Source organism: Tripterygium wilfordii, chromosome 12 (genome assembly GCF_013401445.1).
Source record: "Tripterygium wilfordii isolate XIE 37 chromosome 12, ASM1340144v1, whole genome shotgun sequence".
In the NCBI taxonomy this organism is placed as follows: domain Eukaryota; kingdom Viridiplantae; phylum Streptophyta; class Magnoliopsida; order Celastrales; family Celastraceae; genus Tripterygium; species Tripterygium wilfordii.
The window spans coordinates 3,128,823-3,248,865 of record NC_052243.1 but is presented as its reverse complement, the minus strand read 5'-3'; the positions used below and the strand labels follow the sequence as shown (position 1 = coordinate 3,248,865).

The window sequence follows — 120,043 nt, the reverse complement described above, 5'->3', positions numbered from 1 at the left end:
ATATATCACCAAGACCAAACGCGTTTTGTACCTCATCAACTCCTTCAATTAGAGCCCAATCTTATATGGGTAATGATATGAGTTAAAATATTTATCAACTTGTTTTGATTGATTTTATCCTTGTTTGTATAATAGTAAAGAGACAAGGCTACACAATAACAAAAATTAATTTGAATTGATCAAAACAATAATACATTAGTTTATCAAATCAAGTTGGGAATGTAAAAAATAATAAGAATAAAATTGGAAATGCATTTTATTTTATTTTTTAAATAATTTTTGTTTTATTTTTTTAAAACTTAAAAGTATAAAACATAAACTCCATTTAAGTAAATATATATATATATATAAATAATTGGGGCGAACGATATCGGCGACGAGCCTTTTTAACACGGTAGGAGGCAGAGATTAGGAGATCCAAATAAAAAACCTAAAGGAAGTTCGGGTTCTTCGATTCAAATTTCAATATCCGTGAACGAGCCCTTCGATTACTATCTCTCTGTCGGACCAACATCTGCGGGGCAAACGTTTTCTCGGACCACTCCTTTGATTCAATATCGGAAACTCTTCCGAGTTTTGTAAGTTTACTTCACCGTCGTTGCTTTCTTGATAGATTGCTTCTTTATTTTATTTATTTATTTTTTTTTATGGATAGAACTGTGTTAGAATTTTGTATCATAACTTTGAATTGCCTTCAGACAAAGTATTGAATGCATAATTAAGCGCGCAAATTGTGTGAAATTGTCTCCGTTAGGGTTTTGAAGGAATCTAATCTGTTAGACGTTTCCTACCTGGTCTTTTTTGCTGTTTTAGATTCACAGCAACAAGTAATGGAGGATGTGAAACATAAATCCAGGAAGGAGGATACAGAGAGGAAGGAGGAATCCAGGAAAAAACAACGTGACCGTGGTCGTGAGAGAGAAAGAGATAAGGAGAGGAACGGAGAGAGGCACAAGGACAGGGAGAAGAGAGACAGGGAAAGCAGGCGTTCTCAGAGAGAGAGGAGTAGTGATTCTGATGAGGTACAGGAGAGGGAGAGGGAGAAGGAGAAGGAGAAGCACAGAGACAGGGACAAGGATAGAGCTAGAGACAGGAAGAGAGATAAAGAGAGAGACAGGGACAGAGAAGATAAATATAAGGAGAGGGAGAAAGAGAGAGAAGAGAAGAGGGAGAGGGCTAGGGAGAAAGAGAGGGAGAGGGAGAGGGAGCGAGAACGGGAGAAGAGGGAACGTGACAAGGAGGAGCAAGAAAAGGAGCGGAGGGAACGTGACAGAGAAGAACGAGAGAGAGCAAGGGAGAAGAGGGAGCGTGAGAGAGGGAGGGAGAAGAGGATAAGGGAAAGGGAGAAACGTCATGACGTTGACAGTGATGATACTGATGGCTCTAGGGATCATGACAAGAAGCGGCACAGGAGGGATGATAATGACGACGAGGAGAGAGAACGTGAACGTAGCATTAGCAGGTCACAAAGGCGCAAGGATGACACTGAAGAGAGCCCAAGAAAAAGAAGCAGTGAGGATGACTCAGATAAGAAAGAAAAAACCCGAGAAGAGGTAATAGAGGATGAACAACAGAAACTGGACGAGGAAATGGAGAAGAGGAGGCGGAGAGTTCAAGAGTGGCAAGAGTTGAAGAGAAAGAAGGAGGAATTTGAGCGAGAAAAGCATGGGGAAGTGGATGCAGATGAACCCAAGGCTGGTAAGACCTGGACTCTTGAAGGAGAATCGGACGATGAGGAGGCACCTCTTGTAGGAAAATCAGAGGCAGACATGGACATGGACGAGGATGCTAGTACTGGTAAAGAAGTTGGAGACACAATGGTGGTTGACTCTGAAAACGGGACAGCTGCACCTCTGCAAAACGGGGCTGATATTGTTGATGGGGCTGATGAAATTGATCCATTAGATGCTTTCATGAATACTATGGTCTTGCCTGAGGTTGAAAAGCTAAGTAATACTGTGGTTTCATCAACTGTTGTTGGTAATCATATGGAACCGGCAAAGGAGAGGAGGGAACATAGTAGCAATCGTGAAAGGCCAAAGAAAGGTTCCAATAAATCATTGGGAAGAATAATTCCAGGTGAGGATTCTGATTCAGATTATGGGGACCTTGAGAAGGATGAAAATAATTTAGAAGATGAAGATGATGACGAGTTCATGAAAAGAGTGAAGAAGACAAAAGTTGAGAAATTATCCCTTGTTGATCACTCAAAGATTGACTATGAACCGTTCCGAAGAAATTTCTATATCGAGGTGAAGGAGCTTGCAAAGATGACTCCTGAAGAGGTTGCTGCTTACAGAAAAGAATTGGAATTGAAGATTCACGGAAAGGATGTACCAAAACCAGTGAAATCATGGCACCAAACAGGACTTCCAAGTAAAATTTTAGAGACTATAAAGAAGCTTAACTTTGAAAATCCAACAGCAATTCAAGCACAGGCGCTGCCAGTTATTATGAGTGGTCGGGACTGCATAGGTGTTGCAAAAACTGGCTCTGGGAAAACTCTGGCATTTGTGCTTCCAATGTTGAGACATATAAAGGACCAGCCTCCTGTGGAAGCAGGAGACGGGCCTATTGGGCTTATAATGGCACCTACAAGGGAGCTTGTCCAGCAAATCCACAGTGATATAAAAAAGTTTGCGAAGGTATTGGGTACTAGATGTGTGCCTGTGTACGGCGGTTCTGGTGTTGCCCAACAGATCAGTGACTTAAAACGGGGGACTGAGATTGTTGTCTGTACTCCTGGTAGGATGATTGACATTTTGTGTACTAGTGGAGGAAAGATAACAAATCTGCGTAGAGTCACCTATTTTGTTATGGATGAAGCTGATCGAATGTTTGATATGGGTTTTGAACCTCAGATCACACGAATTGTCCAAAATATTAGGCCAAATCGTCAGACAGTACTGTTTTCTGCCACTTTTCCTCGACAGGTTGAAATTTTGGCTCGTAAAGTATTGAGCAAACCTGTTGAAATACAGGTTGGTGGGAGAAGTGTGGTGAACAAGGACATAACCCAGTCAATTGAGTTGAGGCCGGAGAATGAGAGGTTCTTAAGACTTTTGGAACTATTAGGTCAATGGTATGAGAAAGGAAAGATTTTGATATTTGTCCACACACAGGAAAAATGTGATGCTTTGTATAAGGATTTAGTTGACCGTGGTTACCCTTGCCTTTCTCTTCATGGGGCTAAGGACCAAACAGACCGTGAATCCACCATTTCTGACTTCAAAAGCAATGTCAGCAGTGTTTTGATTGCAACAAGTGTTGCAGCCAGGGGTTTAGATGTGAAAGAACTCGAACTTGTGGTCAACTTTGATGCTCCAAACCATTATGAAGATTATGTTCACCGTGTTGGTAGAACTGGCCGAGCTGGTCGTAAAGGTTGTGCCATTACTTTCATATCTGAGGAGGATGCTAGATATGCACCAGATCTTGTAAAAGCTTTGGAACTTTCTGAGCAAGTTGTTCCTGGAGACCTAAAAGCTCTTGCAGATAATTTTATGGCAAAAGTGAATCAGGGGCTTGAGCAAGCTCATGGAACTGGTTATGGTGGAAGTGGCTTTAAATTCAATGAAGAGGAGGATGAGAAGAGGAAAGCGGCAAAAAAAGCACAGGCAAAAGAATATGGTTTTGAGGAAGACAAGTCAGATTCAGAAGATGAAGATGAAGGAATCAGGAAGGCAGGTGGTGATATCTCGCAGCAAGCCACCCTTGCTCAGATTGCTGCCTTTGCTGCTGCCTCCAAAGCCGGTACAGCTTCAATGCAGACTCCTATTACAACTACCCAATTGCTACCCAATGGTGGACTACCTGTTTCTCTGCCTGGAGTCTTAAACATAGCAATTCCCGGTACAGCTGCTGTTGTGCCTGGAACTGGGCTGCCTCTTAATCCCAATGATGGGGCAGCTCGGGCCGCAGCATTGGCAGCTGCTATCAACCTGCAGCATAATTTGGCAAAGATTCAGGCTGATGCAATGCCTGAACACTATGAAGCAGAGTTGGAAATCAATGACTTCCCCCAAAATGCTCGGTGGAAGGTCACTCACAAGGAAACATTGGGTCCGATCTCAGACTGGACTGGAGCTGCTATTACGACCAGGGGGCAGTATTTCCCTCCAGGCCGGGTCACAGCACAAGGAGAGCGCAAGCTTTATTTGTTCATTGAGGGTCCCACTGAGCAGTCTGTTAAGAGAGCAAAAGCAGAATTAAAACGTGTTCTAGAAGACATTACAAACCAGGCCTTGTCACTTCCAGGTGGAGCTCAACCAGGCAGATACTCGGTTGTATAAGTGTAAGAAACTTAATCCTGACCTCTGCTAAAGGCATAGTAGAACTTGTTTATGTTTAACACTTTCTGCTGGTGTTTATTATTTCTTCCCCAGTTGTATACACTTAATTGATGTCTGCATCCAAATTTTTTTGGACACTTACTGAATTTGGAAATGTCTTTATCCTTTTTCCCTGTCGGGCATCGGACCTGTGGGAGATGAATTGTTCTTTATTTTAATCTGGAATTATTCATGGCGTATTTTTTTTTGAACTTATATTCTGCGTTTATATAAAAGTAATTCTAGGACATTTATGCTTTACTGAAATACGACTTCACAGATGCACTGATTATGTTTTTTTGTTGGGTTGCTCCACGGCAGATGGGTGTATTTGATGAGCCAAAAGCAGATTATTTTTCTTTTCTGTGATGACATCCCTCCAATTTCTTTATTTCCTGTGGCACATGAGTTAGCTATAAGATGTTATTTAATCTCTTGCTCATTTTTGCAATTTGTTTCCCCTTTTAATTTTCTTTTTCTTTTGTTTATCGTTTTCCTATGGCTGGAGGGATGATTTAAGCCTATGCTGGCATATCCAATGTATTCTCTGCCCATTGCCTTTGGCTGATGAAGAGGTGGCGATCTGGTGCGATGCTTTTGCTTTACTGCCCCCACTCTCACCCCCCACCGTTGATTAACATGATAGAGGGTTTTAGAACTCCGATTAACATTTCTTTATGTATGTTTATCATTTGTAGATCCAATCAAATTTACTTGGGTGTGTTGTTTGCAGGTATGTTTCAACGTTCCCATAATCCCATCTGTGTCATTGTTGTTCTAAACCTGGACAGATGTTTATTGGTAATATGGTCACCATTAGATTCGTGTCCTCTGGGATGGCCTGTAGTTGACATGGTAACTCTATTTGGCCACGCTAACCATTAGTTAGATGGTGTTTGGGAATCTGTTTGATATTATTGGTTATCCAAGTCATCTAGGCTTTTGTGATGTGAGGATAATCCTTTTTCCAGTACTCCTACATTAAGGGTGTTTTGAATGTGTCTCCATGTTATCTGCATGAGTTTTCATGGTTTTAGATCTTAATTTGAGTTTCATCTTGTATCCTGGAATGATAATTAGGTTGAGAATTGGGATGGGAATTTGCCTGTGAATCATTCTCTTACATTGTCTTGATGTATTGTCACCGATTTGCAGTAAAAAGAAAGATATATAATTACCAATTGAACAATTTATTGAGCACACATTATATTTTCCATAATAGCTTTGGTCTATCTTGGCATTTGTCGACTTATAGAGGGTGTGTCATCTCTGTTGATTTTCTTTTTGTCATCTTTTTTCTGTGGCTGGAGGGATGTTATGTTTTAGGCTTTATGCTGGCATGTTTCACCACATTCTCTGCCATTACCTATGCCATTGTTGCTCGCCAAGTGATGGTGATGTAGTATTGTGCTTTTCCTTTATGTTTCCCGTTGGTTGACAACATGGGCGGTTTCAAAACCTATTCGTGTTTTCTTGTATTCGTAAATTGTATTGTACAACATCTGTAAATCCCATTGAATATTCTGTGTAGGTGTTTTGTTTCATTCACATGTATGTTCTGAGTGTCAAATGAGCTCGTAAACCTCTGCAGGATGTTTTGACAACATCTCCTTTTCTTAGGTGGCTTGATGAAAGGTGACACTGTAGTTTCATTTGGCTGATTTAATTCGGCCATTTTAGCTACTTGGCTTTGGCTGGTTGCAATCGTTTTTCTGACCGTGTTCTTACCATACTAGGTTTCGATTATTACAAGTAAATGCAGAATATCGTTCATGAAAACATTACTATGATTTGTTCTCATTTGTATCCCGGAAATGATCGGTAGGTAGAGAAGAGATTGAGGTGGTGAATTTTTTGTTTCTCGATGTCCTGGACGTAATGTATTTGTGTCATCAATCAGCAGAGATATTGCTGGTGGGTTATCCAGACACATTGGATGGAAATAGTTTTGACTGAGGTATAAATCAGTTGAAGATCCAAAAGCGAATGGTAATGTTATTTGCACGACTTTGTGGGGGGATGCATTTATCCATGGTTATCATCTTCAATTCTCATTGATGATAAGAAGACAAATGTGGTGGTGGTGATGAAAAGCGACAGTAGAGACTCTTTTATCTTGTCATACTTGAAGTAGAGATCCTCCTTTTATGTTGTAGGCACATTTTCTTTTCTGGGTCTAGGTTAGAATCATTGGCTACGACAGTCTATGAACAAATACGTGCAAGCTCGTGGTCCAGAGGAATAGTATCTTCAATGTGGGTATATGAAGAACAAATATGTGTAAGCTCATGGTTCGAAGGGATAGTATCTTCAATGTGTTTGAGTGGAAAATTTCAACGATCTCTAATTAGAAGAAAGAGAGTAAAAAGATGGTTTTTTCTATCATATGTGAAAAGCAAAAGGATAGTGTATTAGAGGACACAAATTAATTATCGCTATTAATTTTTGAAGCTAGAAAACATGCTGGAAACATGAAAGATGGGATCGGTCGTAGGTTGGTTGTATTTGTATTTTTTTTCTTGTAGAGAATTCGTATTCCATTTGTTCTAAAACCCTTTCTGCTACTGCCTGCTAAAGTTCTTAAGGTTGAAGAGTTTATGCGTGGCGGAATTTGCTTTTTTCATCTCATAAGTTTCTCAATATTTTATCTCAATGTAGAGATGGAGCCATTCCAACAACCACCCTGATAGTGGGAGCAAACCTTCTTAAAGGTACTGAGCTTCTCAATAAAAGTAACGCCCCCCATGCGCAAACCTTATGACCTCTAGGTTGCAATGATTCTTACAACTCTACCATTGGTCCACATGTGGAATGCTTATTTTGTTTCATTGCAAGTAGATGGAACTTGTGGACTTGTTTTCACAATGTAAATGTTGACAGACAGGAAGCTGATGAGTGATGACTAACTTTGGAGTCTGTAACATATTTCAGGTCTAAAAGGGCCAGCTGGAATCCAGAAGTCTCTTACAATCGGCATTGTAGCTGCTCGTTACATTGCTTTGCCTCTGACTGGCAACTTAGTTGTTAAAAGGGTCACTGCATTTTGGTTTGTTGCAGGCTGATCCTTTGTATGAATTTATTCCCCTGCTTCAGTTTGCAGTTCCACCTGCCATGAATATTGGTAAATATTCTGGCCGATGTCTATATTCTCTGTGCTATCTATCTATGCATATGATATGGTGCAAATATTCAAACACACTAGTACTTTTTTGGCATGGCAGGAACCATGACACAGTTGTTTGGAGCGGGAGCGAGTGAATGTTCTGTTATTATGCTATGGACTTACGCCTTGGCTTCAATCTCTTTCAACTCTTTGGTCAACCTTCTTCATGTGGCTGGTGGCTTGAACTAGTTAGGCAGGAGATGGAGTCAATTCACCCAACAATAGCAGCATATGCAACAAACGAAGAACGAACGATATGGATTCACAAAAGTCGACTTAGTTGCAGAGTTTGTTCCTCCCCACTTTTTGTTAGGGTTGTAGAGAACGTTAGAAATGCAGTAGGGATACAATGGAATGGACGAATGAAGAAAATCAGCCTTTAGGATACGTCATTAGGAGAAAAAAGGGATGTAAGTAATCAAGATTTTGATACCATTTTTTGCAAATGTAAAAGGTATGTAAGTGATAGATAGGTGGACTGGTTTGTTGTATACAGAGTCACCAATCCAGAAAATGTATTGGCAAGTGTAAACAGTAAATGAACTCATGGGTCATAAGCCTTCATGTTTAGTACCTTTTGTTCTTCCAATTATAATCTCAACTCTCACCTCTCAAATAAAAATAAGTAAATAACTGTATATAATTCCAATCACAAAATTAAGAAACGCTCTCTAATTGCAAAATGAAACATTGACACACACTGGGGTTTGGCGTAAACAAAATTTGATCCTAATGAAAACTCAAAATACAGTCGTCTGGTCACTCTCTCACAGAAGGAAGTTTTGCAATTATATCTTCTAGGAAAAAGAAAATGAAAAGCTTGACCAATACACCAACAGTTGAAGATACAATAAATTAGCGCATAGAGGGTGCCAAAGGACAATCAACTCTGGAAATTATTTAGAAAAAGAAAAGCTTGACCAATACACCAACAGTTGAAGATACAATAAATTAGTGCATAGAGGGTGCCAAAGGACAATCAATTCTGGAAATTATTTCTCAAAGGATTTTGTGATTGCCAGGAGACGATGACATCACAGAGAGGACTTCTGTCACAGAGGCCATGACACTCAAAGCGGCCTTCAGAACTTCCGGTGAACAACCAGGTTTCACAATGGTCCGTATCTGGAAATGGAGTAAAGAGAACGAATTACACATTCTGGATTGGTGCTATGCCAAAATAATTTAAATAGTTTAACTTGAGCTGATTTGGTTATCATATACATGCTACGATGAGCAATAGCAGTAGTTTAACTAGCTTATGTGACAATCATATGAAAATAACGAATTTATATCCTCTATGAATGTTTTACTAAGTATTTTATTGTTTAAGCAAAGATGAGATTTGAATCTAAGAGATTATGACCCATGCAAAGTCTCACAACTTTCATTAAGTAACTTCCCTTCCAAACAATGTTCTCTCAAACTTCCACAATATAATTCACAGATCATAGCAAGTATAGGAAAAATAGTAATTAAGAATAGTGATATGATCACCTTGTCCAGATATTCCCGCAATTCCTTGATACGGCCCATGTAATCCTGGTCCTCGACACAGAGACTTACAGGTTTAGCATCAGCACCGGGACCGTCAAATTGAAGAGGGCCAGGATTTCTGTAAATATCGTCCATCAAGAATTTAGCTGCATTTTGTCTCAGCAGCCTGCAATAAAAGCAATTGAGAACCATTAGCATATGACTACTTGACTAGGGTTTTTCGCAGCTTCAATTTGCACAATCCAACCAATAATGCTACACAATCCCATCACAAGACAATATTCACCCATCAACATTTTCCTTATCAAAGTTTGATCATATCAAAACGGTAAAATGTTATCAAAAAGACTTACTCATATGCTTTTCCCTTTAAATCCACAGTGGCTGGGTGGATAGATGGTTTCCCAATTGAAGAGGCACCAGGACTTTGAGCCCATCTCTTCACAGTCATCATTGCCTGGGGGTTTTGCCAGATAATTTATAATCCATTAATACCAAAAAAGCACTACCAAGAATCAGAATGACAGAGAGCAAAGAATAATTTTTTTTGGACAAGAAAATATAAATTAGGAACTTTCTTCCTTGAAAGGCAAGGAACTAGAGAGATGCATTTTAGGACTCAACTGTAATTGGAGCAGCACCACAGCGCCACTTGTTTAAAGGGTTCTTCAAATTGTTAATAGTTGCCATGTAGCCATTCAAACCAGCCACCAAAATATGGTAGGATATGTGTCCAAGGACCTGCAGAAATAATATTTCCAATCAATAATAGAGGGATGCAATAATTAACAGGAAGAACAATCAGTAGAGCAACTCTCAAGCGACAACTTACATAGGCATAGTCACAGTCGAATTTTGATGGCAAAGATCCCCGAGCCTGATACCCAAAAAAGTGACAGATGGCATTGAACTTTTTCCCCTTGTATGAGCCTTCTTTCTGTTCAAATGCCAAAGACAACAGCAAATAAGTGTATCATTACATTACAATCACTCGGCCAAAATGAAGTCAAAACAAATCTAAGCTACTCTCAATTTGCATAGCTCACATTCCTTGGTGAAGAATCAACAATTATACAACTAAAAACCAGCTCTGGTTGAACTTAACTGTCAAAACTGACATGGAGGAATGTCACTTGCAGAATTTTAGATGAGATTTTAAACAAGTAACATGTATTAAATGAGAAGAAACCCATTTTAAAAGAAAAATACGTGATGGAACATTACTTAGAGGAATATGTCATGTCGTTTAATAAATTCAATTGGTAATAACGAGAGTAGGAGTGCGAAAAGTGTGCCCCTCCACAGAATTGCTTAAAAAAGAGAAGAATAACTGAAAAGTATGTCGTAGATCCAGACAGAGCAGTATAAAAATGGTAAAGTTTTCTAAAATACAGAAAATTCCATAAGTAATCCTACCCCGTCACAATATTAGCAAATAAATTTTAGCCACATAAGTACCATGTAAGATTTGTCATTTGCCTCCGGCCCACATACTGGAACAAATCGGGCCATAATACAAGCTTGGAACCCTCCAACTCAAAAAGCTTAAGCATGTGAGTCTAGGCCCAATTACTTGTATTATAAACCACTCATCTCTTTCATATTTTTCCAATGTGGGATTTTTTGTGTGGGTATGTTCTAACACTCCCCCTCACGCACACGTCCCCAAATATGGACCTTCGATTGGACACTTCAAATTTGTGTGACCACTTTGGGTCATCACCAAATATGTGTAGCCTCCTTTAGGCTTACACCAAATCTACCCACCTTTGGACTTTTTTCCCCCTCAAATGGGCCTCTTTACATAGGTCCGCTAAGAATTGGGCTCCGACACCATGTTGAAAATATGAACCTAAGGTCAGCCCACATACCTGAGCAAATCGGGCCATAATACAAGCTTGGAACCCTCTAACTCAAAAGCTTAAGCTCATGAGTCTAGGCCCCAATTACTTGTATTATAAACCACTCATCGCTTTCATATTTTTCCAACGTGGGACTTTTTCTGTGGGTATGTTTTAACAGCCTCAATGAATATTCACAAGTCAAATATAAACGTACGAAATGGATAAGAAAATGTAAGGAAATTGGATAAAAAAGAAAAGAAAAGAGAGAAACAAATGAAATGTGCAGTTACAAAATCATACCAGGCGCTTGGTCATTTCAGTTTCCACTAGATGTGCAAGAAGTTTCTCTGTCTCAATCTTTAAGTAAAAGCGAAAGCGATGTCAGAGACGCATATGTTATGATAAGGTCATGATAAGTAATTCACTTGTTACCTGAGATAACTGTGCGGAGTCATCTGATTCAGGGTGAAGGAGCAGCTGCAACATTAAAGTTCAGTCATAATCATTAAGCTTATTTTTTGATGTGAAATAATGAGGAAATATCAAAAAGGTGATAAAATAGATACCTGTTTTTTGATAAATGGAGGCAAAAACTCAAATAATGCAGATGCCCAAGGTGAAAGTTGAGATGAAATGCTGTCAGCAGTAACCCCTTGCTGGAGCAAACCATGTATTTCCTGGAAGGTACAAAAACATAAACTCATTTCAAAGAATAAAGTCATTCCTGAACCAGCAATCTTTTTTCAGGGGCATAGATTACCTTCAACAGAGCATAAACTTCAGGAATGCTTTCTATGAGCCCCTCAGGCAGTAAGATTACGCCGTGGTACTTATCTAGTTCCAATTCATTAATTAATTCAGACAATATATAATTATACCCACTAAGAATGATAAAGAAAATTTTAATATATTTTAAAACCTTGATCTGATCTGGCTTGAACAGCATCACAAATTTGTTTCGTAATATCAAAAAGAGTAAGTTTTGATGCAGCTACCTCCTCACCCAGGACCACCTGCATCATGAATATCAAAATAGATTAGGAAAGACTAAGGAGAAGCGCAGACGCATCAATAATAACACGTAAAACAAGGGATGCTGACCATATTTGGATGAGACTGGAGAGTGCACTCCAAAGCCACATGCGATGCCTTTCTGCCCATGAGCCGGATAAAATAATAATACTGGAAAATAATAAATGTTAAATGTGTATTAGAACAACGATGGCAAGAAAATATATAACAAAGCTTTTAAAACAAATTTGCATATAAAACAGTGGCTAAATCATTTCCCATTTTACTCATTCTTAAGTAATGACGTATGAACCACTTCGTTTTGGCAATTACTCCTACAATTTCATTTACTAGCACTTGAGACATTAGAAGAGACTTTGAAGTTTGAAATAACCAGTTCAATCTAAAAGGCCAAATCACATCATGTGAACCCATTACCTTCTCTGCAGAGAGAGCATCAGTGCAGACATTGCTAATGAGCTGGGAATTGACCTGTAGATGAGAAAAAAAATTAAATTTCCTGTTTAGCACATATTTTGGCCGTCTTATTATGAGAACAATGATGACATATAAATATGTCAACCTAAGAAATAAACTACCATCTTTACAAGGATATAACTTCTTAAATCATTGGCACAAACTAGACATATGGAATGTTGTGTTTATGAAGAACCCTCAAAGTAGTAACATAGGCTGACAACCAACCAGCGGCCCAACCATTCCCCAACAGAAACTGAAACAAAACTCCAAGATTTGGGATAACACCATAATGGAACATGCTAGGAAAATCTTTTCCGCAAACATCTCTAGTTTTGCTTAATTTGGTCAAACTACTACAATAATGTAAACTCATAACCTCATTTAATCAATACCTTGCATATTGTATCAAAACCAACGTTCGCTTCCACAAATTGATTCTTAAGATCCCCATTCAAGGTAACAGGTACACCAACAACCTGCAAAGTTCAAATAATGTAGTCAATAAGTTGCGATGACAGTAAACAAGACCACAAAAAAGTCTTCTGTTGCAAGGCATCCTATAGGAAAAGAAGCATAAAAAAATTATCGTTACCCTTGAAGATATTGCAAAGCAAAAGTTACAAAATAAATGTATGAATGAAAGACATGCATGCCTCAAATATAGGTTCAATTATAAAAGTCGCATCTAATGAACCTTTGTTGGACATTTAGCTTCAGCAAATGTCTCAGCAAGTTGAGCAGCGTCAGTGTTTGATGTGACACCTTCAGAAACAACAAAGTTCCTATGTGAGTTGTGACTTCAACGTATTGCATGCTAACTCTATCTAAAGATCCTTAAGCATCGACATTACCTCCTATAATCACAAGGCCATCCAATTTCAAGTTATTGCATGCAGTTAATGCAGCATTAACTTGCTCAGTTGTTCTTATTTGATCTTTTGTACGTCCCAGCAAATCATAACCACCTTGTACAACAAAATTATAAGATCTTTGAGTTCAGACTTCAGACCAATAAGGAGGAATTGAAGATCTCATCATTTTAATTACCTAATAGTCCTACCTACCTTGATTTTTGTAGGTTGCAAGAACGTCATCTGTGATCTCAAGGGTTTTCTGTACAAACAATCCTTCTGATCCACCTGTGAGATAAATCATTATTAGTAAACATGGTTTCAACTGAAGAAAGAAGATGGTGACTTTATGCATAACATAAGCGAGCTTATTTTGCTCAAAATCTTTCTAGCATTAGATAAAATACATATGCATCCTGGGCTTAATATTGTAAAACATATTATGAAGCTTACCGAGAAACCCAAGCAATGTGCTGTTTGGATTGTGGATTTTAAGAGCATCGTGAAGTCCCCAAATGACGTTATGTCCTCCAGGAGATTGCCTTCCACAAAAGACTATTCCTACCCTGTTTGAAAAGTATTTCACTTGAGCTGAAGATTGTACTTTGTATAAACACGCACACTTCAATTATCTTTGGTTCTTCCATCAATAAAGAGAGAACAACAATATTATTATGACTTATGAGTCACATTGTTGCAAAATGGAAGTGACACATACATGAATAGGGGTTTAGGCAGAAACAAAAAGTACAAACAGAGAATTTGAGGGCCTTAAATAACATACTCAAGTTATCCATATAGCCTTCTTCGTACTAGCATGGAAAAAAAAAAGAATCAAGAGACTTTAAAACTACAACAATTAGAAGCCATTTGAAATGAGCTCATCATAATTTATTAAAATCATCTGATAGTATCATGCCTTTACATATTCAATTACTATGAGCAATGAATACAGAATAATAATCAAAGGAGTCCAAAGTAGCAATCAAATACACACCTAATCGCTGGATGATCTGCGATAATATGAGCATCGGGGACCTTTGCGGTTGCTCTAAGAAAGTGAGCCAAAGGCTGACCATATGTATGCGGGAAGGATCGACTAATAGTGTGGACATCCGCTGGGTCTTGTGCAGTTGTTGCATCACCAAATTCCACTCTGACAGTGGTTCCCTGCAGAACGCCATCATTTTAATTTCTCCTTAACTCATTCTCGTAACACAGTAAACTGATTTGAAGTATTGTTATATAAAAAAGAAAAGGGAAAATCTGAAGCATTGCCTCAGTTCATACTCTTAAAACATGCACAATCATGAAAACATTATTGCAGTGAATGCAAGGACATATATAATTCAAAAGTTTTTCACGCCATCCCTAAACAACTATGTATAATGCCTGCTATGTGTCGATAATGTTATCTATCGCATGTGAATCATATGGTATATACTCATCAATTCAGAAACAAAGATCATTAAAAAAAAACTTGCAGTTTACTTTGTACTTAAATGATAATCATTGGGGCGAAAAGTAACTCTACAATCTGCATTTGTTAAATTAAATAAATAAAAAATGGAAGAAAAAAAAGAGCTGCAAATACGTGAAATGTTTTCAATGTTTGTGAACCAAAGCTGGTGGTGGTTTTGATGGAAGAGGGTTTGAGGGAGAAGTGGGGGTGCAGATGAGATTTTTTGGAGAAATTGAAAAAATGGATGTACTTGAGAATGTTATGTTTTTAAGTGGGATTTAATTAGATTGGAGTGTACTTAGCAAATTTTGGGATGCAAATAGTCCTACTCATCTCCTTTCTAGTAAAGGCTAATTAATGAGTTGGCTTATTAAGTAGGAAAAAAAAAATTCAAGAAAATGACATCATTGTTTGGAAGGCTTATATTGAAGACTATGAACCTACAGAATTCTTTTAATAAACCAAGACCTAATGTGGTCTCCACAGGAAACAAAAAAGACAGCAATAATCAAGTAATATAAACTGAATTCTCTCAACAAACCAGAATCTTAAATTAGAAGGCAATTCTCTTTTGATAGTAGAACATACTCCCAGAAAATATTTCCGAAACTATTTCACACTGAATTAAGCATGCAAAACCAAATCTAGCATGCGAGGATATACTCTGTCAGAACCAACTAATCAATAAACACGAGATCTCATCGATTAAATCGACTTAGTCCTTTGCATGCCAGTAGATCTAGAACACAAAAACATAGCAAAGGCCATATCGATCCCAAATAGGAGTCAGTCACCGCGTTTTAGAATAACGAACCAAGCTTGAATCAAATTAAACAAAAATTGAGACACAAATATAATGACATAATTAACTAAAAAGGTAAAGAAGAGATGCCTACCTGAAGACAGGGAGGAAGCTCCGGTTGGTACTGAGATCGGAGCTTCTGGAGATCGGAGAGTTGTCTTGGAATGCCGAAATCGGAATCCATCACTTTGTCTGCGGGTTTTGGTGTGGTTGGTGAGTGAGAGTAGTTGTGGTTATTGGGTTGATGACCGTTTTTATAGGGGGAATTGAAAGACAAACCCGTCGATACAACCAATGAAAACGCCACTGGTAAAATAAACCCTAATTTTGCGCTTCAATTTGAGTGATTATTACGGTGCGAACCGCCCCTCGATTCTGAAATTATCAGAATTCAGATCACACAATTTGGTTTTGGTCAATGAAATAACTATTTTTAAAAAGAAAAAATGTTTTTCCCTTGGGTTTTTTTAAACGCACATGTATGTATAAAACCAGCACAGATCTGCTCTCTTTCGTCTTCTAAGAACACCATCTAGAAGACACAAACTCTCTTTCTCCGTGGAGGCGGAGCCCAAGAAAGGTCAGTTCCTTCTCTCATCTTTATTGCAGTCTTGAACTCTATATTCGTTTTTCGATTTTCAATTCTGAATCTGATTTTTCGTATAGAGTTTGTTCTTAATTCGGGGATCTGCTGCTGCTGTAACTTGTTGTTTACACCGTATTGGCTGTTTGTGTTCTGTGGGGAGAGGAGAGGGGAAGGATCGGAGATGAGTGGGAACAGAATAAACTCGGTGTTTTACGCGGAGTCGTACCATCCAATTCAGGCAGGGAGCATCGACGGCACTGATATCCTACCACACGACAACGCCATCTACCGAGCTTTCCTATGCTCTTCTGCTGGGCTGTATGACCCCTTTGGTGACTCCAAGCTTATCGGAGATCCTTACTGCACGGTCTTCGTCGGCCACCTCTCTCACCTCACAACCGAAGACACCCTTGGCAAGGCTATGGGCAGGTATGGTCGGGTCAAGAACTTGCGCATGGTTCGGGACATTGTGACTGGTGCTTCACGTGGTTACGCTTTCGTCGAGTATGAGACGGAAAGGGAGATGCGGCATGCGTATAAGGAGGCGCACCATTCCTTCATTGATGATTGTGAAATCATAGTTGATTATAACAGACAGCAACTGATGCAAGGGTGGATTCCAAGAAGGTTAGGAGGGGGTCTTGGTGGTAAGAAAGAGTCGGGACAGCTTCGGTTTGGTGGACGAGAAAGACCTTTTCGAGCTCCCCTGCGACCAATTCCATTTGAGGAATTGAAGATGCTTGGAATTCCTTCTCCACTAGAAGGAAGATACATGTCACGTTTCCAGGTACCATCGCCTCCCAGAAGAAAACGGAGGAGCTCTGTGGAAAGGGAAGAAAGCTCTTACAGAAGGAGTTCTATAGAAGAAGAGGAGGTACGCAGCAGCAGCCGCACGATAAGTTCTGATCACTACAACAAAAGGAGCTCGTTGAACATGGAAGAGAAGTTTGGTAAAAGGAAATCTGTGGAGATGGAAGAATACCATCATCAAAGGAGCTATTTATCGGAGCACTCTCACAAAAGGATCTCAAGGGAGAGGGAAGATCGCCGCCACAAAGGGAGTTCTATAGACGGGGAAGAGAGTTCATATGAAAGGTCTGTGGAGAGGGAAGAACATTCTCACAACAGGAGTTCGGCTGATAGGAGAAAGCATTCTCAAAGGAGGAGCTCTAAGGATGGGGAAAAACACCATCACAAGCGCCGCAAACATGAAAGTGAAAGGATCTAGGTGAGTACAAGAGGGGTAAATTGTTTTAGCCTTCAAAAAAAAATGTCAAATTCAAGTTTAATGCTAATGGTTTCAGATTTCTTTACATACCTTAAAACTTAATGCTCGTTGTTGTAAAGTTTAGTGTATAGGACTTCCCAAGGCTCCTTATTGAGAGTTCAAATTCACTATGATTGGCTTGTTGGAGAGTCCAGCCTCTCCTTTACACTAGCTGTTTTTTTTTTAATGAAAAAAATTTTATTCAAGCACCAAGGGGGTGCAACCCAAACAGATTAGAAGGGGGAGATAATCAGATGATCAAAAATGTTCCCAGAAAAGGAAGTGCCCCAGAACCTAAGGCAATCAAACGAGTTGACTAAGAAAGTGTCTATGGAGGAATCTTTGCTTTTGAACACTCTGTTATTCCTTTCCAGCCATAGCATCCACATCACAGAAATTGAAATTAATTGGATAAAACTTCCTAGCCTATTGTCCCTGCTTACGCCCTTCCAAGCCAATAATTCCTTGTCCACAGAAGAATTAGTGACCCAAGAAATGCCCAGCAGCCTCAGAACATTTGCCCAAATTTTAGAAGACCACTCACAGTGCAAGAGAAGATGACTGATAGATTCCAAACCTGCCTTACAGAGGCAACATCGGTTTACCAACGAAATGCCTCTCCTTTGCAAGTTATCCATTGTTAGGATTCTACCCCAAACAGCCTCCCAGCAGAAAAAAACACACTTAGGGGGAGCCTTAGGTTTACGCACAAGTGTCGGCTACACTTCACCCTTTTTCAACTATTTTTGGTCACAAGACAGTTACACTTCTAAGATGGTTTCGTAAGGCTCACCACCAACACTAGGGATAGATTACAAAAGCTCTAGGATTCTCAAGCGATTTAAGAGTTTTCTAGGAAGCTCAAATACTCTTAGGTAAGGATAACAAGTATGGAAAGAAGGTCAAAAACTGTTTCCGTTTTCTGATCAAGTAAGAGTAAGAATGAAGACTTGAGTGCTTGTGAAACTCTTGGAGAATAGAAATTAAGTTTTATGTCAGTTTTAGAACTTCCAAAAATAGTCGTTGCATAGAGCCATACCTTTTTTTTTATTTGAAAGTTTTCAGCTCCCATTTATTTCCATTTGCAGCTGCACCCGACTTCTTATCTCCTTCATTTTTCTTTTCGATAATTTCAGCAACTTCTATCATCTCATCTCATTTATTTCTTTTGCAGCTATCTGTGATTTCTTATCTCTTTCATCTAATTTCATTTGTTTTTGTTTTCAATTATTCCAGCAAGAAGTTGTAGATATCTCTGACTATTTATTTCATTGGCAGTAAGTTGATCGAGCGTTGCTTGTGATTGATGGAAAGGACTCTAGAAGTCAAATTTTGCATGCTCTACTGGCTGCCACATCAGAGTTTCTTCCAACTCAGCTGCATTGTCAGCTTGCCATGTAAGCACTTCACGTTTCTGCCTTTGCATTCCAGTCATTCAACATTCTGTTTTTGTTCTTCTTCAAGCTTTTAGCTTTATGAATTTCTTAGGAGATTTCAGAAAGCTAGCTTTGTAGGGTTTGACAACTTGTGCTATGCTAGCTTGTGTTAGATTAGCAAAAGCCAAATCAACATGCAAATTCGTAGTGAATTCTGGAAGTTTAAACCTGAAACTTTCAGACTTATAAACTTGATTAAAGCTTCATGTCTTGATTCTTGTTAGTCTAGAAGATTAAGAATATGATCAAGATTGCATAGCAATGAAATATCACATAGCAGTAAGTGATGCACACACTTTATCATCAAAACTCATATCATAACAAAACTTTGTTTGGATCAATCTTCTAAGCTCTGAATAATTTCAGGTCCGCCTCTAACAATCAATACGTCAGCCGTATCACAGCGTTTCTGTTGCATTTGGAAATTTGTGTCTGGTATGTTGGTGGTTGGTGGGGAGAGATCAACACAGAGGATGCTTTGCTGTTCCAAATTGGAACAACAAAATTCTGTAGCTATTATCTTTAACTTGCAGAATCTCAAGTTAAAAACAAAAATACCATCTATAAAACAAACTCTTCCAGCTGAAAAAAACATCCTTGTTTGGTTGCATAGTAAATTGAGTGATTGTGCTATCTGAGGGAAATCTTCGAACTATTAATGATGTTTGTGTTGTTTTGGGTTAATAGTATATTTTGCTTTTAGAGAAGCTGGGTGAGCAGCTTCAAGGTTCTGAATCCCGAGAAGCTGGGATAAAATCCCAGCCTTAATTTCTCTAACTTTCTTGCATTTTCTTGGCCAGCAAACAAGGGATTTAGATTTTTCACCCCTTTTTTTTGTTTATTTATTATTTTACGGGTGTTTACATAAAACATTGCAGTCGAGCCCTATGATACATACACCACCCCATGTGTTTTGGTGCTCCATTGGATTTGATTGTGTGAAGGAATTTTCTTGTTCATGGTCTTGAATTTAATTTGAACCGCCCGGAAGATAATGATGAATTTTCAAGATTTTCTTTGAACAAAAAGTCCAGCCATCACTGTGGGCCGAGAACGAATATTTATGCCCTGTTATATCATCGGTGACCTTTCGGCCAGTTGGCCCCCTAACTAGGCATCTAGCGAAAGCCCAATTAGGTGCGAACCACTTAAGACCCTTCACTTGCAGGGCCCAAGCAAGAATGAAGAGTGTTCTTTCATTTTTTTCGACAATTTGTTGGGCTGATCAAAATAAGGCCTAAAGTACCTCTTCGTGCAAAAAGCCCAAGCCCATGCATGCTATGTTCCCTCTCTGAAGTCTGAAATTTGAAAAGACACGTAGCCCTTTCATGTTAAGTCGTCTGAGAAGAGAGCCGCGAAAGTAAAGTCTACTACCAAATCTTGTCATGATATGTATATATTGATTTTCTGAATGTAGAAAATGCCCTAATATGAACCGAGGAATATGGTATTGTTTTCATTGGTGCATTAATATGATAGGATAAATGGGACGATTCATCTCTCTAGTGCCCAAACTTCGGATTTAGGACAGATAATTTTGTTACGACCTCAATCCCATATCGGAAGTACGGGAGTCTTGTGGGGTTTATATGGACATTGGATTTTTCAATCTCAAAAGCTAGCTTTTGGGGTGTGATTCTTCCAAAGTTCATATCAGAATTTCAATTGAAATTTGTACAAAATGCCCACTCCTCTGGGCTCTAGCTAGTCCCATAGATACCCTGTGTGTTTACTTTTTTTTGTTGTTGTGGGGACTTTAACCCATAACTCATGACTGACTAGTGACTAAACAACCACACTAGGCAGGCTTGCTTATGCTTAGAAGGTACGTGCAAGTTGCATGGTGTGACAAATTAACTGTGTATATGCATGCATGTAAGGCGAAGTCGTACGTTGGCTTAATGAAAGGAGAATGTGTAGGGTAGAGTGGTCCATGAATCTGCGTCAACTCCTGTACTGTACATGAGATTATGACTTGCACATGGGCGGCCAGGTACAGTTTTGGCGCACAAGGCCAGCCCAACTGCACCCACCTCTAAAGTCTTGTCTCTTTTTTTTTTTGGACATACTCTCCCACCGCCCACCACCCACCACTAAAGTCTGAACGACTGAGGCTGCATTAGTATCGGGTTCGGATGATAAATACATATGGACTATGAGTAAATACATGAAGTCTTAACCCAAATGCAGATAATGGGCGAACCTGTGTACTGGGTGAGTTATTAATTTTTATGTAAAGAAAGAGTGAAAATGAGCCGTACCAAGTGTTGAAAATGTATTGCAGTGCCTGCCCGTAATGATGATGGGACTAGTCAAGGACGTGCCATTTCGTACCGTCCTTGATTTGATAAAGCTGGCAAACGAAGCCGATGGGCTCTTGCTTGCTTTCTTTCTTTCTTTCTTTCAGTGGAACTTATAATTAGCACAGCTTGGCGCCCGTCTCTCCTTCGTGTATTCGCCCTTTTTATGCCACCAATGTCGCTACACCATTGAAACGGACTGGTCCACCCACTCAAACAGTATTGTTTCCCTCCGTATACATAATTAGCTATTAGGGTTTTTTTTTTACAAAGTCCACTTTTTTTTTAATAACCCGGGATCCCTAGTCCAATGGTCACTTTGTGATCCTTAGATCTAGGGTTGTGCAAAACACGCATAAGACCGGACCGGACCTGACCCGAGCCCTATCAGCATAGCTGAGAGTTGGATAAGAGTTTGTTAAAGGGTAATCATATCTTATGTGGGTCGAATGAGGTATTTGTCTAAACCCGACCTGACATCATTTTAATAATACAAAATTGTTTTTATACTTTTATTAGTCAATTCTCATTGACATTTATTACTCTATCTATTAGTCTATTATTTCTTCAGTGTTTGAGACTGAGGCTTGAGTACCTAATGACCCAACTCACTAAGACACTAACCCATGAGACTTATTGCACACACTGCCAAGTGCCAACTTGACTCAACCCAAAACTCGACACAATCTATATACCCAAAACCCGACCCAACCCGGCCTAAAATGAGGTTGATTGAGGGAACTCCCACCCGAACCTATACGGGTCGGATGAGGTCTCTCCCAACCCGATCCATATTCGGCCATATCCAAATCTTGAGCCACACCCCCATTATGCGACACATTTTTATGCAGTGATAGGAGAGTGATAGTGACAAAGCCACAATGGGAAGAGATAGCGTTGGTTGTATTGTACATAATAGATACAAGCGAACCAGGTTCAATGCACTGCATTGCCATACCAAGTATGCCCTCCTTCACCTTGTCCTTGACCATGCATCACCAAGAACCACGGGAAATATAAAGATCATGCAGATCCAGGAGTACCCTAAAACTTCTTAATTTCTTCTCTTTCAAGCGAGAAAGGTCAATGGTGGAAAAAGATCCTGGCCCACCCATAAATGGAATTGAAATGCAGCGGTAGATACGTACAAGACATATAAATAGTGTCCGACCAAACGCATCGTATTTGCGAAACAGCTGGCACGCGCACGTTATTTTGTCCGTATGTTAAAGCCACCGGGCCTCCTCCTCCTCCTCATCCGCCGCCGCAGCCGCCACCACCACAGAGCACCGTTCTGGTAAATGTGGACGGAGGTATGAAAAGTTGGAATTAATTACGTGACTCGGACGACAAACTCTACTAAATTACAAATTAATGACGCGGTTTCCGTAGGCATTTTTTTTTTCGTTGTTGCCCACTTTCTTGACCGAATGAATTAAAATACATATATTTTAAAACGGATGAGAGAAATTCGAACTTGATCAACATGATACATATCATATTTATCACTTCAATTAGTGATTCGAGTGTAAATTAATTATAATATAGCTGTACAAAGTCACAAAGCATTTTGCTATTTTGGAGAATTCTTTGGACGACTCAAATACATTGTAGCCTGTTGCTCACAGAAATAAAACACATCGTAGCATGTAATAAAGAGATACCAATTATATAGAGAGGATGTAGCCGGTGCATTCTAAAAAAAAAATAAATTAAGGCCAGTCCAATAAACAACTGCTATTTAGACTGGCAACAATAATACTAGGTTGAGAATAGGAGGTAGCTTGGTTGATCAGATTGTCTGTCCAGGACCTTGAGGTTCAGGGTTCCATTCTCACAAGTGGGTTTGAGATTTGAGTAGTTTTTCATCCGTTGTGGTGACCCTCACGCGCTCGGGCGTGTGTGTGACCTGTGGGCCTTTCAAAAAAAAATAATAATACTAGGTCAATCCTCTCTCCTTTTTTACTGCTACGATGGGGATCTCGGTTATCTCAACGTGTGTGTGACCTGTGGGCATTTCACAAAAAAAAACAATAATACTAGGTCAATCCTCTCTCTTTTTTTACGGCTACGATAGGAATCTCAGTTATCTCAGTTGCTAGGTTGTATGCATAGCATTTTATGTACATCATATGAGACATGTGAAGTCCACAGATTCATTTGAATCACGTGCCTTGAACTCATTAACTCGGATAATTGAGATTCCAACGGGGTGGGATGTTTATCATTTTCCTTTTTTTTTAAGGTTAATTTGTTCGGTCTTTGATTGCATATTAATGGGGGAGTTAAGAAACACGAGAGGAACGATGAAAGCAAAGTCAAACCTTACATCCTATGCCAACCATGTGCTAATATCACGTTCAAACCAAACTTGTCTGTACTTTCTACACGAACATGATATATACAATTTAATATTCTTTAACCATTCCATTCACTTTCAGATTTCCCAATTAAATTTGAACATAAAATTATTGCCTTAACTACAATTGTTAACTCCTTACAACATATCAAACTACTTGAGTGTTCCCAAACTACGAAGGGCCGTTTATTTTTGTTCTTATAAGTTTGCCATCCACGTCACTCATTGACATCAGTGTCGACGTATCAAGTCATATAGAATAATTTTTTTTTTAGGGATTTCAGTAAATGAGATCTCAGTTATCCTAATAATTCATCTTATTTTTTGATTGATATAAGTATATGAGTCCACGAAACCTTATTATTGAACCAAAAGAGTGACATGTCCGTCATTTAAATGACTGTACGTGATCTTCATCACTTATGTACAGAAAATCGCATCGACATAATTTTTAATTAATTAGTACGACGTAGTAATTGTTCACATTCACTTTATTGACCTTAGGGGTAGTTTTAGCTCTTCATCCAATAGATATACATGAATACGTGGTCATTTAGATGACTGAAATCTTTATCACTTATGTACAGAAAATCACATCGACATAATTTTTAATTAGTTAATAGTAAATGTTCACACCCACTTTCTTGACCTCTGAAGTAGTTTTAGCTCTTCATGGAATATATATACATGAATACGTGGTAATTCAGATGACCGATATCTTTATAACTATTGTACATAAAATCAGATCGACATAATTTTTTAATTAGTTAGTAGTAAATGTTCACACCCTCTTTATTGACCTCAGGGGTAGAGTTTTAGCTCTTCATCAGATAGATATACATGAATACGGGTAAAATCCAAACAGAGAAGTGAAAAACATCACAAGCCACAATGAATCTATTTCCTTTCATTCCATATTGGATTGGAGTCATTGGACGCATTAAAACCAAAAAAGAAAACAATTGAAATCTTTATGCTTTTATCCATGGATTTGTTTCATTGGTTCTTTCTGACAAATATGGGGGCAGATGCATTCACTTTTCATTTCAGCAAAAGTTTTTCTGAATTTAAATTTACTTCCATTAAAAAGAAAATATTTATCCAAAAAACTGAAAAAGAGAGAAAGAAAAAAGAAAAAAAGAAGAGAAAATGTGACAAGGATAGATGGAGAATGTCATTTTGGCAAAGGTACGTTACGTGTGAGGAATCGGACGGCACTTTTGGCGGACCGCAGCCAAAAGTCGTCTCCTGCCGTGCGCGATGCAACCAAGCAACCGCAGGCAAGGGGAAGAACCGAATAAGGGAAGAAAAAGTGAAGAACAAAGGTGTGAACATTAGGGTTGACAAAAAATCTGTTTCGAATCGGATAACATAACATGTTTATGAAATATTTACATGTTTGAACTCTAATTCGAATAGGATTTTCGATGTATTTAATTGATAAAACTCGGATTGATTTCAATCTAGAAAAATAAACCATATAATAACCTAATACGGATTAGGGACCGAACAAGTAAATCAGATAATATTTTTTGTGTTTGAATTTGGATTTCGAACATATAACTTATGTTCAAACTTGTTTTAATTTAAGCCGAACAAATTCGATTATCTGGATCGGACAGAGTTTTATTACCCACGTCAAAATGTAATATTCCCTATTCCATTCCCATTGCAATTAATGACAACATTTTCATCTCATCTCATGATAAATAATAAATAGATTTCTTAAAAAAAAAAAAAAAAGGTGGGAAGAGTCTAGGATTCTTCCTTGGGGACCGCGGGCGGCCCAAGTGAGAGAACCCAATCTTACTTCAATTTACGGTTTATGCCAACACCGAAAGAAAAAAGGCTTTGTTTGTTAGGATGCAAAGAGAAAGCAAGCGAAATCCTGAAGAAAGGAAAGTCACGACGACTTTGTGTCTGTTTCTCGGTGGTCTTGGATCAACGTAATGGTTTTCGACTGCTAGATTCACCTTCAGTGTGCCTCAGAAGATTTAGATCTGAGTTTCTTTCCTAACTTTGGTTTGTTATAAACCATAAAGTGGAGATTCAGCAAGGAATATGAGGCTGCAGAGCTCCATTAATTGAAGGTCTGTTTATTCATCTCTCCTAGTTTTTGCAATTGGCAGAATCTTTTATCCAATTGAATACAGAAATTTTTGTCCATAAATCGTGTTTGGAGATTTTTTGATTGAGTTATGGTGTTAGCAATTGACAGTAATAACAGTTGGATTTCTCTTTAATTTAGTCTTATTTTGGTTATTTGTGTTGTGTATGTGTAGGTAGGTGGTTTTGAATTTTGAACTTGTTTTGAGATGGAGGACATAGGTGCGCAGGTAGCTCCTCCAATTTTCTTTCAGTCGACGCTTTCCAGTCGATTTTGTGAAGCGCCTCCCATGTCAAGGAAGCGTGATCTTTCCTATCAAATCCCGAATTTCCATCACCAGAGCCTCTCCCAGCATCAGTTTGTTCAGAATCCCAGGGACAATTGGAACCCCAAAAGTTGGGAATGGGATCCCGTGAGGTTCCTCGCCAAGCCTTTAGATTCTGAGACTCTTCAATTGGGAACTGCCACTACTGACCAAATGAAGAAAGACCAAGGATTGAAGAAGAAGAACACTGTGGAGGAGGACGACGACAGCCTTCGCTTGAATCTTGGTGGGGGCTTGAACTCTGTGGAGGAGCCTGTGTCCCGGTCTAACAAAAGGGTCCGGTCTGGATCTCCGGGTAGTAGCAGCTATCCCAAGTGTCAGGTTGATGATTGTGAGGAGGATCTGACAAATGCAAAGGACTACCACCGCCGTCACAAAGTGTGTGAACTGCATAGTAAATCCTCTAAAGCTCTTGTGGGGAAGCAGATGCAAAGGTTTTGCCAACAGTGCAGCAGGTGGCCATTTTCGCTCTTCCTATTTGATTCCTTGCACTTATTTTTCAACTTGATTTTCATTATAAAATCTTCCCTCCACTTAAAGTGCAGTTTGTTGGACTGATGGGAAACTTAAATGTTTTTCATTTTTAGCAATGACAAGGACGGATGAGGTTGAGGGCCGTGAGAAAGTTGTAGTGAAATGATTGGCCTTGAGAGGAATTGTCATGCTACTTTTTTATTTGATCTAAAACAGAATTGCCTTTTGCAGGTTCCACCCCTTGTCGGAGTTTGATGAGGGGAAGAGGAGCTGTAGGCGCAGGCTTGCTGGGCATAACCGCCGAAGAAGGAAAACTCAGCCAGATGATGTTACTTCAGGCCTGTTGCTTCCTGGAAACCGGGAAAATACCAGTGGTGGGAATTTGGACATTGTAAGCTTGTTGACTGCTTTGGCACGCACACAAGGTAAAAGGGGTGGCTAAATGAATGGTTTGTTATATCTATCTGATATCATGCTGAAATTTGAGCTTTGAAACTACAGGGAAAAATGAGGAGAAAAGCATTAATAATCTCTCTGTACAAGATAGAGACCAGCTTATTCAGGTTCTTAGCAAGATCAATTCGCTGCCTTTGCCTATGGACATTGCTGCAAAGCTGCCCAGTGTTGGAAGTTTAATTAGGAAGAATGCAGAGCAACCTTCATCAGAATGTCAAAACAGATTGAGTGGGAACACATCTCCATCAACCATGGACTTGCTTGCTGTCCTTTCAACCACTCGTACACCATCTGCTTCTGATACCCACGCCGTATTATCTCAGAGAAGCAGCCAGAGCAGTGACAGTGAGAAAACTAGATTGACGTATGCTGACCAAGCATCTGGTCCCAATTTACGAAAGGTGACTTCCATGAAGGTTACTGTCACTGGGGGAGAGAGAAGTAGTACCAGTTGCCAGTCTCCTGTTGAAGACTCGGATTGCCAGGTTGAAGACACTCGTGCTAATTTACCATTACAGTTATTTAGCCCCTCTCCTGGAGATGATGGTCCTCCAAAATTGTCATTGTCTAAGAAGTACTTTTCATCTGACAGCAGTAACCCAATGGACGATAGATCTCCATCCTCTTCTCCTCCACTTGCACAGAAGCTGTTCTCTGTGCCGGGCATAATTGAACCCATGAAGCCTGAGAAGGTGTTTGTTGGCAGAGAGGCCAACGTAAAAGTTGAAGGTGCCAAAGCGCACGGTGGTATCTTACCTTTAAGGCTGTTTGGAGGGTCAAATGTAGGAACTGACCATACTTCATATCAAAATTTCCGCCATCAAGCTGGGTACACTTCATCTTCTGGGTCGGATCATTCGCCGCCTAGTTTGAATTCCGATCCTCAGGTAGCTTGTCAATTTACTTAGATTTATCCGTGATTTAAAATTTCTACCAATTTGTATGGTGTGTGTGGTTGAGCTTGCATTGCACGCGTAGAACTGCAATTTACTTGTCCTTAATGCATTGCCTTCGGTGCATGGTTTCTTTGCAGGATCGGACAGGGCGAATTATTTTCAAGCTATTTGACAAGGATCCTAGTCATTTTCCTGGGACGCTGCGAACCCAGGTAAGGTGTCTTGGGTAAAAATTGACCTTTTTCGTGTTGTCATTTTATTTAGAGGATTGTGCTATTGATAATTGATGCTAGGGAATACTAATAAGATCATTTTTCCTTTTGTTTCAGATTTACAATTGGCTTTCGAAAAGCCCATCTGAAATGGAGAGCTATATCAGGCCTGGCTGTGTGGTTCTTTCGATTTATGTAAACATGTCTGCTACTGCCTGGAAGCAAGTGAGTGAACTGCTATAACCTTAGCTATTTCACTTTAACTCTTTGTTGATGCTTGTACCGTATTTTTACTTTTTTCAGCTTGAAGGAAACCTTCTTCAGCATGTTGGTTCCCTGGTTCAAGATTCAGATTCTGATTTTTGGAGGAAAGGGAGGTTTCTAGTTCAGACTGACAGGCAATTGGCATCATATAAAGATGGTAAGCACTGAGGCTGGTGGACTTATTTTTAAACAAATTTCCTTTTCTAGACTTTGTATTTTTCTTTGTTCTTAACTTAATGTTGTTGAATTTGGGCTATGATGAGAGACATTAAAAAAAGAGAAATGGCTGCAATGGACTGGAGCTCACGTCTATGAAATTTGATTATTGTAAATAACTTTTTGTGATTACCTTACTGTTTTTTCAGGGAGGATTCGTCTATGTAAATCCTGGAGATCGTGGAGTTCCCCAGAGCTGATCTCAGTGTCTCCTTTGGCAGTTGTTGGTGGGCAGGAAACCTCTCTTACTTTGCGAGGAAGAAATCTGGCTAACCCGGGCACCAAGTAAGCAGAGTTGCATTTTGTGTGAAGTGCTGTTGAATTTGCCCTTGTTGTCTTTAGAAAATTTACTTTCTGACGTGCAGGATTCATTGCATGTATATGGGTGGCTATGAGTCAAAGGAAGTCACCAGACAATCATATCACAAAAACTCATTTGAGGAGGTTAAGTTGGGCCATTTTAAAATTCGTGGTGCATCTCCTGCTGTTCTAGGTCGCTGCTTCATTGAGGTTTGATTTCGAAAGCATTTCTTCTATAAGTAGTCAGGGGTTTGTTATTGTCTTAAATTGAATTCCTGATATACTTATATGTTTGTGATATTTGTCAATATGATGAGTAGGTGGAAAATGGCTTCAGGGGCAACAGTTTTCCTTTGATAATAGCCGATGCTTCTATTTGTAAAGAACTGAGCCTCCTTGAATCTGAAATTAATGAAGAAGCCAAAGCATGTGATCTGATTTTGGAAGATGTCACCCATGATTTTGGGGGGCCAAGATCAAAGGAAGAAATTATTCACTTCCTAAATGAAGTTGGATGGCTATTCCAAAAGAAGAATATCTCCTCTCTTCCTGATGCTCCTAAATATTCAGTAAGCCGGTTCAAGTTTTTACTCATATTCTCTGTTGAAAGGGACTACTGTGCACTGGTCAAAATACTGTTAGACATGTTGGTGGATACAAACTTGGATAGGAATGGCCTATCTGAGGGGACATTGGAGATGCTGTCTGAGAGTCAACTCTTAAATCGGGTTGTAAAAAGGAGGTGCAGAAAGATGGCTGACTTGCTAATCCATTATTCTATTATTGGCAATGAGGATGCCATGAAGAAGTATATATTTCCTCCGAATCTCGAGGGACCTGGTGGTATTACACCTCTTCATTTGGCTGCTTGCACATCTGGTTCAGATGATATGATTGATTCTTTGACAAATGACCCACAAGAGGTAGTCCTTTTTGTATTTTGAACTCAATTTTTTTTACTGCGACCTCCTTTTGTAGAGATCTATTATCAGTCTTTTTAACATCTGCTATTCTGAAATTTGTTTTCCACTAGGCTACTTCTAATCTGACTATCCACAGTAGCTTTATTCTAATTCATTATTCATGCTGGTTATAATACTTTCATAGCTACTTCGCAGATGTTTTTACTGATGGTCTTTTGTGAGATGAGGTGCTTTTGAACTGCATTTTTACTTTTCCATTGTTTCATTTATCTTAAAAACGTTTAAGTTAACTCGGACTGACCAGTCTCTCTCTTTGTTGCATTTCCTATGCCTCCAATTTTACAATTACTGCATGCTATTAGTTTCCAGCATGCATGTGTGACTTCAATTCTTTTGTCCTTTTGCAGATTGGGTTGACCTGTTGGGATTCCCTTCTTGATTCAAATGGGCTGTCTCCATCTGGTTATGCTCTGTTAAGAAATAATCTCTCTTACAACAAGCTTGTTGCTCACAAGCTTGCTGACAGAAGAAATGGTCAAGTTTCCATGACAATTGGAGATGAGACAGAGCAAACAGGCTCTGCACTAAGTCAAGAACCACAATTCAAACAAGGAAGCCTATCTTGTGCTAAATGTGCAATTGCGGCAGCAAAGTATAGTAGGAGGATTCCAGGCTCGCAAGGATTGCTTCACCGCCCCTATATTCATTCGATGCTTGCTATTGCTGCTGTCTGTGTCTGTGTGTGCCTGTTCTTCCGAGGTGCTCCAGACATCGGTTTAATAGCTCCCATTAAGTGGGAGAATTTGGAATTTGGCACAATTTAGTACTGATGAGGGAAAGTTTAATGAGTAATAATTGTGAATCAAAGAAGAAAGTAACAAGCATGGGGCAGGTTACTGTGTCCGCTGTAGATAACTCTTATTTTTGCTGGTGCAGTTGCTTCAGATATCAAAAATGTGATGAGCTGATAGATGCATTAATAAAGGGGTGTAGGTTGCGAATGAGAGAGCTTTGCCATGGACACAGATGTGCTGCTATAGGTCTGAATGGGAATCCATACTGGTGCTGCTGCATATTACTTCTTTTCGGACCTGAGATTTGGAAGTAAATGAGTGACTTCTGGATGATACAGAAGATAAAAAAAAAAAAAAAAAAGAGAGAGAAGAGGCAGAAGGTTGAAGCCATTGCAAGTGGATGAAACTTCTTATGAGCATTGAAGACTTGATCTTTAGGGCACAGACAGACAATGCAAAAAATCTGGACAAATATACCATTATAGATATTTTTAATTTAGTTAATTTATGTATTTTGTTTTCAACTCTTACAGTTCAGGGAAGCTGCCAAGTGCTACTGACTTTGTAATTGTTTAATCGTTGTTAAGTAACTAGAATGTTATATGATTGGATAGTGAAACACCATTGCAACCTATCGTCTAAACTTGATTATCATTATAAGATATTGTTCGCTTTTTGAACTTTCAGGTTCATAATTTTAAAATGCGTCTTATTAAGTCAATATAAGGCATGACTTTATAGGTTCTTTCAATGGTTTTAAAACACGTATTATTAAGTGAAGGAGTTGGTGAAGGAAACCCCATGACCTTATAACATGTTGATTGGATTTTTATTTTAACAATGAGCAAAATGTCCTAAGAAAAAGAAAGAAAGCTGAAAAGAAGGGGGTGAGGAGGGAGTGTAGAGTCACACAGCTGGCTTTCAGATTCCTCAAGGCATTTTATGATCCACTTGTTTATAGGATATTTATTTTACAGAGCAGAGGAGGAAAATAAGCAAGTACAGGTTAAAGGTGCGATTTGGAGAGAGAGAGAGGGACGTCCACTTATATTTCAACCAACCCTGTAAAGATGCGATTTGGACACCCACACATAACACATTATATATCGACACAATACAGATTGCCAAACAAACCTCAAACCTACCTACCTACATACATACATATATAGAGAGAGAGAGAGAGAGGATGAAGCTGCCGCCGCCGAGAGACAGAGAGAAGAGGTAGAGGCCAATGACCACCGCCAGATTAATTGATTGATAAATAAAATAAATCACAAAAAAAAAAAGATTTTATTTACCCCGGTGGCCGTGGCCGTGGCCGTGAATGAGGACATACTTACTATAAATTTAGGCCCGTCAGAATATATTGGGCCAGGACCGAGAAGATATCATAAAAGGTCCGAGGCCTGGAGCGGCAGTCAACGCTGAGGAATAGAATAGAGACTTTTCTTTTACAATAATAATAATATTTTAACTTGCGCGTTTTAACGAACCATTCCATCAAATCCTCAATTGCTTGAGATTCATATGCTGGGCTGACTGGCTGCTCATCTCCTGCTTTTGTCATCTTCTTTCTTCTCTCTGACTGAGGTAAAATCCGATTTGTAATTGACGCTGTAACGTGGTTGTTGATCGGAGATGGTTAAGGAGACGGAATACTACGACGTGCTTGGGGTGAGTCCTACGGCCACTGAGGCCGAGATCAAGAAAGCTTACTACATCAAGGTATTTCCCTAATTTGCTTGCCTTAGATCTCGTACATCCATGTTCTCTACTTCTGCTTTACATTTAGATTCTTCTATTTCTCTTTTTACTCACTATTGAAATTAATTTTCTATCCTTCTCCAGTCTATTTTTCTTCGCTTTAATCATGATATTGAATTGATTGACACCTCCTCTTATCTTCTCTTTCAATTGCAGGCACGGCAAGTTCATCCTGATAAAAACCCAAATGACCCTCTTGCAGCACAAAATTTTCAAGTAAGACACATACGCGTATTATAAATCATCCCAATCTTCTTATTTATATATATATATTTTTTCTCAAGGTTGACTATAATGTTATGCGACGATGCTATGGATGGTTACTAGTAGGCAGTCGACAATAAATTTATGATAACATGGGTGGGCTCGATACTTGCAGCTCTTGAAATTTTGTATTGGTACTGATTAATGATTATGTTGTTAGCCTGGTCTCCTTCGAATTTGCCTTTAGGCATCCAATGTTACATCTTAGATGGGTTTAGGATTGTGAGGTTTGAATAACTTGGTTATTATAACTTAGAAGTTGTAGAATTGTGATGTTTGTATAACTTGTTGGGATGTCCTGGTCCTTATCAAAATGACAATATCAGACCAAGGAGGCTCTTGCTATTGCGAATCAAGTCTTATGATAAAAATTGCTAAAGTATTAACGACTCATCCTTCCTTCATCCATTTTTTTTTTAAAATTCAGGTTTTGGGAGAGGCATACCAGGTTTTGAGTGATCCTGGCCAAAGGCAAGCCTATGATGCTTATGGAAAATCAGGAATCTCAACGTTAGTTTCTCTCTTAATCTGTTAATATATGAATTTCAAGTTTAATAGGATCTCGAACTATTCATGCATTATGCTTTCAGAAGATTATAATAATGACTGGTTTCTGAAATATTGTTGTTCTTCTGATATCTGCCCTCTCACTTCCTTTAAATTGCAGCGACGCAATTATTGATCCCGCCGCAATCTTCGCAATGCTTTTTGGTAGTGAACTTTTTGAGGACTACATAGGACAGCTTGCCATGGCATCAATGGCATCATTAGACATTTTCACGGAAGGGGAACAGTTTGATGCTAGGAAACTACAAGAGAAAATGAGGGTAAAATTTCTTAGCATTTCTCATCAGTTTCTTACAAGAGGGCAGAGGTCCATATAATGATTAGTGGAAACCGTATTGTTAGTTTTATCAATTTCAGCAATGATGGTAATTTGTGGAAAGATTTAAATAAACCTTTTTTAGAGTTCTTTTAGATGTGGGGCCTATATTGAACTTGATTAATTTGAACTATAGTTATAGTGTCTGTTAATAATTTGAATGAATTTGGAACAGCAAATCTATACATAGCCTCTAGTTGTTCAACAAATATATACATACGATCGTTAACCACAATCAACACAGGCAATAGTACTTGATGGATCCTTAGGTTCTGTATTTATTCTCCATACACCATGCAAGGATTGGTTTTGGAAATCAACATCTTTATATATTTGCATTCCATGGATGCTAAGTGATAATATCAACATACTGTGTAAACATGAGACAATATTAAGCTTCAATGTACTGATTTTTAACAATCAGTTAGTCGAGATGTTTTCTAAGAAATTTACAGATGCAATGGCGTGTTGGTTAAGGGGTGAACTTAACCTATCATAGCTCAAGTCCTGGGGCAGTAGACTCAAAAGAGTCTGAGTCATGGGATCACTTATTGATATATTATGTCATCTTGTGAATTTGAATTGTGTATTTGATTGTTAATATCCCCAATGAATTAAAATTATTTATGAGTTACATTACAAATGAGGTTTTTGTTCGCCCCTAATGTGATGTACAAAGCACTACAAGGGTTATGGTTTTGTCTTTTATACATTAATTGCCATTTTATGTTGTTTGAATTACTTCAAACAAAAGGTTGTTCAGAAAGAGAGAGAAGAAAAGCTTGTTCAAATATTGAAAGATCGACTCCACCAATATGTGCAAGGAAACAAAGAGGACTTCGTTAGTTTTGCTGAAGCTGAAGTATCGAGGCTCTCAAATGCAGGTAAGGTATATGTGTTATGATCTGGTTTTGCAATTGGGTTTGATTTATCTTCAATAGAGTTTGACGTGACTTGGTTAGAAATAGAATACAAAGGTACAACTATGTATTTTAGAAACGTCAGCTTAGAGTAAACATGTGAACATGTGGGCTAGTGGTAGAGTTGCAGTGGTGCAATCTAGAGGTCATAGATTCAAATTCCTGAAAACAGCCTTTCTACATATTATGTGGAGGTAAGGTCTGCGTACATGTTGCCTATCCCTGACCCACCCCACTGTAGGAGCCTTATGCACGAGAATTGTTTCCCTTTTTTTACCGATTTTTTTACTGACTTAGAGTAAACAAATTATGAAAACTGGACATAAAAGACTATGTTAATTTGTTGAAATCTTTAAATATCCTTGTGGGTTGTGGTCTCACCTAAGCTCCTATGATAGTAGTATCGTAGCTTTTCAATTTTAACTAATCAGATTTTCCAACCAGAATCAATCATCCATTTGCATGAGTCCCATGAATTTTTGAACATTCTAATTTAGTTGGAGTATGTTTGTCATACTGTGTTAGTTGGTCCCATGATAAACGTTGATTGCCTTATTGATTGCATGATCCGACATTTGTTCCCTATCAGAATTTTTCTCATAGCATGTAAATATTTAAGTTCTATCTATTTTTAATTAACTTTATGGTCTTCTTTTTCGCAGCCTATGGTGTTGACATGTTGAACACAATTGGTTATATATATGTGAGGCAGGCAGCTAAAGAGCTTGGAAAAAAGGCAATATATCTTGGTGTACCATTTGTTGCCGAATGGTTTAGAAACAAAGGTCACTTCATTAAATCTCAAGTAACAGCAGCTACAGGTTAGACGATGCTATAAGTCAACAATTTAAGTGGCCAATAACCATGTTTAGATTGTGCTCTTTTGTTCCTACTATGGTGAAATTATGCACCAGCACCTTTGTCAATTTTCAGGATTGGGCTATGCGCTGCCAATATAATATTGTTTTGGGTTTTCTTTTTCTTCTCCCATGTATGTGTATAAAGTATGTGAGATTCAAGCTGAAAATATTGGTTTCTGCTTTTGATATATTCTAGCTAGCCAGCTCATATATTTAAGCTTATGGTTTTGCCTGGGAACCTTAAGAACAGCCTGACTCTAGAACTACTTCTTTCTTATTTGCTTTTAGTTCATCAGTAAATTCTTTCGGGAAGGGTTCCTTGAATGTGTGTGTGTGTGGGTCACCATGTGCATGGCCGGTTATTGGAAATATTGGCTAAACTTATTAATATGCCTTTATTGTGTAGCAAGGTTGTTTACGGCCCTTCTGTTTGGACATTAATTATGATTGCATCTCGTTCACTGTATAACCTTTCTCTGTCTGCATGGTTTTATGAACAAGCTTTTAAATTTTTTTTGTCAGTTGTAGTTCTGGGGTGGATAGGAAGTTGATGCTAATAAAAGTGGATGAAAATAAATTTTGCACACATAAGGAAGCATATCTAAAGGCTAATGTTTCGCATTCTTTCTGGTGGTGTTAGGTGCTATTGCTCTAATCCAGCTCCAGGAAGATATGAAAAAGCAGCTAAGTGCAGAAGGAAACTATAGTGAGGAAGAGCTTGAAGAATACATGCAATCCCACAAGAAGTTAATGATTGACTCCCTGTGGAAGCTTAATGTTGCTGATATTGAAGCCACTCTTTCCCGTGTTTGCCAGATGGTTGTTATGCTAGTCCATTGTTGGCTTGCTCTGGATTAAATGCCAATTCCAAATTGTTTGGTCTTAATTAATGGTTTGTTTTAGGTCCTTCAAGACAACAATGCAAAGAAAGAAGAACTTCGTGCGCGGGCAAAGGGTTTAAAAACGCTTGGGAAAATATTCCAGGTGCAGTTTCTTGAAATTGTTTGGTATTTTGCCCTGAAGAATTCTGTTCAATTGGATGCATGACTTATTTTTGGGAATTATCTTGTACATAGAGGGCCAAATCAGCCAATGGAAATGAGAGTGAAACTGTGTTAAGTGGCAATTTACATAAACTGAACGGAAGTGAACGAACCTATGATGCTACCTCTCCCAGTGCGTCACCAAAATCTTCAAATCCTGAAGAGGCATCCTATAGTACAGTGGCACCACAGGTATGCTTATGTGCTCTGATTAAGCTTGTTACTTTTCAGCTTAAAACATGGACTGGATGCAGTCATTAGAACTATTTTTGTAGGCAGCCCACCATTTGACATCTTTATCGGTTAACGTGTGGAGCATATGGGTAAAAGCAATTACTGAAATCCTGTTGAAGGAGATCTCTGCTGATAATTACTAATGGGTTGGAAACTGTATTACCTTCTCCAATTTGAGCACTTGTTACCTATTTATTTATGATATTATAAATCTAAGGAGATCTAATGGAGAATTAAAAGTCATTTGTGATATACGAGTGATTTTCTTTATGAGAGAAAAGTGGCTGCTAAAGTACTTGGAGTAAAAAGGACAGTTTGGTTTTTATCATTTATTCGTGCTTTCTTCTTCTTTTCTTCTCCTCTTACTGGGAAGGGAAGAAAAGAACAAGTGGGGGGATCAGTTACACATCTGATTACCTTTTATTTCGTCTATATCATGGAATTGTTGTCTTTCTTGCATTAGTTTTTCTTCTTCAATTTGACCCTTTTGAAACTCTTGGACATTTTAGAGCCCCTATGTCGAAGCCCCCCCACAAATCGTGGGTGCTCAGTTTAACTGTAACTTCCCAATGCCAACTGCACCACCTGGCGCCCAGAGACATCCCTCAATGGGCAGGGATTGAAGGAGGAGAAGCATCGCCCCATCAATGGAAGCTTGTAGCATAGATAGTGTCATGTTTTACAGCCTTGCAGGTGCATTTTGGGGGGTGGGGGGGAGGTTTAGTTCTCAATTTACTGAATCAGTGTTCATCCTCAGAAGATCTGGACATCACATCTCAACCTCACCTGCGAGAGAGCAGGCATATTGTAATGTTGTTTATGAAAGAAAAGATATTTGTATAACGTGGATGACGAGAGACCAGAGAAGTAGGGTTGTTGTCTTGAGGTCCTACACTGGGCCTGCCTTGCCATTGGAATGAACGTTACTGCAATTTTTTTTTCTTCTTTATGCTTGTGATTTGGTTGCACATGTGTATATTTAGGGTCGGGCTTTTGGTTGGATTTCTTTTGTCTAAAATACCTGTATTATTGATTCTTAAGCAGACAAAACAAACATGATTGCAGCATATGATTTGTTCGTGGTGTCTATTTCTTGTGTATTTTACCTTTTTGTGCATCATGCAAGATCAAATCGAGATGTGTCACAAATCCTTGTCTCTATACATATCAATAATATTGTCCGTTTTGGGTTATTCGACAATTCGGTTATCATGAATACATTCAATTTCGTTTTGGATTATTCGATTTTCGTGGATATATCTGACTTATACGGTAGCCTGGTTATGTGTCGAAAGCCAATTTACTAGGCAAGGAAAATGTCTCATTATTAAAGTAGGGGGCAGGTTTAACTTTATAAACTACACTTGATTGATTGGGTCTTCCAACCGATGTGAGATTCTTAGGAAGATAAATATTAATGAAAATGAGAAGTGAAAGGTGGTAGTTTTTGTCTTTTGGAACGTCTAATTATACATTAGAGACCCTCAAACATTAGAGACCCTCAAAAGTCTCTCAAATCTATGTGACATTAAAATAACCACTGATTAAAAATAAACATGTAGGGTTCACTTCACATTCAACATTCCACATTAAATGAGGGTCTTTTGGGGGGTCACTTTTTGAAGGTCTTAAGCATTATCCTTATATATACTCACCCTTCATATGAGGGACAACAAGGGATGTGGAGCGGATTTGAGTAGTCCATTGCATTATTTTTAGGTGTGATTTTGACTAAACATTAGGGAAGTTGTTCTTCTCTTTGAAATTGTTCTGATATAGTATTATATAAATATGACATATATAATTACATAAATAAATGCACATGTGAAAACGAAAGTAGAAGGAAACCACAACGAAGATGAAGAATTTGATCCGTTGAATTAAATGGTCTCATACATAGTGGAAATAAACGTGTTTTGCCATTTAAAAATTGGGTTAATATCATTTTTACACACCGAAAGATAATCAGTATTTCAATTTGTATATCGTTGTGTAAAATGTTTCAATTTGGTCACTCAATGATAAAATTATTTCTCGGATAGATTTTTTCACTCTGGGACAGTCAAACTACACATGCCACAATCAATATTTGGACAATCAATGTGTCACAAAATGAGAAAATTTATTCAAGAGATCAAATTGAAACAATTTTATCATTGAATGATCATATTAAAACATTTTAAATAATAATGTGTAAATTAAAATATTAATTATTTTTTGGTGTGTAAGAGTGATATTAACCGAATGAGAATTTAAGGAAGGTGGACCGACCACAAAGAAACGCTTCGTTTAACGGAAAAAGGACAGAGTAGAAGCCTCAAAATAAAGCAAAGGTAGGACAAAAACAAAAAACAAAATAAACAAAGCGAGGCAAAGAAAGATCAAAGAAGCAAGGAACCCCGTCGGCATCATCCCATCCCGTAACAGAGAGAGCCGGTCGATAGTATTGTCTGCTCTCCTTCCTTTACAAACCAAATCTTATTTATATTCATCCATTTGTTTAATTTCTTAAATTATATCTCCTTCCCTCCTCCTCCTCCTCCTCCTCCTGGCCGGGCCGAGTTGTTCCGTTTTGCTTGTCGGTTACCACGAGCGAAATAGACATACCTACATACATACACTAACTACACGAATACGTATATACTCGCCCCTGTCCTTCATTTAACCTAACTGACATTCATTTCAAACTGATCCTTCCTTCTTCTCCTAATTTTCCTCCTAATTTTTTAGTTTTGGGAACAGTAGATCTGATCTGCTGTTTGGCAATTCTATTCATCTTGCGCTGCATGTGTTTGAATCTTTGTTGTGCTCTAGTGTCTCAATAACGAATCTGGATCTTGTCCTTTTCACTCTGCAATTCCGGTTATAGAGAGGCATAATATCGACGGAGAGTACTAAATGGAAGACGAGAAGAAAAAGACGGTGGTCTCGGATGTAGGTGCATGGGCCATGAATGTCGTGAGCTCCGTCGGAATCATTATGGCCAATAAGCAGCTCATGTCGGCGAATGGTTATGCGTTTACTTTCGGTATGTTCTCTCGCCCTCAGATCTGACATATCTTCTCCGCATTTGCTCTAGCACCGTCATGTCTTGTTAAATCACTGATTCCGAGAAAATATAGCTTCATTTAGCAATAATTCGCTTGATCTGGTGATATATTTAGTGTTAATGAGATGTGATTTTTTTCCCACAGCCACGACATTGACGGGGTTCCACTTTGCCGTAACTGCCCTAGTTGGTCTGGTCTCAAACGCGACTGGGTTGTCGGCATCAAAGCATGTGCCAATGTGGGAGCTTCTCTGGTTCTCCATTGTTGCTAATATGTCTATCACTGGGATGAACTTGAGCCTGATGCTAAATTCTGTTGGATTCTATCAGGTATGACTTGACCCCAAATGTTATAGATAGCTTTCCCAATTCAAAAACTGAATAAATGAATGTATGAAATAGAAGCAACTAATGTTAGTGCTCCCATTGCATTTATGTCATAGATTTCAAAACTCAGCATGATTCCCGTGGTTTGTGTGATGGAATGGATTCTCCACAACAAACACTACTCGAGAGAAGTGAAAATGGCAGTTATTGTTGTTGTTATTGGTGTTGGAGTGTGCACTGTGACCGACGTCAAAGTTAATGCCAAAGGTTTCATATGTGCTTGTGTAGCAGTTCTTTCGACTTCATTGCAACAAATTGTGAGTATCTGGTGATTTTTCCACTTCTATTACATTTCCTGTTTGGGGTGTACTTTTCAGGCTGAATTAAAAATTAGTTGCTACATTGGCTTTGTAATGTCTTTTCCAATTGACTTCTTTGGTGAGCAGCTGCATTTTTGTTTTAGTGATTTCTAAACTGGCTCCATTTATTGGTCATTTGCTTCTCCTGAGGTCAACTGCATTTTCGTTTATTGAGCACTTCACTGTCATTCGTATATGTTTTCTAAATTACTAGTATTGAGTCGATTTAATGTATCCTGTGAGAAAGTCCCAGGTGTTTAGTGGCAGTTATTCACAGATCTGTGGAACTAATTGTTTCTAGCCAAATTGCACAACAATTAGATTTACAGCATTGTTTGGGCATTTAATAGTGGGCGTGGTAACAATTGGAGCAAGTGAGAAATTTGTTTCAATGCTGTAGGACTAATCTCTTGTGGTGTTCTTATATACAACAAGAATTACTTGGTCAAAATTTAGATACCAACCAATGGGATTGACTCTTACTACATTTGTGATTATCAATAAGTTACTTGCATCATATTGATACATTTTTGCATTTTTTTATTATATGTTTCTATTCACGTGTTTTTTGTATTTTCATTTGTATTGAAACTGGAAATTCCTGGGAGAGCAGCCTCTCTACGGTGAGGGGATAAGGCTATGTAGATCTTTCCCTTCCCCAATCCCGCGTCAACTGCAAGATCATTGTACCGGGGAGTTGTTTATCTTTAGCAGACATAGCTGACAGTTTTGGGTTGAAAGATTTTGTACATTATTGTACCAGGGAGTTGTTTATCTTTAACTGAAGTGGGTGACATGGGTTACAGTTTTGGGCTGAAGGATTTTGTAGAATTACTTCCCAATACCAACTTGGCCTCTATAGAGTGTGTTCTTTTTTTCTCTGTTCTGAATCAAATAGAGTTTAGGTTGGGATTTTTGAAATTGTATTCTATGTGTTGCAGTGGAAAAGAACCATAAAAAAGTAATTAAATTAACACTATAATAGAGTTATGGATTGCATGTGATGATTACTGCATCAAAGTTGTCTTCCTCCTTGGAAACTGCTACTTTTAAGAGTTTCAGCGCAAAGCAGTCTGATGCTTATCTTTTCAAGGAGATCTGTAATATCTGGAAGGAACCATCTGAGTTTGATTTAGAGTGGAAATTAGTTCAGGTTTAAGTTCTAAATGACAACATTGAGATTAGAATTATGCTAAAGGATTTGATAGTCTCTTTTATAGAGTGTCTAGAACTATATCTATGTATACTTTCCCATTTAATGCTTCATGTAGCATATTTTGATATGTTGCCTGATTTCTTTCTTTGTGGAACAGTCTATAGGTTCCTTACAGAAGAAATACTCAATTGGATCTTTTGAATTGCTGAGCAAGACCGCTCCAATTCAAGCACTCTCTCTACTCGTTCTTGGTCCTTTTGTTGACTACTACCTTAGTGGCAAATTTATAACAACTTATAAGATGTCTTCTGGCGCAATTGTAAGCATTCACATTTTTTTCTCATTGTTATTCAGTTTGTTTATTTCTTTATTGCATCCATGAATTGTTTACGAACCATAACAACTTTTATATGCAGTTGTTTATACTTCTTTCATGTTGCCTGGCTGTTTTCTGCAATATGAGCCAATATCTCTGCATTGGACGATTCTCAGCAGTATCCTTCCAGGTTTTAGGTCACATGAAAACTGTGTGTGTTCTCACGTTGGGGTGGCTGCTGTTTGATTCTGAGCTGACGTTCAAGAACATAATGGGAATGACTATTGCTGTTGTCGGCATGGTAATTTACAGTTGGGCTGTGGAGGTTGGAAAGAACTCGAGCACCAAGAACTTACCTCCCATGAAGCATAGTTTGACTGAAGAGGAAATTAAACTTCTGAAAGCAGGAGTAGAAGACATTTCTGTGAAGGACGTCGAGCTTGGTCAGTCCAAAGGATAGATATACGTATTTTTGGCAGTAAAACAGGTATTTTCAATTGTTTCCTTTCCTCCTCATCTTAGCTGCTGTATCTTTTATCTATTTATGTGGATGCATGTTGCTCATTATCTGCTGGCCTCCTCACGTATTTATTTTAGAAATTATGTTCTATGTTATCAGAATTTTTTCTGTTGTGTATCTGGAAGAGTTTGTAATGAAATTGTGATGGGAAATGATATAGTAACATTCATATTTTAGTTGGAAGATCTTAACACGCATTATTGGATCTGTCACCAGTTAACTTTGTCTACACTTTCAGTCTTTCACATTCTATCAAAAGTGGTTGTAATTTGATGTTCCATAGATTGACGGGACCAGTGGTTGTGAGACACAGGTGGTTTTCGGTGAGATCTTGACGTGGGAACACTGCCAATAAGGCAAGAATGTTCATGACATTTTGGCACCCCATAGTTGTTTGAAATGAACACTCTTTATAATCCCCGCCACGAGTTATCTCCTTGCATCAATTGGAATACTTGGCAACTCTGGAATCATGATCTTTTTTTTTTCTATAATAGAGCACTTGGATAAGCCATAAAAGGCCTCACATGTTTGTAATGTCAATCTTGATTTTCGTATGACCGACCGGTAGTGTAAGATCTGTGCTCAATGGCGGGTTCTGTGTTAAACTGGGGAACGGGGAAGAATCTTTTTCCCCTGATTTCTGAAACCGAGCCTCTTCCGATCACTTTACTTCAGCCATTGGTCATGGAACAGGCAAGCTATCATTTGGGGTGGTGGTTACCTTTTGCTGTGTTGTATCACATCCTTCGTTTCTGAGTTTTAATCCTATCTAATGTCAACTCTAAGATGGTTGGGAAGCAATGGATGGGGGACCCCCTCCAAACAAACAAAATCTGAATCTGATAAAGCCAATCTACCAAGGGAAGCCAATGCATCAGCCACCGAATTTTGGCGTCTCGGACAATAGAAATTTGCAAACCGATAAACCCAACTCAGACCTGATATCTTCGAGCACAAACCTCAAGGATGTTAGATGGGGAGAGTTGGTCCGACAAGCAGAAATCACAGCGAGGGAGTCAGCCTCCGGGATGAAATTCCGCGAACTCGTAATTGCAGGCTAGTTGGACACCAAAAAGAGACGCAAGAGCTTCGATAATCAAAGGACCCCTGCAGGCCTAACCCGCCTATAAGCAGATAAGATAAACTTGCCGCTACTGTCCCGAATAACCGCACCTACTCCAGCCCAGGCCTCTCCAAGAACCATCCACATTAACCTTAAAAAAACTAGTCGGTGGCCGAGTCCAGCTAGAAATGGAAGGATTAGGGGGGGCCCGTTGCTGAATAGCTGGAGAAATCTGGCAAGCTTTGAAATCATTCATCAAATTGTTAGCCACTAGGATGATCTGAGAAGGGTGCCAAAGAGATTCCCCGTGAACTACTCTATTCCTAGCCACCTAAATATGATATAACAAGCAGAAAAATCTAGCTAAATCCACTAGGGGAAAAACCTCAAAACATCGGCTCAACCATGAAGGTAATGTCCGCACCGGCAATGATAAAATCCTATGAGCAAATTGACAGTGGTCCCATATGCCATTCAAGAACTCACAATTATGTGTGGGCAGCCCCGCTTGCATGAATATCAAGTTAAAGCAGGTTATTTATTGGTTCTTTAAACTAAGGTTCACATTTGATTGCTTCAGTAGATCGAGAGAACTTGTTGCCAATGTACTGTTGTGGTGAATCTTCTAGTGCAAAATGAAGTTTTCCGGGTTAAATAAACTTGTCGTCATTGAAAGATAGGTCATGTTCCTACTCCGTCTCCCAATTTCAAAATGTTTCAAAGTGAGTGACCTACAGTTCAAATTTATCTCAATTTGGTCACTTGACAGATTTCACCAATTTCGGTCTATCAACCGGCCTACATGGCGAGTTGACAATGTTGTCATGCAAAAAATGCAAATTAATATGAAAAAAAGAAAGAAAGAAAGGAGAACGCCTGCTAAATATATCTTTGCATGTAATGTGCTGCAGTGGTGGGATTAGAGGAATTTAGGAGATGAAGAAGGTGCAAGAAGAGATCAAGCTCACATGCAATCCTCAGGGCTCCAGTGTAAGAGTAGCCGAACTTTTCCTTGGAGAGGCGAAGGAGGTTCTCAAATAGAGGATGGTTCAGGTAATTGGCCTCTATCTCCAGCTTGCACAAGTCTTTCCCTACCACGTACAGGCGAACGTACCCTTTGCGGACACCCGAGTACTCCTCATCAGCTTCCTTAGACGATAGGAAGCTCTTGGTTCCAAAGCGCCATAGCTTCTTCACAATGCCGCCTCCCATCAATCTCTTTCTGATTTGATTAGTTTATAAGCTGAATGTTCTTGCTCGATCTGGTTTGTTTGGTTGCTTGCTCTTGTGGTCTTAATTTGCATGACGACCTGAATCCAATACTGAACAAGAAATATATTTATAGAGGATGATCGATGGTCAAGCTAACCCAATATAAAAAGAAAAAAAGAGAGAGAAATGAATTGGAGGTGGCGCCGCGGAAGTTAGTTGGCTTGGGCCCTCTCCCCTCTTCTCTATATTTGAGCAACGGATATAGAAGAAGAGAGTACAGGCATATGGCACTAATTATCATTGCCGCTAAGAAGACTTGATAATTTTATTGAAGTCAAGGCCAGCTCGGAACCGCGTTTAAAGCGGGAAGCATCGAAGGAAGTACGTCTGCAAAAGCTCAATTATTGATCACTCCATGTCCATGGTCAATCCTTAGAAGTTAGAGGTGCCATCAAATAGGGGTAGCAAAAAAAAATCAAACAATACTGTCATGTTTATGAAATATTTATATGTTTGGATTCTAATATGGATTTGATTTCGGACGCTCTTCATTGAACAAACCTCGATTGGTTTAAATTCGGACAAGTAAATCAAACAATAACATAATCCGAGTTACGGTCCAGACAAGTAAATTAGACAATATTTTTTGTGTTTGGACCCGAACCCAGTTTTAAACTGGACAAAATTTTTGTGATTAGACTCGGATTTCGAACAAAAAATTTATGTTCAAAAATTTAGTTTAATCCGGATCAGACGAATTCGATAATCTAGACTGTACATAGTTTTACGACCCCTACCATCAAAGCCACAACCTGAAGCCCATCACCCACCGAAAATAGCATTACTCATACAATTTGATTTTACTTAATTTTTTTAATTACAAGGGAAGGGAATGAGGAGGCTTAAACTCGATACCTCTATGAGATACCACACGTATTGATGAAGATACAGCTTCAACAATTTATTTATTTATTTTTCTTGTAAAGTAGGTGCAGGAACAAAACAATACTACAGTAATTAAATTGAAAATTTAGTCCGATAATCAATGAAGGAAAAAAAGTCATGGGTTGGGCCGAAGTCATTTCCTATTGTCAACGAAGGAAAAAAGTCCAAAAGTAATGGGAAAAAATTCCAAAAGTAATGGGTTGGGCTGAAGTCATAGTAATGGGTTGGGCCGAAGCCATTTCTGGGAATGAAAGCCTACGCCTGCTGGTTGGGTTGGGCATTGTAATATTCTAGACAAAATACAGGAGTTCGCAGATGATGGGGAAGCCGGGAAGGTAGGCGAAGTCTTAGAACTAGTTGTCTAGTACTAGTCTGCTGGAGCAGAGAAGAAGACGACGAAGAGTGATCGGACCGGTGGAGTTAGAAAATATGGCGCGGGAGCAGGAGGAGGAAGATATGGACTCCTTGTTCGAGGGGATGGAATTGTTCACGCCCTCCCAAACGGTGAACGACGACCCACAGCACTCCTCCCCTCTGGACGAGAACCTCTTCTCCAACCTCACTATTGTTACTTCGAATCCGACCACTTCAACCACTAGTATCCCTTCTCAATCTCAATCTGACGATCCAATCCCTATATCAACACCGGCAACTGTGACTACCGCGACAGCCATCTCGCGGAATATTTCCAGGAAGAAGAAGAGAGCTGCCGGCCTCAGAATTGGATTTGGGAGAGATTCCCGCCTGTCATCAGATCTTCCGTCTGACGACCACGATGATACCACTATACGGTTTCACGAGGACGAAAAGGATGCTCGTCTAACCTCGTCGTCTGATGATCTGCCTTCTCACGACCACGAAGGTATTAATTTACGGTCTCACAACGAGGAGAACGATGGTAGTGTAGACGAAGACGATAATGGGACCGAATTCGAGCATATAAAGGCCCAGATTCACGAGAAGCTCAACCGGGCTCGGAATTTGGTTGCCTCAGCTTCCGCTGCCCGCAAGGATTCCGTTAAGAGGAGAAGAAAGGTGGTCCAGAACGTGAATTTGGCGTCCCAAAAGCACAGGGAGCTCGAGCTTCAGTTGGAGGACGCCTGTGAGGCCGAAGATTTTGAGAAGGCCGAAAGGATCAGCGATAGCCTTGCAGCTGCTGAGAAGGAGAAGCAACTCTTGCTCAATACGCTTAGAGATGCTGATGCAGATTGCGATTCCATAGAAAATAAGATGCAGGAGGCTCTCCAGTTCCAACTTGATGCGGAGCAAGAGTCTGCTTTTCTGCTTCAGAATTTTGCTACGGTAATTACCCTACATTCTCAATCTCTGTAACTCCATGAAGCCTATTCGCTCTTCATGGCCAGCTTCTTCTTTGATATGTTAGATATGCTGTAGTTATTCTCAGGCATACATTCAACTTCAATCTAATTGCTTTAGCAAGCGTCTTTTGTTGGTAAGTGTTCCTGTTGTATAAACAGCAAAATTCAAATGGAGAAATTTAGATATGCTTGCAAACTAAATTCTCATCAGCTTCTTCAGTTGGATAAATGATAAATCTAGTTCATCTGTCTCTTCATCATTATCTCCGTATCCTTAGGAGCTTAACTTTCTTCAGCTGTAAATATTCTCGAGTCTCATTAAGGATTGGCATCCAAAAAACAGAGCGTAAAAATTGTAATGGCAGCTAATAGTGACTCTAGACTCATTGGTGTTGTCTGCTGCCACTGACATCAGTCTACGACGTTCATAATTAACGTGCAGTCTGTTTGATGCTAGATTTTTGTCCCTCTATCTCAAACAATTGTCGAGTCCTCCAATTTGTGTTTTAACTTATTGGTTTCTTGCATCTATAAAAGTAGGAATTACAATCACGGACGCCTATAGTTCAACTGAACAGGTATTACCTTGTCTTGGGCAATCCACATCACATCCTGTATTATGTTACCCCAGTGCTTCTGTTTTCTCTCTTACAGAAGCCTAAATTACTTGGGGTTTTATGAAGATCTGGCAATTGACTTACTAATTTCATAGTGTGACTCAATTACTTCTTTACACGTCAGTTTCCTTCTCACTTGTACAACAGGGGTATGGACTGATACTTTTTACCAGGTTCAGAAGCCATTACTCCTGAAAGATCATAATGATTCTTGGCACAATGAACTTGTAGTGCTTGCTCAAAAGCCAAGAAAGGGAGTTGCAATGTCCTTGATAAGATGCCATATGTCTCACTTCGTTAGTTTGATCACTGTATTAAGCCTAGAAAACACAAACACTTCAAAGGCTAGAATTTTTAAAATGGAGGCAAGCAAAACCTTTGGTAACTCTTTCAATGTTGCTTCAGAAATATATAACGTCAGAAAAATCCTCAAACCTTGATTCAAGCAAAGGCTAAAGTTTTTGACTCTTTTTTTTCTTCACCAGGATGCTGCAAATAATGCAGATTTAGTGTTGAAAAATGCAGAGGGGATGTCTTCGATAGAAATGGATGAATGGTTTTCATCAACTGAAGCACTGGAAGGCAAGAAGATAGAATTAGAAATTGAATCTCATTTAATTTCTGAAGCTCGTGATGTACTGAATGATTCAATTGAGCCTTCAATTGAAGACCATAGAAGAGAGAAAGAGATCCTCTATCAGAAAAAGGAGACACTTACTGTTGAGCTGCAGAAACTGCTTGCTTTAGTAAAGGAGAAAGAAAAGGAGATATCGGAAAATGACTCTACTATAAAAGCAGTGGAGGAAAGGATTGCTGATATTGTCTCTGGTTTTCAGGAGATGCAGTCGAGCATTGATGATAAGTACAATAAATTACAATCTGGCCTTTCTCAGTTGCACTTGGAGAGTGATGATCTGTCCACCAAAAAGAAGAAAATTGATGAGTTCCTCAGTGAGGAAGACATCAGGGGAGAAAAGCTTAGGGAACTTGCCAGAATTTCTGCGGATGAAGCGAAAACTTATGAGGCAGTTGTTGATCTGAGGAAAAACTTGATGAAGTCCATTCTGAAGTCAAGGGAACATAAAACAAGACTTGCAAAGTCTGAGGAGAGGCTTTCTGAGGATTTAGAAATGCTCCGACATGAGGTTTCTGCTGCAAGAGCTTCACTGCAGGTTAATTTTTTTCTCAACTATTTCTTTGCTTTTAAAAAAAATTCCAAGGCCACTATAAATTATGATGTTTATCTTACCTCATTTAGTTCTAATTATCATTCCCATATTAATCTGTAACCCAAGCAGATATCTCCCGATGAAATGGGCATGTGTAACTTCTTACCTTGGCAACCTAGAAGAATGTACTCTTTTTAGGTTTATGAATTATCCAGAAACTAAGTACAGCCTGTATTGAAAGCATGGAACCTTATGATCATTGTTTGCAAATATGGCATGAGTTGATCGCTTTTGCTGGGCGATGCAAATTGCGATTTTCCAGTCTCGATGTGGTCAACTAAATATATGAACTTCGCTTGAATTCCAACTCTGTTTTCTTACCCAAAGACTTGTTTGCTTTGGGAAATGTCAGACTTTCCTATCAAAAGAATCCATGAAAATTTTCCTTGACTTTCCTTGTTAGGCTACAAATTTTCCTTATGACTTACTTTTGTAGTCATGCTATAATTAACTTTATTTCTTTTTCGAGGACATGTTTGCTTTGAGGTTTCAAAACCGCTTGCTTGAGAGTTGGACCCAAGGGGTTTTTGTTTGATTCAACCACCAAACCCCTCCTTGATGGGACTTGGGAGTTATTTTACCACCCGAGTTGGTGGATTTCAGAAGAGAGACAAAGTTAATGAAAATTATGTTCCTCTATTTCACCCTTTCAAAACCTTATTTTCTTCACATTTCAAAAGCACTTGGGTAAAGGCATTTACGTAATTCACTATTTGGAATAATACCCAACCCTCCACTTACTCTCCTTCCAAGCAAGGTTGAAATTCCTCCCCACCACACCTTCCCCTCACTCCCAATCATGGTTACTAAACCCCCCAAACCCCTTAGTTTGAGAAACCTGTGAAACCCTTCCTCCAAAACTCCCATGCGAGCCCTAAATCTTAGTAAACTAAGGCATATCGAGTTTGGCTCAGTGGTAGAGAACTATGTATCTGTTTTTATGGTGAACTGCCAAGTGTTTTACTCTTGATTAGAGTGAATATATAACCTGTCAATAGATTCTATGGATGGATTATTCTATTTTTAGCACCTGTGTTGAAATTTTCATCTTCAGGCATGGATCAACGTGAGAAGCGAATGATATTCCTTCATTTTCACACTTCCTTTATCTCAAAGTTCAAGTGGCAGAAATGTGTTCATTTCCAATTTGCTTAACCACCCATTTTTTCCTCTGTTGTCGTGACTCTCTTTCACCTTTCCTAGGAGCTGTCTTCAACTAAGTCAAGCATCCAGCAAAATATAGCATCCTTTAAGCAAAAAATTCTCTTCATAGACAAGAGAGTTCCAGAGCTGGAGACAGAAAAAAAGGTTGCTGCCACTGCCAGAAACTTCAAGGAAGCTGCTAGAATAGCTGCTGAGGCCAAGAAACTGAGCTTTGAAAAGGAAGGCGTACAGATTGACATGGAGAAAGCCCTAATAGAGCTAGAGAAGCTTGAGGACGATATTAAAAACACTATAAGTAAGTTGCAGGAGACTGAGGGACTTATTTTGTCCAAAGAAAAAGAGTTGGCAAAAGCTAGATTCCAGAGGTTACTTTTAATTGCCGGGGCTGCTATAGCTGAAAGATCTGCTGCTCTAGAGTTGGGTGACACTGAAGAAGCTAACCTTCTATTGGCAGAGGCTGAAGAAGCCAAGTCGGAAGCCAAAAAGCTTCAACCGAGTTATAATTTTAGCGAGGAGGAGCTTGTGTATTTACCGAGACATTTCATTTCCATGGAACTTGTATCCAATCTTGCCAGAGACCAGTTGGCAGAATTGGCAACTTCTGTCTCTGCAGATGATTAAGCAGCAAAGAATTCTCTGGGGATTTACGGATAGGCCGTGGGAGATTTATCGGCTGCAAATAGCATCCTAATCACTGGACATCTTAAGAATGCTAAAACAACTCAAAAAATGTGGAGAAAGAGTGCAAAAGTGACTGGTATTCTCATCTCCTCTTTCCGATATATGATTCTTCCAGCTTTGATTCCTTTAACAAGATGTCCTATATATGAATAAAATTTACTTTTTACATGTTATATTTTGTGAGCATGGTTGATTCAGCTTCCCCATCTTTGCTTTTTTTTTTTCTTTCTTTTTTTTTACAAGTCGGCTTGCTTGTTTGCTAAATTAATTGTCTGGTTCTGTAATCATTATTGAGTATTATATGCTGACATTAAGTCCACTAGTTTGTTTGATTTTATCCGATGTTGATGTCTCTGAGAGGACTTGAATTTGTTTAATTAGTTGATGTTGGCTTCAAGTTTCTCTCCCTCGCATTTCTTCTCATCCCCCAACCATCTCGCATTTCTTCGGGAGCTTGGATAAAAAAAAAATACGAAAGTCTGGAAAGGCAAGCTCGTTAATCGCGGACGATCTACATACAAACTTATAAATTAGTTTAGGATCACATTGTTAAGAAGATCATTAAGAGTTCGTATAGAATAATCATATCACTCTCATTTGAACTCCGATTGAAATATTTTTATAAGAATTTAAAAAGGACTCAAAAATCAATAGAAATTTATCTCATACATTTTGAAAATTCAATAATTTAAAAATTAAATCGAAGCTCAAAATTTGTGCATGGGAAACAGTGTGTGTCCTATTGAAACTTGAAAGAATTGTGTGTAATCCACATTTTAAAGATATTTCATATTTGGATGGCTATAAGCCTACACTCGTCCAAGTACGAGTGAATCGTGTGGGGCTTGGGAAAGAAGGAACCTACAATATGTTCACGCTCTTATCTTCGGTTGCGAAGCCAGTTTCACTAGGTCCTCTCGTGGTTCGCGTGAACTCCCTCTATTCTGCGGAAACTAGCACCGTTGGCAACGATCGCAATTCGATGGCGGCGCCTTCTCCTAAGTGGGCTCAGAAGACAGTAACTCTGCCTCCCCAACGGCGAGGCTGTCATCTTATCACCTCCAAGGTAGCCCTTCCGAACCCTAATCAACCAATTTATAACTTTCAATGTTCGTCTAAATACTAACATCGATCTCCTTCTCTGACCCAGGTTTTAAAGGAAATTGGACCGGACTTGTCGGAATTTAAATGCGGGCTTGCTCATCTCTTCTGTAAGTGTTGCTCAAATATTTGCTCCTGTTCTTTGGATAATCTTACACTCGTTTATGTTTTGTTGCCGCCTTTCTGTGAAATCTCAGTGCACCACACAAGTGCTTCGCTCACTATTAACGAGAATTACGACTCGGATGTTCGGGATGATACTGAGACATTTCTCAACAAGATTGTTCCGGAGGTCCGTCAATTATTTTTTAATATTAGTTCCATATGGGTTAATCAAATTTTTATTCGGGGGTCTTACTTATCTTTGCAGGGAAGATCTGCACCTTGGAAGCATACACTGGAAGGTAATTTAAGCCAAGGTTCATCGTAACTTTTAAAATATTGAGCATTCAAATCGAGATCACTTATGTTAAGTAACTTATTCTCAATGATTTCTTTTGTAATGATAGCTATGTTGTGTTTTTTGTTCTAGCTAGTTTGTTAGAAGTTGCCTCTGGTGTGTCTTATGAGGATATAGGAATCTATATATAACTTTCTATGATACATCAACTTAATAACACCCAAAACAAGGCCTAAGTTTCTAGGAAATGCGATACAACGTTATCCGTGATTCTCTTCTTGCTCACATTCAGCAAATAGCGGAGTAGCACATTTGATATCAATTTTTATGGATTTTCATCTTGTTTTTACATGGCATTGATTTTAGATTTGTAAATAATTTTGCAGGCCCAGATGACATGCCAGCACACATAAAATCGTCAATGTTTGGATGTGAACTCACGTATGGATATCTTGCATATGTGCTCAGTTTGTATGTCTGCTCAAAATTGTTCTGTCTAATGTGCCTGGTTTTGTTATTGCAGGATTCCCATCACAAATGGACAGCTTAACATGGGAACTTGGCAGGTGTGTGAGAACTGCATAGCTTTCTAATTGTGTGGTATATGTTCTGATAAGTTGTAGCTGATATTGTTATGGATGGTTTTAATTCTTAATAGTCTAGCAGTTTATTTCGGCAAAACTGATTCCTCATCAAGTTCTCTATATGCCCCGTGTGTTGTGAAGGCATTTACGTCTAAATTTGTGATTATCATTTTAGAACTGCTTGGATCTCTTTGATATATGTTTTCGGGAGGGAAGGTAAGGGCAGAATGCAGCAATCACAACCCACGAACCCTTTTTGATACATTAGATTTTGCTAATTTAGAAAGTTTAAGAGGAGAGTTATGGCAAGAACAGGAGAATGACTAACTTTGTTCGCTTGCCACAAAGATTTTGCTATTCCTTGCATAGGCTTAATCCTAATACAATGGTGAGAATCTTATGGAAGGTCCCATAGCAATGGCAGGGTTTGGGAAGGGCTGGATGTACACAGCATTGTGGAGAGAGTTTCTTTTTTCTTTTCCCAAAAGATTTGAACTTGTGACCTTTAGACTACCTAGAAGCAACTTTTGTATTAGGTCATATGTTTGCACCACTTGGCTCTTATTACGACGTGAAAACAAAAAGCACTTTATACAAAATACCGGATTATGTAATGGCATGGCTCTCTAGTTGGGGGGGGGGGGGGGGTGAAAGATTGTGGCTTGGGTTTGATTCAGTTGAGCAGATGAGTAGCCTAAAATTTAAATGGCTGGTTTGAGGGTTCTCAAATGTGTCTTTCTCAGGACCAAGCTTAGTTTAACTTATTTTTGAAGTGCAAACATGTTTTTAGATCATGACATATTTATAACCTGAAAGAGAGAATATTTAAAAGCATCTTCTGTTGCCCACAGGATTGCAAACACATAACTCATGTGTCGTTTGTAAGGTTTTCCCCTGCATGTATAGTTTAAGAACCTTGATGAACAAGACAATGTAAATGGCGCTGATGTACTTCTGTCACTGGCTAGGATCAAGATTGGTACCCTTCCTAGACCTTCAATTAATAATTTAATATAGCTATGTCAACGAGCCTTGTTGGAGTTTGAGTAGAGGGAAAAAGAAATTTGAATTTTCAGTTGATGCGACTCTATCTTGAGAGAGGAATTGTAGGTGTTCCTAATCCTTGAGATATGCTTTAAGATTGACTTATGGTTCTACTTAGTGTCATAATGAACACAGCTCTGGTCTTCACTCTTGAATGTCTAAATGTACCAAACTACCAAAAGAGGCATGCATTGTAGAATTTTTATTGTACACCCAAGGCATCTGGTGAGTGGTTGGATTTATTCATTGCAGCACTATCTGATCCCTGAGTGAGTGACTTGGTTTTTAATTAGGCCTTTGTTTTATGTATGGAACAAAAGGATAACCTATTATTTTCCTCTTTTAATGTTCTTCAGGGGATATGGCTGTGTGAGCATCGCGACTCCCCTACTGCACGCAAAGTTGTGGTCACTCTTAATGGTATATGAAGCGTTAATATTTCAAACAGTTGTACAATTTAAATATGTAGCTTTATCAGTATGATTGAGAATTCAAATAATTTTTTTTCCCTTTTTACTAATACTCCAAGGCTAAGAACCCAGTCTGAGAACATATTATGTGATCAATTAAATTGGCTTAGTACCTACTGTTAAAGTTCTGTGCAATGTAGAACTGGCATTGATGCAAAAAAGCAATATTAACTTTTCTGTGAGTTCTGTTGGGCTTGCAACAAGTTATTTTCCATTAGATGTTATCAGTATACATTAGCCAATCGGGGTAATGCAATTTTTGATCACTAACATAGTTGAGTTGACTGTTAATTGAGTCTAATTAAGTCATTAAATTTTCAAGCGTTCTAACTTGGGATAAAAATTAATATAAAGAATCTAAACCTACCCATATGGTTATATGTGCATATTAGAACAATTTTCAACTTTAAGTTTACAAGTTGAAACATTTGAACGTTTGATGATTGATTGAGTAGAAAATTGTTACTTTGTATTAACCCGTGGTCAATGAGTGCAGCAGAATGCATGTCATCTTCCCGTTAGAACAGTGTTCCATTCTACTCGACTGAGAGGAACAACGACTCAAGAATCGAGGCCAAAAGCCATGCATAGTAGTTTAGGATAAAACATGACCTGTTTTGACTACCAAAATGTCTCTCATGGTATTCACTATAGTTGCAACAGTGACAGTATTTGTGAAGCAATTTGTCCGGAAACACAATTCGCTTGTGGCATTAAGGCCGAAGGAACAAGAAAACAATATATCAGTGACAGGAAAGAAAGAAGGGTACTACTACACACTTATACAGAACCCTGTGCCTACCGATGGATCAATCGTCCCTATGTAAGAAAGAGAGGCACATAACCTCTTCATAGGAGTTTCCCATTGGCATGTATTGGCCTTTTCAATTTGCCCTTTCTTATCATGCAACTTTCCACAAATAACAGGTTCAAATACAAAACTTCCAAAGAAAATTAAAAAAAAAAAGAAGATGACCTTGCAAAGTTCTTTCCATTAATAAATGAATCAAGAAGAATGGCTTAAGGCCATGTTTCAACTGATGTTCCGCGGTATAATAAACTAGGACTGCATCTCAATCACATACGTAATTCACAGCGAAGCATGGAGTTAGAAACACCGTACATGCCCAACAATCATAGATAGATATCAGGTCCCACACCTGACAGAGCAAACTGGGGGGAAAAAGGGGGATGGGGTTGGGAAGCAGTTAGCATATAGGTTAGATCATCCACCTATCACTTAGAACTCCAAACAGAACATTACGACAAAGAAAATCTGCAGATTAAAATGAAAGACAACCTGATATTATCTTTTTCACATGATCTAGTCATGCCATGAAGTGTCTCCTTTGCCTTCTCGCAAGCTCCTTACTCTCCTGTAGTCAATTTCTGCATCAGAGCTTGATAAACCCAGATGATATTTTCGACTGAGTTTCGTTGCTGACATGTTAGAAAATAAGTCCTCTTCAACGTTCAGAATATGGTTACTAGGAACACCGAACCCAGAAATACTGCCAGATTGCCAAATTGATTTAGTCTCTGCATACAGAAGGAGGAGCACATTAGAAGTGCAGTACTCAAATTGCCAGGATTGTTGTGAACATCTCATCCATGGAAAAAGTGATGATGTCGGGCAATATTAAACATTGATGGAAAGATTAAGGTGGCTGATTGTTTAAAAATGGAAAGGAACTGATTTCTTCTCCAGTAACAAATGCATATAATCAATCAAAGAGTGGCTGCCCAATACACCATATTATTTATAAATGGAACATCAATACTGAACGGTCATGGATTAGGAGCACAAGAAGCTTCTAATATACTACACTACAGCACATTATTTATGATTCTACGTTTAGGTGATTGTTGACAAATCATATATCAGAGGCTTATAACAGATTATAGTTTATTTGTACGTTAGAAAGTCAAAATCATGTTCTATTTTCCTCAAATTCTCAATAACCAATGAAAGTAGTATAGATCTCACAGATTTATGCAGTTTACCTTCACAAAATACACGGCCACCAACAAAATCCGAATCTGATTTAATGCTTCCAGGACTGAGCAAGTTTGTCTGCATAGACTGTCCTTGTATTCTTTCACTGACCAAAGCTGGTTCCATATTTCCTCCCAACACAGATTTATTACACGAGAAAGGAGTCATGGTAAATGAGTCATCCGCAACATCAGAAATCTCCACATATTGAGGTGTAGTGATAATTTCATCTGCACTAAACCCAAATGATGCCCTGTAAGCTTCTAATTCTTCAACATCTTGCTTGGGAGTTTTATTTGGCTTGTTCTGGCACCCATTTCCGCCAGTGGAATAAGTATCTGAATCCTTAGAAACACTTAATCTTCCAGCAGTATGAGGAAATGGTGGATTATTATCCAGATAGAATCGTGCAAATGTATCGGGGCAGAAGAAATTAGTATCTTGAGATACCACAGAGGGACCGGACATCTCATGCCCAAGACGTCTGCCAGAACCACTTCTTGAATATTTTCCATTTTGAGGGGAAACTGAAGGATCCCACCGTTGGGGGAACTCCCGTTCAGGAAAAGATGAAGACAAACAGTCACCCGATGTCCTGGATTTAGGAGATATGAGCCTGCTCGCAGGACTTCCAGAGTAAAGTGAATATGTTCCTTGGAGATCATTTGCAGCAATATACCCGGTTTTGTCAGAGCTTTTGATATTCATAGATGATGTAAAGAACTGTGCAAAAGGCACATCTGGTGATGACGGGGTAGTTAGGTGAGCCAATTCAGGTGGCGGAGTGAAAGGAGCGGTGGATGGCTCAGTGGTGAAAGCTGAGAAAACGGGAGGAGAAACCAGCTGTGTCTCATGGGCATATGGCCCAGTGGTGAACATTGTGGATGAAGGACCACCTGGTGAGTTGGCAGATAATGACAAGAAGGAACTAGGTGACTGAGCTGTTGAGGGGATGGCAGAGTTTGAAAAAGATGCTGGTGAAGAAGGAGGTGCTAGCAGTGACGGTGCTAGTGTTGTAGCTTGGTTGCTCAATCCAGCAGCTTGAGGACCATTTGGCTGGCCTGCCAATGCATTGCCCTCTGGAATACGAGATGCAGGTACAATACGCTTTCCGCCTTTCTGTATACCAAAACAAGAAAATGCGCTCCAGCATCCTCCCCATCTCTTTCGCTGTCAGTATATCAAATATTACAAGCTTGTAGCAAAAAGCTTGACAGAAATAGAAAAATCAGAAACAACAAATCAGACCAAATACCTATCAGAAAAGGACCCCAAATACTGAGGCTAATAAGACGTTTTTTCCCCTATAGCATGATAAAGAGGAGAAGTTGCAAAGAAAATGGCTAAATTCAGATTTCAGAATGTGGACGCAAGCAAATATCTAGATCCAACTTCAGCAATTAAAGGAGGCAAAGTACAAAAACAAATAAAGTTATCCCAGGGGAGTATGGAATTGCAGCATTGATTCCATAAAAGTAGGCTAGCTTAAGCTTTTCTTATTTGTACGACGAGAAAGATACAAACACAGTTGAGAAAGCAATGACAAGAAAAAAGTGAGATAAGAGGTGGAAAGGGGGTTCCTCATTTTTCTATATTCCCGCAATCCTTCAAGAATATGAACATAATGATTTTCAACCAACAGGACACAAAGTTATTCCCAGCAAAATCTCTCCTGTCGACCCACTTTACCCACCAAACAAAGCATTAATTCTTTCTTTTCCCCACATGGATCATCCCTCCTCTACTTCCCATGACCTTAAGCAAGCTACACAAGAAAGTTGGTACATACCTTGCAACTACCATCTACAATCCTTAACAGACATATGTACCCTGATGAACAATACATAGGTGACCCAATCTCAATTCATCAAATCATCTTTTTTTTATAATGATTATTGATCACGATGTAATGTAGCCAGACTGTCTCTCAGAGACAGAAATCTCATCCGGCAGTCAGAATTTAAAGCTGATAATCATCTATCCTCACCATCAAACAGCAGTAAAACATATGCTCCCCAATGTTGACCATTTTTCTCTTAAAAAAATATCATTGTTGACAGACAACCATCAGTATCCTCAAAATCACCCTCAACTCAAGGACAGTTTATTCTTGCTCGCAATGGAAAAAGCCAAATAAAAAACCTCTCAAACTACGCTCTGTATGAGCATGAGTGGAACTATTGGCTATATACACAAGACATATATGTTTAGCAGAAGCTTCGCCTGATTAACAAACACGAAGGTCCAAACAAACTCCTCCTCACTTAGATCTGAGCAGCCTAGCTCAGAAAAATCAAAACAAACAATTTGTAACAAACTAACCACACCTCATCATCATGAGTAAACGAGACATATATACACATATCCAAAAAAGCAGAACAGCAAAGCTAGATCCAGATCTGCCCAACCAAACACACTGCATATAAAATCAAATTTCTCCGATTTACGTCATTATCATTATTAGCAAGTAAAATTGAAAGAGACATACTCGTTCCTGCTGAGGGAATCTATTCTGCTCCGACCCCATGCCTTACGGAGTTCGTTCGGTCGCTCGCGGTCGCCGTTACTAAAAAGTAAGAGCAAAACAGGTAATGTAATGTTTCACTTTCTCTATCCTCTCCTTTGAGTTCCCTCTCACATTTGCGCGTATCAGATCACCATTTACGATGATAGCTAAGTGTTGAGGAAGACGAGCACTACTCACTACACCTCTGCAAATCCACAAGCCGACACCATGGCGTTCACACCACGTAGATTTTGCTATGGACAGAGAAAAAGACTGGGCAGAACCGAAAGATAGATGAGATTGAGAGATCAATTACCATAAACAAGTAATTATTTATAATAGAAATAGAAATATATTGTACTCCTATCTATTTACGTTATTGCTAAGTGTCTCATTAAAATAAGATATCAAAGCACAAGGAAAGAAAGACAAAAAAGCAAAAGAAAAAGATTGATTGAAGTGATAGCACCCAAAACAAAACAAAACAAAAAAATTAACTGCGGTGGAGATGGTCCATGAGAGAAGTGAGTAGTTCAAGGGCATTTGGAATTGTGAGTTTTTGTTGGGAGAACAAAGCGTATTGAAAGACGTGTTTTATTGAGATTGTTGATAATGAGAATGAAATGTTACACGTATTGATAGTTTGGTATAATGATATAAATTTGATGATTTGATTTTTATAGAATCCCGTGTTGATTTTTAGTGGAGTTGTGATTATGATTTAAATGGGATTCATGTTTTGATCTAACATGGAGGCGAAAAATATCGGATGTCCCCATGTTGTACACGACAAAATAGAGACAATAAAATACCACCATGTGAGCCATTTTAGTTAAAAAAGACAACAAAAGGCATTCATGACCCCTAAAATAGAGTTATTGTGGTTACTCAAACTGTAATTAAATGGGGGCAATAATTTAAAAAAAGAAATAATTGTGTTTGATTGGAAAAATGTATCTTTTATAGTGTGTGTATATATAAAATACACGGTGAATTAATATATTTCAATTTTTGGTGTCCCAAAATCATTCCAACATCCATGGCATTAGATGAGTTGATTTGTGTGAGCCACTTGCATTTAAAGGAAATAATTCATTGCATGCCACGTCAAGTTGAGATGATTTTGAAATACCTAATTTAACCAAAACGTTCTACAATTCCCATTTGGAGTTGCTCACTTGCTCTTACATTCACACTTTACAACTTGTAATATAAGAGCAAATGCAAATGGTAAATTTTTGTTCGAGCCAATAAATCGTATTAGAATACATGTTTTGATGACGTAGTAGGACCAACAAAATGTATTTGATACAATAATGTAAATTTGCTGATTTAATTTTTGTGTAATAGATGTGAGTGTGATGTGGGACGCAATCATGAACAAACATATGGGCATTTGATTTGTCATGCCCACATCCACAGCACAGTTCACTTTTTGTCATTCACGGGTGACGTGTTGGAAAAGAGTGTGAGTGATGTAAATATTTGGACTTTATATACTTAAATCACATAGTATTGTATAATTCTTACAACTTAAATTTAAATCCCTAAATTAATAAAAGGATTCAACCTATTTATGTTTTGTCATTTTTTTTTGACTATTTTTCGGGGTTTTTAAAATAATGGGAGAGTGAATATGAATTGTTTTCCCAGAAAATGAAGAGAAAAACCATTCAACAAATCATCTCATTATAATTATTTTTTAAAGTATATTATTTATACTAATAAGTACCCAAAATATTACTCTCAAAAAAAATTTCATAGTTAGGGTTTCTCTCAAATTCCTGGTTCTTTCCCTCTCCCAGATCTAGGTGTACATCTCTCTTACCAATGTCGTTAAAATCAGGCGCGGGCTACGGCACCATCCCTACCACCGCCGCCACCACCACTACCACACAGCAGCCATCATCAAGTAACACCGCCGCCACATCCACGCTCACTTTCTTTTCACGCGCCACCCACACCACTCGCTCCCTGATCGCCAGACGCAGACCCTGGCGAGAGCTCCTCGATTACTCCTCCATCTCCCGCCCCTACAGCTACTCTGAAGCCATCTCCCGCATTAAGCGAAACCTCAATTACTTCCGCGTCAATTACGCCATGGTCTTCCTCTTTATCCTCTTCGTAGGTCTTCTCTGGCACCCGGTTTCCATGATTGTCTTCTTGCTGATTTTTGTCGCCTGGTTCTTTCTTTACTTCAACCGTGATGGGGATGCTCCCTTGGTGGTGTTCAATAGTACTTTGGATGATAAAGCTGTGCTGCTGGGTCTTGGGTTTGTTACTATCTTAGCATTGGTGTTTACTCATGTAGGACTGAATGTGTTGGTGTCTCTAATTGTTGTGGTTGTGGTGGTGGGGCTGCACGCTGCTTTTCGTGGCACGGAGGACTTGTTTCTTGATGAGGAAAGTGCAGCAGAACGTGGGTTGCTCTCGGTTGTGGGGAGTCCGATGTCCAGTCCCACGAATTATGCCAGAATTTGATTGAATTGAAACAGCTTAAGACGCGCATCCTGTATCACTGGTAATTGCCAAGCTTTTTTGACGAAAGTTCTAGTGGCTTGGAATTGACTTCCAGTGGGTGTTTCAGGGTCTTGTCTACTGTGGTGTCATTGATTTTTGTTAGAAAAGACTTCACAAGTGACAATGACGCTTGCAACCTGTATTATTTTTGGCATTTTCTGGGGGAATCTGTTTACTTTGGCTGATGATTTTTTTAGTTCCATTGCAACGGCAAATTGTTTGGTTTGCAATGTCAAGGAAGATATGCAGCGTCCCAGCTTAAAAGGGGGAAGGTGAATGTTTTTTCTTCTTATTTTCTTTGTTCTGTTAGAATTTCGAATATTCATATTGAATAATTAATTTGATTGTCATTCAAATATGAAATATCATAGACACTAGGTTAGTTTCGGATATCAAATACCTGAATGTGTGCCTGTATCTCTTTGTTTAGAACTTCTTCAGTCATGCTAATGTCAAATCATTGCAAATTTGCATTGCCTATTTGTTGTCGACTGCAAAGCTACTTGCTTTGTTGCAGTATTCCCTAGTTTATTTCAAAGTGAAATATGGTGCGACTCAATACCTTCCCTAGCCTATTGGTTATGCGGGATCTAGCTTGCAAAATCACTGAATATGATTCTACTGTATCACTTGATGAATGTATCTTATTCAAAATGTCTTATAATTTTTCCTTGGCGTTATTTCTTTCAATTCAAATTACTTAACATGAACAATTTGTCAAGGGTGTTGGGAAAATTTTCTGGCGGCTTATGATGTAGAGATAGTAGATATTCAGTTCTGGTATTACTTGTTTTTTTAATTGCTTGTGCAATAAGCAGTTATAGTGCTAATGACTAATGAGTCTGATAGTCCCCATAAGTTTTGATAATTTTAGATGTTACTTCAGGATTGTTTTCCTTTTGGATGGTCATTTTAAGCATTCTATGATTTCACTTGATGTTATTCTTGGCATGAGAAAAATTCCTGTCCTCAAGAACTGGTTGATCTTGTTTCCCTTCTCGTTTTTTTTTTTGGGGTTATAGCAAAAGCTTTATTAAGAATGGCACTGACTACCGAGGGACTTCCTCCGAGTACAGTGGGCTATTTACAAGGCATTCCTTTCCTTTCAGACCTTCCAAAAGATGGCTAGAGGGATAGAATTGACTGTCTTCATGAATGGGACTTGGGTTGCTTTAAAAATATTTGGAAAAGCTTCAGCTCCCATTCCCAGTCCCAGTCCATAGCATCTTTTTTGAAATAGACGTGCCATTCGTGGTCACCTTGTTTTCACCAACCCTAGCTTCTTAATTTTTATCTTTAGTGCACGTACTCAAGGAATGTTTTTCTCAGCTATTATTGTAAACATGGAGTTTCTGTTATCCAAACTAGTCAAGGCATTCTTAGGGGCACATTGGAGCTTTCAGAAAACAGTGGACATGATTTTCTTAGTTTGCTCCTGAAATACAAATACTAGATGGTCTACTGAGATGATCTAGAGATGGAGAAACACTTTGATTTTGGAAATGAGGATGATTATTGTAACTCTCTGGCTTTGTTGTTTGTTGCTTGGATGATTGCTATAAGCCACCCCCATTTGGATTTTCGTCGGTGAAATAAATTTAATGATTGATTTATGGAAATTTGTTCTGCTAAGATAGCCATAAAAACTTTTTCATCCACAAAGATGAACTTGAGTTCATATTTTGTGTTAAGCTGATTCAGTTTCGGGCGTTCGGCAAATCCCCCCCTGGTTTCTGCAGAGCAGTACATCAGGGTTTGGCAGCTTCTTTTCTTGTAGTTATGATCAAAGAACAGGTTTTTTATCAGTAAATGTGAAATGTTTTTTTATCATAAAAAAATACAAAACCATCGGATTGATTACATTTATCATAAGATCAAACGGTCCTCATTGGCACTACATGATCACATTTATCATACGATCCAACGGTTCTTATTGGGACTACAGGGCCTCTGTATGGCAATCCAGAGTCCAGATCATTGAGTTTAACATATCTCAAACCATGCAAACCGTCTACTCAGTTGTATATGCATATAATCCTCCTAACCAAAGAAAGATCCTATTCATCGCAGAACCAATCTGGAATAGACAATCTTCAACAAGACTAGAGGTTGACAGCAACATACACCACACATTGAGGAGACAAATAAACATTCTCCTTAACAAAAGATGGCCATAACGAAGCAAGAAATGAACAACAAAATTAGAGGGCCAAAAACCCATTGAAGCCGTATTAATCCTCCTCTAGATTGATGCTGTCCCCGAACTTTGCATATAAAATCTTCTTCAACTCAGCCATTTGCGCTAAAACGGATTCCTTTTCTTCCTTGAGTTTCTCTAAGTTCTTGCTAGTCACCTCTTTCATTTCTTCTATTCTGTTCTCAACTTCATCCCGAGATACATGTGCAAAGACTTCTCCTATTTGGAACCGAACCACCTCCTCATCGGTGAGAATCAGCTCATTGCCCGCATCCTCCAGATTATCATTTGTTTCCTGACGAGGATAATTTCTTTGAGTTAGAAGGAAATACAACAGGTGCAAACTTAGACTTGAGTAGGAGAAATGGGATTGTTCACGACAGTATAACCTGTTTTCCATGTTAAGCTTTAGTATGTAAAACTTTTTTCTTTCAATGAAAAAAAAAAAAAATTGCTATGGCAGGGTACTAAAGGGGTGCCTCCAAACAGTACAAAGTAGAAAGAAAAAAAAGAAAAGATTAAGAAACAACGAAATACTCTTAAACATTACCGATATTACTTGCCATGATGAAAAGAGAACCACAACTTTGAGGTATTAAGCCATTCGAGAATATATAAAAATTGCATTAGCCTTTATCAAAGGAAACAAACAGCCAACATACCCCCCAACATCACAGAGAATGACCAAGGTTAATCTCCAAACCAAGCCAACAGAGAGACCAAAGTTACATAGTTAATAAAGACAGTAAAAAATCCAGTGGCCAAGCCCCCTGCCCCCAACATGGAGAACGACCAAGGACAATCTCGAAACCAATTAGTTTTGTCAAAAACTTGGTCATAACCTGATGCAAGCTAAGGCCGGAGCATATAAACTAATTGGATAATGGCAGTGTATTAAATGCCCTTTGCTTTCCTCAAAGACATAAGTAGATATGAAGGCTAGCTTAGAAAGGTAAGAACAAAGAAAAATTAACCTTCAACTTCTGTTATATGCATCACCACAATTGTTAAATCTTATATCAGATAGCATATCACTATTCTAGTATTGTTCATAACCTTTTATTGTCTTGGTCTCGCATAATATCGCAAGTTGTTTACACAATAAGTAATTTACTTTTAAAAACTATAAATACCTCTAAGAAGACAACTATATTGATATCTTATTATGGGAAATGTATTTTGTACACTATTATTCAAAGTATCTCCCCCAAGGATGGAGGGAAGCAATATAATGGGATGGCTGAGCATCTTAATGGTTATATGAGGTATAGTCGAATACAAATGTCCGTATGCTAAAAGCACTGTATAGAGAATCTTTAAGCTTTTGAGTCCACTTTATGTTCTACGTTTGATATTCATCACTCTATCCTAGTTTTCTGTTAGATAATAATACAACAAATAAGTTTATGGTAATGAACATGAAATCTGCCTTGCCATTATACTCTATTTAAATAACAGTACAAGAAAGTGTACCTTTTTAACAACCATATGCATCCCCATTGAGATACTTTATACAACAAAACGAAAACCGTAGAGGTCATTTGCTAAATAAGCTCCATCAAACAAGAGAATTTAAGAACCAATCTTCTCATCATATTTGAACACAAACAATCCTCACACAAGTCAAAAGCAAGTCTCTAATAACACCATAAAACTACACAACCACCCATCTACTCATCAATATGTAAAACATCAAATCAAACACCTAGGCAGGCACATTAACCCATCGAGATTGTCAATATCAGAGTTGTTCTCAAAACCCTTTTAGAATCCATATCAAAATTTGGCTCCAGATGACAACAACAACAATAATAATACTAATCCAAGTCCTAGTGAATGTTAAAACATAGTAATAAAAATGGTGTAAGACCCAAAATCACATATTACTTTAAAAAACGGCAAAAAAAAATTTTAAAAGAGAAGTTAGTTCAAACCTTGGAGATCTTGATTTCTTCTTCCAGCTCGTGAAAGCGAGTATTTAATCTGCTGAATCTATTGATGTTCTGCTGATCCTCCCAAGTGACCTCCATCTGAGAAGCCCCTTCCTTCACGTAAAATAATTTCAAGTCTCGTTTTTGAGCATTCAGCGCACACAAATCAACACAACATAAACATCTGAAAACAGGATCTGGGGTTTATGAAGGTTTATTACCTGTTGCATGTTCGATTGAAGAAGGAGCGACGAGTAGGGAAAGGAAAAAATCAGTCGAGCTCAATCAATCTGCAGGGCAAGGAAAGGAACACAAACAGCTACAGTTTCGTGTGTATTGTTCTGTATAAAGTCATCTCCTTGGGCCTGGGGCCCGTTTATTACAGAGATTTCAATTTAATTGGGCCCATCGTTTTTTTTTTCCTTGGAAGTATCAACGTTTAGGTTCATGAATTTTGGTCATCCAAAGATGCGCAAGATTTCATTTTGGTCACTCAAAATTGAAAATTGTTCCAGATTAGTAACTCCATCAGAATTCAGAAATTTTGGTCCATCAACGCTTTGATGTGTTATTTTCATTCTATCTAATAGAAACACTCTCATTCCGGTGTTTGTATTCCAAGAAGATACCCTCGAACCAACATATTGATGCATAAAACTTCATATCAAATACTTTGAACTAAGAGCAAGTCCTGATACAATCGAAACACAAATCATCACATCACATACTCAAACACTCCTACCACCCTGAGTCAGAATCTCCTGTCCAGCATAGAGGAGCGCCAACACATAGACAACAATCCAAACTACAAAACCACCCACGAGAATATTTTTAACATGGTTTTACAAAGAAGTGCGATATGCTAACTACTAAGTGTGGAAAAGACATCACAGTGTCAGTTTGTTGTCTATTAATTTCTTCCTCTTGGAAATCATGCAATAACGCCCTATTACAATGAACAAACACCAGTTTTGTTCACTTTGAAAACGAATAATCAGCGATCGAAACTAATTAAACTAAATGAATTCATACAAATTATCATATTCACTGTCCAAGCACGGGAAGAACAGATAAGATGGCCTCAGTAAATTCAACTTCAAAATCCGGTGCCAAACATTTCGCAATCAGAAAGCTCAACGACAAAACACGACAAAAAGAAAAGAAAAAGGAAGCTCGTTTTAAGAGGCTCGAACTTTTCGACAGTATGACAGGACCATTACAAAGTCCTTGGCCGAGGAGCCGATGGATGCTGGTACCTTCTTTGATGTCGGTGCTGTTCGAAACCATATATCCACCAGGTTATGTAATTGCAGCGTTGGAAGCACGGGGTGGCCTCGGCATAAAATCTCCACCTATCAATATGACAATATGTACTTGCAGTGAAAATATTGCACCGAAAAATGTAGGCTCATTGTTGTGCAAAAAGTTCCCACAGTAGGCAAGGAAAACGACAAGTTGTATCTAGCCTTACCCTCGATGGCAATTGGCAAAGATGTTTCAAGGAGTTTGTCCTTTGGTTCGCAAATTATAGATAGAAGTTGAAAATTTAAAAAGTAAAAGGTAATCTGCTTTAATAGAAAATGCGAATACTGAATACGCTCAGCTCAATAAAATGGAGAGAAAGAAAAAGCCACCTCAGCCTCACTTGGAAGATAAAGTTTCTTTGCAAGGTACTTTTGGATGAACGAGACCGTCATTTTACCATCCCTACAATGCACAAAACCAAAATGTCAATACAATATGAAACATGGCCATATCAAAATGTAGGCCCCCAACTACGGTAACATAAAATTTCACTCATTAGCTTAAGCTAATTGAAAAAAAAAAAGAAGGAAAAAAAAAATTAAGAAATCATACATAAACTTCCCCTCCGAAATGCCCACCATATCAATTTAGCATAGAGGACATCAATTCAGCACAAGCTAGCAACGACAACAGTTCTGTATATAATCTAGTTTTCAAACTAATGAGATGGTCTCTCTTCATGTACTTTGGACATCTTAAAACTTAGTGTAACATTTTACTTTCTTATGGTATAATAGTGATAGTTGCCACGTAAAAAACACCGAACTCCTTGGAGATTTAGTACAAGCACCCACATGCGAACAAGAACACAAACACATAAACAGGAGGGATTACGGCTTACACCCAAGTGAAGGAGCCTTAAATCACTGATCTCACATGTTGATTACATGTTTCACAAAAGCTTGCTTCCTATGCTAATGGGTACTATCAGCCTTCATCTAATAAAATCCCACACCTGACCAGCGGCCAAAACCTTGTCCTTACAGTGACTACAAAAGACAACAGCAATTGGTAATACATAGGTGGATAGACTGCTAATTTCATACTTGGCATGCATTAGATCTTGTAAGAAAGGTATAGTATAATACTAAACTTATGGTTGTAAAAGATCACACCGTAATAGGCAGAGGTCAGACCATGAACTCAAAGAATTTACACAACTGTGGAAATCAAATGCAAAATGATATCAAAGTAACTCACCTAATCCTCAAGTAACAAGTGGGAATCTGCGGCAATGACTCGTCTCCTTTCCTGAAGAATTTACCTTAAATTCAGAACCTATCACTAAATCGGTAACATCAAGCTTGTAAAGGAAAATATTTAAATGTCTTAGACGTTATGGTCAACTTACTGGTCTTCCAAAGCAACCAAAGAGAACCAAATTGGTCTGTTTCTTCTGTTGCACTTGGAAACTGAAGCATCTACCATGGCTTGTGCCGAGGTGCACTGCCCATCAGACATAACTGCCCTTTTCCTTGATGCTGCACGAAATCGTCTCCGTTTCACTGGTCCTGGAAGCAAAATTGTCCCTCCCTTAATATCTTCAACCTTGGTATTATTTCCACGATCTTTATTTTTGGATTTAGGCACAAATATTTCACCATCACGAACACTAGGAGACTCTTTTTTGGCTTTTGACTCAGGTGAATAAAATTCATAATCAGGGACATTGGATGTCCCTGACTTAGAAAAGGAAACTGGTGAATTTAACTTAGAAGACTTGGTCCTGTTAGCAGCTTCAACGAGACAGTTTAGGGGTGTCCACAGGTCAACTTTTCCTTCTATTGTTTCAACATCTTTCCCTGTATCTTCTTTAGCCTCGCCGTCATTAGAACGCTCCACAACAGAACCCTGTGTTGATTTAATGATTGGTAAGGAACTCATAATACAGATAAAAAAGATCTGCCCACCCCACCCCAACCCCCTAAAAAGAAGAAGAAAGAAACAGCATAAATGCAAGAGTAGCTTCGAAACAGCTCACAATCAGAACTCAAGCTAGTAAAGAATAAGGAGTCGGAAAAAAGTCATCCTTACCTGGCATTTATTTTGAGCAGTTTTGTTTAGAGACTCGGGCGAGCTTGAGCTCATAGGATGATCTTCCAAAATTTCTTCTTTCTTAATGGGTAACTCATGAATAAAACCACAACCTCGTAAAGACGCAGCCTTTCTCGCCCCAGCTTTTGTTCTCCTTCCCGTCAAGCCTGTTTGGGTGGATACTTTGGGAGCACTGACCACCAGTGATGACAGTGATCTTTCCTTCCTCTTTGCAGGCGCTGCAACTGAAGGTGTAATTTCAGGAGCCTTAATCTTCCTTCTTTTGAGAGGAAATATTTTTGCTCTTATGTCTTGCAAATTATGATCAGGCCTGCAAAATTTAAAAGGAGCATCAAAATATGCATTATCAACTAATTGTTTTGCTAGAAAGTTGTTTAAAGAATTCCCAATAGCAGAAGACATAACTGAATGAAACTTCCGGGCTCCACTTTGTAACAATGGAATTAAAGTAAGGGAGACTGGGAGAGCGAATGTTAAGATGCAATTGGTTGCAGCAAACACAATCATTATTACTTAGTTTGTGTGGAAGTGTTTCAATTTTTTCACAGATTGTTAAATGAATGAACCACCAACAGCCAGTGTATGATGATAAAAATTGATATCCAGAATCGACTCAAAGTCAAGTAAACATCCAGAACACAAACACTCGCACACAAAAAGGACTCAAAAGTCAAGTGAAAATTCGTTTAATTTAATATATATAGTAGATTTCAAAAGCATCAATTCTATGACTAAGTATTATTGAAACATGTGACCTTCTCTACTGCAACCATGGAATTCATTCATACGACTTATTCTTGACTTTGTCTCCAACATTTGTATAAGACTAGTTAGGAAAAAGCATTGGTAAAGCAACTGAATGTTTTTATTTATTTTCTTTTGGTAAAAAAGGACAGCTTGCATATGCATAATATTAAAGTTAAACCTTAAAAACACATATCAAGTATTTGAAATAGTTGAGAGACAACCAAGAAAGAAATGCTTCAGGAAAGCATGTTAGTTTGAACATAGAAGACATGGCTATTGTTGTTCTTGATGGTTCCCACCCCCACACCTCCCATTTAAAGAGAGATTATTGAAATTAAGGCCCCAAGGGGATGTCATCATTTTAGCAAAGACGAAAACGATAGCAACTCAAGTACGTATGAAAAAACCCAATCAAGTACATATGAAAAAATACATCGGGATCTTCGACAATAACAGAAAGAATTTGGCCAATTATAACATTACAGTCATAGAGGATTGCTCTTCAAAAGACCTTTTCTAGTCTCTCTCTCCATACTATCAAGTAAATGGCCAAGGGAATAGTGCCGTTGCAACTTGCAACCATTCCAATTCTTATCTCCATATTTCAACTCAATGGATAAATATTTAAAAGTATTAATACAATAGATTTGAAAGCAGAATAGTTGAATCTATGAACATCTAGATCCAGGAAAAAAACTGCATAGTTTGGATATTTTGATACAAGGAATAACAGAAGAAGACAAGGAAGGGAGATCATCTTATACACACAAAAAGGAAAACAAGATTGAAGATATGAAAGGGGACACAAAGCAAATAAAAGTAAAGGTGCAACCACAAAATAGGGATTTGTGCATAAAATTTATAACTTCTGAAAGAAGAATTACATAAAAGAACAATCTGAAAGAGAGACCATGAGTGTACAAGTCTTGTACGACATGAAATTTTCCCAAGTGTATTTGAGATGTTACATTTACTTTTCCCAGACTCTGCCAGCATTGTTAAAGCCTTTTGCATTGGGTTTTGCCTCCTTTTTTCTGGGATTTCCAATTACATTTCAACTAGAAAATTCTAGGAAATACCATAACATAATATTTGAATAAGTATTGATCGACAATATCAAGCAGGAGAGGAATGACGTATGGATTAATTACTTGATGGCATAGAACATTCCAAACATAATTGAACACTTTGCTTTCTCATGAAGGTGTTACACTAATAAATGCATTAGTTGCTTAAACATGGGCTATTAAGCAGTTTAACAAGTAACGAGCAATTTAACATGCTTAAATCTTAAAATCAAAGAGCAACCCTACTAAGTAGATCCATTTTGCATAAACACTCAAGAAATCCCCTCCATCTACATAGAATTTCTACGACTACAAAAACTTAAAAAAAAAAAAAAAAAAAAAAAGTGGTTCATTCGATAAGAAGAAATAAAGGAAAAGGAAAAGAGAGCGCAAAGAGAAAAAGAGAAAGAAAGAAGCATGTGCTTATGTTTACATGCGTCATATGCCAGTGAGCCAGATTGAGTATGCTTGCGTGCACGTATACTAAAAAGAGAACAAAAATTCATAATCACATACTAACCTGAGCTTCTCTACAGGAAGACACCCTATATCAATATTGCATACAGGACAGCAATCAGCCTCCTCATCTGAAAGCTTCTCATATATGCACTTCCTGCAGACTGGTATGGTTTCAAAAATCAAAGTACTAGGAACAAATCGTCGAATAAAAAATCTATGGAGATGATGTGGGAACTGGAAGGTGCATGGCTCTTCTAAATATCTATTAGACAAGCATAAAACAAGCCCCCTGCCTAACGCCATCCCCTTTCCATATTAAAAGAAAAAAATCATCGTACGCAAAAAACAGGTTATATCCTTTTTCAGATCATTCAATAAACAAAATGAAGGTAAAGCACACTGATAATAAGTTAGAAGGAGATGACAAGGTCATAAGAGGTAAAAAGGACATGATGTAACGGAGAACTTTTGCATACACGTTAAGTAGTGTATGTGACATTATTTCTAAGCAGTTTGACAATGAGTTATCCTCCGTCGCAAAATTCTCATTATCTGATTCTAGGTCCACGTTAGAGTTGTAACAGTTAGCAAATAACTAACTGACTAAGCCAAACTGCCTCAGGGGCTCAGGGCTGTAACACCAAATACTCATGATTGTTGCAACTTACTAGTGAAAGTAACCTGGGCTTAAACGATTAATTTTGTGATTTAATTTGAAAAAAGCACTTTATACAAAATTATATAAACAGAAGATGAAACTCCAAAGAAGATAAATTTCCATTTGCAGGGGGCAGACAATAAACAGTACTAATAAACCAGAAGGAAAATTAACAACAAAAATTCACTTGAGCATGAAACAGAATAGTCAACCCGCAGAACTTGCTTTTCAGGCATGGAAGACCAATTGATATGGTAAGATTTGACTAGTTATGTTTGGCTCAGATACAATGCATGTTGAAATATAGTTAAGAACAAAAGCACAAAGTGCTTCAATGACAAGACCTGTGAAAATATATTTACATAACAAACCTTTTAATGTAGACTAACTAATATCAATATGAAAAGTTGCATATATTTATGTCGGGAAAATCAACAATTAGAACATCAAAGCTAACTACACTAAACAGAAATAAACAGCATATTTTTCGGATTCATGCCTTTACGAAACAACCACTCAATGCTCAATTGTGCTTCTACCAATAATATGATAAATAATTTGTATTAACTCTTCAAAAAACAGCAAATGACACACTGCAATGACTTCCAGATGCTCCCTAAGTACATGAAATATGGAATCTGGAGTGTAGACCCACCAGTCAACTATGTACGACTCAAAAATGAAAGGAAGACATTTTCAATCATCATCCCTGATGGCATCACAACAAATTTAACTGTGTATAATTATTTTCAAAGGGATGTAACCAAATAAGATCACCGAAGCAATCAATAGATTCACGTAGCAAGCAATCAATATATTTCAAAATGTAAGATTGCAAATGAATTTGAAATCGTAAAAGTGGCACGTACCATCAAAGAATCCTAAAATACAGAGAAGTGAGTATCGAAATTGCTAAACAAGTACCAACCCAGATCATGAAATGACAGAACACAAAGAACTCAGGTCAAAATATGCAAAACAACAACATGCCCATAAAATAAAATAAACCAAAGATAGAGCAATTTACACGTATGGAGACACACAGATATCATAGTAGCTTCCCTCAACAGCTTATTACAAAGAGGGCATGTCATGCATGCCTCTAGAGTCTCTCTCTTCAGTTTCACCACCTGTCCCGCCATATCTCCCGTCTAACACCGCATTCAACCCCAAATTCTTCCAAGGGAAGTGTTTGAGAAAGAGAAAACCGAGTTCCGGGTTATGGATCTAACGATTGGGAACTAAAAATTGGAGCTTTGGGTGTGCGTTTTGCGGAGAGAAGTAGATCATGCGTTGTGAGGGGGTTTTGGACAAGCGTGGGTGCGGGTTTCGTGATTGACGGGAGTTTGGAAGTGGTGTATCAGTGTATGTATCGCATGAATTCATGTTGTACGTGTGGTGTAATGTGAAAGTTATGTTTTGCCGTTCGTGTTAGTTAGCGTGCTGTGCGTGGCTTTCGCTTCAATCCCTCTTTTTTGGTTTCGAGGAGTGAAATTAATGAATAAAGAAATAGGATATTTTAGTATTTTCTAAAATTAATGAAATAAAATTAGGATTAATGGGTGATATATCGCTTTAATGGGTGATATTTTTGTATTTTCTAGTTCTCACTTGATGAAACGTGGTGGTATGGGGTTCACCAGGGGCCATTCTAATCCAAGCACCAATGGACACATGACGAGGACAAGAAAGTTTTACACTAATTGTTTGTTTGTTTTACAGAGAATTTGATTCTATGCAAGTTGAAATCTAAGAATCTGTTGCTAAAAATCAAGATTGTCTAAAAAAGTTTTATCAACTAAAATCTAGGGATTTATTATTTAAGCTGTTTTATTCTATTTAAAAGCAGTTTATTAGCTAATGATTTTAGTTGGATAATCTTAGAAAAGGCTCAAAAGATTTTGGAGTTTGCAGTTAACACGCTCCTAAATTATCTCATACAGATCTTAAGTAATTGCTCGACAACCAAAGACCACAATCGACTTCCTCCTACACTTTGTGGAAGTCACATTACCACGTTCATCAACCAGAAACACTCAAGAATGACAATCGTTAGCCTCTTCTCATCAACGACAAGCATGAAACCTACATTTCAGAGGAGTGCGACGAGCCACATATTCCTAGTGCTTCAATAGCCTCCATGAAGAAAGACCATGATATGGTTCCATAACCACGATTTACACAATTTGAAGATGTGGCGATTACACAGGATAATTTGGTATAATAACTCAAGCATCAAGGAAGTAGGTAGTCTCTTGTGATCGATCACGTCATGACGTGCCAAGACCATGCCTAGAAGTAAGAAGATGACGAACCACCATGAAGACTAAAAAGACGATAAAGAGAAGAAGAAGTAAGACAGGCACCCCTTGTCAAACACACTTTGCGTCGGTCAACTAGTTTAGCCATTTTATTTCCTTTTCAAGTCTATGTGGTTGTAGCTTCCACAGTTATCATGTTCATTTTAGTTTGTAAATCATGATATGAATTGTGATTGATTAGGTGAGATTTACAATTATAAATAAGAGTGCAATGGGATAAAAATCCTAACCCTCCCAAACCCAACACCCCTAACCCTCCAAATGGGCAAACCCTAAAAGAGAGAAGAAAAACATTTTGCACAATCTCTTCTTTTTTTTTTTCTTTATTGTAATTCTATATTGAATTAGTGGTATCCCCGCTCAAAACCAAAACTACACCAACCTCCCAATTCCATTCCACCAATACCAAACCAACCACTTCCACCAAAACTAATGGCCTCCTTATCACTCCTATCCCCTCCCTCAACCAACCACCACCACCATGACCACCACCGTCGCCACCTATCCACTCGCCTTATCCTGCGGACCCCTCCCTTTAACCTACGCACCCCCACTAAAACCTTCTCCATCACTGCCAAGTCAGCCCCAACTTCCCTCACCCAAGACGACCTCAAGAAGCTCGCCGCCGATAAGGCCGTCGCCTATGTTCAATCTGGGATGATCCTCGGCCTCGGCACTGGCTCCACTGCCGCCTTTGTTGTCGCCAAGCTCGGCCAACTCCTCTCCACCGGCCAACTCTCCGACATTATCGGAATCCCCACTTCGAAACGCACCGAAGAGCAAGCCAAATCCCTGGGAATCCCTCTCTCGGTCCTCGATGACCACCCGAAAATTGACCTCGCTATTGACGGCGCCGACGAGGTTGATCCTGACCTTAATCTCGTTAAGGGACGTGGAGGGGCCCTGTTGAGGGAGAAGATGGTGGAGGCTGCGTCGGAGAAGTTTGTGGTGGTGGCAGATGAGACGAAATTGGTTTCTGGGTTAGGTGGGAGTGGGTTGGCAATGCCAGTGGAGGTTGTGCAATTCTGCTGGAAGTACAATTTGGAGAGGCTGAGAGATTTGTTCAAGGAGGAAGGATGTGAGGCAAAGTTGAGATTGGTTCAAGGAGGAGGAGGGGAGGAGCCGTATGTTACTGATAATAACAACTACATTGTTGATTTGTACTTCAAGAACCCCATCAAAGACGGGAATGCGGCGGGGAGGGAGATTTCCAAATTTGAAGGGGTGGTGGAACATGGATTGTTCTTGGATATGGCAAATGCGGTGATCATTGCCGGGTCGAATGGAGTGGAAGTGATGACCAAATGAGGGGCAATGTTTTCTTTTTGTGCCTTGTTTTTGAGGTGGTGGTTGTTTATTATTTATTTAATGATTATTTTAGCATTGCAACTTGAATAGGAATACTACTTTGAAATAATTGAAAACATAGATTTGACATAGATGTTTAGCATTTGTTTGTGTCAATGTATTGAAAATTTGAAATTATTCTTTGGCTATGAAGAAAAATTAGCAAAATATCCCCGTCACTAATGCATCGTCAGTGACACCTGTATTACAACCCAAAGGAGGAAAAACAATGCTAGTTACCTTGGTACTTACCGAGGTGAACTCCTTGGCTGGACCGAAGTAAGCTCCTTATTATTCATCAAACAACTTAATAGGATTATGTATTAATTCAATTCTCATAATTTGATTACTTGTAATGCGAATCCTATCCTCATTACAATAAAACAAACCAATCGATGCCTAAAGATTCTATATTTCCCCAACAAAATTTAATGAGAAAAATAATCGACCCAAAAATATTGGTAGGTAGAAAAGGTGATGGGAATAGACTAGAATAGAATAATAAGATGCACAATCTTAGTCAAAAACAATAAGATACACAATTTTCTAACATGAATGCGAATATAAGTGAATAATAAGATGGACAATCTTAGTCAAATCAAACAATAAGATACACAAATTTTCTCATATGTTTACCATTAACCATTCCATTTACACCCACAATTAAATTGAAGGAAGGGGAAATTCCATGTAAATAGCCTATTAATTTGACTAATATATTTTTGTTATTTTTGACAATTAATGTTGTTGTCTTAATTTACCTAAATTTTTTTTTCCTTTAATTTTCGTGAAGAATTTGAGCAAACAAACAAATACATAAAATCAATTATTCAATCTGTAACAAGTCTTATACAACAAACAACAACAACAACAATAATCTCAGGAATAATAAATAATCTGCCTTATTCATACTAACTATCAACACAAGAATCTGGGAGATGATAATAATAGATTTGATCACAGAACACAGTGATCGAGCTGGGACTAATTAATTCTTGATGAACAAAGCCATTGACATGAGCAAGATCATGATCCAGTGAAATTTTCCTGGCAGGATTGATGTTCCTGAAGCATAAACAAAGCAGAGAAAGAAAATTGACACTGTGAGTGAGTATATCAATATATAACAATTAAGTTAGTTCAAAATACATGCACATGAGATGTTCGATAGAAGTCCCTAGCTAGCTCCCACCTTGACTTCCACCGGTTTCTTGATTTGCAACTTTAATTCCGAGACTTGCACAATCCGATCCAATCGTACCTTCAAAATCAAATCAAAGAAATAATTAAACCTCTTGTTAATTTCAATTCAATCAAAGAAATTAAAGCAAGTGGTGTGGTGTTTTCTTACAATCGCTGTAGCAGGGGAAGTAAGTGCTGTTCATGAGATTATAGAACCCGGATTGGCATGAACATTCGTAGTTGTATGTTTTGTTCTTTGTACAACTTCCTTCTCCACAGTATGCCCAATAACAAGCTATATATATATGAGAAACAACGAAATTATATTGTCAGTTACAAATTAACATGATATATAATCGAAGACAAAGAAAGATTACAAGTTATGGTGATTATTACGATCGAAGAAAGATGAGTTGCGTGGAACTTCTGTTGCTGGAACTGGAGGTGGAGCTGGCTGGCACGAGTAGTCCAGAGTACCTACATAATCAAACATGTTTCATCAATCGGCGAACTAGGCCTTTTACTGTGAACGTAAGAGAAAACAGTGACTTTTTGTCTATATTTTAGGGAATCCGTTCGAAGTCTATAAGACCGAATAAACGAGTACGAGAGGGCCGGAGCTTACAGTTTGGAATCACACAAGGAAGAAATGGTGCAGCGTCATCAACATCGTCGTATCGGGTTCTCTTCCAACCAGACTCGCATTCACAGATGTAGTTGAATGCATATGTTATGTTTGCTACACAAGTTCCCTTCCCACAATTTACTTCTTCACATACCTTCTCTGGAAATAACCAATCACACCAAAGTTGTTATGCACAAAAAGGATATGATCAGTAATATTCAATATATATATGTGTGTGTGTGTGTGTGTGTTTGAGAGAAGTAAAAAGGCTTTAATTTAGTACCATAAAACTCTGGCAGCAAGTCATCTCCCATAGCAACCATTGGAAGCAATACAAGCAGCAAAGCTAGGAAAGTTAGGCCTTTAGAGGAAGCCATAACAGAGGATTTTTCTTTTCTTTTCTTTTCCTTTCCTAGTAACCAAACAAAAAATGGAGAAAGAACTACTAGTTTGGAATTGTGAAGATGAGAGATGCGTGGCTCTATATATATATATATATAATGACCAAATTGCATGTGAAGCTTCTGCCTACTTATTTATCCCCTAAAACCCAATGGTCTTTGATTTATTGTTCTTGAGTTTCAAAGGTTTGGTCTTTGATTTCTTGGGTCTTCGACCATTTTGACAATTGTACCCTCAGTTGTTCACTTAATATATATAATTTTAAGGTTGTAATAACTATGTTTGCTCAAGTTGTTTTTTGTGTGTGTGTTTGTTTGTTTAGTCTATTCGGATATATTCAGACGTAGTTCTTAGTTTGGTGTATTTCAGTGTAGTACAATATAATTCAGTGTTTGTAATTTTCTAGTGCAATTCAATATTTTTTCAGCGTTTATAAATTATTAGGCTGCTCTCGTGACATTAGGTTTAACGATCTTGGAATGAAATGGGGGGATTTCAACCCTTTAAAAATAAAAAAATAAAAACTATGCATTTGAAGGGTAATTGAGGCAGTTTGGAGCAGCAAAAGGTCAACAAAGATAAGCGGTTGGTTTTTGCATACCATGAAACCTTCCTAGGTCATAATGCCTGACATACCTGAATATTTACTTTTAAAATAAATAAATGTAGATCTCGTTAATTATAATAAAATAACTATAACTAGGTTGAAAAAAAATTATAAAAAAATCCCTCCATTATTGACAAGAAGTCCTGATTTTGATTTTATTAATGACCAACAATATTATAGGAAGTTCTCTCTAGAATGTTTTGGTTTGCATTGACTTTTCCGATTTTGATACATAACTGAAAGAGAAAAAAATGTATTAGTAACATTAAAAAAAGCAAAAAAGAATTTAAAAAAAATGGGATGGGGCATGACCGATCACAAACCTGCCCAAATGTTGAGATGAACGTATATGATCCATGTGAAATCATGTGCATTCATATTAATATTTGAGATAATTGCGACAAAAAACACTGAGATACGTAAGATTATCTTTGTGTCTAAGCATATATTAATTAACTACTGTTAACCAAGGTTCATGATTCCTAATTATTAAAAAAAAAACAACATAAAAAAAAATTCCATTTGAGCTAAAACAATGTCAAAACTTGCCCAAAGACTCGGCCTATTGAAATGGTGAATCAACAATATATATACATATATGCATATATATATTGCATAAAGACATTATTAATTTATTAAAATATATAGAAAAAGTCTCTGGCAATGGATACTTGGACGAAGTCTTTCTTTCTTCGTTGAGAAAATTTTGGGAAACCCACCAATTCCAATGAGTTATAGGCTTATTCTGAAGTCATCAAACAAAAAGAGAGAAAAATAAGTCACGTTCTAGTTGCATTGAGTTTTTCAATGGAACGATACCGTGAACATCACTCAATCAATATATATATATATATATGCACAACAAATGTTTCTTCTAGAAGTTGATTATCTATCTATTGTAAATTTGTAAGTGTATGTATATATTATAGCACTAAGCCATTAATATATAGTCAAACAAGGGCCGCCACATTTTATTTTAATTTTTTTAAAAATGTCTCTCTTATACAACTTGCAAGGCAAACTTGTACGTCAAAAACATGCTTAGAACAAGTGCAACATCACCAATTGAGACTCAAATGCCTGGAAAAGGGAAAGCTGCAGAAAGTTGCATTGCTAGTAAAGCCACACCATGAAGCTGACTACTGCATACTAAGAGCATCCATAATGAGATGGTTTTGGAGTATTTGAGATGATTTTTTTTCTATAAATGGGGTGTTGGAATTGGGTTTGGTGAAATTAAATGAAATGTTTTAAATCATGACCATCCATCTGATCAAATGGATGATATTTAATCACTATTTATAAAATTAAAAAACACATTCGATAGCTCTCTGTCGTATTCTCTCTTCTCCATTACATCCCTTTCTTCTCAAATCTGCTTCTTCTCTTTTCAAATCGGATTCTCTTCATGACTCTCAGATCTTAGACCCTTTCATTCCTAATCCAATCAGTAAAACCAGACGAAATTGACGTTGTTGAGAAAACTAGAAAAAAAATCAAATGAAACTGATGGTATTGAGAAAACCATATGAAAAAAGCACCTATTTCGTTTATTTCCTCATCCAAGTAAAAATACTGCTTCTGGATTCATTTAGCTTCTACCCTCAAAAATCGAGAGGAAGAAACAGATGAAGATAGTTCAAAAATCGTTAAATGGGTTTCCTTTTTTGATTATGATTAAAGAGGAAGAAACGAATGAAAGATAAGTTAAAAAATCGTCAAATGAGTTGTTTTTGTTTAGATTTTGACCAGCTAAGAGAAGTAAAGACACTGGTGTGTTGCATAAGAGAGAGGTGCAAGAGATGAAAATAAGGGGAAAACAATGGACAGAGGAGCATAATTCTGTCTTGCTGATCTATCCACTCATGACCATCCGATTAAACCAACAACTGAGATTTAAGAAATTCTAACAATTCCACCCGAGGCCAATTCCAGCTCCCCCATCCTATTAGAATATATGAAGTGTTGATGAATAATGAATGTTGTGGGACCGATTCATTCAATTAACTTGTGCCACCTAAGAAAGAGGAGGAGAGAATTTTATTTGGAGTGCTAGATTGCATTTCACCATTATGGATGCTCTAAGAGTCCATTTAAAAGCCTTGGAAACGGCAGCGTATAAATTCAGCGTTTTTCATACGCTACCTATTTTCCATCGCTACCCCTCGCGTCTCTGATAGGTTGCTTATGAATACAGAGGAAGAGATCGAAGAGACAAAAACACAGGAAATTTACGAAGGTGGAGATCCACCTGTACGGGCAGGGGACGTTTGGTATGTTCTCCGATTGAAGTAGACTTTATGAGGGGTATCAATTGAGGCTGATTATGGCCGCCAGCAGGATCGATCCTTGCTGGTTCTGAATGAGGAGCTGCGGTCAATGGTGCTTGATCTTGAGGGGAAGGAGAGCGCAAAATCTCAATTTTCTTCGCATGCATCACACAAACTGACGACTCCTGTTTGTCGACTTTATTCTTGCTATGCTAAGTTGTCAGTACAATCTAAATTCAGAGTGAAGTTCCTCTATTCCATGTACTCCTAAAACCCTTTCACCTTTTCCCAGACAAGAGGTGTGATAGCATTCTACAGAGAAAAGTCATGAAGTAGCAGGGTAGCACAACTCATGGGTCATGATCATGTTAATTGAGAATGATCCAATAGCATTCTAACACATAATCCATCATCCAACACAAATGATAAAAACCAACCATAAGTAGCTATACAAACTATTCTCAAATTACTAATTTAGACTTCAAGGAGAAGGAAGCTTTATAAAGCAAAGCAACAATATAAAATCTTTGATTGCAGAAGTAGCCGAAAATAAGATAGAAGCTCTCCAATTTCATGCACTCACGAACAGTTTATAATTTCCCAATTCCCCTTCATTCCAAAACAAAGAAGCCATGCCCAAACCTGAATATTTTCATTCACCTCACAACAGATGTTCCCTTGGAAAACTGCATATTGTATAACCACCCTGATCTCAAGTGCTCTCACATTAATATACCATACCACATGAGTGTGACATCTCAGAAACCAAATCAAAAGCATTTCATAATTACATTACACATACATACAAGAAGGTGCAATAGCAAACAACAGGACAAATTCATCACATAGTTCAGAACTCACTCACAATCATATTAATTGATATTGATGCAATATCATTCTACCATATAAAGCACCATACAGCAGCAAAAATCAAAAGCAAACATGCATGGTTTTCTGAATTGCATCAATTCAATAATTTATAATTCGAAAATATAAGCAACTGTAAGAATCGCAAAGATACAAAATGGATACAAGATAACTCTAAGCTGAGAGTTATCCACCTTATACTCAAATTTCATCTAATTAAACCGAAATACTACCAAAAAATTGGAACTTGCAAACCTTTAAACCCCTAGAATCCCCGACCCCCAATCTTCTCGCTGCTCAAATCGGAACGTATCTCTTCACTGCATGCTTCCCCGCCACCGCCATAGCAGCTGTGATCCCTCCAACGGCTCCCGCAATTGCAGCTGACCTAGGTCCCTTGGCCGCTCGGTAAAGCGCCCCAGTGCCCAAACCCGCCAGGACGCTATTCAGAACATCGTCAGTGTCCCTATAATGATATAAGCCGCTCTCCAATCCCGCGAAAATCAACCCAACAACACCAAACGAGTTCCCAAACCTGCGACCAACTTGCCCCCCTGAATTGAGCACCCGATTTAGCCGGAGCTTGAAGGTGTCACCGGCCTCGGCTGCGCGAAGGCCCTCCAGTGATCCCTTGGCGCCGCCAAGAATTGAGCCGGCAAGGTATCCAGAGCCGGTGTAGTACTGGATATTCTCGCCCCACGATCGGCGGGTCTTGGCGGCCTCTTCATCGAAGAGGATTTCCGGTGATGTAGGGAGATTGTAGAGGTTGTTGATGGGGACATCGTAGATAGATTGGTATGGGTGGTACTGGCGGTATTTCTGCTCCCTTTGATCAGCTGGATCCGCCATGAACGATTCAAAATTAGGGTTTCTTCGAGTGATGAATAAGGGTCAACTTTTTGGTGGTCGTAAGAATAGGGCTTTTGACGGAGAGCGAAAGAGAAAATCCCAGAAAAAGAGGGGGAGAGAGGTTTCTGGGAAGGAGAATATGCGGACTTGTAGGGTTTAAGTCCTCATTCTATGCGTTTGTTTCGGGATGGGGGCTGGAATTTATTTGCTGAAATTATTTGATATTCATTAAATCTAAGCCATCCATTTCATCTGATGGCTGAGATTTAATAACAACTCTAAACATAAAACATCCTTCTTTGACCACATTCCCTTCTCAAGTACCCTCAACTCTAAGAGAAGTGCAGCAATGACAATTTGTAGGAGCATGAATGGAAGAAAAATGAAATTTATTGGGACTTGGGATGAATGGAATTTATTGTGGCGTACCACATTTCTCTATCCACTCATACCCTGCTTTACACGTTTCCCAAAATTTGTTGTCCCAATTGATCTAAACACCAATGTGATTGCTCGCATCCCTCTTTCGTCACCTAATTTCTCGAACATCAGAACGACGTGATTTCAATAGATTTGCATAGTCGATTTTAATAGATCGACGACCATGGTGATTTGAAGATGAGGAAGCAGAAGAAGATGAGATGATTTTTTGAGCTATTGATATTAATATTCAAAAAACTATCTTCTGATTTGTGAACCATTAGAGTTTTGAGTAAAGTTTTCTTCCATGTGGGGTAAGTGAAGGATTTTTTGCGAATTGGCGGGGTGAAGGCAGTTACAGAAATACTGAAATAGTTTTGGAAATATTAGAGATAAGTCCTTCCACTAAAAATTTTAAGGATACTCAAATAAGTTATGTTCCATAAGGTACATAAATATTAACACAATATTTCATAAAATTTATGATAAAAAGTTATAAACATTTGTTTTATTGATAGAAATATTCTCATCTTCTCCATTTGACACCCAAATCAGATCTTCCTCCTCCTCCGACTATTCTGACTAGTCAATGGGCGGGGATGGTGTGCCTAGGTCTGGGTTACACTATGGCGGTTGCTTGGGGCGGTGTTGTCTCCAGTGACCAGATCATACAATTTTCTTCATGGGTGATCACGGCTTCAAGGTTAAAATTCGATGGAATCAGCAGCTGATGGTGGCGAATGATGCATCTTTTTAGATATAGTTTTAACAGATTCAAAACATATATAATATTAATAGATACAAAACATATATAATATCATATATTGAAGATAGATCAACGCCTCTTCATTTTCGTTCTCTATTTCTCTCTAGATCAAAACTACGCTTTGAAGACTTGTCTATGTCGCAAGCGAATGAAGAAGAAGAAGCTCGAATCTCAGCCGTAAGGAATAAAAAGAATAAACGTTGATCTATCTGACAAGTGAAGGGAGAAGAGAGAAGAAACTCCGATCAAGGAAAAAGAGAAAAGTCTAATTTCCCCAATAATTGTTAATATAGGAGAGACGGTGATAGTGAAGGAGTTAAACGTCTGTAGGGTAATTGGTGGTAGGCTCATGAGCTCATCCATTGGCTGCTATTTAAAAATTCAGATGAGACGGTCATGCTCTAGGGTGGAATGAGAATGAGAGGAAAGTGAGGTGGGACACGGAAGGGTCCCGTGTTTTCCTTCCAGTCACAATATTCCAATTCTGTCCACCAGTTTCTCTATCGTCAGTGTCCAAACTAGTATTTTCGCTCCTCTCTCTGTCAAAAGACTAGGCAGAGAGAAACCTTTATGTAGACATGATTGCTGGCTCTCTGTTTCCTAAATTTGTGTTTTTTTTGGTGAGGATTAATTTTCATTAATTTAATTTGAAAGAAGAAGGAGGAGAAGGGACAAGAGTGTAGTGTAAAATGTGGTCCACAACGCTTCCATGTAAATATTTTGTCGGAGTTAAGAGTATAATACACCGACTGCCTCACACAACTACAGCTGCAAATGTTAGCACAGCAACTTCGTCTTCTTCTGCTGCTGCTTCCTCTGCTGGTTCAACGGTGTCGTTTCTTCATTTCTCTGCAAATGTTGGACTCCGCATTTGCATTCTCCTCTCTTTAGCTTCAACAAGCATTCTGATCTCTTCTCTCTTCGTTTTCTGTTTCTTGTTCTTCGCCTACAGAAATTCAGGTTAAATTTGCTTCGGCATTTTTGCATTTGGGAGATACTGTCGGTTTTTTTTCTGGTGCATTTGATACATCATCACATACTTTGCATTCTTGATTGTTCTTCGATTTTGATTTGTGTTTCGATTTTTTTTTCTCTCTCTCTCTTTTTCTTTTTTGCCTTTTATTTTCTCTTGGGAGAGATTACTTGTTTTTTTGAAGGGCTGTTTAAATGTTTGGTAGCTAAGAAAATTGGAGTAAAGATAGGAGCTACAATCTCTCAGAAATTGAAATGAAGTAGAGCGGTTTCACTAATTCGAATTTTTCTATGCTAACTAAACGATCTAGTTCATGCGTTAACGCAAAGTTTGGGAAACTAAGTTACTAAAAAAGAAAAGAAAGTGCTAATACCAAAGACTTACTGTGACATTTTCTTTTAATCTTTTGAGAACTGATACAAGTTTTTGATGTTGTTGTTTGATATCTGTCAATTTGGCTTTGGAAATATTAGGTGCCTCCACAATTATAAAATTTTCCTTAGCTTTCAAGGACTCTCTAAGTTTTCTCTTGTTGTTTTACTTTACCCCTTTGAAAATGGCACCTTCTCATTTAGTTTTGAGTTACTTTCTTTATTTGTGAAGGAAATTTTTTACTCATACAATAATGAGTTTTCTTGAGGACTTTACAGGTTGTGTAACTTCTCTTTTGTTGAATTCTTGCATTTCTGCCCTTATTTTGAGTGTAATCTTGTTAGTTGTAGCTTACAGTCTTTTGAATTTTTCATTGATTCAGTTGTTTAGTCTATAACCAGAAAAGAAGTCAATCAAGCCTCTTACATGGAGCGGTACGAAGTACTTGAGCAGATTGGAAAGGGAGCCTTCGGTTCAGCTCTTCTTGTGAGGCATAAGCATGAAAAGGAGAAGTGAGAATGAAAATAACATGTTTTGCTTTCATTATTCTCATTCATCTGCAGTATAACGTTGCATGACAAGAACTATTGGTTGTGTTAATATTATAGGTTTTTTATTTGGAGGTTTGCTTGGAAATTCCTTTTCATATAACATTCTGCTTCTTTTAATCCATCAAGGTATGTGTTGAAAAAAATCCGGCTTGCTCGCCAGACTGACAGGTCTCGAAAATCCGCCCATCAAGAGGTAGGCTTTCTATATATGCTTCTCTCATTGTCAAAGCTTTGTTGTGCTCACTGAGTTAATGGCTATTTAATCAATGAAAAATGATGCCCTATCAATCAAAAAATTCAATAACGTCTTGAGATTGAAATATTTGGAACTGGCTGGATGTGACAAACTTTGCCGAACAGAATATTCTTCTTCTTTTTTTTGGTTAGTTCCAGAATATACTTAAACCATTAAACGAGTCGAAGTAGAATGCATTTATTGCAGCAGTGTGCAGTTTGAGTATTTGATTTAAGGATTCCGGGTCGTAACTGACCATTGCTTTTTCATGCAGATGGAACTCATATCTAAAATGCGAAATCCTTTTATAGTAGAGTACAAAGATTCCTGGGTGGAGAAGGTATATTCTACATGTGATCACTTGTATAACGGTGGCTTATCTGCCTTTCGTTTCTATTGTTAATGGTTTCTACAGCTGGATATCAGTATCTTTTTGTCCTGGCTCTTGCTTTTATCTGACTTTGCTGCTGAAGGTGTAACTTAAGTATCTTCCTTATTTACTATAATTGGTTCTCGCATTTGAAAATCTTGAATCCAACTAGACTTTCAACTGCCCAGATCAACTTGATCTTAGATTTTTTCCCCCTAGGAACCAACCATTTGGCATCTATGATATTCTTGAGATTATGACCTTAAGAAGTATTTGTATGACTTTTCAAAATCCCTTGGGTCATAAAAATACTTGACACGCTATTTTTTCACCCATAATTCGGTAGGACTGCAGTAAGTTGAGTGAGTTTAGTTGGCATTTTGAATGGTCCCGAAGATCTTGATCCCATATGAAGTTATCTTGGCATAAAGGTCAGTGTGCCTATGTAACCACAAAACAGCTACAACCTAAAGGCTTCTTTCCAGCTTAGGCAGCTAGTTTCTATAAACATTTTCTTCCATTTGAAGTGATATTGTGTTCAGTTTTTTTTTTCTCCTACAATAATCTCCATGACCACTCCCAAGATTTTAATTTATTCATTTTGTGGCTTGACGATGATGATTTTTTTTTTTGTGTGTGTGTGTGGCCTATGTACAGTATTCTGTACATTTTTTCCTCATTGACATGCCATTGGCTTTCTATGTCTAACATTTTAATTCATATTTATATGCCTTTATTCTCAGGGTTGCTATGTGTGCATTATAATAGGATATTGTGAAGGAGGAGACATGTACGGTTTATTTTTCTGTGATATTAATGAATTTACATACTTCACTTGAAGCATCTAGTGGCCTTACCCATTTATGTTTCTTATGTTTTGCATATGGTACAGGGCGGAAGCTATAAGGAAAGCAAATGGCATGCTTTTCCCAGAAGAGGTTATCTCCTGCCCATTCTCTAATAGCAAGTTTTTCTTATATTTCTTGTGAGATAGTAACTTTGTACTTTTATACTTTTGCAGAAGCTTTGTAAGTGGCTTGTTCAACTCCTAATGGCCCTTGACTATTTGCACATGAGTCACATTCTGCATCGTGATGTTAAGGTCAGTGGCGCACTTTCACATGCATATGAAGTTTCCTTATGCCTTCATACTAGATCTCTGAAGCTGGTTCTGTGGATGTTGTGCTTCATGATTCTCTTCAGTGTTCCAATATATTCTTGACAAAAGGGCAAGGCATACGTCTTGGTAAGTGTTCATGTTGTTGATTTGTAACTCTCTTAAAGAGATTTTAAGTACATTGACTAGTGGCCAATTCTTTTGCAGGTGATTTTGGACTTGCCAAAATTTTGACATCAGATGATTTTGCTTCCTCTGTACGTGATGCAGTCTATAACTGAATCCATCCCATTTCTCTTTGTAATCTTACTTAATCTCTAGAACTCGTTAAAAGTTAGCAGCTTACATTCCAAGTGAATCAGGTTGTGGGAACTCCGAGCTATATGTGCCCAGAGCTTCTTGCTGATATCCCATATGGTTCCAAGTCAGATATTTGGTCACTAGGTATTCTTTTCTTGTCGCTCTATGAGCATGTGTGCATACGCTTTTCGTGTTAGTATTCGTCTTCTTTTGTGTTTCATTAAACATTTATGTGTTTATAATTCTGAGAAATCTCTTATCCAGGATGCTGTATATATGAAATGACTTCTCTTAAGCCTGCATTTAAAGCTTTTGTAAGTTCTTGACCCCCGCTTTTATCTTTGCCTACTACTTAGTGACAGAACTTCATAAATATATGCATGTTTGCAAAGGAGAAGTTGAGTTGGACTAGTAGTGGTGAATCATCATCCTCATTATCATTAATTCTCTCAGAAGTTTTTGTTTGATCTGGTTTCATTACTGATCTATGACATTTTGATGAGTGTCTATGCTTTAGTGTAGACAAGTAGGTGTGCTTTACTAATTCCAAGTGCACTAAAATTTAATGGCTTTACTAAAACCATTTTTACCTAGTTTACCGCAATATTTGATTTTGTGGTAACTGGTAAATAGCAATCAGTGTGCTAATTGTCGAATTACATTTGAACGTTTCTGAGGCTGCGATATTGGACAACCTATGTCTAGATACATGTCGTGACCTATCTTTACTTTGGGATGTGTTAGAGATACTCAGTCAATGGTTTGATAGAGTCCTCAACTAGAATTTATGTTAGCTACGTGGTGTCAATCACCAATCACCATTGATAAACAGAGGACGCAACTAGGGTGAGTTGGAAGTAGAGTTTTCACGATGACTGGATCATGTTGGTCAAGATCAAATAAGTAGGACGTTTATGCAAGAAAACCCAAGTCAGACCAGAATCAAGTTACAATTATACGTATTTTGTGGTTTCACTTTCATGAGATATAGAAGTGTGAATAGTGGAACTATTGTATTCAACTTTTTCCATGGTTGGTTATTTAGTCATCGTTGGTTCAAGGGATTCTAAATAGGTTTCGAGTTAAGAAATTGAAGTTAGAGCCAGATTTTAGAGCAAAGAGATGATGCCATCTTGCTTGCTTACTTGCTAGTACCTTTTCACTTATATCAATGAAAAGACAATGGAACTTCTCTAATCTTTGATGGTAATTTGTCAGTATGGTTAATATTATGAGACCTGATCATGTTTCATCGTTTGTGTTTGAGGTTCTTCGAAGTGATTCACAATTGCTTTTTCTGGTTTAAAGTCCATTAGTATTCATTTCTTTCATATTTTGTGCCTTGTGAGCAGGATATTCAAGCACTGATTAACAAGATAAATAAGTCGATTGTGGCTCCTCTTCCAACTAAATATTCTGGTGCATTGTAAGTGCTTGTTCTACTACTGATTTATGAGCATTGAAATCAATCTACTATGCTGGTTGCAGAATGAGATGATCTTTGACGAGAAACTGAATATTCTTTCTTGGTTAAAGGGTATTGTGTGTGATAAACGTGCTATAATTTCTCATTTCACAGCAGATTTTTAGTGCCTCCTATGCTTTCATTTTAGTTTTTGCTAACCCATATATTTCTTTTATTTGCAGTCGAGGTCTTGTTAAAAGCATGTTGAGGAAAAACCCAGAATTTAGGCCAAGCGTATGTATAAGACCTAATAGTTTTTTGAAAGAAATGTTTTTGCAATTGTTTATGGGTGGATAATCTTTTGCCACAGGCCGCTGAGCTGCTCAGGCATCCACACCTTCAGCCTTTCGTACTTAAGATTAACCAAAGACTCAATAGTCCTAGGCGCAATGCATTGCCGGTCCACTGGCCTGAATCCAATTTCGCAAAGAAAACCAGGTTCTCAGGGCCAAAAGATATTCCAGTTTCCAACTATAGAGAGAAGAGACATTCATTCAGCAGTAATAGGGCTTTGAATCCAAGTGTGTCTGCAGCTGATCTAGATTCTGTGTGCTCTACTTCTACCAGAGGATTACACGATGAAACGAGTTTTCATTATCGTGGAAGAGCAGATTTATCAGTTAGTAGCAGCAGTGAAGAGACGGTTATTTGTAAAACAGTTGGTTCAAAAACATCTATTATTGTCAAAACTCTGAGAGATACACCAGCAAAAGCTTCTGTTGTTCCAAGGAAACGTGCAGAGCCCATAAAGAAACGCGAATCAGTAATGTCTCATGAATCTCCTTTCTAACTCAAATCACACTTCTGCAATTGTATGCAATATAGTATGCACACACATCTGCCTTCCCTCTAGTAAATTTTGGTTCTTATGCATAATTTCCTAATGTTTGATCAGCAGCTTCTTGTTTCATGCACTCCTGCAAAGAAGACTGTCAGTGCCACCCGCAGAGCCTCTTTGCCGTTGCCAGCAAAAACTGCAGCACGAGAGTCCCGTCACAGACATGATTTCAATATTCTTCACGATCTAAAGTCTCCAGATGTTTCTGTCAATGCTCCTCGTATGGACCGTATAGCTGAATTCCCCTTATTTCCTGAAGAGGACCCCATATTTCCACTTCAAGGTTCTTCTAGCTCCCGACAACGCAAGGACCCGTCAATTACAAAAGATAAATGCATGGTCCAATTTTGTGAAGAAAACACCGAGATGTGGCAGGGAATCCAACAGAGCATGTTTCGAGTACATGAAGATCAAAGAAGCAACTTCTCTGATCAAAATGCTGGTGCATCAAGCCGCCTCCGATTTGACACCTCATCGTATCAGCAAAGAGCTGAGGCTCTGGAAGGTTTACTTGAATTTAGTGCAAGATTGCTGATAGATGAAAGGTATGATGAGCTGGTCGTGCTTCTGAAGCCATTTGGACCTGGAAAGGTCTCTCCTAGGGAGACTGCCATATGGTTATCCAAAAGCTTCAAGGAGAACACAATCAAACAGGACGACTAATCTACCAAGACATTTTATATATATACATTTCTGTAGTTGGTAAGTATTAGAGTAGCAATGCAGACAGGTTTTAGGCGATTAGTCGGAAATCAACATATATACAGTAGTTTACTTTCATGTCACAATGCCTGTGAGATGGAAAATCAGGCATCATGTATGATGGACTCAAATTATAGGTTCTGTGGGTGTTACTGCCATTAAACTACATGATCTAGGGTTTCATTATGCCTCAAATACTGCTTGCGAACACGTATGGAGACAATAGACCTGCATCAACTTCTACTCCTTTTGGTTACTTCACCTGATTGCAAATTATATTCTTCTTGTAGACCTTAACTTATGAAACACAGCACTTACTGTCTATAGAAAAAGACTAAATTATCTTATGTGGTTGTGCTAGAGTGACAGGGTTGAAGAGTCATAACTAAACTAGGTACCCTTCAGGAGAGTGGCAAATGGCTAAATGAGGAGAGGCTTGAGTCTTGCAGACCATACACAAAATTAAAATACTAGGTAAAATGAGAATACACCCCTAAAGGTCGAGCAAGATGGGAAGATAATGCTTATTTAAGTACATAGCCAAAGGCCACACAGGCAAGTACCATGAACTCATGTGCCTTGTCTTTCTTCTCTTTTCACTGAAGCTGGAAGCCCTGAAACAATATCTTTCACTCTCTTAACAGATATGGGAAGGGCAAGCAGATGGGTGATGAACTTGTTTCTGGGGAAAAAGGAGGAGAAGGGGAAAGACAAGTCTTTATCCGAAATGAGTGCCGGAACTTCAGTTGCAATTGTACCAAGAACTCCAATTTACAAGAGAAGGTGGAGCTTCGGCAGAACAACAGCGAAAGAGAAAGCTCACAAGAGTTCTAAATCTCTAGACTTGAGCACCACCAAAACAATAGTACTACAAACTGATGCAGACTCAGAGAATCAACAGAATAATATGACCGTGGTAGCGGCAACTTCTGTATCTGTTATGCCAACAAAACATGCATCGGATGGAATAACCGTTAGAGTTGAAAATGCTGCTGCTACCAAGATTCAAGCCGCTTTCCATACTTATTTGGTACTTATCCAAACTCACATTCTACTTCCAAAATCATATCGTAGGCAAGTGAAAATGATCAGACTATTTATGCAGGCAAAGAAAGCACTTTGTGCTCTGAGGAGTCTAGTCAAGTTACAAGCACTGGTAAGAGGTCACCTGGTGAGGAAGCAAACAACTACGACTATTCGTTGCATGCACGCACTAATGTCAATACAAGTCAGAGCTCGATTTCAAAGAGTCCAGATGGCTGAGGAATCTGCTTCTAAAAGACTGTCTTCAAGGCACACAAATACTCCTCTAGACAGCAGATCCAGAAAATCTCATACCGTGAGTCTTCAACTCTTCATATACATGTCAGCCTGCAACATTTGAATGAAACCAACTGCTAACTAATTTTATGAGATTTCGAGTGCAGGAAACAATCGGCGTAAATGTTCATGAGACACGCAGAGTTTGGAACAGCAAACATGGCTTTCTAAATCATCCAGACATGCGGCACATAGATAATGGGTTAAACAGTTATTTTTATGGAGATCTTTCAATCTCAGAGCAAAAGCATCAATATAAAGAGTTATCCTTCAACACAGCACACACCAGCCCTAATAATCATTCCAAAATTACCAAATCAATTTCTGGGAGTGCTTCGTTCAGTTTTCAGCAGCACCCAATGTCTAATGACCAATCTTTCCAGCCAAATTACATGGCAAACACAGAATCTTCAAGGTCTAAAGCCAGGTCACAAAGTGAACCAAAACAGCGACCCAACAGGAGCATGAAATCAAAAGGCAATGAAGTGAATGGTCAACAAGATGAATATACAGGACCCTCTTCTTCACGATCAAAACGCTTTGATCATGAAAACCATGACCTCTGGCTTGTCAAGTTTTACCAAACAACACAAACTCTCAAGGACATGGAAAGTGATGTCTACAGCAGAGTTTGTCACTCGAATTACAGCAACAACCTACTTGCATATGAGGTAAGCTTTTAATCTGGTCTTCCATATGTGCCAATATATGTAGTATCTTCCTAAAGACTTAATTCTCTTTTCTGCAGCCTCATTTGACACTGTACTAATGGTTCATCTACCAGAACCCTCTGAACCAACCAAAGAATTTTTTTGGCACGAATGACCAGCAATTAGGTTCAGCTTCAACAATAAATGGAACGTAATACAAACAAAATCAAAATGATTATTTTTTTCAAGTTACAAAATCCAGTGTCAAAGTATAAATGAAAATTAATTGCCATTCTGGTTCATCGAGTATACCATACGTAATTTCTTCCTTTCCTCTTCATATTATAATTTATTTCCCTCTAAACTAATAAGGGTTGCATAAGTTGGTTTTGGCGAATTGAACAGTATATGCAATTATATCAACTCAGGCAACTTAGTTTATTTTTTCTTTTAATTTTAAGTACAAAGGACTTCAGACTCATTATCATTTCATATATTAAGAGATGAAAATAGAGTGAACAAAGAGTGAGTAGCATATGAGAAGGGGCTACAATCACGAGACCAAGGAGCATGAGATTAAATATCTAAATTATGCAGTCTATATACTCATGAATCATGATGTACAGTCTTCAGCAAAATATGAACATACATCTAGTGTTCAACAAGGTAATCAACCCTGAAAAAGCTGTAAATGCATACATAAGCTTTCCAGAAAGCACATTTGGATGTTTGAGGTTGGAAGACGTGGATTTGAGATAAATGGGCATGGACATTGAATTATTCAATACAAGAAAGAAACATTGCTGTCTTTATTGAAAACATATTTGAAAAAATTAAACAACTATCATTCACAAGTCAATGGCAGTGGAGGCAAGGTCGTAGAAGGGAAGATGTATATAACCTTACCCCAACATTGCATAAAGCCTATTTTCAGGAATTGAAACTAACGACTTTTAGATTTGGTGAAACAACTTTACCAATACTAGGTCATGCTTTGGCCTTTTCTGATACATAAAGTCACAAACAAGATAAATTTCTTAATGATAGATTAGGAGTGCACCTTGTTTCCTCATCCTTCCTTCTTGATTATATTGTGAATCTTCATCAGGACAAATTGGACAGCTCTAAAGGTTCAAATCTCTAAGCATGGAGGTCCTCACTGGTTTAAAGTCTTGTGGAATGCAACCTGAAAGTGCCCACACTACTTGTTAATGGAATAAAATTACCAGCCTTTGAAAATGAGTTCCTTGAGAATCATATCAATATTAAGCAAAGCAAAGTTTATATAAATGACAGGCAACTGGCCTGTCCTCTCTACTTCAAATCCAAAATCTATTGCCAAAAAATTTTGGTCTTGATGTCAGATCCAGCCATCTGGGGTCTTCACGCCCTAATGCTGTTTATGTTGTGTCCCAAACAGTAGAACCTAAGTTTGCTGTGAGTGTAACTAAAAATCTACATATATCAATCAATTCAGTCGACTAGCCGACGCAGCCCACCCATACTGAGACTTATCTAATACTATTTTTGGAGTAAGGTATAGAGTGATTGCCAAAGTTGTATTGATAAGAATAGATTGAAGGTAAAAAATATCCAACAAAGATACATACAGAAGTTGACGTTTTCAGTAACTCCCTTATGGCCATGGTTGCATAACATGAAGCTGGAAGGGTAAAGCTTAACTTCAGAGCCTTTTGCACCTCTTGAGAGTTAGAACCGCATTGGGATTCAACTTGTGACAGCCCTGCATTCTCACTCTCTGCCTCGCTGGTATCTGTTGTAAGCTTTATATCATTTTCAAAGCTCTCTGATTGTTTCAAGCAATCTAGTGAATCCATTCCCCTACTTCCATTGGCCGATGTGTCTTCTTTGACTATATTGACAGATTCAGTCTTGGCGATCTTGTCCAGATCTGTCTCCGTCAACGATATATTAACATCAGTATAAGTGAGTAATTCCCTGCAGAACAGATGTGAAAGAAATGGTTTATATACAATTATCAATGTAAGAACACTGCACGATAAAGACAATGTTAAGACAAAGTGGCCATACCATTCAAAATTCAATGGCTTCTGAAAAACTTGTCTATAACTTCCATTCATACTGGTGATCGAAAACTCCCTAAGAAAACACATAATGAACAATTCCAATCTTAGAGAGAGCGAGAGAGAGAGGGAAAAGGCTTGATTTTGATTTTAAGAGAGAGAAGCGACATACTTGACACGATGTGTGCTCTCAGACAGATTGATCCCATCCTAACCAACAAGAACAAATCATAATTAGAGGCAAATAGCCCTAAGGAGTCGGATAAACAAAGAATATACAAGCAAAAATGCACAGAAAGAAGGGAGAACGCCCTAAAGAAAGGCCCACGTGTCAAGTGCCCATTCTCAAGTGCGAAGATATTCATAGGAAGACGTAAAGAGTAAACAATAATAGATGATTAAGAGTCAGCAGTGAGGTACACCATAAAGAGCTGGAAAGTATAGATATTGATCAACAAACCTTCTTTGCAAAATCATGATACACTTGCGCAACATCATTGCCTGGAAAAATTACCCTAGAACTGGCATAATAACAAAGTTAGACACGAAGGATAGTACATCAAGATCAAAATGACCAGAATGAGAGGCCATTTTGGTCTCACCCAGGCATTGGAAGAAGAATATCATAAATAGTGTAGTTTCCAGAGTGAATATCTTCTGCAGTCAACGCCTGCAATATAGTAAGAACTGTCTTAAAATTCTCAATCTTCTATTGAAAAAATAAGTTACAATAGTTTTGAAATGAAGGCCATAGAATATAAAACTAGAAGGGCACATCGGTAGAACAATTTCTTTTTTCTTTGAATGAAGTCCATATGATAGAGCAAGTAGCATGCTCAATAGCTCTGAATCAGATTCAGGATAAATAAGCCAACATAACATTTATCTTCACTAAAAGATTATTTGGTCCCCTGTATGTGGAATGAATTTTATTCAAGCAGGCTTCTAGAGGATGCCACCCAAGTACATTAACATGAAGTTAATTTATAGCCCAAGAAATGTTCTGAACATTGGAAACTACGTGCTTAATCACTTCAAAGTTAACTTCTTTTAATACTTTCAGAACACAAAGAGAAGATTTCTTCATGTGACACCTAAATGAACAGAAAAAGGCACTGGGACACTGGGTGCACTAAAACATAAATAAAACTCCCAACTCTTGGCTATATATGGATCTGGTTTGAGATTTTTACCACTGACATGTGTGATAATTTTTTCTTTCTTTTTCCGATTGCTCGAAGGGGATTGGGTATTCAAACTATTGCCCTGAGGGTGGGCTCGTGAGGAGTCAGAGTCGACCACTGAGCATGGGTACCTTAGGGTTCCAGGTTTGGAAAAATCTCCACTCACTGGTATTGCAAACTGTTCAGAACTGCCGACTCGTTATTTAGATAAGGGTTAGCTCAATTGGAGAATGCTAACAACAAGTAACTCCCAGCTGAATATGCAGAAATCTTTCTCAAGTGGCACAGGTCTCTAGATAGGCCGTGTAATGATTATAGAAATTGCTCTAAAGGGCCACAATATGAGGCCTGGATTCAGAGCAGTGCTAATCTTCTTTCAGCAAAACAAGATCCAGGCATTTTTAAGTTTCTAAAATTCTTGTAAGTTTCTAAAAAAGTTACGATGATGGTTCTCACAGTTTCAAATTTTCTTTCGTTCTTTTTTTCGGCATACCCAATTTTGTCAAGAAATATAAGAATATATATCCAAGAAAGGATTGCAGAAAGAGACCAGATCTACAACAGTATGTTACACTGTCCATGAACCCAGTGGAAATGGAAAATGCTCCAAAAACAAAATATGACCTAAGCAGTTAAACATGCTCCCAAAAGCAAACAATACTCGATAGTTTGTTATAACCAACTTGTGTACTTTACATAAAGCTATAAAATGATAGTTGACCTTGACTGTGGTACTTCTTCTCTCATGAAGATCTGGTCCAGAAATTTCGTCTAACTGGCTCTGATCATAAGAGTCATCACCGTTGTTGTATTCACATTCAGAACTAAATTTTTCATTATCATCTCCTTCGCAATATACCAAGTCTCCTGGAACAACATAGTCAGTTCCTGCACATGGCAAAAACACAATACAGAACTATGCAGTCAACTTCCAAATACCACTTGAAAAGTTTTTACAATGATAATGAGAACAGCTAACATGGTGCTTTTTCCTACTGCACACAGTACAAAATCTAAAAAGTTACTTCAGAGTATGTAACATCATACCATATTTCTGAATTCTCTCACTTGCCGCATGGTTCCACAAGTAGCTTTGATAACTATGAACATACCTGAACAGCAAGCCAGTAATGTAATTGTAGAGTCAAAATAGAAAATCATCATCTAAAAGCCAACAGCAATAAAGCCAAAGTCACAGTAGTCCCCTCAAAAGGAAATATGCTTCTCATGCATCCCACTTTGTGTGTGTGTGTGTGTTCTACAGAGAGGAGGGTTGTATTCTGACCTTAAGGATAGTTTTGCATGTCACATGAACTCTAAATCAGCCGGAATCATGGTTTTTGAATGCAATGCACAATTGAATCAAAAAAAAATTGAACATAAGAAAAGGCAGCCAAAACCAGGCTATGGGCACATAACAACAGGAACGGTATGTAAAGTGGTTAACTGGTTATAAGCATTCCTGTGGTTTCCTATCTACAGTCCCATCATACTAAACATTTTTTTTAATGGGGGCAACATACTAAACATGGTCCCAAGATAATTGTCTTTCTACATGCTCATAAGTTTCAGTGCAGACATTCAACTCACGGATATCTGACATGAGAAATAGTGATTACCAAAACTTAAATTAAACCGGATATCTACAGGAATACACATTGAGCTCAATAGTATCATATACGTCATCGCAGAGCTTGCAGGTGAGATGAAACATTGCGAGTATTACTTACATCATTCTCAAAGTCCTAGGTATGGCTGTCAGGGCTTGCAAGTAGTTCCCTGGACATTTCTTCAAACATTGAAGCTGTCAGACAATAGAAGAAATGGGCAGTATGTTATCATGAAACTAACATATATTAACATATTCAGGCGACAGAAAACATCATAATTCTGGGATATGCAGCAGATATAGGAAGCAAGAAATGAAGCAAAACAGAATAGGAGTAAGAAACGAAGTATGAGATGAAGAAATCAATCTTAGCAAGAATTTGTAGAACCAGTCAACCTTAGCAGTAACAATGCAAAAAGAGCGTTAAGAAAAAATCAACGGCTTTAGGAACTTACTATGGCCCTTTCAGCCACCAGATGACGTGGTAGTCGCCTTAGGGTTCCTTCAATATCATGGCTTTCCTTGTAATATTCTCGTGCATTATTTATCTCATGCCTTTGTATTTAAAGTTTTAAAGTCAAGAAAGACAGTAAGCAATCATTTTACAAGCGTAAAGTCCTTAAAATGTTCCCAGCAAACTACTGCAATTACCACTGAGGAACATAGAAATTATTAGCATGAAATAAAGAAAGAACAAAGGATATCCCCTTCTCTTGGATCAAGAATCAGGTTTACGGCTGTTTCCCACTCCCCTCGAAGTAATGTAGCACCAATGAGGTGAGTTGGCACGGAACCTGAGCCAAAACGCTGGTAAAAAAAAAATATTTATGAGCAGGATGTAAAAGGAAAGAGGATTATCCAAATCAAGTAGGAGAAGAAGACACAAAACATAATATAAGTATATAACAAGGAATAAAATGGTTGTTGCACGATAGCCAAGAGGAAAGAGAGAGAGAAAAAGTCTGTGCATTGCGTGTGACTGTGTTACTATGAGTAATCCAAACCCAAATTTCAACATTCATATTACTCTCCATTCCACATCAGAGGACATCATTTTAAGTTTTTTGAGAAGTCATGTTTGCCCTGGTTTGAGTCCTAAGTAAGTAGCAAGTAGTAACCTACCACTAGGCCAAGAGCTCCTCGACATTTTGAAATATCATCTAGTCATTTTAAGCTTATGATTTAAATAAGATTTTCTGCTTTTACATTTAAATAACGAAAAAATTGAAATGTAATAATAGTTCCCAATTTTTTATTTTCCGAACAATTTTCTATCTAAACAAAATCTGTGCACCTTTAACACTTCCATTTCACTAAAAGTCCAAACACAGTAAGGAGTCTGCCCTTGATACTTTTCATGAGCACTAACAAGGTGTTATAAGTGGTATGTCATGCATTTGAATTAAAAGAGGTTCGACCATTTCACTAAAAGTTCAAACACAGTAAGGAGTCTGTCCTTGATACTTTCCATGAGCACTAACAAGGTGTTATAAGTGGTATGTCATGCATTTGAATTAAAAGAGGTTCGACATTCTAGAAAGACGAAGGCCCAACAACGGTGCAGTGGGTTGAAAACTTGAAATTACTTTTAATTGTAAAAAATAACTTTAGTATGGGTTTCATCAAAATTGAGCACTTAAATTAAGAGGGTACAAAAATAAAAGTTTAAGAGGGTACGAGGATAAAAGTTTAAGAGGCTACAAGGATAAAGTTCTTCAAGTGAAGCACCTCTTGTTTTTCTTTTGCAAGAAGAGGGATAAGAAAAATAATTGGGTTACCAAAGGGCAAAGGACAATTATATCATTATTCACTAATTTCAAACCAAACGGGCATTTTCATACGCCCATCAACCTTATTCACTAATTAAAAACTAAAAATAATTTACTAAAACAAAGTGCTTCAACAAGCACCAATTATTTTAAAAAAGCTCTTTCGTGTAAAGTATTTCAATTTAGTCACTAATGAACCAAAAGGCCAAGGGTTTACAGTCCTAAAGCAAAATGTATAAACACAAAATTCAATTCACCAACGGCATGGTAAGGCATCAATAACTAGACATTATTGTCCTTCATATGATTTGCGTATCTTTGCTGCAAAAGTTGAAGCCACTTGGATATCGACTGAAGAGTTTTGGCTTAAATATCACTAGGTCAGTGTGTGAGCTATTTCCTCACAAATTTTACTAATAAAAAGAAATAATTTCTTCCAGGACTGCTGCTTAATAGAATTAACTTCAAACTAAGACAAATAAGCTCTAAAAGAGAGGAAACAAAGAAATAGGAAAGAACGAGTTTGCACGATGTACCTGTAAACCAAAGTAGTTGATGAATCCACACCTCCCCAAGGCATCTGCAGATGCTTCAATGGTATCATCCAATTCTGCAATAACTCCCCTGAGAGAATACATAGAAACTATAAGGGCATAGTTAATGGAAAATCGAACTGCAATAGACCTTTTCTCTTGCTTTGACTTTTTTCTTTCTAAGTACAAGACGAGATAGAACAGGTTCTCTAATCTTACCGCAAAGTGACAGTGAAACGGTTTCCAAAAAGCTGTCCAAGCACAATTCCTTCCTTCACATAGCTGGACAATAAGGTAGCCTGACTTAAGCATGCATCATAACTATATGGCAGGAAAATAGAGGATTTCCATTTCATTGTGCTTACCTGAAGTCGCCCACTTTAATACCGATCAACCGGTCATTTAGAGCAGCCAAGCGACTTGCATGCTGCTTGAAAACAGTTACCTAGAAGCATAACAGAAATACTCTACTCAAACTTTCATTTGTAAATGAACGATTTATTTAAGCTAGAACATATGCTCTGAAATTCCACATTTATGGCAATAACCAAAAAGCCTTTGCATTCCGTAATAGATAACTCATAAGATTAGTTATAAAGCACAATTGGTATCGCCAAAGAGCAAAAAAGACTATGAAAAAGATTAGAACTCCAAAAGGCCCGCCAAAGTAAGAGGTGGGCTCATCCTTATTTCGGTCCGTATCTTCTTGAAGCCCATTCATGAAAGCCCCAGCCAGCATTTCTTCTCCTACATCTGGTAACTGTGCTAAAACCTGCTCAAATTTCTCCCTATAATCGGCGACACTCGTCTCCTGTCGTAGAGCTACCAAGCTCTCATGGCTACTGCGGAAGCGCATTAACAAGGTAGAGCGAAAAGTTGTCCATGTAACCATGGGTGCTCGAGCTACAACCCATTGGTTCCAACTTAGGGCCTTTCCTTCGAGAAAAACCTCCGCTGCCATAATCTTCTCCTCTTCCCCAACCTGATTCATAGTGAAATACCTTCCAGCTCTAAACAGCCAATCTGATGGATCCTCCACCGAAAAAACTGGCAGCTCAAGCTTCCTCCGGCCGATCTCCAACTCCGATGAAAATCTCCTCTCTGCCATCTCCTTGAGAGGGAGAGACGATTCACCATCCACCTTCTCCTTTCCCCTCTCTGAGGTGTCGTGTGCCTTCTGCAAATCACGCACTTCAGACATGTAAATATTGATGGCCTCCATATCAACCTGTAAATTTCCAACTGAATTTTTCAAATCAGACACGTCCTTCTCCAACAGATCTGCTCTGCCTTCCATTTTAGATTGGACCATAGCAGGGTCGAATGGCTCCGATACCAATTGAGAGGACCAAACCCACACAAATGCACAACTGATACTATAAAAGAGAACGATTGGTATATTGAAGTAGAGTAGAACTGATACTATAGAGGATGAACAGGATAATAACAACCTAGCCTTCGAGGGGCATAAGACCTCCCATTCTTTTTTGACCTACATTCCAGACTCATCTCCCTTTCTTCCCCAAAAAGAAAAAAGCAGTTAACTCCAGCCTGGCATGTAGTCTTTCTGATCTAAAGCTAAATAAAATTAAGGTCATAAATAGAAGAATAACAGTGGCATATAGTCTTTCTAATTTAAATCTAAAATTAGGGTCATAACCCATAAGTTGAAGAAATAAGAGTGGTATGTGGTCTTTCTGATTTAAAGCTAAAATTAAGGTCATAAGTAGAAGAAATAACATAAACAACTTACCCTTTGAGTTGAGACAGACCGCTTATCTTTTGTGCCCGCAAACCCAAATGATCTTGGCTGTCAAATAAATATAGAGGAAAATTTAGTTAAGTTTTTTTCCTTGTTGGGTTGGGTCAGGGGTGATTAAGAAATAACGTCGCTCCAAGCCATTATCCACTGATACTCACCTCACAAAATTAAGATAAAATCTGTGATGGAATAAACCATATACAGGAGGATTGAATGATTAATTCAAATCCCTTTGATCAACAGTAAAGCAATCATGGCAAATGATCTACTTTCTTCTTTTTTTGAGCAAGCATTGATAGAAATTGATCATCCAAATTCAAACACATTGTTTTTGCCTTCTTTCAGTGTCACAAACGAGACTAGACAAATGATAAGTCGTTTCCAATACAAAGGAGCAGGACATACCTGGACACCAAGCATTCTTCCAATTAACCCTAAGACTTCTTGCGTATCCTTGTTCTCTTTGCATAGATGAAATCTGGACGTTCATAAAATGATCCAGATGATGGTCATGTTCAGTACAGATTCAGATATATATATACTTATGGTAATGATGATATATGTAAAACACATCATGAAAAGCAATGAATACTCATAACTAAAAAAAAGAAGTTCTACTGAATGAACCAATTCTTCCCTGCTCTCTCAGAAATACAAAAGTAGGATTTGATTCACATCCCACTATCCCAGTCAACAGAAAGCAGGTAGAATGTAATGCGGAGTTAAGCAACATGCTTACCGTGAACAAAACCAACTTGATTTGAACAAAATCTCCACGGCAGAGGATCAAAGAATTTGAAATTTAATTTTATGCTTGTTTAATAATTAGTAGTTATACCAGTTAAATTCAATTTCACTTTATTCTATTACAACTAGCCCCCTCGTTATATACGCTCAGTTTGGCCTGTACAGTGTACACACCATTTCTCTCAAAAAAAATAATCAAAACATCAAACCAACCTCAGTGACTCTAATGGCAAGCATTGGATATGTCAGCAGAACAAAAAATACAGAAATGGGATAAGCAGCCTTCCATAAGCATAAATATTGAAAAAGTTATACTTTAAAATAAAACATGTAAGCCAACTCATATACTTATTACCTAAGAAATCTGCCAAGATGCTCTGGCCAACTGCTTGCACCCCTGCTATCAAATGCCTTATCACCTCTGTCTTTCCGTTTCTTTGAACTTCTGCCCCTGTCATTCAGCCCTCCTGAATTAAATCTCACACGGACACATTTTGACGAAGCATTCGTTCCATCCACAGTGTCTGTGACAAGGAATCTCAATTTCTCTTTGAAGAAATTATGGATTACCTGAAAGACTCATAAATAATTAGTTAATTATGCATACCTAGTTCAGGTCAGTCAATCTAAGTTTCCCAGACCAAGATACCTCAAAAGAACATCCTTTTGACACATACAATAATAGTTATAGCGGCTGGATTTGACTTGTCATACAAAAGTAAATCCAATTTCACCGTTTGGTTCTGAAATCACTACCAAGGACACCTTGTTAGTTTGGTCATCAAATACCAGACCAAAACTTAATGCCCAGAACAATGTGTGCATGTACAAACCAGAAAGGACAAGAACATATCAGCATAAGTGACTTACAGTTCGATGGGACTTATCAGAACTTGGTGACAATACTATGGGTGAGATGCTATCCCCGCTGCCTGAAGTAACTTTATCAATGAAGTCCTTTAGAAGCTCTGAATCAGATTCACCAACAAGGGACTTAAACGCCTCAACTTCAGAAGCATAACTTCGAGTCATTAAATTTGAGTCAGGCCTTTTAGCATCATTTTCTTCCACAACCTGAAATAATCAAATAATTTTGTTATATACATAAATATATACATATATATACACACACACACACACACACACCGATATTCAAATGTGCAGGATAAATATGAATTTAAAAGCGAAATTAAAAAGAAGAAGAAGTAATGTACCTCTAGAGGGGCATCCAAACAAGTCAAGTGAACAACATTTCCATCAGTATCCACTTCATTGACAACAAAATCAGAATACCTTGACGAAGGAACAAGGTTTAGAATTCAATACATTCATTCAATGCAATCATTCACAATCCAACAATAAAGACGCGTCATTGAGTCTCTGTGCACATACAGGCATAGACAAATACAGTGCGTAAGAAAATGTAGAACTAAGAACCTTTGCTTGAGAATGCCACGAAAACCAGGGAGTTGCGACATGAAGCAGAAGATGCCAACGTCAGCTTCGTCGAGGGATTTCATGGTCTAGGTTTTTGAGTTTGACGGGAATAGATTTGCGGGACAAGTAGGGTTCAGCAGCTTTGAGTTTGAAACGCCTGGTCCAAATAGACGAGGTCCGGCCATATAAGAGGTCTGGTTTGGGCCTCTCTATTAATAATATTAATTACAAATAGATCCCTCAAATTAAATTTTTATTCTAATAACACCATTCAAGTTATTTTTTAATTTTTATGACGTTCGAAATAAAACTTGAAATCCTATAGAATTGTGTCAAATACATTTTCGAAAATTCGAACATTTAAAAATCAAATCGAGGTTAAAAATCAAATCGAGGCTTAAAGTATGCGCATCGAAGCTTTATTTCTGACAATGTCAGTATATTTGGACAACCATAAGTCAGCTCCGATTGAGACTTTTTTTGTGACTTAAGAAAGAAAATGACTTTTTTGTAGAATAGCCACATCAGAATATATTCGTTTTCAATAGTTACATACAATTCCATATGTAACATAGAAAGGCAGGCTGCCCATGGCGTGTACGTGTGGGATGAACCAAAAATCCACATTAAATTTGATTCTCTCATTAGAAGGGGTTTGTACATGTTCTGCAGCACCCCTTGAATACTCCCCCGTTATGAAAAGTTCATAACATTAGTTAAGTACCCAGCTCTCCAATAGATTGAGCCGAAATAATACCAACAGCTTCTAATTCAACCAGGTTGTCATGAGTAGGACTTCAACCATAACATGAACAACAAAGGCAAGACGTACTCCTAAAGCAAAAGGGATTTCGAAGGGATGTGGGTTGCGTTTTGTGACATAAATGTTAAAAGTATATGCAAAGGGAGTGTGCGTTGCATTCAGAAAAATCTCCCCGTTACCACATGAGGGAAGCTAAACAGGGAAAAACGCCGTCCTTTGTGGTGCAACAACATACAACAGAACAAATAAATCAACTAACCATAGGAATAATGGACCACCAGTAGATAAGTAGGAGAATCCCCAAGTTAAGTCTGCGGAAGTTAGATTACGAAAAACTCTAGAAAACCGTCGATCATACCAGTGAGGAGTATCAAGTTGCAACTTAAAAACAGCCAAAAGCTTCGCAAGTGTTTAAAAGTTCTACCATTTTTAGACAAAGCATCAACCCCGCCACAGGAAGCTTATTTTAAACAAATGCAGTGCAATTGTAGTAAAGATGCAATAGAAACTCATTGCAAGCGCTGGCGCTTCTTTCTTAGATTCTCGAAAATCTGGAGAACATCATCAGAGGTGATGGGCTTCGATGAGTCAAAATTCTCCTGAGAAAGGGAAGAGATGATATAAAAATTTCAGTGCAACACATTTGCATTGAAAAAGTGAATAGTGAAACATATATCATATATGTGAGGCAGAAACAGCCAACTTTTATTGCATTATCTTGAAACATTTTGAGCAACAAAGCCAGTGAAACATTTTAAGAATGCACCGATAACATACCACGAAAGAACGAAACTCGTCCTTGAAGTCTGCAATGCCGCTCAGGATCTCCATTTTCTCCACATGACCAAGTTTGTTAAAGAAATTAACCTCATCACCCTCCCGTTGCTGCAACTTCTCTTCCCTCTTCTGTGTTGCCGTTTTTTCATACTCCACTATTGAGTCCTCCTTGTCAAGCAGATAACCAATACACCTTTGGTTGTACATATCAACACACGTTTCACATCTGCAGAGGGACTCCCTCCAGTTTTTTGAGAGAAAAAATGGTTTAATTTCAGAAACAGGGCAAACAACTGCCACATCAACTCCAAGAAGACAAGTACCACTTGGAGTAGCGTTCTTTGTGCATTGGTTTGAATCAATGACCTTAGAGCTTTCACCAATAACAACCTCCTTGCCAGCAGATCCAAGCTCAGACCCACCTATAAGATTATTGCTATTAGGAGAACTATACAAACCATGATCTTTCTCAAGCTTCCTAGATTCCTCAGCTGACGAGACATCCTCCAATACATTTTTCCCCTTACTAGTACTGGAAGTGGCCTCATTGGCAGCAGCATCATGTTGCTCTCCCTTCGCCCATATGGTTTGAGGATATAACATCAGAAAAGAACAAGCGGCAGAACATGACTTGCATATAAAATCCTCATACAGCGGCTCTCCTTCTTCATCTCTAGGAATCTGTGACACAAATAAAAATGAGTATATATAGGTCATAAAACCATAACAGGAGTGAGTTACAGGCAACACATTTCAGGGGAAAAAAGGCAAAATTTTATTGAAAGTGAAATGCGAAACAATTCCACCAAGTTAACCAAATTTTATCTTCCACTTGCTCAGCAGAAATCTCGCATCCTTGCATCATTGCACTTTCCCTCTTGCATACAAAACCGTGAACAATTTATTGCAGGCAGAAACAACCAAAAACACCTTAAAAAAAGAAATTGGTATAAAAAATTGAAATAGCTGAAGCTGCCAACCTCATCAGGAGAATGAAGACCAAGATGCTCCTCATGGAACCAGTTCTCACAGATACAGCATTGTATCATCTCTACTTGTTCGTCAACATCTGGATCAGGGTAGGGTCGATTACAAGTACAGTATAGACCTTTGAAGTTGTGATTATAAGAATTCTGAGCATTTTCCACATCCTTATTTGCGAAAAGCTTGCAGGAAAACTCCCCAAATTTTGAATTCCCACAGTCACAGAGAAATCTTCTCTTTGTCCACAGCTCCACAATCTGAATTAGACAGTAAAAATAGAAGGATCTATCAAATTTACTGCATATATGAACCAGAACACTTGATAAAACAACATAAATCAGTTGTCAGCTCCGAATAAAAGACAACCTTGCTATTCAAAGCTCAGGTGGCATGCATGATTTAGATTTTGGACCATGCCAAAGCAAACTAACTGAAGTGAGAATGCTGATCAATACAAAGTTATTTTAGTCTTTGGTTTTTCAAGAAGAAAAAAAAAAACAACAATCTTTTTGGGTAAGCAAGAAAGATGTGTAATATGAACTTAAGTTAAGTAACTAAAAACAATTAAATCTATGTGGGCCTAGACAGGAAGCCAGTTCATGTGCAGTAAATAGCTGGTTTAACTTTCAATCTCCATAATCCATATCCACAGGTAAAAGTTTAAATGGCAGCTGAATGAAATAAACTCATTAATCCACCAACATTTAAAAGTGTATAACTACCAATATTTCATCACAAAACTTTTACAGCCTTATGACTATAGCAATAGTTTAATTTGTATCTTCATAGCCCAAGTTTAGCAACAAATAAAAGTTCTCAGCATAGGAAAAAAATGATCTCAGAAGTTTTAATATCTTAAGATAAGCCAATTTACAAGCCCATCCTAGTCTGCAGAAATATCGATGATAAAACTTCTATGCAACAAGAAAGTCACTTCACATGCGACACAAACAATGATGGATGCCCAAACGTAAAACACTTGTTCAACAAGGACATCATTAAAATGGAAATAATATACGGGGAGAATACCTCGTGGCCATCATGACAAGACAAGCTGCAAGCAGTGCACACTCCAGCATTGCCATCCGGTGTGCATGTCACACATGAGAAAATCGCCTGTCTCTTCATATAACCCATGGCATAGGTACACTCCTTGCCTTCATCTCCTCCTAAAACTAAATCCGCTTCCTTCCGAGACACATAAATTAAAAAAAAAATTAACAAAGAAAGAGCAATTTTAGGTTAATAGGTACAGTGAAACCAATTCAATTAGTTTTCTTAAATAGTTAAATATGTTTAAGATATTAAACTGTAAAAAGATTTCCATCTTCTTCTTCTTTCATTGGTGGGGGAGAATGATTTATGAAATCAAACATAAGAAAATCCATTGAAAGATCAAGAAGACTAGATATGAACTAAACTTGCTGTTGAAGACTGCTAGTGCTATGTCCAGATCCCTGAATGATGATTAAGATGAACAATTTCATTTAAAGGGAACAATGAAATATTGTTCCAAGCTAATGAAATATTGATTTTATGCCAATACCAAAAAGAATTTAGCTTCCATCTTAAATCATTAAAGCAACTACTTTCTTTTCGCCAGGAGAAAATTCATTACAAGTAAATAGGAAACAATACTTAGACAAATAAAATAATTAGTACAGCTATTCAGGTCTTTTAGTTCATGCCTTTATCATTACCTCCACCTCAACTTTCTTTCCTCAAACACAAAAAAAATTGTGTAAAGTATACAAGTGTAAAACAAATTCACTAATTATAATCTGGCAATGCGGGTTGAAAGAGTGGTATAAACTAGATATTTCTCTAGCTTCAAGAAACCTTTGAATCCACAAAATTACGTCTAGAGTCCACTAGAATTAAGAAAGAACTCCTAAAGACGAAACTCTAGTAAAATGTTAAGACTTCTCAACAACAATGCTACTTACATCTTTATATATTTAAATGCACTGCTAAGACTAGGAAAGTAATTAAAGTAGCAGTAAATAAACCCAAACAGCTCTTTTGTCCTTAGAATTCCTACTTACTACAAAAAATAAAACTTGTGTTAACAAAACAAAAATGATTCCTGATAGTTAAAGAAATATACTAAATTTTGTAATATGTTATCAAGAGCAATTATTCAAAGGTACGAAAGTAGACTATGGAGTGAAAGCAGAATTGGTAATAGCACAGTGGTAATTGTAGTGACAGAGGATGCGACAAGGGCATAAGTGATAAGACAATCATAGCAATGAGATAAAACATTGATGCTCAAAACACACCACAGATCAAAATAAGCAATGGTGGAGATGGCATGGGCATACACCAACGGCTGCAGCAAGGTGAAAATTAAATAGTTATGGAAAAGCATGCCATATTACTTGGAAAGGTGATGGTTACACTGTGGTAAGCAGTATTTTTGGAATGAATCAGCTTCCCTGGGAATTTTTTACCTGACTTACGATAAATGGCAGAATTAGATTACTGGTGGTTTTCCAATGCACACTTTTGAGTGCTTACGGGAGTGTGCTACATGGGTTCCAACCTTGCTAACTGCTTTAATATTAGAAAGTACTAAACGGAAAATGATAGCAACTTACCATATTCATGTAATCAGATGGAGCAACTATTCACATGTTAGTAAAAGCACCAAGAGTTTCAAATGTGAAAACACATAAACAAATGGTTGAATTCCAAATGGAAGACGGCTGGACGAATTTTCAAACCTCCATTAACAGTACTGGAAACAGAGAGACTAAAACACGTCTCACGAGTCCAATCCCCACTATTTGCACATACTTTTAACCTAAAGAACTCATTTCTCCTAAAAAACAATGCTCTACAAAAGGGGACTAAGTTATTATTTACAGAAGAAAATATATTAAACGATTGAAAACCATATCCCCTGTTAATTGTTAAGAAAAAATTTTATACCATTAGTCTAAGTGATAGATAGGGTTTCTAATATAAAAGTGTCCCTTAGAAGAATCAGAACAAGAGAGAGTGCGTAGTACCAACTCCTCTGCTTCAACCTTATCGATATACTCATCGATTGTCAAAGTCTGGTCAAGCTCGTCATCAAATGGGCCAGCCATATCACCAGAAACTAAACTCTAAGGGAATCTGAGAACTGCAAGGATCAAACCTTTATCCCACAAACCTGAAATTCAATAAGACAAATAGCAATATATCAGTGTATGGCCGGCCAAAACGAAGCAGTTTCACTATGTAATCGAATATGGGTGCACCATGGCGGAAACCCTAGAATTTATAAAAGTGCAATCAATAAAACAATCAACGGAGAGAATTACATGCCAACTTGGGAATCCAGACGTGCTAGTACAAGAAGATCTGTTAATATTGATGAGAATGGAATGCGATAGAGGGTTTATGCATACAAATGACGAAGGAGACAGACGAGGATGTGATCGGAGTAAGTTAGGGTTTTATACAACGCGTGTGTTTACTGTTTAGGGGGACTGTACGGACATTTTCCCGCCACAATTAATGGCCTTACCAGTGTGTCATTCCCCAACTCAAAATGGATGTCCTTTTTCTCAAGAAGTGAATTTCTCTCTTAATTTTGTTTTCCTTGTTTTGGGATTAAACAAGTGTTAATAAAATCGACCCGCTCTAATGCTAAACCCCATTTAATCGATTCTCTTGTCAACTCATTTAAACAATCAATCTGTTGACAATGATTTAGACCCCTAGCTAAACCTGCGAATCACAAGACTCACATGTCTCGCTAGTTGATTGAGACCCATTTCGTGTCGATATAACACTATAAACCAAACACAATTATCATCTTCTTCAGAGATGATTTATATACGATGCTCTGTTGAAAATAAAGTATTTAGATGACCTATAATATAAAAAGTAAAGACCTACATTTTATTAACGGGTCTAATTAGCTATTGAACATGATCAACAGCTAAGTGAGATAAAAAGGTGACGAGATTGCATTCAAATCTCTCCTAATAACGGGTTAGAATCAAGTTTTTCAATCTGCATATTATTAGTATAAGAGATTAGCAACCATCATACAATGACAAATGTTGACTACTGACTTGACGGGCCGTGACGGCCCATCTCATCAGAGATCACAGGCCGAGTCGAGCTGGCCCGTGAACCTAAATACCAAGCCCTGGCACGTACAGGGCCTAGAAGAACCAGACGATCTTCATCTATGTGGAGATTTATGTTGCTTACGTGGCATTAACCAGCACGAAAAGCAAAAACTTGTCTGTTTATATGTAAAGGAAATTTTTTCCTTGTTTGTATATGGATCCGTTTAAGGATTCAAAGAAACAACACAGTTTAGCTCCTCTTTCTTTTGATTTTAGAGAGAGATAGAGAGATTTGAATGTTAACAATTCGAAGAACCACTGCAATCTCATTTCTAAATCGTGATCCTCCGCTAGTTGGAATTCATCTGGTATCCATTCTCACGTGAGCTTCGCGGCCGAAGAATCCAATTTTTTTTTCTTCAAATTCATTAAAATTTCTTACAATGTGGGTTACTGAATCGACATTTCATGTTTTGTTCCATACAGCGAGATGTCAAATTAGCTTGTGATGTGAAAATCTGCGAGATCTTAAAATTTCTGCTTATACACATCGATGTTTAGATTTTTATTTTTATTTTTTGTTTTAGCGAAAAATTGAATTGGTGAGGGTTTGGGGGGATGATTCGTGGCGCTATGGAATTTTATGGCGTTGTTGGGGAGGAAACTTGCTGCAATTTTAAAATTCTGGTTCATTTCTGATGATGGGGTAGATTGATGAATGCTGTTGTTACGTGTTGGGCACAAGTGGAGTAGGTATGTTTCCTGGGAAAAGTTGGAGATTGGCTTATTACTCTATGCAAGACTGTAAGGACTGGTGTCCAGATGGGTGTTGGTTACACATTTTGGCAACACCTTGAATGGCTGATTCTCAGAAGAGTGGTCTTGCCGAGAGGGATATCGAGCAGGTTTGTTTGCTTCCATATACATTTGTGTAGTTACCCATAGTAGCTGAAAGCATTGCTGTATTTAAAAACTGTACATTATTACGATGCCTCAAAAAGCATGGCTTAAATTCTTCTATTTATTCCTTCTGACGTCTGCATTTAGTTTTCAAATTTCGAAGGTTTTTTGCAGAAAGTATGAAGTTGTGTAATTGGAGTATGCAGTAGTACTTCTTAAAGGGTCCTATGAATGTGCTTAATTACAATCCATGTGCGTGTTTGCTTAGGTTTTAAGGTGTTCGCATTCTTAGCCGTGATGCTTTATAAATGAATTCTCTCTTTATTTTTTTGTTACAAAATTAAAACTCAATTCTTCTGAACACTGAACATTGAAATATCATTGACATTCTGCCATAAGGGCCTAAAGAAACATTCTCTCATTTCCTGTGTATCAGTGTTTGCATTGTTTCATTTATCATAACAATGTCGTTGATTTGATACATATCTGCAAATTTACATTGAAAATAACCAAAGTTGTTAGTGTCATAATTCCATCTAAAAGGGGTGTTTATGAAGCACTGAGCTCAATTCATTCAAAAGATGAAACAATGCTTCCATAACCAGATTAGCTGACCGTAAGGTTATTCTTCTGTATATACACTTATAGCTCATTAGTACTATGTTGATGTTTTTATTTTGGATCGTTTTCAGGCCATCACAACACTTAAGAAAGGATCATATTTACTGAAGTATGGGCGTATAGGAAAGCCGAAATTTTGCCCATTTCAACTCTCAAATGTAAGTTTTCTTTGCAAATTTAAGTTGTTTGAAATCTTCTATCCTAGCCAATTTGATGGCATTGGTGAAAGCACCTCTAATCTAGCCAATTTGTGTTTGTATTCATGGCTAAGAAAATTCAAACTGGAATTGTTTGAGCAATCTCATTCCCTTCTGTTTGATATATGAAATATGTTGAACCAACATTCAATTTTTCTTTTTAATCCCTAGTCTGCTTAATATTAAGAGGGCGAACTTGTGGCGTAGTGGTCACATGTTCAAATCTTGGATCAACAGCTTCTTCTTTTTTTCTTTTTCTGTTTACTCGGATACAATGGACTGTGTTTCAGGATGAATCTATGTTGATATGGTACTCTGGTAAAGAGGAGAAGCATCTTAAGCTCAGTCAGGTTTCAAGGATTATTCCCGGACAGCGAACTGTAAGTTTGCAACAACAGTTTATTTTTTAGATTAAAAGAGAGTTTCTATAACTACTGAGTTCTCTTACCAACGGAAATCATAGAAGCCTGTAGAGGCCATCCCCTGAGTTTGATGAATGTTTTAGCTAGATTCATAGTGGACAGTTTGATTTCTGTATATGGGCAACCATATTAGTTATTATTGCAACTCGTATTGTTTCTTATTTTTCTCCCATTTATCTTGCACAAGATACATGATGATTGAATTGAAACATTTTTTTTGGTGACCCCTATCTTTCAGGCAATATTTCAGCGATATCCTCGTCCTGAAAAGGAGTATCAATCATTTTCTCTCATTTGCAATGATAGGTCCTTGGATCTGGTGAGCATGTGTCTTCTACTCTTCTGATTCTCTCTCGTTCTCTCTCCCCCCCGCCCCTCCCTTTTCATACAAAAGGAGAAGAAAAAAAAGATGAAAGAAGACTTGTATAATCAGTCAACACTCTAGTTTAAAGGTTTTTATCACATTGCAACTTTTTCCTTGTCTGTGTGTCTGTCTGTATTATGACATTCATAGTGCAATAGACGTATATAAATTTACATACATTATACATGCACGAGATCAATGTTTCTCCGAAATTTTAATTGTATGACATTGATCATTTCCAACCCATGGACAGATATGCAAAGACAAGGATGAAGCTGAAGTTTGGTTTGTTGGTCTTAAGGCATTGGTTAATCGAAGTAACAATCACTGCAAGTGGAGAATTGATACTAGAAGTGACAGTACATCGTCAGACAGTCCACATTCTCGCACAAGGAAAAAGTCTCCATCAATAACACCATTTGTCTGTAGTGTTGTGTTGACCTATTATTAATTTCATATAGATTTGATTAACAGGCCGTATCTAACTTGAAATGTCAAATTTTGACAGGATCCAGGAGATGGGCATATCTCTTTTGAGGATATTTCACATAATAGATTGGGAAAGGCATTTTCTGATATATTATCACAAACTGCAGCTGCAAATAGTTGTAATCAAGAAGAATCTGCTGCGGATTCTCTTATCTCATTATCAACTGCTTCATTAGACAACATAAATGGTCGAAATTCTACCACAGAGGCAGTTCGTGTCAGTTACTCGAGTGCTATAAGCTCATCTAGCCATGGTTCTTCTCCTGAGGACTTTGATGCCCTAGGTGATGTTTTTATTTGGGGAGATAGTATTGGAGATGGATTGCTGGGTGGTGGTGTCCACAGAGTTGGGCCTAGGCATCCTTCAAAGATGGATGCATTTCTACCTAAGGCATTGGAATCAATAGTGGTTCTAGACGTGCATAATATTGCTTGTGGTGCAAGGCACGCTGTGTTAGTTACTAGGCAAGGGGAAATCTTTAGCTGGGGGGAGGAATCAGGAGGTAGGCTTGGGCATGGCATGGAAGCAGACGTGTCCCATCCAAAGCTCATAGATAGTCTCAGTGGAATGAACATTGAATCAATAGCATGTGGAGAGTATCACACCTGTGCTGTTACAGTCTCTGGGGATCTTTATACATGGGGTGACGGTACTCATAATGCTGGTATTCTTGGACATGGAAGTGAAGTCAGTCACTGGATCCCTAAAAGAGTAACTGGTCAAATGGAGGGCATGCATGTGTCATACGTCTCTTGTGGACCTTGGCATACAGCTGCTGTAACATCTGCTGGCCAGTTGTTTACGTTTGGAGAAGGATCTTTTGGAGCCCTAGGCCATGGAGATCATATCAGCACCACTATTCCACGGGAAGTGGAAACTTTAAGAGGACTTCGAACAACAATGGTCGCTTGTGGCGCTTGGCATACTGCTGCGGTTGTTGAAGTAATGACTGATTCTTCTAGTCCTGAACCCTCTGGCAGCTCTTCATCAGGAAAGCTATTTTCCTGGGGAGCTGGAGATAAAGGCCAACTTGGACATGGTGATAAAGAAACTAGACTTGTTCCTATGTCTGTTGCTGAATTGGTTGACGAACATATCTCTCAAGTAGCATGCGGGGATACTCTCACAATCGCTCTCACAGCAAGTGGGCAGGTGTATACAATGGGGAGTGCTGCTCATGGACAGCTTGGTAATCCTACGGCTGATGGAATGGTTCCTACACATGTCAAAGGTAAAATGGCAGAATGTTGTGTGGAAATAATCGCATGTGGTTCCCATCATGTTGCAGTTTTAACTTCCAAATCAGAGGTTTATACTTGGGGAAAGGGTGCAAATGGACAGTTAGGTCATGGAGACAATGGGGACAGAAATATCCCCACACTTGTTGGTACTCTGAAAGATAAGCAAGTGAAGAGTATAGCATGTGGTTCAAATTTTACTGCTATCATATGTATTCATAAGTGGGTCTCCCATGCCGATAACTCTTTATGCTCTAGTTGTCATAATCCTTTTGGTTTTAGAAGAAAACGCCACAATTGTTACAACTGTGGGCTGGTTTTCTGCAAAGCATGCAGCAGTAGGAAATCTCTGAAAGCTTCTCTAGCCCCCAACATGAGTAAGCCTTATCGAGTATGTGATGACTGTTTTATGAAACTGAAGAGGGCCTTGGAATCTGGTTCTTCCTTGCGAATTTCTAAAATGAGAGGTGGGAATGTAAGTCATAAATCAAATGATCTCGGAGACAGAGATCTCCTGGGTCCCAAATTGCAAACACAACTCTCTAGACTTTCCTCTTCTGACTCAGTAAATCAGGCTAATAGCAGACACTCTTGGCAAGGCAAAAGACTAGAGTACCGGGATAATCGTATCTTTGCTTCTCCAAATGAAAATTTCAAGTTGCGGCCCTTTAATTCATTCAAAGCATCAAATACGACAAGAGTTTCAGTTCCTGGTTCTAGAGGGGCCTCTCGGACAACCTCTCCTCTTTCTTTAAGGTCAAGTCCACCACGTTCTTCTAATGCAACTCTCGATGGTTCAAAGCATTATAATGACATTCTAAGCCAAGAAATCACAAGTTTAAGGGCACAGGTTAGTCCACTGAAGCACATTTTACTGTCCATTGTCAGTTTCATTTGCAAATCAATCCATGTATGTATCTGCTTTATCTTATTTATAGCATCCGATACTTAGTTGTGTCTTTAAACGTGATAGAGACGATTGCTCCATGGAAAGCATACAGCACGGGTGGCTGGTGTTCGACATATGTAACTGATACCTTAACTAATCTGAATAAAAAATCAACCCCTGAAATTCTTTACTCTTTCAGTAAAGTTAAAAAAAGGGTGTCAGACAACTATTCTATGGTAACAGGGCACCTGATTTCTGTACAATTTAGCTGGAATTCATGTACCGCTTGGGGTTTCCATTCTCTGGTAATAAAACATAGGCTACGTACCTGAAACCATCTAATTGTAAGAAAATCTGTAACCCTTTAGGCAACCAAGCATAATGAGCCACCTCAAGATCCTGAGCGGAAAATAGGGAAAAGAAAATCATTTAGAACATTAAATCTGGAGTATCCAACTTTGTTATTTTTATTTTTCTTTTGGCTTATTGGACCTTTGCCTATATAATTATAACTAACATGTAGCATAGGTACAAATAAAAAATTTAACAAACGATGCCCTACAACCCTATATATTATTTGACCAACACCTATGTTTGTCAGGTATGTGTCTAAAAATTTTATTTGGCTGCAAATAATATTTTAACATGGAATAAAAACATACAAGATCAAGTTTTAACCTTTGTAAATAATCCTAGCATGCTTTTAGGTTTATATCCATAGAAAAATAAATCTAGATCATATAAACATACAAGCTTGCTTCAAGAAAGGTCTAGAAAGTAACCAATCTCTTTAGTAACGAGATCGTAAGCTTTCTTCTTTTCTTGGTTACAAGCACAGAATAAACTCTACCACCTTGGCAAGCCTATGTCGCTTCCTTTGTATTCCCCTTAGACTCCCTGTGAAAAGCAAACAAAAAATCTCCTAGGGGGTGAGCCTAAATTACACAAGCCAAGCTCTCTTCTTGCTCTCAAAAAATCTTTTATTTTTGGTGCCTAGGAATTGTTCAGTTTTTTTGAGAAGAGAAACAGATGTATTTATACAAACAAACTAGGCTAAGGATTTTAGGATTCAACCCTCAAGTAGAATTGGAAATTCTACTTGTGCGCCTAGCAGCTGTGATAGTTGCAGATATGATAATTGTAAAATGGTTTCTAATATAAGCCAAGTACTGGTTGTTGCATGGGTGACATCCACTTAAGCTAAAGTAGAACTTTAAGTTTTCAATTACTTAAGTCAATTCTAAGTTAAGTTTCCAATCCAGATGAATTGTTCCGTCGAGATCTGGATACTATGCAATAGAACATCACCAAATGCACAATTATCAAATATGTGCAATCCATGTGAAGCACTCTGTTTTGGGGGCATATTTTATTCTTAGTGAGCAGACACTATAAAATTCAATAAAGGCCTACAGGTTGGGAACTCCAGGTTTGGATCTTTAGTACCCTGCAGTAGCCAAGGGTCGGCCATGAATCTTGGCCGAGGAGCACCATGTCGAGCACATTTTCTATCAACCTGCAAGACAACTTCCAACACATTGGTTATTTGTTTGTAGATAAACCCTTTAGCTTGGTTGAAGTGATGGCAATTTGCTGAGTACAATTTATTTGCTTATAGATAAACACTTAAGCTTGGTTTGAAGTAATGGCAATTTTCTAAGTAGAATTTGATTTATAATGTATCTTAGGTCGAAGATCTCACCAACAAATCCTATCATCTTGAAACTGAACTTGAAAGAACATCGAAGCAGTTGAAGGTGGTCAGTGCTATAGCAACAGACGAAGCTGAGAAATGCAAATCTGCAAAGGAAGTTATCAAGTCTCTAACTGCTCAGGTTAGATGATTTCTCTTTGTTCTATAGCTTTTGGTACAAGCGAACATGTGGCCCAGTAGATTGTCTCACCACCTATTATGTGGGGTAGGATATGCCTACATCTTTCATGTCTTTAATCCCGCCCACTGCGGGAGTCTTGGGCAGTTGTTTACCTATAGCTTTTGATCTTATTATAAACAGAATTTCTAGATAAGATTTTGTTGTTATAAGAATAATCTTATTGGGATTGGGAAAAAGTTATATATGACATTTTGCTTCAAAGAAAGACTAATTAGCAGCTTTTTTCTAAGGATTATTTAGTTCTTAAAGTGGCATATCTATAATTGTATAAAATAAACTAGCATGAAAATGATGTAAGTTCGTCATATTTGGAGCTTTCCTATTTTTATGTCCATGTGATTGGTGACCATTAAAGACCAAGAATGCTTTCGTCTGCTTCTTTCAGTTTCTCTCTCTCATGTCCTACCTTCAGAATTGATGCTTTGATATTACCTTCTGCAAATTATCCCCTTCATTAAGATAGAATTTTAGTATTTATGATGGTTGATTGGTCTTACAGTTGAAGGAGATGGCTGAAAGAATGCCAGAAGGCCAGATTTCCGATGGTTTAGATTCTGATACCAAACATACATCCAATGTTCAAAAGTTATCTTGGAGTCATTCAACAAGTGTGATTACTCCTGAAAGAGAGTCCAATAGCATTTCGACAAATCGAATGATTTCTTATGTAAATAAGCCACAGACTGGAAGGGCAGAGTGGGTTCTACAAGATGAACCAGGCGTGTACATAACTTTATCTTCCTTGCCGGGTGGTGGTAATGAACTCAAGCGGGTCCGTTTCAGGTATTTATACTTTATCGTACCCTTTAAGTACAAAGGAATAAAAACCAGCGTCAAAGCTTATATATAGTAATAGAATTTTATTTCTTTTACCATCTCTCTGACCATTATTGCATTGGTTTCAACTGGAATAATATACTGACCATGGTGAAAATAGTTGAAAATGTAGCTCATACTCCACCGTCCTGGCTAGTCTTTTGTTATAATTTATTGGAGTAGTCTGTGAATCTTATAAGTTATTTATGTCTGACTTTGACTTTGTCTGAACGTCCACAACATAACTACGGTAATAAATTAACATAAAGAGAACCATTAACGTTAAACATTCCAAATTGTAATGGGATGGGTTCGGAGGAGATCACATTTCTAGTTTTTGTTCTCATCTATAGAATTTCCCCCTGCTCTTGCCCTATGATTCACAGTTGAGCACGGATGTCATCCCTCAATCTATCATTCGTTAACTAGGAATCCTTATTCCCATCCCTACCTTCTTTGTCAATGGAGTAGGTTTCTAGGGGAGAGGTATTCGCAGTTTTTTAAGCTATCAAGCACACCTTTTTTTTTAAAATCTGTGGCAGGATGGAGAGTGAATTCCTTCTCGAAAACCCCCATCCTGCGGACATGACAAGATATCTGTGGGATGTTGGCAAAACTCCAATCCTTGTTTCAGTGTTTCTTTTGGTGAAGATTTGTGGCATGTGATAATCGTGAACTCACAGAGTTTCCCATTTGTTTTCTTCTACAGCCGGAAACATTTCACAGAACAACAAGCAGAGAAGTGGTGGGCGGACAATGGAGCAAAGGTTTGCGAGCGGCATGATATACGAAGCAATGAGTGAGTGAGCCTGCCTCATTATAGTCTTTTGAAAAGTCAGGAAAATTTTAGGTTGACTGGTATTTCTGATTATCCTCCTCTCCTCTGGAATATCTGTAATTCTTTCTTTGTTTAGAGTGAATAGTGACATTTTACATCAACCAAATTATACTTGTAGGCTCAGACATAAGAATTTTTAGGAGATTTAGTAAAAGAACATATCAAAATCTCAATTTCCAAAATGTGGTTCTTTGCAGTGATTTTTATTTATACAGCCCGTCATCCCTCCTTTTGTTTTACTTTTTCTTTTCTTTTTTTACTTTTGCCACCCCTAATGTGGGGGAGTCTTGTGCACGGTTGTTTATCTATGAGGACTTCTCACATGCACATCAATTTTACACACTTGTTTTTCAATCATAGATACAGCGGGTCTCACAACAAATGTGTGATCTCTTCTTTTGTTGTGCTTTATAACAACAATTACATCAAGTGCGTAAAATTAGTGCACATAGTTAGTGCGTACGTGAGAATTCTTAGTTTATCTATTAGGATTGCTATTACTATCTTACAATGTAATGTGAGAAAACAATTATTAGTAATTTTTAACTCACACGTAGGTAAATAGTAAATTAATTAATATATAATAAGTACGGTTTTCACCATGAAAAGGTGGAAAGAAGTTTCATTGTTGAACGTAATTAAATTAATTGAGTATGGTTTTCAACCATTGAAAGGTAGAAAGAAGTTTATTTTGTTGAACGTTGACTTGTCCTTGAGAATCATAACTTAGATTGCAGCAGTACACAAAAGGTTTGATTTAAAACAAGGGTGGGCACAGTTACTACGAGGAAAGGTCAGTAGCTACTAGCTAGCAACTGATCATCTGCATACAAACGTCTTTTTTTTTGGTGCAGGGTACGGAAAGTGATGTGGATTCTCTCTGATTGCCTTGTCATAATAGTTATAAATACATTCATACATATATATGTATGTACTCACAATAATGATAGATGTCCAAGTAGTTGGTATCCCAGCGCATTGAGTTGTATGCGTATAATTTCATATGCATTAGTCAAGTTACGTGAAGCTCACGAATTCATTTGAATATTCCTAGAAATTCAGTTTAATAGCTGTAATAACTGGAATACCAAGTATTCGACTCTTTATCATTTTCGATATATATATATATATATATATGTCATGCTTTTCGTTAATCAGTCACTCTCTTATCTTTTATTGGTGCATGCCAGCCTGTTATTCTATTTAATAATAAAAAGATGAGAGCACTGGAAAGTTACTTTATTACTTGTTTTATTTTGTTCTTAAGAAAATTAGTGTTAGTACTTTAGTAACAGCTGCCAAATCTTCAAATACAGTTTTTATATGTTTATTTCTACATGTAGGACATTTGCTGAATTATTAAATGTGATCATTATATTAAAAAAATTGGAAGTATAGTAACGAAATGATTGGAGGATATTATAATAATGGAAAATTATGTATATTTAAAATATAGTAATCTAAAGGGGAAGATGCTCTAACAGCATATATATATATATATATATATATATATATATATATATATATATATATATATATTATGGTTCAGACAGAAATATTAATTGTGTGTGGTATGGGATACTTATCAATTTCATGGTTGGAATTGAGGAACAACCATGATCACAACCACCACACCAGCTTTGTCACAATGTGCCATCCATATATAAAGTCACAATAAATAAATATATATATATATATATTATCATCATCATTGGACTAGTCTACCTCATCTATGATCTACCTCGTAACAGTATAGATAAATATCATCCATCCTATATTCGTAGGCTAAAGTGTTTAGCATAATTATTTTTAAAAAATAA

The 120,043-nt window shown here is 38.0% G+C and overlaps 21 protein-coding genes across 34 annotated transcripts; 12 read left to right on the top strand and 9 right to left on the bottom strand.

Moving 5' to 3' along the window:
• The first annotated feature begins 362 nt into the window (after positions 1–362).
• On the top strand, positions 363–8,492 carry LOC120010331 (DEAD-box ATP-dependent RNA helicase 42-like). 7 transcript variants are annotated; one of them, XR_005470857.1, is made up of 7 exons: positions 363–578; positions 814–4,294; positions 4,840–4,917; positions 5,030–5,064; positions 6,990–7,042; positions 7,263–7,452; positions 7,553–8,492. XR_005470857.1 is itself a non-coding variant. In XM_038861107.1 (3 exons), the coding sequence occupies exon 2, from the start codon at positions 831–833 to the stop codon at positions 4,290–4,292; it is 3,462 nt and encodes a 1,153-aa protein (XP_038717035.1). In that variant the 5' UTR covers positions 363–578; positions 814–830; the 3' UTR covers positions 4,293–4,294; positions 5,065–5,512. The 7 variants fall into 7 exon arrangements, 2 of the variants coding, with proteins under 2 accessions (XP_038717035.1, XP_038717034.1); XR_005470856.1 differs by lacking the exon at positions 6,990–7,042; XR_005470858.1 differs by lacking the exons at positions 4,840–4,917; positions 5,030–5,064.
• LOC120010332 (pyrophosphate--fructose 6-phosphate 1-phosphotransferase subunit alpha) lies at positions 8,283–15,795 on the bottom strand. Its single transcript, XM_038861109.1, has 19 exons — positions 15,536–15,795; positions 14,175–14,347; positions 13,631–13,743; positions 13,391–13,465; positions 13,178–13,291; positions 13,021–13,088; positions 12,719–12,802; positions 12,285–12,338; positions 11,937–12,017; positions 11,755–11,848; positions 11,596–11,669; positions 11,402–11,512; positions 11,268–11,312; positions 11,136–11,192; positions 9,824–9,928; positions 9,616–9,732; positions 9,345–9,448; positions 8,992–9,157; positions 8,283–8,619 (listed from the first exon to the last, which is right to left on the bottom strand). Exons 1-19 carry the CDS (start codon positions 15,623–15,625, stop codon positions 8,494–8,496), a joined length of 1,851 nt encoding a protein of 616 aa, XP_038717037.1. The 5' UTR covers positions 15,626–15,795; the 3' UTR covers positions 8,283–8,493.
• A 67-nt stretch (positions 15,796–15,862) lies between these two features.
• Positions 15,863–19,385, top strand: LOC120010333 (U11/U12 small nuclear ribonucleoprotein 35 kDa protein). Its single transcript, XM_038861110.1, has 4 exons — positions 15,863–16,021; positions 16,108–17,255; positions 18,573–18,691; positions 19,097–19,385. The coding sequence occupies exon 2, from the start codon at positions 16,209–16,211 to the stop codon at positions 17,253–17,255; it is 1,047 nt and encodes a 348-aa protein (XP_038717038.1). The 5' UTR covers positions 15,863–16,021; positions 16,108–16,208; the 3' UTR covers positions 18,573–18,691; positions 19,097–19,385.
• On the bottom strand, positions 17,528–17,932 carry LOC120010454. The gene has a single exon (XM_038861254.1). It carries the CDS (start codon positions 17,930–17,932, stop codon positions 17,528–17,530), a length of 405 nt encoding a protein of 134 aa, XP_038717182.1.
• Positions 19,386–25,146: 5,761 nt separating the features above from the next.
• LOC120011136 (squamosa promoter-binding-like protein 14) lies at positions 25,147–30,999 on the top strand. Of its 3 annotated transcripts, none has more exons than XM_038862196.1 (11): positions 25,147–25,479; positions 25,672–26,276; positions 26,527–26,720; positions 26,797–27,638; positions 27,785–27,859; positions 27,977–28,084; positions 28,163–28,280; positions 28,489–28,624; positions 28,705–28,849; positions 28,960–29,562; positions 29,970–30,386. In XM_038862196.1, the coding sequence occupies exons 2-11, from the start codon at positions 25,705–25,707 to the stop codon at positions 30,384–30,386; spliced, it is 3,210 nt and encodes a 1,069-aa protein (XP_038718124.1). In that variant the 5' UTR covers positions 25,147–25,479; positions 25,672–25,704. The 3 variants fall into 3 exon arrangements, with proteins under 3 accessions (XP_038718124.1, XP_038718123.1, XP_038718122.1); XM_038862195.1 differs by having other exon boundaries at positions 25,149–25,479; positions 25,676–26,276; XM_038862194.1 differs by lacking the exon at positions 25,147–25,479 and having other exon boundaries at positions 25,705–26,276; positions 29,970–30,999.
• An 851-nt stretch (positions 31,000–31,850) lies between these two features.
• On the top strand, positions 31,851–37,413 carry LOC120011137 (chaperone protein dnaJ 10-like). The gene is made up of 10 exons (XM_038862197.1): positions 31,851–32,081; positions 32,277–32,336; positions 32,812–32,894; positions 33,052–33,211; positions 34,022–34,151; positions 34,850–35,008; positions 35,688–35,866; positions 35,951–36,031; positions 36,124–36,282; positions 36,834–37,413. The coding sequence occupies exons 1-10, from the start codon at positions 31,995–31,997 to the stop codon at positions 36,945–36,947; spliced, it is 1,212 nt and encodes a 403-aa protein (XP_038718125.1). The 5' UTR covers positions 31,851–31,994; the 3' UTR covers positions 36,948–37,413.
• A 1,245-nt stretch (positions 37,414–38,658) lies between these two features.
• LOC120011250 (UDP-rhamnose/UDP-galactose transporter 2) lies at positions 38,659–42,266 on the top strand. Its single transcript, XM_038862320.1, has 5 exons — positions 38,659–39,352; positions 39,519–39,703; positions 39,817–40,017; positions 41,373–41,534; positions 41,632–42,266. Exons 1-5 carry the CDS (start codon positions 39,223–39,225, stop codon positions 41,989–41,991), a joined length of 1,038 nt encoding a protein of 345 aa, XP_038718248.1. The 5' UTR covers positions 38,659–39,222; the 3' UTR covers positions 41,992–42,266.
• Positions 42,267–45,564: 3,298 nt separating this feature from the next.
• On the top strand, positions 45,565–50,492 carry LOC120010878 (synaptonemal complex protein 1). Its single transcript, XM_038861783.1, has 3 exons — positions 45,565–46,576; positions 47,696–48,382; positions 49,643–50,492. Exons 1-3 carry the CDS (start codon positions 45,704–45,706, stop codon positions 50,222–50,224), a joined length of 2,142 nt encoding a protein of 713 aa, XP_038717711.1. The 5' UTR covers positions 45,565–45,703; the 3' UTR covers positions 50,225–50,492.
• Positions 50,493–51,065: 573 nt separating this feature from the next.
• Positions 51,066–54,065, top strand: LOC120010141 (UPF0047 protein C4A8.02c). The gene is made up of 7 exons (XM_038860848.1): positions 51,066–51,350; positions 51,435–51,495; positions 51,583–51,677; positions 51,756–51,789; positions 52,172–52,226; positions 52,309–52,351; positions 53,770–54,065. Exons 1-7 carry the CDS (start codon positions 51,153–51,155, stop codon positions 53,839–53,841), a joined length of 558 nt encoding a protein of 185 aa, XP_038716776.1. The 5' UTR covers positions 51,066–51,152; the 3' UTR covers positions 53,842–54,065.
• A 693-nt stretch (positions 54,066–54,758) lies between these two features.
• On the bottom strand, positions 54,759–58,740 carry LOC120011256 (uncharacterized protein At1g76660-like). The gene is made up of 4 exons (XM_038862324.1): positions 58,368–58,740; positions 55,888–57,049; positions 55,184–55,422; positions 54,759–55,056 (listed from the first exon to the last, which is right to left on the bottom strand). Exons 1-3 carry the CDS (start codon positions 58,404–58,406, stop codon positions 55,208–55,210), a joined length of 1,416 nt encoding a protein of 471 aa, XP_038718252.1. The 5' UTR covers positions 58,407–58,740; the 3' UTR covers positions 54,759–55,056; positions 55,184–55,207.
• Positions 58,741–60,054: 1,314 nt separating this feature from the next.
• LOC120010343 (PRA1 family protein E) lies at positions 60,055–61,322 on the top strand. Its single transcript, XM_038861114.1, has one exon. The coding sequence runs from the start codon at positions 60,216–60,218 to the stop codon at positions 60,864–60,866; it is 651 nt and encodes a 216-aa protein (XP_038717042.1). The 5' UTR covers positions 60,055–60,215; the 3' UTR covers positions 60,867–61,322.
• A 1,452-nt stretch (positions 61,323–62,774) lies between these two features.
• LOC120010805 (probable prefoldin subunit 4) lies at positions 62,775–65,406 on the bottom strand. Its single transcript, XM_038861668.1, has 3 exons — positions 65,255–65,406; positions 65,037–65,147; positions 62,775–63,397 (listed from the first exon to the last, which is right to left on the bottom strand). The coding sequence occupies exons 1-3, from the start codon at positions 65,261–65,263 to the stop codon at positions 63,137–63,139; spliced, it is 381 nt and encodes a 126-aa protein (XP_038717596.1). The 5' UTR covers positions 65,264–65,406; the 3' UTR covers positions 62,775–63,136.
• Positions 65,407–65,836: 430 nt separating this feature from the next.
• Positions 65,837–72,730, bottom strand: LOC120010803 (E3 ubiquitin protein ligase DRIP2-like). Its single transcript, XM_038861666.1, has 7 exons — positions 72,352–72,730; positions 70,728–70,827; positions 68,373–68,703; positions 67,690–68,189; positions 67,539–67,589; positions 66,668–66,740; positions 65,837–66,385 (listed from the first exon to the last, which is right to left on the bottom strand). Exons 1-7 carry the CDS (start codon positions 72,464–72,466, stop codon positions 66,212–66,214), a joined length of 1,344 nt encoding a protein of 447 aa, XP_038717594.1. The 5' UTR covers positions 72,467–72,730; the 3' UTR covers positions 65,837–66,211.
• Positions 72,731–73,982: 1,252 nt separating this feature from the next.
• On the top strand, positions 73,983–75,185 carry LOC120010804 (probable ribose-5-phosphate isomerase 3, chloroplastic). The gene has a single exon (XM_038861667.1). It carries the CDS (start codon positions 74,078–74,080, stop codon positions 74,951–74,953), a length of 876 nt encoding a protein of 291 aa, XP_038717595.1. The 5' UTR covers positions 73,983–74,077; the 3' UTR covers positions 74,954–75,185.
• A 610-nt stretch (positions 75,186–75,795) lies between these two features.
• On the bottom strand, positions 75,796–77,270 carry LOC120011362. The gene is made up of 6 exons (XM_038862462.1): positions 77,083–77,270; positions 76,800–76,958; positions 76,571–76,651; positions 76,344–76,469; positions 76,185–76,253; positions 75,796–76,057 (listed from the first exon to the last, which is right to left on the bottom strand). Exons 1-6 carry the CDS (start codon positions 77,174–77,176, stop codon positions 75,981–75,983), a joined length of 606 nt encoding a protein of 201 aa, XP_038718390.1. The 5' UTR covers positions 77,177–77,270; the 3' UTR covers positions 75,796–75,980.
• A 3,654-nt stretch (positions 77,271–80,924) lies between these two features.
• LOC120010266 (mitochondrial import inner membrane translocase subunit TIM23-3) lies at positions 80,925–81,940 on the bottom strand. The gene has a single exon (XM_038861010.1). The coding sequence runs from the start codon at positions 81,792–81,794 to the stop codon at positions 81,243–81,245; it is 552 nt and encodes a 183-aa protein (XP_038716938.1). The 5' UTR covers positions 81,795–81,940; the 3' UTR covers positions 80,925–81,242.
• A 1,128-nt stretch (positions 81,941–83,068) lies between these two features.
• Positions 83,069–90,195, top strand: LOC120011053 (serine/threonine-protein kinase Nek2-like). Of its 4 annotated transcripts, none has more exons than XM_038862072.1 (15): positions 83,069–83,940; positions 84,727–84,837; positions 85,003–85,069; positions 85,386–85,451; positions 86,225–86,271; positions 86,374–86,419; positions 86,503–86,583; positions 86,685–86,727; positions 86,806–86,855; positions 86,961–87,042; positions 87,163–87,212; positions 88,251–88,324; positions 88,546–88,597; positions 88,674–89,126; positions 89,259–90,195. In XM_038862072.1, the coding sequence occupies exons 2-15, from the start codon at positions 84,752–84,754 to the stop codon at positions 89,862–89,864; spliced, it is 1,803 nt and encodes a 600-aa protein (XP_038718000.1). In that variant the 5' UTR covers positions 83,069–83,940; positions 84,727–84,751; the 3' UTR covers positions 89,865–90,195. The 4 variants fall into 4 exon arrangements, with proteins under 4 accessions (XP_038718000.1, XP_038718001.1, XP_038717999.1 ...); XM_038862073.1 differs by having other exon boundaries at positions 84,716–84,837; XM_038862071.1 differs by having other exon boundaries at positions 84,708–84,837.
• A 354-nt stretch (positions 90,196–90,549) lies between these two features.
• Positions 90,550–93,017, top strand: LOC120010453. The gene is made up of 5 exons (XM_038861253.1): positions 90,550–91,242; positions 91,331–91,894; positions 92,008–92,084; positions 92,500–92,607; positions 92,921–93,017. The coding sequence occupies exons 1-5, from the start codon at positions 90,550–90,552 to the stop codon at positions 93,015–93,017; spliced, it is 1,539 nt and encodes a 512-aa protein (XP_038717181.1).
• Positions 90,748–103,126, bottom strand: LOC120011052 (multisubstrate pseudouridine synthase 7). Of its 2 annotated transcripts, XR_005470976.1 has the most exons (21): positions 102,960–103,126; positions 102,737–102,815; positions 102,393–102,596; positions 101,878–102,092; positions 101,181–101,253; positions 100,767–100,823; positions 99,379–99,458; positions 99,233–99,295; positions 99,017–99,104; positions 97,416–97,518; positions 97,167–97,270; positions 96,833–96,906; positions 96,150–96,214; positions 95,824–95,990; positions 94,521–94,588; positions 94,379–94,439; positions 94,091–94,128; positions 93,926–93,994; positions 93,484–93,832; positions 92,934–93,059; positions 90,748–91,274 (listed from the first exon to the last, which is right to left on the bottom strand). XR_005470976.1 is itself a non-coding variant. In XM_038862070.1 (20 exons), the coding sequence occupies exons 1-20, from the start codon at positions 103,040–103,042 to the stop codon at positions 93,030–93,032; spliced, it is 2,070 nt and encodes a 689-aa protein (XP_038717998.1). In that variant the 5' UTR covers positions 103,043–103,126; the 3' UTR covers positions 92,651–93,029. The 2 variants fall into 2 exon arrangements, 1 of the variants encoding a protein (XP_038717998.1); XM_038862070.1 differs by lacking the exon at positions 90,748–91,274 and having other exon boundaries at positions 92,651–93,059.
• Positions 103,127–103,968: 842 nt separating this feature from the next.
• LOC120011402 (putative E3 ubiquitin-protein ligase UBR7) lies at positions 103,969–108,987 on the bottom strand. Of its 2 annotated transcripts, XM_038862509.1 has the most exons (6): positions 108,795–108,987; positions 108,498–108,643; positions 106,513–106,671; positions 105,480–105,740; positions 104,500–105,180; positions 103,969–104,321 (listed from the first exon to the last, which is right to left on the bottom strand). In XM_038862509.1, exons 2-6 carry the CDS (start codon positions 108,576–108,578, stop codon positions 104,232–104,234), a joined length of 1,272 nt encoding a protein of 423 aa, XP_038718437.1. In that variant the 5' UTR covers positions 108,579–108,643; positions 108,795–108,987; the 3' UTR covers positions 103,969–104,231. The 2 variants fall into 2 exon arrangements, with proteins under 2 accessions (XP_038718437.1, XP_038718438.1); XM_038862510.1 differs by lacking the exon at positions 108,795–108,987 and having other exon boundaries at positions 106,513–106,667; positions 108,498–108,634.
• Positions 108,988–109,789: 802 nt separating this feature from the next.
• On the top strand, positions 109,790–118,381 carry LOC120010633 (PH, RCC1 and FYVE domains-containing protein 1-like). Its single transcript, XM_038861424.1, has 10 exons — positions 109,790–109,921; positions 110,040–110,458; positions 111,146–111,232; positions 111,562–111,651; positions 111,932–112,012; positions 112,311–112,478; positions 112,566–114,635; positions 116,363–116,509; positions 117,069–117,352; positions 118,095–118,381. The coding sequence occupies exons 2-10, from the start codon at positions 110,411–110,413 to the stop codon at positions 118,186–118,188; spliced, it is 3,069 nt and encodes a 1,022-aa protein (XP_038717352.1). The 5' UTR covers positions 109,790–109,921; positions 110,040–110,410; the 3' UTR covers positions 118,189–118,381.
• Positions 118,382–120,043: the final 1,662 nt, after the last annotated feature.

What these genes read in the sequence shown, in the direction of transcription:
- LOC120010633 (XM_038861424.1), top strand. Translation starts at nt 110,411, where the DNA reads ATGGCTGATTCTCAGAAGAGTGGTCTTGCCGAGAGGGATATCGAGCAG. An exon ending in CTCCATCAATAACACCATTT is followed by an intron (nt 112,479 to 112,565) that starts GTCTGTAGTGTT and finishes AAATTTTGACAG; the next exon opens with GATCCAGGAGATGGGCATAT. An exon ending in CTCAAGCGGGTCCGTTTCAG is followed by an intron (nt 117,353 to 118,094) that starts GTATTTATACTT and finishes TTTCTTCTACAG; the next exon opens with CCGGAAACATTTCACAGAAC.
- LOC120010266 (XM_038861010.1), bottom strand. Translation starts at nt 81,794, where the DNA reads ATGGCGGATCCAGCTGATCAAAGGGAGCAGAAATACCGCCAGTACCAC.
- LOC120010878 (XM_038861783.1), top strand. Translation starts at nt 45,704, where the DNA reads ATGGCGCGGGAGCAGGAGGAGGAAGATATGGACTCCTTGTTCGAGGGG. An exon ending in TGCTTCAGAATTTTGCTACG is followed by an intron (nt 46,577 to 47,695) that starts GTAATTACCCTA and finishes TTTCTTCACCAG; the next exon opens with GATGCTGCAAATAATGCAGA. An exon ending in CTGCAAGAGCTTCACTGCAG is followed by an intron (nt 48,383 to 49,642) that starts GTTAATTTTTTT and finishes CACCTTTCCTAG; the next exon opens with GAGCTGTCTTCAACTAAGTC.
- LOC120011137 (XM_038862197.1), top strand. Translation starts at nt 31,995, where the DNA reads ATGGTTAAGGAGACGGAATACTACGACGTGCTTGGGGTGAGTCCTACG. An exon ending in AGAAAGCTTACTACATCAAG is followed by an intron (nt 32,082 to 32,276) that starts GTATTTCCCTAA and finishes TTTCAATTGCAG; the next exon opens with GCACGGCAAGTTCATCCTGA. An exon ending in TCAAGTAACAGCAGCTACAG is followed by an intron (nt 35,009 to 35,687) that starts GTTAGACGATGC and finishes TGGTGGTGTTAG; the next exon opens with GTGCTATTGCTCTAATCCAG.
- LOC120010805 (XM_038861668.1), bottom strand. An exon ending in AAGAAATCAAGATCTCCAAG is followed by an intron (nt 63,398 to 65,036) that starts GTTTGAACTAAC and finishes TATCCTCGTCAG; the next exon opens with GAAACAAATGATAATCTGGA.
- LOC120011256 (XM_038862324.1), bottom strand. Translation starts at nt 58,406, where the DNA reads ATGGGGTCGGAGCAGAATAGATTCCCTCAGCAGGAACGA. An exon ending in GATTCCCTCAGCAGGAACGA is followed by an intron (nt 57,050 to 58,367) that starts GTATGTCTCTTT and finishes ATATACTGACAG; the next exon opens with CGAAAGAGATGGGGAGGATG. An exon ending in TGGCCGTGTATTTTGTGAAG is followed by an intron (nt 55,423 to 55,887) that starts GTAAACTGCATA and finishes TTCTGTATGCAG; the next exon opens with AGACTAAATCAATTTGGCAA.
- LOC120011052 (XM_038862070.1), bottom strand. Translation starts at nt 103,042, where the DNA reads ATGAAATCCCTCGACGAAGCTGACGTTGGCATCTTCTGCTTCATGTCG. An exon ending in TCTTGATCCAAGAGAAGGGG is followed by an intron (nt 97,271 to 97,415) that starts ATATCCTTTGTT and finishes AACTTTAAATAC; the next exon opens with AAAGGCATGAGATAAATAAT. An exon ending in AAGCCATTGAATTTTGAATG is followed by an intron (nt 93,833 to 93,925) that starts GTATGGCCACTT and finishes TCTGTTCTGCAG; the next exon opens with GGAATTACTCACTTATACTG.
- LOC120010454 (XM_038861254.1), bottom strand. Translation starts at nt 17,932, where the DNA reads ATGGATAACTTGCAAAGGAGAGGCATTTCGTTGGTAAACCGATGTTGC.
- LOC120010453 (XM_038861253.1), top strand. Translation starts at nt 90,550, where the DNA reads ATGGGAAGGGCAAGCAGATGGGTGATGAACTTGTTTCTGGGGAAAAAG. An exon ending in GCTTCAACAATAAATGGAAC is followed by an intron (nt 92,085 to 92,499) that starts GTAATACAAACA and finishes CATGATGTACAG; the next exon opens with TCTTCAGCAAAATATGAACA. An exon ending in AGCACATTTGGATGTTTGAG is followed by an intron (nt 92,608 to 92,920) that starts GTTGGAAGACGT and finishes TCTTAATGATAG; the next exon opens with ATTAGGAGTGCACCTTGTTT.
- LOC120011362 (XM_038862462.1), bottom strand. Translation starts at nt 77,176, where the DNA reads ATGGCTTCCTCTAAAGGCCTAACTTTCCTAGCTTTGCTGCTTGTATTG. An exon ending in CTTGCTGCCAGAGTTTTATG is followed by an intron (nt 76,959 to 77,082) that starts GTACTAAATTAA and finishes GGTTATTTCCAG; the next exon opens with AGAAGGTATGTGAAGAAGTA. An exon ending in CAACTCATCTTTCTTCGATC is followed by an intron (nt 76,470 to 76,570) that starts GTAATAATCACC and finishes ATATATATATAG; the next exon opens with CTTGTTATTGGGCATACTGT.
- LOC120010141 (XM_038860848.1), top strand. Translation starts at nt 51,153, where the DNA reads ATGTTCACGCTCTTATCTTCGGTTGCGAAGCCAGTTTCACTAGGTCCT. An exon ending in CGGGCTTGCTCATCTCTTCT is followed by an intron (nt 51,496 to 51,582) that starts GTAAGTGTTGCT and finishes GTGAAATCTCAG; the next exon opens with TGCACCACACAAGTGCTTCG. An exon ending in ATGTTTGGATGTGAACTCAC is followed by an intron (nt 52,227 to 52,308) that starts GTATGGATATCT and finishes TTGTTATTGCAG; the next exon opens with GATTCCCATCACAAATGGAC.
- LOC120010332 (XM_038861109.1), bottom strand. Translation starts at nt 15,625, where the DNA reads ATGGATTCCGATTTCGGCATTCCAAGACAACTCTCCGATCTCCAGAAG. An exon ending in AAGCTAAATGTCCAACAAAG is followed by an intron (nt 12,803 to 13,020) that starts GTTCATTAGATG and finishes TGAACTTTGCAG; the next exon opens with GTTGTTGGTGTACCTGTTAC. An exon ending in ACTCCGCACAGTTATCTCAG is followed by an intron (nt 11,193 to 11,267) that starts GTAACAAGTGAA and finishes TTTTACTTAAAG; the next exon opens with ATTGAGACAGAGAAACTTCT.
- LOC120010333 (XM_038861110.1), top strand. Translation starts at nt 16,209, where the DNA reads ATGAGTGGGAACAGAATAAACTCGGTGTTTTACGCGGAGTCGTACCAT.
- LOC120010803 (XM_038861666.1), bottom strand. Translation starts at nt 72,466, where the DNA reads ATGGCGGGACAGGTGGTGAAACTGAAGAGAGAGACTCTAGAGGCATGC. An exon ending in CTGCTCAAAATAAATGCCAG is followed by an intron (nt 68,190 to 68,372) that starts GTAAGGATGACT and finishes AAATCAACACAG; the next exon opens with GGTTCTGTTGTGGAGCGTTC. An exon ending in ACTTGTTACTTGAGGATTAG is followed by an intron (nt 66,741 to 67,538) that starts GTGAGTTACTTT and finishes TGTGCATTGTAG; the next exon opens with GGATGGTAAAATGACGGTCT.
- LOC120011250 (XM_038862320.1), top strand. Translation starts at nt 39,223, where the DNA reads ATGGAAGACGAGAAGAAAAAGACGGTGGTCTCGGATGTAGGTGCATGG. An exon ending in ATTCTGTTGGATTCTATCAG is followed by an intron (nt 39,704 to 39,816) that starts GTATGACTTGAC and finishes TTTATGTCATAG; the next exon opens with ATTTCAAAACTCAGCATGAT. An exon ending in AGATGTCTTCTGGCGCAATT is followed by an intron (nt 41,535 to 41,631) that starts GTAAGCATTCAC and finishes TTTTATATGCAG; the next exon opens with TTGTTTATACTTCTTTCATG.
- LOC120011136 (XM_038862194.1), top strand. Translation starts at nt 25,705, where the DNA reads ATGGAGGACATAGGTGCGCAGGTAGCTCCTCCAATTTTCTTTCAGTCG. An exon ending in CTGGGACGCTGCGAACCCAG is followed by an intron (nt 27,860 to 27,976) that starts GTAAGGTGTCTT and finishes CTTTTGTTTCAG; the next exon opens with ATTTACAATTGGCTTTCGAA. An exon ending in CTGCTACTGCCTGGAAGCAA is followed by an intron (nt 28,085 to 28,162) that starts GTGAGTGAACTG and finishes TACTTTTTTCAG; the next exon opens with CTTGAAGGAAACCTTCTTCA.
- LOC120011053 (XM_038862072.1), top strand. Translation starts at nt 84,752, where the DNA reads ATGGAGCGGTACGAAGTACTTGAGCAGATTGGAAAGGGAGCCTTCGGT. An exon ending in TATTGTGAAGGAGGAGACAT is followed by an intron (nt 86,272 to 86,373) that starts GTACGGTTTATT and finishes CATATGGTACAG; the next exon opens with GGCGGAAGCTATAAGGAAAG. An exon ending in AGGGCAAGGCATACGTCTTG is followed by an intron (nt 86,728 to 86,805) that starts GTAAGTGTTCAT and finishes ATTCTTTTGCAG; the next exon opens with GTGATTTTGGACTTGCCAAA.
- LOC120010343 (XM_038861114.1), top strand. Translation starts at nt 60,216, where the DNA reads ATGTCGTTAAAATCAGGCGCGGGCTACGGCACCATCCCTACCACCGCC.
- LOC120010331 (XM_038861107.1), top strand. Translation starts at nt 831, where the DNA reads ATGGAGGATGTGAAACATAAATCCAGGAAGGAGGATACAGAGAGGAAG.
- LOC120011402 (XM_038862509.1), bottom strand. Translation starts at nt 108,578, where the DNA reads ATGGCTGGCCCATTTGATGACGAGCTTGACCAGACTTTGACAATCGAT. An exon ending in AGGTTGAAGCAGAGGAGTTG is followed by an intron (nt 106,672 to 108,497) that starts GTACTACGCACT and finishes GTGTCTCGGAAG; the next exon opens with GAAGCGGATTTAGTTTTAGG. An exon ending in CTTGTCATGATGGCCACGAG is followed by an intron (nt 105,741 to 106,512) that starts GTATTCTCCCCG and finishes TGTCTAATTCAG; the next exon opens with ATTGTGGAGCTGTGGACAAA.
- LOC120010804 (XM_038861667.1), top strand. Translation starts at nt 74,078, where the DNA reads ATGGCCTCCTTATCACTCCTATCCCCTCCCTCAACCAACCACCACCAC.